Source organism: Vipera ursinii (assembly GCF_947247035.1).
Source record: "Vipera ursinii genome assembly, chromosome: 5".
NCBI classification, from domain to species: Eukaryota; Metazoa; Chordata; class Lepidosauria; order Squamata; family Viperidae; genus Vipera; species Vipera ursinii.
The window spans coordinates 71526420-71656250 of NC_139518.1; the positions used below are offsets into that span (position 1 = coordinate 71526420).

General features: G+C 41.2%; 1 protein-coding gene across 6 annotated transcripts; it reads right to left on the minus strand.

Moving 5' to 3' along the window:
• Positions 1–7532: 7532 nt before the first annotated feature.
• On the minus strand, positions 7533–120709 carry MYOF (myoferlin). Of its 6 annotated transcripts, none has more exons than XM_083364120.1 (54): positions 120553–120709; positions 108952–109007; positions 103897–103988; positions 88229–88337; positions 87325–87415; positions 80995–81155; positions 79249–79377; positions 77008–77073; positions 76867–76917; positions 76227–76257; positions 74901–75016; positions 70691–70817; positions 69312–69415; positions 67894–67962; positions 67761–67804; positions 65352–65434; positions 62614–62652; positions 61189–61313; positions 58701–58817; positions 56848–57025; positions 55835–55959; positions 55240–55346; positions 52776–52968; positions 52161–52316; positions 50269–50400; positions 47481–47644; positions 43845–43959; positions 42286–42391; positions 39569–39708; positions 39260–39433; positions 37921–38029; positions 36356–36433; positions 34882–35063; positions 34646–34804; positions 34437–34535; positions 32633–32794; positions 30963–31128; positions 29803–29879; positions 25297–25308; positions 24593–24691; positions 23838–23963; positions 21712–21867; positions 20758–20849; positions 19730–19900; positions 18124–18272; positions 15971–16110; positions 15017–15105; positions 14725–14820; positions 14202–14343; positions 12787–12886; positions 12480–12673; positions 11281–11390; positions 9640–9714; positions 7533–8183 (listed from the first exon to the last, which is right to left on the minus strand). In XM_083364120.1, exons 1-54 carry the CDS (start codon positions 120638–120640, stop codon positions 8168–8170), a joined length of 6087 nt encoding a protein of 2028 aa, XP_083220246.1. In that variant the 5' UTR covers positions 120641–120709; the 3' UTR covers positions 7533–8167. The 6 variants fall into 6 exon arrangements, 5 of the variants coding, with proteins under 5 accessions (XP_083220246.1, XP_083220244.1, XP_083220245.1 ...); XM_083364118.1 differs by having other exon boundaries at positions 9567–9714; XM_083364119.1 differs by lacking the exon at positions 62614–62652 and having other exon boundaries at positions 9567–9714.
• Positions 120710–129831: the final 9122 nt, after the last annotated feature.

Sequence of the window (129831 nt, forward strand, 5' to 3'; positions counted from 1 at the left end):
TAGCACCGTAAACATCTGAGTTGAAGAGAAAGTTGCAAGACAGGCTGGATCAGGTTTCCATGAAGCTACCGATTTTGTTTTTTAGACTGTGAGGTGGCTGCCAAACGCAATTCTTATTGCCTTAAATGTTTCCAAGGTCATCCATAAGTGTTTCAAACCGATTATTAAATACGCCAGTGTTTTTCAACCTTGGGAAATGGAATTCCGGGAGCTAAAGTCCACACATCTTAACTTTGCCAAGGTTGAAAAGCACTGGCTTAACTAGTTCTGAGATCAAATTCTACCCCATTGTTATATCTCCCCCTGAGGTCAAAAACCGAGAATTGACCTAGGACCTGGGGCTGTTATGTATATTACAGAGGCAATATGAGGTACAAATCACCATACTGAAGTAATGGTCAGGCACATATTAGCTTAAAAATAACCAGGAGAGTGTGAGTTCCAGTCCTGCTTTAGGCAAGAAAGCAGTTTGGTGGTCTTGGGCCAGTTACTCTCTTTCAGTCCTCGGAAAAAAGAAAAGGCAAAACACTTAAAAAAACAAAACAAAACTGCAGGGTCTAGTCCAGGCAGTCTTCAGGAGTCCGTACTGATAATGAAGGCACATACACACCAAAAAGTAATTGACTGGAGTCATGTTGAACAGACATCCAGATCTCCCAATGCAATTTTCCAATATTACCGTTCCTGAGTGATTTGTCTTCCAGCTGAGGTTGACTACCCAGGTTTAGTTCAGCTCTGGTAGTAGCATGTAGCTAAACAGGACGTGATTATGAGATCATAAGAAAATCTCAAGGATGAAGTCTGCACTAGGAATTAAAAAGAACCTGACTGAAGTCAGGAACAAAAAAACTACATCACCAGGTTTCCAACTCAGCTTGAGATCTTTGTGGTTTTTATCCTTTTTTTTTTCAAAAAAAAAATGAATTTAATGAATTTAAATTTTAATGAATTTAAAACAATCTGCCTCTTTGATACACTGATGTAATTAGCTGTTATCCTTGACTATTGATCTTTCCCTATTATTCAATATGGAAAAGTAAAGCTTATAAAATTATAATGCAAAGACGGTTTGACACACAGGGGTGTCCACAAAGCGGGTGGCAGTGTCAAAAGAGTCGAGAAGAATGGGTTTTGCTGCATGACCAAAGTCCCACTCCTTTTTAAAAAATGTGTATTGTGCAGTTGCACCCACCATTTTAGCTTTTTTTTTTATTAAAAAAAATTTAACACACTCCTGACATATCTGTCTGAAAGACCACTAAGAGAATTGAGTGAGATGATGGGAAGGGTTCATTTGTGACAGCTTAAAACCGGGAAGGCTGAGAAAAAGCTTATTTCACTCTTTTATACTCTCTGAAGGGAGAAGGGATTATAGAGAATGTGGTGAAGAGCTCCTGTACTTCTAAATATACCTCCTCTACACCTCTGAAGGTATCTTTTAATTCCAGGAGTGGCTGTCAATTAAAAAGGTGGCTTCCAGTGAGTTCCTTTGTTCAGTTCCTCATCCTAATTGGGCTCAAAAAATGTGTGAAAGATTATTGTCTGTCCTTCTGAAGCTTCATGAAAAGAATTGTTGCAGGGACCCTGTTGGACTCGCCCCTTATTCTTTCCTCACCTTTATATTTTTCCTCATTTTTTAATTTTTTTTTCCTGAGCTTAAAACCATGTGTGATGGGGGTTGGATGTTTAAACCAGCTTCCAAGTCATCCTTAAACAAGACCAGAAGGTGGAGGCCTAATTTACATGCAAAAGTTGTTTTCTGATGAAGCTTTTACACTTGGAAATTAGTTGTTTTCAGGGTTATTTTCTTTCCATTGTAATGGACGTTAATTTGAAGGGCAAAATGTGGAGAGGGCAGATTGTGGGCTATTCAAATGCACCGAAAAAGGATTTAGCTGGTTCGGTGTCCTGCTGGGGGTGGTGAGCTGAGGGGGCTGGTGGACTAGATATTTACCAAGCAAAAGATTCTTATTTTAATGAAACTCATATTGTTCAGGTTTGGTTGGCTGGCAAAGCTAAATTTGTTTCATGAGCCCTTCAACATAAATCTATTGGCTCTTTAAATGTTTTATTTATTTATTTATTTGTCTATCAAATTTATACAGCTCCCATTTCACCGAAAAGCAATTCTGGGCAGCACCCAAGGATAGATACAGCAGCCAATATAAAAAGAACAGGTAAGAATCTGAAAAAAAACACAGTAATAAATATTATAAAGACAAAAATACAAACCATAGTAGAGGAGAGGATAAAAACAGCCCCGTCAACAAGTCCCTGGCACCCTGGCAACATAACCACGTCTTGAGGGAACGCTCAGAATATCAGGTATCAAATGTCACATCTATTTGCCCTGAATGTACTAAAATTAATAACCAGTTGAAAAGATGATGAATTGTAAGTTGGAATATTTCATAGATAATGTTTTCTAAAGAAGAGGCAGGAAATTTTATTTATTTTTTATTTGGGGAAGGGCGGATAGGTGGGGGTGAACTGTAGTTCTCTAAGCTTTAGTGCACTTTTTAAAGAAATTAAGGGAGAATCCAAAGCAATTACCATTTTGCTTCAAGATGTCAACCAGTCAAAAGAAAAACAAAACAAGTTAAATATTTCCTTGGGTTATTCTAGGTCCCACACTTGAACTAACGTATCATTTCAATCTTGTCCTTTTTTTTGTTTTAAGCCTTTGTGTGGTAAATATAGTGCTGAAGGTCAAAGTTAAGATTCATGGTGGAAGGAAGCAGTTTCTGGATATTGGGCACAACTCTATGGGGCTCCTTTATCCAAGATCCCTTCCAATTTATGATAAAGAACGGCTAGTCAGCTTCTTTAGTGTGGGTGGTATTAAAATTGTTGTAAATAAAAAAACAAAGAAAAGATCTCAGTGAGAAAAAAAATATTATGCATGTTTTTCCTACCATACTTTAAAGAAATAAAAATAACTCTAACATGTTCGTCAAGTTCATTGGCCTCTACATTTGTTGTAGTAGGTGCTGATTTTTTCTTCTATTTAGTCATGTCCAGTTTTCAAGAGCCTGCCTGCATAAGTCCCTGTGGTTTTCTTGGCAAAATTATTCAGAAATGTTTTGTCATTGCTTCCTTCTTAGGAAGAAGGATAGAGCTTGTAAGCCGCCCTGAGTCTTCGGAGAAGGGCGGGATATAAATGGAATTAAATAAAAATAAAAATAAATAAATAAATTGACTGACCCAAGGTCACCCAGTTGGCTTTGTGCACAAGGCAGGACTAGAACTCCTAGTCTTCCAATTTCTATCCTTAGACCTTAATCATTACATCAGACTGGCTTTCTGGAATAATAGTAGCTCAGATTTAAAAATAAAGAAGTGAATAAATGAAGCGAGTTAAATATTTTTGATCACATCAAAAAAGCATTGCTAGTCATACAACTTGAAGTCTCCCAGTTTCTAGCTCAATGCCTTAACCACTATCTCAAACTGGCTCTAGTTGCTGATTGAAAAAGATACAATTAGTGATCCAGATAGATGAGTTCAATACGGATTGATAAAATGTTCAGACCTCTAAGGGACAGAGGACAGAGGCCCATATTAAATCTGATGGCTTTTAACACCTTCCCTACTCCTTCCCTACTCTAAGCAGACTGACCAGAGAACCCATAGAAAGCAATTGGCAAGTAAAGACAGGTTGTAATGTTTATTCATAAATCTTCCTTCCTTCCTTCCTTCCTTCCTTCCTTCCTTCCTTCCTTCCTTCCTTCCTTCCTTCCTTCCTTCCTTCCTTCCTTCCTCCCTCCCTCCCTCCCTCCCGTATAGATCTTCTAACTGAAACAGTGGCCTGGGTATGTCAAAAATAGTTCTGCTGTCTTATCAATGAATTGCAAAAGCATTTTCAAATTACAGAAAAATGATGTTATTATTTTTTGATGAAAGAATAAAGTTGCCAGATGTTGCTGAGTCTACACTGATTGCATTTTTCATAATTATTTAAATCTCTTTCCATTAGAATTAAATCATGTTTCACCTTTGTTCTGATGTACTTTTGGAAAGTTTACATCATAATTCTCTTAATTTTCCTACTGGTCTATAAAAAGATAAGACTAACGTTACAAATCATTTTTCTACTCAAACATTTGGAACCCACAAAGATTTGCTTAAGGAGACCTTAGAAAGAGAATACTTACACTGACCTCTTGTGACTGACAGAAGAAATGCTGTGTTATATTTGGACCAAGCAGCAGGGGCATTTTAAAAATAATTATAATAATAAAATCAAGCTTTTGGCTGGGTTAAATGATTGCTAATCTTTTTGGCTTTTGAATTCTATGTTCAATGGCTATTCCATTGTTTTAAAAGCAATATTAAGTTCCTCCTTATGAGTAATTTGACAGAAAAGTTGGAAAATGTTTTAATGAATAAATACTTGTCTATGTGGAAGGGAAAAAATACAAATATACTAAGAAATCATATCTCCATATCTCCATCAGCAGCTTTGGTTCCTGCCATGAAGCAGTTCTGATTACATAACAAGTGTTAAGGCAATTCTCATGCAGATATGATTACTATTTCCTTACTTATTTTACCTGGAACTCATAATAACCTTGAATTTTACATAGCCTTATCTTCTTGTCATAAAAGAGGTAGCAAGTACAGCAGAGTAACCAAGAAAGAGCAGTAAACAGTAAAATTCAGTGAAACATTCATGTAGTAACTTAAAAAATAAAATAATTGATAATCAGAGTTTGGAATTAATATGTCTGAGTGTTTGTTACATTCAATAAACAGTTGCCAAACTCTTTTCAAGTGCTCAAAGTTTTTATTTGTCTGTTGTATTATTATAAAGGTGAACATTTTAGAAGAAAAGCAAAGAATGTCAGAGATTATAATCGAAAAGTAGTAATGGACATTCTCTTTTATTGTTTGGGAAAGACCAGAGGTAAGTGTGTGTATGTGTGTGGGGGGGTGTACTTTGGAAATTTGCACATAAACACGGACACACAGACTCACAAGTATCCATGCTGGATCTCACTAAAGAATTCCTAATTAATTCCTTAATTCCTCATATTATTCTGATTTAATCCTCCCAGAGCCCCTTTTTACCTCACTGGATTTAAGAATTTCAGAATTAATTCTTATCACGATCATAGGTGGAAAGAGCGCTGTTAAACATAGAAGCCAATCTCTATATAATTGCAATCTAAGTGAACATGAGTGTCCAGGTCTCTCCACAACCTATTTTTAATTTTCTTAAAATTATACTCTTCAAATTATACTCTAAGGGAAATGTTTTTTCTAGTAAGAACTTTAAAGTATATTACGTTTCAGCTCTTGGATGAAAAGCCCCCCATTTGTGATTTTCATTCTTTGCTTAATGGTGGCACTGACTGAAGCCTTCCTAAACTAGAAGTGATCAAATGTTCACTTATATTCCAGCAGGTTTATGTCACTAAATAGCAGTCCATCTGGATTCTGATTAGTTCCAGCCCTGAGCCATTGCTCTTAGGTCACACTTTTCAAGTTGGTTCTTACCACTCCCAAATAAAGGGCAATTATGTTTTGACAGAAAAACTGTTCCATTCTAACATGTAACGCTCCACATTATGGAAATGATTTTGTGGAATTATAGCCATTAGTTTTATTCAGCAAATTTAGACCATTATCATTTACCCAGTCAAGGTGAAAAATAAGCAACTTCTATAAGCTTCACAGAGACTCAAAGGTTGCCCTGTCATGACTCACCGAGAAGCAAGAATTTTCTAATTTCTGTAGCTGCCATGGACTTATTGGGAATGATTGAGCAAGTTGCATTCCAATGAGCAAGAAGGCCCATCTGCTGAATCCTAGATTTCTTCATTCTAACCATGCTTCATATCTAATTATAAACATATGTTAGGAATTGAGCCCTCTGCAGAAGAGATTCCTGTCTTAAATTGCCTGTTTGACAATTAAGCATGGATGGCTCATTTTTTTAAAAAGGAACTTGTGCTTTCTAAATGGTGACTTCACGCAAACACCTGACCTTCATAAAACACTTGACTAAGCTCAAGTGGGCTTTGATAGACTGCAGTCCCAGCATGTGATAGGAACCAAGCCATGATGGTAAGTGACAATACGGTTTATTGGAGTTGCTGCATGTTTTGTGAATTTAGCAATGGTATTTTTTTTAGCCTGAGATTAGGTTTATTTGCTATGTGAACACAGCCAAAGGGGAAGGTTCTCAGATCTATGAGTTAACTAGTTTTGACATTTGTGATTATGGCCATTGTCTCCATGGAGACTATGGTAGATCATGGGGATGACATGAGCAAAATTTCCAGTATCTATAAAAATGCATTCATGCTTAGAATTTTTGTTTTTGCTTTGAGAACTTTTTATCTATAATTATACCAATAGTTATTATGATATGGGTGGTATAACTCTTTGTTGTGAGACAATTTATCTTCTGATGATAGTACAAGTTAGGAATGGGCAGATAGTCTTGTGTAGTTAACCTGCTTCCCCATCCTGAATCCCTTGATTTATGTGGAATACTGAATTCCATTTAGGACAGGACAGTGTACTATTATCTGTCTGAATTATTGCAACACATTCAGTGGGCCTGTTTTCATTTCAATTTAATCGGGGAAGAGACATTCTAAACAACCAAAGCCCTCAAGATTAATCTGATGAAACATGGTGACCATGTCAGTACACCATCATTTTTGATGGGGTGAAGACAAATATTCCTCACTCTGTTCCCACTTGGTGGCATTCGATGCCACAGTCATGTATGTCTATCTTAGGGGCAGGTTTGCAGTTGCTTGCAGGCGCCAAGGCTGAGTGGTTAAACATGCTGCTGAGCTTGTCAGCTGTGAGACCCAAGCACTGTGCAACAGAGTGAGCTCCCGTTACTTGCCCCAACTCCTGCCCATGTAGCAGTTTAAAAGCATGCGCGTGCAAGTAGATAAATAGGTACCACTTTGGTGGGAAGGTAACAGCATTTCAGGTGCCTCGGTGTACAGTCACGCTGACCACATGACCACGGAAAGCATCTTTGGATGATGCTGGCTCCCTTGGCTAAGAAAGGGAGATGAGCACCTCCCCCTAGAGACGGATATGACTGGACAGGGGAAACCTTTACCTTTACCTTTAGCACTTGCCCAGGTCTGGAAATCCACTCTTGCCCATTTTCATGGCTGCTCCTTGCCTTCTATAGGCCATAATGAGAGAAATAGACTCCTTGACCACTCTCTGCCCGTACAGCATGTGAAATTTATCAACCCCCCCTTACCTGGGCCAAGGTTAAGGCAAATGGAACCTGAGTGTCATGGCAGTTCTGACTCTGAGGCTCTGAGGAGTTTACTTTAGAGCAGGCATGTCCGACCTGCGGTGACTTTGGGCCAGTAACTCTCTCTCAGCCCATGATGTCAGGCTTGAGCAACAAGCTGGTCAGTCAGTTCCTGTTGCAACCAAATAATCCATACCCTGACAAAAGCGGACTCTGCACTTGAGGGAAAATGATAGGAAATAAAAAACAAATCTGTATTTTGATAAGCGCAATAACCACAAAACTAAACTGAAAATTGTTTGGCTTTATTTCACTGCATTGTTTACAAGACAGAACCATAACAAAATGAAGCTTAGTGCTATTATTATGACCTTTTAAAATATCCTTTTCATGCCACTGGTGAACCATTTTATAGCCCTTTTTTGGTAAGAATAAGTAGCATTTGTTTTTGTTTTCCCCTCATAAAGTTAAGAGGCACCATTTCAAACTGCTCAGAATTAAAATAAAACTTTGAAGTTTCCACTTACCTGGAAGTCAGTCCCTGTGAATCTCAAAGGGGCTTACTTGCCAGTAGACATGTATAGAATTACAGTGTAAATAGAGCACATCTTTAAAAGCAAAGTAAAACTAAAAAAAAATAATGAACAGTAGATTGAGAAAAACGTTTAAAAACAAAAGATTGTTTTGTAATCTATTAAAGTCGTAATTCAGAAATCACAGTAACTTTCTGCTGTTATTTCTCAAAACATCTTGGATAGCCGTTGAATTCACATAAATGGTCCTTTTCCTGATGCAAAGTTCAAGAGATCAGAGACAGACACATAATTTGAGGTGTTGTTCAATTTGGCCCAAAAGTTGTATAACCTCATTTCAAAGTCAAGCTTTAAGAATAATGTCTGCCTTAACGACCTGAAAGAGGATTCACAATCTTCATTGAAATGTAGTTCTACAAAAATAAAAAGAAGCCATAATGAATTCTTCATATTTAAACATGCATGATGGTTTTTAATTCACAAGTGTTCAACTAAAATCCTTGCAAAATAGTTTAAAGAAAAACACGCATATTGTATCAATCATCTCCTTCATATATAGTCTCCTTTTTGACTCACAGCCTAGATTGAAAAAAACTCTTGCTTTGGCGATACACTTAACTTGCTTTCAGAGAAGTATATACAGATACTGTGGCATGGAAGTGATCTTTAATATGATCTTTACACAGTGCTACAATAATTAGTAATTAGTCTAATTACTGTTATAGATAGTCCTTGACTTACGACTGGTAGCTTAGCGACCATTCAAAGTTACAACAAATCCCCTCCAAAAGATACCTATGACCTGGTTCCGAAGCCCAATGGCCACCCCCTCAAGGTCATGTGAGTGCATTTCAGGGACTTGGCAACCGGCCTGTATTTATGGTCATCTGCAACTTCCTGTGCCCACAGGATCACGTTTACTTCTAGTTTTAAGCAAAAACTCCCCTGAGTCCTTTGGGAGAAGGGCGGTATACAAATATAATAAATAAAATAAATAAATAAATAGTGAACAATGGATTTGCTTAACCACCATAGGAAAAACGTTTGTAAAATCGGATTGTAAGATAAGTACTATAAGTATAGTTTTACAGAATCAAAGACGTTCTAATCAGTCTACTTACTGTAAATCTAAATAGTCTAATTACTGTTAGCTCTAGGAAAAAGGCTAGGGCAAACCAAGAAAACTGTAGCGGGTATGTCCAGGAAGTCTCTGGCAATAGGACAATTGAACAAAAGAAAAAAAAAATCGCTAAAATATCTTATACTTTGAACATGTATAAAATAATTGCCTAATTAAAGCAACAATGAATTGATTTCGATTTCAATCCATTTAAAAATACTCATTTTGCTTAATAAAATTGAAAACATATAACTTTCCATCAGTGCCTATTGAAACTGATGTTTATCTGCAGTCAAGTGCACATGTATTGCTAAGCTTGTAAGCCGCCCTGAGTCTTCGGAGAAGGGCGGGATATAAATGGAATTAAAATAAAAAATAAATAAAAATAAATGTATATAATCTGATTATCAATAGCAATAGTACTTAGATTTATACACCACTTCACAGTGCTTTACAGCCTTAAGTGATTTGCAGAGTCGGCATATTGCCCCCAACAATCTGGGTCCTCATTTTACTGACCTCAGAAGGATGGAAGGCTGAGTCAACCTTGCGTCAGTGAGGATCGAACCCCTGGCAGTCAGCAAAATTAGCCTGCAGTACTGCATTCTAACCACTGCACCACCACAGCTCAACCTAACAACTTGAAACTAAAAAGATACAAACAGAAAATACATACTGGCAAGGAATATAGGAGGATTGCTAAAAACAAAAGCACAATCAGCAGGATGATGATGCCAATGAAGACCCACTTAAATCTCCGCCACACAATAAATTTCATTGTCTTGCATGGATTTGTGAACCAAAGGAAGGACGTTTCTGGTCGGCTGTGAAAGGAAAGAAGGAAAGAAGGTATATAGTTGGTGCATGGCTTTTATATACTGTAGTTGACTGTGTGTGTGCACAAATCATAACTTTAAAAATCTAGTCTAAATACACCGAATACTATTACTGATCTGTTGAAAATAAGAATCCTATAGATATTAATGACATAAGGAGTCCTTGCTTAATGACCCTAATTGAGATGGGCAATTCTGTCACTAAGAGAAGTAGTAGCTAAGTGGGAAATTGGGTGTTTGCAAATGTGCTTTCTGGCTGGAAAGAGAAGGCCACTCCGTTTTATACCTTTGGCTTTTGTTTGCCTCCTCGCCACTCCCCTGTCCTTTGGGATGTTCAAGTGCAGTTTATTGTTTTGTACACACTGAAAGCAATGCAATAATACCCCCCATCATCATTGGGCTTGAAGATGTGGGTGCATTATGCAAACAACTTATAGCACTCTTGAAATCCCATTTTCTCCACTCTATGCACAGTTACATGGGAGGGGGGAGAAAAGCAAATGTGACCTATAGGCAATCTCTTATTTGCCTGGCCCTTTCCTGCTACTAGTGTGATCACATTATTCTCCGAGCAAACAGCTTATCCTCTTGAAATCCCTCTCCAATCCCTCTCTCAGCAGGAAAATTAAACAATCAGGCAAATGAGAGACTATCTACAGAAATTGCTTCTTCCCTTCCCATCGCAGAGCAAAGAGATTGGAGAGGAAGAGATTTCAAGAGAGTAAGTTGCTTGCATAGGATGCATTGGGCTGCTGGTGCAATTGCACTGCATCTGATGTGTAGAAGAGCAAACGGATTACTCTCTTGCAATCCCTCTCCTCTTCAGTCTCTCTGCTTTGTAAGTTGGGAGGAGAAAATAAAACCAGAGGTCAGGCACAGGACAACACATACTGATTATAATAGTGCTTATGTGACTGATGGACCCTGCCAAGTCATAACTGGTCATAAATGGGCTGTAAAGTTATTTTTTTCAGTACCATTATAACTTTAAAGGATCACTGAATGAATGATCAGTAAGTGAGCCTTACCTGCATATCTGTGTAAATGTTCAACGTTTCCAGTTTTTCTGCCTAAAAAGAATGTTTATTTCTCTCCCTCTCATCTCCAAATGTCCACTACTGTTTCTATTACTGTTCTTAAAAGTAAGATTTGCACAACTATGTGCTTGGCACAAATTCAATTGCTCCTAAGTTTCAGACATATTTGTCTCAAAGAAAAAACTGATGATTGGAGGAGAAAGAGCTGCAGGAAATCAAATGATCATCTCAGTGTAATTTTTCAAGCTACAGTTGTGCAATATAGAAATGAATTCCAATGTCTCCATGAAAGGCAAACCTTTCGGCTAGATTATGCATGAAAGCAAAGGCCACTGGACCACAAAGAGCCAACTAAGCATCTGTTCTCACTGAAATGATTCTCTTTTTAAACCTTTAAGTTTCCATGGACTTGACATTCTCAAGACATCCCCAATACTTTAAACCAAGATATCAACATGTTGGGAAGCCAATCTACAGAATATTAACCCTAAAATAAAAAAAGAGGAAAATATCTTACTTTGGCTGGTCTAGTTTGGGGTTCATATTAGGTTCATCTCTTCCTTTACCAGCTGGTCGTTCTTCAATGTCTTTTTCACCAAGGACTTCCAGAGTCATTTCAACTTTACCCTTTAAATGAATAAAAATATTATCAAGAATTTTACAGTGCTGCAGCTTAACTTTTTTATTCATGATTTTCAATGATACATGAACAGATTTTAGTCCCATCCTAAAATGTGATCCAGAGCAGAATGTCTCAACCTCAGAAGCTTTAAAATGTGTGGATTGTTTCCCAGAATGCCCCAACCAGCTTCTCCCCAGGAGAATTCCCCACCAGGGGAAAATTACGTTCAAATTTTGTGAATGTGGGATATGGGTGTGTGTTGTGTGCATTATTTGCACTGATTTTCACTGCATATTGGTGCTTCTGGGAATTAATCTTCATAATGTCAAGCAATAACAATTCAATTTCTACTACTTTAATATTTGGGGCAAGAAACAGTTATTAAATAGCTCGTGGATTCTGTCCCTTCATCAGGGTCTACGTTGGAGGCAAAGAAATGGGAAGACCAGAAGTGGAATGGATTCTATAAAGCACAATTATAGTTTGGAACTATAAATCTCAAGACAAATGAAATGAAAATCCCATGGAAAGAGCTTCCAAGTGTAGAACTGTTATTTACTTAATTACTTACTTACTAAATATTGTGTGCAGTACTCCCCTTCAAAAACAAATCTATTGTGAGGAAGAAGGGCAGTCAAAGTTTGAGAAGCAGAATGAAAGGGTCTCGCCCCAGTTGACTCACCACAGCCAACTCACCCCAGCCAAATCGCCATGGAACAACTCACTGTGGGACAATTCAACGTGGGATAACGAGAGAGAGAGAGAGAGAGAGAGAGAGAGGGAGGGAGGGAGGGGGGGAGGGAGGGAGGGAGGGAGGGAGAGAGAGAGAGAGAGAGAGAGAAGTGAATTATAGCGGCCCTTGTCTTGCTTTAGATTTGGACCCGAGGACTTCTAACTTGAGAAGGCTCAAACCTAAAGCAAGACAAGGCCTGCTACAAATCACTTGTCCCTGTGCTGAGTTATCCCACACAGTTGTTCTGAGTTGGCTACAGAAAGTTGTCCTGTGGTGTATTAGCCATGGTGAGTTGGCCACAGCGACGTGTCCCATTCTGAAATGAAAACCCAAGGATTAAAGAGTATTAACAGAAACTTACAGCCAAAACACGGGAACCATCTTTTTCAACATAGCATGGCCACCACCCCCTCATGGATTTTTGCTCAAAGAGTGAAGCAGTCTTAACATTCTTCATCAGGTTCATTGGCTTATATTCTGGAATCATGTCTAAACTGCACTTTTGCGAAACCTTTGCTGGCATCACGGTGTTATGCAAATCAAGTTCAACAAAACCTAAAGGAAAAGCGAAGGGTCAGGGAAAGAGAACATTGTTATTATCTCAGGATATTTCAGCACACAGAACTTCAGGGCATAACTTTCCCTATCCCAAAATACTTTATACATACCCAGATAATCATCCAAAGAAAATTTATCATTGTCCCATATCTGAATAAGCAGCTTGGGTGGAATTCTGAATTCAGTGTTGTCAAGACTCCAGAAGTGTTCCTAAGAGCCAGAATCAGAACAGAAGGAAGGAATTTATAATGCATTTCCCTCATCATTTTTGCAAACGTGCTCTTAGCCTGACCCATCTACCACTTTCTATCAGCAGCACTTCAGTTCTGACTGAAGAAAATCTGCAGAGATTAAAAAAGATCAACTAGCTTCAGTTCTCTGTCTTTCAAGCCAGTGATACTCTGACCACTGAAAGCTGGTTAAACACTTTGCATTCAAGGAACATACACATAAACTAGATTCAGTCAATCTTGCGCAAATTCTTGACAACTTATTTTTTCTGCTGTGAACCTGTGACAATGCTGCATGCCTCCTTAAGTAACACCAGCTGCCTGCAATTAGTGCAGGTTCGCGTCCCACCAGGCTCAAGGTTGACTCAGCCTTCCATCATTCCGAGGTAGGTAAAATGAGGACCCAGATTGTTGGGGGCAATTAAGCTGACTTTGTAATAATGCCGCTTGGGGGTGTGTGTGAAAGCCCTAATAAGCAGGCATATACATAGAATGAAGGCTACTGCTAAGCTTGTAAGCCGCCCTGAGTCTTCGGAGAAGGGCGGGATATAAATGGAATTAAAATAAAATAAATAAAAATAAAAATCCTGGGAAAACATAGATCTGTTTTAGGGTGTTGCAGATAGGTGGCACATGTGTGGCCCTTTTTTGCCTTCTAATTTAAGTGTGGACCTGTTAGGGATTAGGAGCAATTCCATGATTTCGGCTTGGTTAATCACTAACAATCTGTGTTGAACTGTGTTAAAATTTCAGCACACTATGTGGTCCCTATCCCTTGCATCAGGTGCATCCCTTGCATTTTGCAAAATTATGCAAAACAGAATGAAAATTAGGAGGATCAGTCTTAAAGTGATTTTGTCTTATATTTCTAGGCTATTATCTTGCACCATGTAATAACTCTCAAATGAGACATTACATGACAAGCATACTTGATCGTTTTTATTTTAAATGAAAAATGGGCATAGAAGAGGAAAGCCTTTGGTGAAAAAACACAGCAAAGGGAAGAGCAGTGTTCCTTTCTTTTCTATTTCCTATTCAAAATTGCCCTTCCCATACATACACCATCTCCTTGCTTTTCCATCCTTAGGGAAAAATATTAATTCATAATCCCTTTTTCCCCATGGATGAAGAAGTGGTTGAGTACACCGGAGAAGCAGCAGAAGCTGAAAATGCCCCATGGTTCTTCCTACAGATCTGTGTACAGTGGTTTTCACAGTTTCATTAAAACAAATATGAGCTTATAGGCTCATTCTCGTCTGCATTAGTTACTGCCAAATTGTCCTCAGTGTCCGTACCTTTTTTGAAACTGTACAGAGTTGTTCCGCTGGAAAATAATCAAAAGGAAAAATAAATCTCCAGTTGAAATTCCCTTCCCCATCGAGGGACCTATAATGGACATCTGTTTTCTGTTTGTGCTCTTCGTGGCCAGGCATCCACCTGAAAGGCAGAAACAAGCAGATTGGGCTGTGTAGTCTATGGGACTGACCAATCTAGTGTTTTTCAATCTTGGCAACTTTAAGATGTGTGGACTTCAATTCCCAGTTCTCCATGCTGGTGGGGAAACTTTGGGAGATAAGGTCCACACATCTGAAACTTGTCAAGATTTAAGAACACTGGACTGTTCTTTCTAATCTAAGAACACTGTACAGCCTTGCATCCAAGTTTATGCTTTTTGACAATGGGCCAAACGATGGAACGTGAATGTTGCATGATATTCATTCCGATACTTCCAACTGATTGCAGGGCAAGGTGACCAGGTTCAGTAACATTAAAAGAAACTTTCCTATTTTCAACAAGTCTTGCCAAAGTCATTGTTACCCTTTAACGTAGATGTCACTCATTTCTTCCCCTGTGATGCTTTTCTCATCCAGAACAACATCCTTGGTGTTCCAAATTATCACTCGTAGTTCATACCTGTAATGCAAGTGATGGAAAGAATAAAGTGGTAAGGCTTAACGCTCTTGTGTTTGCTTCCCTCTGAATTAATCGATGGCGACAAGGGGCAACAGCAGAGAACAGAATGCAAGGCAAACTTCTTATTTGTCTTGAAAGGATCAGTATATCTGGCCCACGAAGTAGCATGTTACAAACTTCAGCCAAGCTTACTCACTTTTTAGCCTTGCGAGGAGTGATGTTAAAAGGAGGACCTGGAGGGCCCAAGCTTTTGGGGAAAACATCCACCCACATTTGAAGCTTTCCCTGTATCAGTAAGATAATGATCATGTCAGACTTTATTTTAAATAAAGAAGAAAAGAAAACCCATCACTTAGCCTATCAGTATTCTAATTTGATGATATGACCTGGATGCAACTCTCCTAAGAATTCACTCTGCATACCCAGATCATATTTGGCTGGATTGTGCTAAACAGGGGTTCCACCTAGGTCTTTTATTTTCAAAGGACAAACTGTGATTAAAATTAATAGGTTTTTCAAAAGCATTTTGCAGCAGAATGCAGGAGAATGGGGAACAGGACTTCTAAGAAACGAAAACCATTCGTTGGACACACGCTAAACAGCCCTTTAGACTCTACAAGTCATAATAAAATGCACGGTGTGATGGCTTTGAAATTACACTCACTTTAGCTGTCAGAAGCATCCTTCACACGGTACTTCCCATAGTGATAATCTGATTATTATTATATATTTCTACCATTTTTAATTGTGTGTGCTATATTTCACTATAAGAATTATTTTAAAAAAATAGCATTACAAGGTGTGTTCGTATTACCTTGTAATGCAGGTCCCCCTAGCTGAATGAAACGAAGTAATCATAATACAATATGCGGTATCAAGTGTTATGTAGTCAGCTACATCAGAAAAATCATATGGCAGGAGACCATGTTATGGAACACAACTTATTTATTTAATTTACATGCTGCGTTTCCTAATGGGCTTTTCCTAGACATACACCTGAATATCCCTAAAAAAATATCTTACCCTTATATTACTGACAAAAAAAGGATGCAAGAGTAGAAACGTACTTAACCATTATAGGAATCATTTTGTATCTGGCTATTTCATGGATTTCATTCGCACAAACAGAAAGAAAAAAAAATGGTAATACCTGTGGAAGGTTGGGCTGGAAAGTACTGTACAGGGTTCTGGTTTCCACATGCTCAGGCACCAAGCCCTGAGTTCTGAGAATGTGAAGAGCCAGCCTTTCTTCTACGGGTCCCAGATGCTCGTGCAATGTTTTGTTTAACTCTGAAATCAAGTGAAACAGTGAAAATCACAAGAAACTCACTACAGATCATTGAAAGGAGACATTCCCAGCTGCTGTCAACCTCTCTAAATAGACCTGACAGGAAACATGATCAGATGAGCTAATTTATTGTAAGGGTACATTTACAGAATCTTGCAAATCTGAAAGTGCAAATCTCCTGCTGTCTCCTTAAAGGCCTGGAAAACTAGGGAGGAGCTCTTTCTCCACCCATTATACAGCTGTGGGCTATGCTCTCCCTTACTTGACTTTTCCCTACTGATCCTTTCTTTGCCCCGTCTCTCAACGTCTTTCTCACATAACACTGCGTGTACATATTGGTTTCAGAATACAGTATATCTACATGGGATGCCTTAAATCTAAAATATATGGGATTCAAATTTTTGGCACATTTTATGTAATACCAACAAAAGAGAACATTTGTAACTCAGGGTTGAAATGAGGGGTCCTTGGTGCTCTCTAAGCTTGCTTGTTTTCTTCTAGATGTTTTGTTACCCAAATTAGGCAACATCATCAGTGCTAATAAGGAGTGCTGTTTGCTGTCAGTTTATATTCTAGTGAGTTGCCCTGCGGTATTGGTGGGGTGGTCTTAGAAATTCTTTGGTTAGGCTGTTTACTGTTGACTTCTTCGGCAATTTCTTGATTACTTGACTGTTGGTCTGATGTTAATCTTGGAGTTAATTTATGCTGATCTAGGTGGTGATTGCTGGTGGAGAAGTGCCTGGGTCTTTTTGTTCTCTTTTTGGCTTGTTGATTGTCTCTTTTGCATAGTCTGTAGATGTTGTCATTGCCTATGTGTCTATTGGTGGCTAATTTGTCAGAGTGCCAGGCTTCTAGAAATTCCCTAGTGCTTTTGGACTTGGCTTGGTCTAGGATGGTCACATTTTCCGAATTGAAACTATGGTTAAGTCTGTCTATATCAGACATGTCAAAAACAAGGCCCAGGCGCCGGATCCGGCCCGCAAAGTGGTTTCATGTGGCCCGTGAAGCCATCCTGGAAACAGTGAGGGAACGGCCCCTGCTGCCTTGGCCCAGAGACCCTCCTTCTGCCAGAGACCCTCAGATCTGTCCCACTTCTGCCCAGGCCCCCATAGGCACCCTTGATGCAAACAATGTAGAGCTGGCCACGCCCACCCAGTAGGCCATACGCATAGCCACGCCCACCCAGTAGGCCACACCCACCCTGGCCATACCCACCCGGCCCCTTGAGGGCAACCGCAATGCTGATGCGGCCCTCAATGAAATTGAGTTTGACACCCCTGGTCTATATGTTGTATATGAAGGAGTTTTCATCATGTCTTCTAACTGCTAGTTGGTGTTCATGGATGCGTTCTGCCGGTCTTCTGCCTGTTTGTTCTACATAATAGCAAAGAAGTCAACAGTAAACAGCCCAAACAAAGGATCTCTAAGATCGCCCCCACCAAATCTGACAGGGCAAGCCACTAGAATATAAACTGACAGCAAACCACATTTCTTACTAGCACTGATAATGTTTCCTACAGTAGTTTGGTTAATGAAACGTCTGCAAGAAAACAAGCAAGCTTAGAGAGCACCAAGGACCCCTTACATTTTATGTAAACATTTTTTTCACTTTTCCCTAGTGTACAAGAGAAAAGTCCATTGAGCCTTGTCAAGTTGGCATCCCAAATCAGAGCCTCTGATGCAATATATGAGCAGTCATTGTTAAGCAATGTCCTTGTTTAGCAACTGTTCATAATTATGACAATGATGACAAGGGAACTTTGTGATCAATGCTTGCATTTACAATCTTCACAGGTCTGTAAAGCAAAGGAAAACTGAAATAAAATAATAGGTATTGTGACAATTTCACTTAGCGACCACTTCACTTAACAACCAAGTTGCTAGTCTCATTTGTGACTGCTAAACTAGGACTACCCATAAATGCAACCCTACAATCCACATTGATACAGTTAAAAGCACAATGGAGATTTGACAAATATGAATCAGTAACACTCAGTAAATAGATCAGGATTTACCAAATTCTTCCAAAATATAGTCCCTTCCTCCATAACTAATTCTTTTTCCATTTTCAGAGAGGACTGGAGTATGATGGCCTTTAACTCTGGCATGATTTTGCAAAAGTTGTGTTGGTTTTAATTGATCTCTCCAAGTATTGATACCTGAACTTTATAGAAAACAAAACACATTTTGGAATAAATGCATTATAGTTTCGGACATGCATACTTTGATTACTTTTAGATGTGACTGATGTGGAAGGAAGAAAAAGAAAAGCAAAGCGGTACCATCAAAATGACAAATAATGTAAGATTTAAAATTTAAAAAATCCTAAAAACTATTTTTTAGTTTGTTTTAAATTCATTTTTTCCAGAAACTTAGAGAAACAATGATTCATATATGGAATTACTCAAAAAAAAGTTTTCTATTGATTTCAACAAGGGAGCTTTTCTAAATTATATTCCAAAGGAGTTTATAAATGAAATTTCTTGGAAAACACTATTTGAGTTTACAGAATTGTAGTGTAAATGTTTAGTTGGTGATAGCTTAGATTTTAAAAAAAACTAATAACTGTGTTTTTCAAGTTGTTTCCGTATCTCTGGTTTTTTTAAAAAAATAACTTATTAAAAATTACAATCGCAAAAACTAATGGAGACTAATAAAAAAATGATTTGTTTTCATTTTGTCTTTGTCCCTTCTCACAAAATTCTTCAAAGCTTAAACAAGCCTTTTTTTGTAAATCCAAATTGGAAGATTATGCAGGTCATTCTTTCCATTTGTTATTTGGATACCCCTTTTAATTATTAAGTTTCTTTTGTATAGCCAATGTAACACGTTGCTTCTATACTATGCTTCCCAGTGAATATATACATACGGTAGAAGCACAGAAATCCAACACAAGAACAGAAATACACATAGAAATAAAAGATGCTACACTGTTATACTGAAGAAAATACAGATGCAACTGGAGTCCGAAAGAAGTTGGAAAGAATTCCAGAAATTATATTATACATTTTTTTCCATACGTACAGAGAAATAAATGCAATTCCAATGATACTACACATCTTAAAAAAATTAAATAAGAGAAAGATAAAGATAAATGCTAACCCACCTAGATTTTTTATGAGTAAATCACTGATTTATTGGATAATTGACTGACTAGTCGCAGACATGTCAAACACAAGGCCCGGGGGCCAGATCCGGCCCACGAAGTGGTTTCATGTGGTCCGCGAAGCCATCCTGGAAACAGTGAGGGAACGGCCCCCACTGCCTCGGCCCTGGCCCAGAGACCCTCCTTCTGCCAGAGACCCTCAGATCTGTCCCACTCCTGCCCAGGCCCCCATAGGCACCCTTGATGCAAAGGAGGTAGAGCTGGCCACGCCCACCCAGTAGGCCATACGCACTCTAACCACGCTCACCCAGTAGGCCACGCCCACCCTGGCCATACCCACCCGGCCCCTTGAGGGCAACCGCAATGCTGATGCGACCCTCAATGAAATTGAGTTTGACACCCCTGGACTAGTGTGTCAGTCAGTCACATTCTAGGTGGCTTATGCCGTAGGATTAAGCCAGGATTTGGTTTTTAGCAGGACCCACGGAAGACTAATTGGGATAGGAAAGACTTACGTGCAGTATTGTTGTGGTATCCCACACTGTGATCCAAAGCGGGAGAGGAATCTGTTTTCCAGATCAATTGTAGTTTCACCAACTTTTTCATCTCGAGTCAGCAGATCATAGTCATACACAGAAATTTTCAAATCCTTCTCTTGAGGCAAGAAGCAGCTCAGTTCATACATTCTAAATGAAGAAATGGCTAGTCAATTTCAATTCCAGAAAAGTGCTATTCAAAAGATAAACAAAGCTCACTAACATATACAGTAATTAGCACTGCTCACATAACTGAGTAGTTTGAAGAACTGTTATTTGAAACAAAAGAGTAATATTGATGATCTTCTAGTACTTGAAGGGCAAGAATATAGATTTATTCTACATAATGTCCAAAGGCAGGAGAAGAACTGAAGCTTTACAGAGGAAATCCAAACTCAGAATCAGGAAGAATTTCCTGACCAGGAGAAATATTAGTGAGAAAGCAGTGAGAAAAACTGCTCTTGGAGATATAGGTCCTGCACTACTGGACATTTACAAGCAAAGTTGGACTGCCATCTGTCTGGAAAATTGTAAGAATCCCTGCCTTAGGAAAGGGGTTGGATTAGAAGATTTCCAAAGTTCCTTGAAAACCTTATGATTCTATGAAAAATACTTCTTACGTTATCAGTGTGTGCAGATATACCTCATGTGTTAAATTAATTAAATTTTCCATTGTTTTTCAAAATCTTTAATTGCACTTCCAGAATATTTTTTTCAGAGTACCTCTACAGGTATCAGAAGAACATTTAAAACAAGGGAAATTTTGCTCATTTGGGAACTATTCTATTCTATCACAATTATTCTCTGAGTTTTAATCCAACTAAGGATCTTCTCTAGCTAAAATAAACAGAAATGACAGGAAAAAAACAGAAAATATGTCACACTCCCCCTCTACCTATTTTTGCATATAAATTCACAATTTCTTTTACTATTTTAATAGAATGATCCCAAGCTGGTATTCTGTATGCATGTTATAATTACAAGGGAAGGAGGAACATTTTAATTACCTGCCAAAAATTGGATTCAGCGTATTGGGAATGTAATGATCTCTATCCTCAACAATTTTTTTTCCTAAGCTGATCTTAATGTAAGGATCACACTATTTGGAAACAAATAAACAAAAAAGTTGTTAGTGTTAATAATAATGTTAATAATGTTAAAAAAGATGTTAACATTCATTGCTTGACTGGTCAAAAATAGATTATAAATGAATTATAAATTCATAGCTGTTGAGGACAGAGAAAAATTCTAAATCCCTACAGATTTCAATCGAGATGGCGGCTATGTTCTCAAAGCCTTTCAATTAATTGCCAGGGATTTACTTGTGTGGCATTTAATTGCTCCATTAAGGCATTAATTACAAAATCTTTATCTTATTCATTTCCTCCATATCATTATGAGACAGATCATGATGAATGGCATTTTACAGAAACCTCTACTGAAACTCATTTAGTGAGGAACATTTCACATCGTTGTATATTTATTCACTCCTGTCAATTACATTCCAACTCATCATTTCCCAGTTAATGCACCACAATGCTTTAATCCAGGGGTCCCCAACTCCTGGGCCGCAGACCGGTACCGTTCTGCAGACCGGTACCAGTCCACGGCCTGTTGGGAACCGGTCTGTGCAAATGGCATGTGAGTCCGTGAACCGTCATTTGCATATGTGTGGGATCTAGTTTGCATGCGCAAGACTATTCCCAATGCACACACACACACACACACACACACACACACGCTGTCAGCGGTCTTTGGAGCCAGAAAGGTTGGGGCTACTGCTTTAATCTAGTGTTTCTCAACCTCAACAGCTTTAAGATATCTGGACTCTTAACTCCCATAATAATCCAGCCAGCATGCTGACTGAAGAACTCTGGGAATTGAAGTCCAGACATCTTAACCTTCCTGAAATTGAGAAACACTGCTCTAATCAGTGCTATTGGCTGGAGACAATAACTTACCAGTCCATTAGTATCCTTAGGTTGGAGTTCTAAGGCTCGTACTACATAAATCCGTACAATACACTCCTGAGGCCCACTGTCTGGTAACTCACGAAACTGCCGAGGAGGAGTTGGTACAGTTGGATCATCTGGTAATGTGTAGATCCGGAAAGAGCCCTAATAAATCAGATGGATACTAGTAAATAATCCAAAACACATCTTATTACAAGCAAGGGTGGTATGAAAATATATATTTCATTTATTTAGTCACTTATTAAAATGGTAAACATCCATAGTATATAATTACACTTCATTATTTTCATTAAAAAGTATTTGTTTGCAAGATGTGACGTGATCTCTTTGTATTGTTTTGAATACAAAATGTGAATTCATTTTGATTAACATTTTGCACTGAGAAAGTACGACTTTGGAAATATTAGTTATTATAAGCTGAACATAAGAACATATTTGGATTTTATTTTATTTATTTTACCGTATTTTAATCCCATTTATATCCCGCCCTTCTCCAAAGACTCAGGGCAGCTTACAAGCTTAGCAGTAGATAACTTTCTTTTTCTTGACTGATGCTGCAATGAATGTGTAGAATAAAAACACTGCATTCATTTGCTAATCAATATTTCAATCAATATTCAGAGGGACAGATACTCTCTCTATCACATATGTGAAACACACTTTTTCCTGAAATCTTTCCTTTTTGCAAGATTTAGATTTCCACCAAATTCCTGGAAAATGGAGGATGAAGCTGTATTTGAGTTGTGATAACATCTCTTCAATAACTCTATTAGCCATCTAAAGTCTAACTGGGAGAGTTCAAATGGGAAAAAAAGCTGAGGATTTTGCTTGAGAGGATTTTATTTAAAAAGAAGTAGCTAATCCAGCTGAGTTAGAATACTACATTAGGAATTGATATTCTTTTGTGTCTGTGTGTTTTAGTTAAATCTTTTTGTCCTACACAAAAAGAACATTTAATGGAATATGCATTTGCTGCCAAGAAGCTTATTTCATTTTTTTAACTTCATGTGAGCTGAAATTTAATCTGAAAACAGAACCCATCTCAGTTTATTAATTTTAACACAGCATCACCAGGGCATATATTTTGTAAATAAGGACAACATAAGTTGTGGCAGTCCTGTTTCTTTCATGAACCAAGTTAGGTATGAGCATGCCAAAGGAAGATATGGGGTGACAGCAGTAACTACCAAACAACTATTCAATATTGGGCCAGAATGTATAGTCTCAGGCATTTCTGAGACAGAATCCAGACATTCATCCTGTGGGGCTGTACTACAGCTGTGTTTCCTTGAGACAATCTGACAAGAATATGAATACATTGTGGAAGAAGTCAGTGATAAGCTAAGAATGGGGAGGGTTTCATTTTCTTTGCTTTTTCCCATTCTCTTTCTGAAGCTTTGTTTGTATCTTCCAGTTTTCCTTCCCCCTTCCTTCCTTCCTTCCTTCCTTCCTTCCTTCCTTCCTTCCTATCTATCTATCTATCTATCTATCTATCTATCTATCTATCTATCTATCTATCATCTATCTATCTATCTATCTATCTATCTATCTATCTATCTATCTATCCATCCATCCATCCATCCATCCATCCATCCATCCATCCATCCATCTATCTATCTATCTATCTATCTATCTATCTATCTATCTATCTATCTATCTATCTATCTATCTATCTATCCAGTATCCATCTATATAATTTATATAGCTATCCATTTCATATAATGTGACTCTGGTGTATACAATAAAACAAACAGTTAAAAATGTCTAAAATAATCATTAGATACAATTAAACAAAAATATAAATAAGGCAACGGGAGAATGGATCAACACTGTTCACATCATGCAATCATTTCACAGACCCCTATTTTCTCTTGATCTTTCTAGAAAGAGCCATCCCTCAGTTAAAGAAGTTTTGCTATTGGCCCAAATAATGTTGATCATTTACACCCATCATCTTTCCTCTGCTTCAGTTTTTTTTTCTTTTCACAAATCTGTTCATGAGGAAATATGGAATAATTGCATTGTTTAGTTCTCAGTGGGCTGATGAGGAGAGACAAAACCAATGAATCCCACTTGCTATTGAAAATATAATATATTTGTTGCTTTCATTATACCTTAAATTCTCCTACAACTGTAGGGTCATCATTTTCTTCGCTTTTACCTCGATACAGCTTGAAAGTATCACAGAAGTCTGTTAAACCCCGAAAGCCAGGTACATTTTCCAGTTCACAGTCATAAACCTACAAACAATAGTGAAATGCCACAATTAAAAAACATGGGGCATATACATCGATGACAGATGCTGAGAAATTTAAAATAGTGAAAAATATTCCCAGCTCCAAACAAATATAACGATGTAGGAAAAATATTTAATTGTATTTGTGAAATAATTCTCAATAATGGTAAAAAAAACCCCACCAGATTATTCAAATAGTAAATTAATGAGTAATAGCATAGAGAGCCATTTTTGGTCTAGCAGTTAAGGCAGCAGTCTGGAAACCTGGAGACTTTAAATTCTAGTCTCACCTTAGGCACAAAGCTAGCTAGGTAAGTAGGCCACTCACACCCTCTCAGCCTTAGAAGCAGGCAATGGCATTTCTGAAAAAATTTATGAAGAAAACTGAAGGGACTTGTCCAGGAGTCAACAATGCCTTAAAGTCACAAAAGTACTACCCCCAAATAAAAACAAATAACAGCATTGTAACACTACAGATTATCATTAATAGATATAAAGCCTCTACTACATATTTTTTTTCTAGAGAGGATGGATTGGGCTAAGAAACGGTCACCGATCTAAAACCTAGTCATTTTTAAACAGCTATTTTTTAAAACTAGATACCGATGCTGGTCTCATCCATAAAATAAATACCTTTAGTGTATCATATCCTTTCTGAACATATTGTCCACATTTTTCAGTGTCGCCTATTGAAGCATAAAATTTGCTCCACCAGTCCACAACCTCTTTTTCCTAAAATATAAAAAACAGACAATTAAAAGGAAGCAACAACAGTCTCTAGGATAATTATTTTAGCTATACTGTACATATAATTTCCTCCATTTGGTTTCTTCCTGCCATTTTTGGTTACAATTCCTTAAGCCACCCCCCCAACCCCTCCCTTTCCCACTGATGTAATCCTCGGCTTGTTTGAAGAGGTACAGAGTTAAGGTTAGAGTTAGAGCAGGGGTGGGCAACCTTGGCTCTTTTATGACTCGTGGACTTCAACTCCCAGAATTCCTGAGCCAGCCATGCTGGCTCAGGAATTCTGGGAGTTGAAGTCCACGAGTCATAAAAGAGTCAAGGTTGCCCACCCCTAAGTTAGGGTTAGAAGCTTTTTTGTGAAAAATAAAACATAGCATACATTATACTATAGCATACATTGTAGGGTTATATTCAATTAGTTCAATTCCATTATTTTTCACAAAGAAGCTTCTAAACCTTTTGGGCCTGTAAAGCTATTTCCCAAATGGAGGAACTCTGGCAGCTTTTTTCAATTAAGTAGCGCATATTAAATTCATGCATGCTAAAATTATTATAGCATTAATAGTTCAAGCTACATAGATGTGATTAATTACCTTTTCAGTGAGCTGTTCATGGAAACCCGTGCAGAGTGGGTGGGGAAAACCAAAACAGAATTATTAAAAAAAACCAAATCAAAAATTTGTTTTTGATGCAACATTATAGAAGAGAAAATATGATTTTATGGATACTTTTTCAGATAATATATTTTATTTTTCTCTGTACATTGCCCATGTATTTAATTAATGAAGTGAAGAAGTTCATTCGGATCCACCAGATGAATTATTATTCCATAAGTCTTAGCAAATGAACATAAAGAGAAATCATGTCTTGAAATTATCTCCAGGGCACCTCTGGATTAGCCCAAGAATCAGAGGATTAATTTATTTGTTTAGGAACATCAAGAAATTAAGGCTGGACCTATAGTCTGTTTCTCTGAAAGAGGACTTGATTTAGGAGCACAATAATCTTTTTCTAATCTTTAATTTCATAGACATTACTTTTTATGTGTCAAAGGAATTACAAACAGCTTGTATTGTATTGTTCCTCTGACTACGTTTCATCCTACAATAACCTTTTTGAATAATTTACATAAAATTCTATTAATTTATTAATCATTTTCCCTGTGAATTTGACAGAATGTACTTCCAGATAAGGGTCCACAGCTATTTTCTTTTATAATTTTAACACTGTATGAAAGTTGCAATCTAACACATATTCCCCGTGTATTTTTATTTTTTCCTGTTGTTATAGCTAAGACAGTTTATCTTTTAAGAAAAGCATTATACAACTTTATTTGGAAACAAAATTAACATGTAATTTAAATTATTCTTAAATATGTAAAACCAGTTATGTAAGAAATATTGAATGACAGTAAAGAACAAGTTTTTTCCCCCCTAAATGTTTATTAAAAAATTATCCTGTTGGGGCAGAACTGTTACACTACAGATGACTGTTTAAGCTTCCTGTCTCTGTGCATTGTAATAGATGGCACTAAGGGGAACATAGATTAGAGAACAGCAGCTAAGTAGCTTGCTCTGTGCCCTTAAGCTTGCCTGTTGTTTCAGACAAGGCAGGAATTCTGGCTCATGGAGAGTGATAAAAAACAACTCAATTTTTCCACATGAACAGGAAGTAGAATAGAGTATGTATGTATGTACTTTATATCCTGCCTTTCCGCCCTCCATTTTTTTTTCACTACAACAAAATCCCTATGAGGAAGGCTACTTAGAATTTTATTACCAAAAGAAGGATCTTCTGTAAATTATTTCTGGTAATTATTTCTGAAAAGTATAATTTTCTTAGATTATGCCGCAGTCTTTAAATGAGCTTTCACAGCAAAATACCCTTGCAATTTCTAAGGAGGAATTGATGATAGCACCCATAAGCAATCACTGACCACCAAAAGTTGTTTCATCAATTTATTACCTACTTAGTGCTCTGAGATTTTGGAGAAAGTGTGTAAAGATAATCACTATCAAATTTTGTTCTCCAAATGCAATTTTATTTTTATTGATCACAATCCTATGTCCATTTATATGGGGATCTATCCCTCTGAATTCATTGGATACATTTTTGAGGACGCACACATAATGTTCTACTGTTAGTAAGCCAATCAGATGCCACATGTTAGTGGCAACACATCTGTGCAAAAGCAACTTTTCCCATTCTCAGTGAAAGGTATAGTTTTCAGCTGCTTCAAAGTGGTGACAATGGAAATGTTTCTCAATTTTGCTTTGAACTGGAACTTTTATTTTTCTCCAAAACCTCCCTGTATAGAATATTGAAATGTGGCACGAAAGCTCAATGATAAAAGCATCAAAGGTGAATAATCCCCATGCATTTTTTCCATCTATACATACATGTACTGTGCTCGGAGAAGCCATTTTGCTGAGTGCAGTTGACATACTGCTTATGCACTAGAAATTGGAATGCAGTTCGTGAAAGTTCTGCATCTGTCACTCTAGTCTGAGATTTGCACATCATTTGTTCTAAGAAGTCTTTATTTTCCATTCTGTCTCAGTAAAAATTAGAATGCTGCATCTTTAAAGGAAAATTCAGCTCCAAGCAAACTAATATATAAAATTAGATTTAAGCATCCCTTTGCTTTTGAATACGTTTACTATGAACACAGAATTCCACATCTTAATTCCATGTGCTGATGGCTAGATATCTGTCAAGATATTCTACATAACAAAATATAACCATTAATGATAATTATTTGACCAATTTGCTTTGTGCCTGAAGCTGCAGATCTAGAAAAGTTCCTATAGTTACAATTGCCATTAATTGTTAGAAATATAGCGCAAAGATTAGGCAGCACCTTCTGGTGCAGATTTATATCAATGGTTCTCACTAAAAGGAACTCAGTAATGTACATTGGCCTTCCAAGTTTAATAAATTATTTATTTGTTATGCTTTCTTGAAGTACCTTAAAGTGATCCTTATTTCATTTAAATAAAGCACTATGGTTTACTATCTTGTCTTTAATTATTTCAGGTATCCTATATGTAATACATTAATCTAAGTATGTATGTAGATGCCATTTGTACTTAATCTCTATGTCACTTTGGCATATTAAATTGCTTTACAAGTATTACTATTCTGACTAGTAGTGAACAGAAGCTTAAGTAGGAATCTTTTCAGTTGTTCTCCTGGAATCGTTATAAAATAGTTTGAGATGCCATGAGTTGAACTCAGCATCTTTTTACACAGTGTGTAATATATGCAAACATCTGATTTAGTATATAGGAAACTATGTCTAGCTTTTTTTCTAAAATATTGCACAAGAAAATATTGGAGCTTTTCTGTATAAATTGGCTATTTAGCCTTTAAATTATCTTAGATTTTTGGAATCTTCTATAGAGAAAAATGTCCTTACATTGTTTGCTGCTTAAAGTCCCCAGAAGAATAACTAGGGTATATACAATCTTTGCTTTCCATCATAATTCTAATGTGCTCTCTGGTGAAATGCAAGGTTAACAATAAAAAGTAGCAGCCATAAGAATGCACAGTGAAGTAGCACTCAGTATTTCTTAATATTAATGATCAATCTCTGCTAGTTGCTCTACAGATAGTCTTTGACCTATGACTATAACTGAGCCCGCAATTATGGTCATACGTTGTGACAGTCACAAAGGGTGTCACCATGTGACCTCACCTCATTTACAATCTTTTTTTAGAGATTAAGTGAATGTGGCAGTTGTAAACATGGCATTTGTTAAGCCACTGCCATGGTTGTTAAGTGATCCCATTGTTTGCTGCGATGTACTTTTCGCCAGAAACTGGAAATAAATGCCAGGTTCCAGCACAAATGACATAAGTCATGGTCACATGACTGAGGAAACTGCAAATGGATGTAAATGGAGGCTGATTGCCAAGCACAAAACGTGTGGTCATGTGACTCTGAGGAGGTGGTGGTTGGAATTTTGAATCTGGACAGTAAATAGCTCTTTTGAACAATTGCAAAGTAACTGTCAACACATTCAACTGTGGTGAATGAAGAGACTAAATACCACAACAGAGAAATGGATTAGCTGCAAGAACACACACATTACTGAAATTAATTCTATTACATCTTGTACAACTTAATTACAGTACAGCTTCTACTCTTATTTGTAAATGTAGCAAAAATGGGTGGCAAACAAATCTAACAAATACATGAATGAATAATATTAGGAATAACAATATAGTGTAACTGGCTCTCTTTTCACAGATTGAAAAGGAGGGGGAGAGGAATTATTAAAGCAAGAGGAACATAGTTTAAAAAACCTGGAACTACAGAGAGAAAATGAATAGATTGCTGAATTGAAATGTTGACATTTTTGAATTAAATATCTAATGTTAAATATTTTCATTGTTTAGCTGCACAAACTAAAACAATCCCTTTAGTATCAGAGTTTAGTTTCATATCTGTCTGTGATAACCTAGCAATTATCTGTTTAACTGTAGTTAAACAGTGATTATTTTACAGAAATATGGAGAGTATTGTTAGGAAATATGTTTGAAGGTTGAATATATCTATGTCAATTCAAATTTATGCTGTGCCATTTCACCCAAATCATTTTGTCATGCAGCTGTCATTTTTTTCCAATGGTATCTGACAGGGAGAGTGCTACCACATTTAGCCAAATTTAATACGTATTTTAGATGATGATTTCAGAAGAGAAGCCTTCAAACTGCCAGTTCAATTTATCAGTCTATTCACTGGACAGCAGATATAATCTAAAATTATTGGCAGACAACTTAGGAACTGCAGCCATACAGAAGACAGACAATAAGCTCATGATCTCCAAATATGTTGGTGTTCAGTTCCCATAAGACCCCATCAGATTATCATCGTACTGACAGAAGAAATCAAACACATCTGAAGAGCACCAAGTAAGGAAACCTGACTTACACATACAAAACCAATGGAAAAACACAGATTGACACACATGCTAGCTACATAAGAGAACATATTAGCTTCCAACAATTATTACGAATAAATTGCTAAGATTTGCATGCCAAAAAAAACCCAAATGAACTGGCCACAGAAAAATGAATGTAAACAAGAAGTTTACCTGTGCTGTTAGTGAGGGTTGCACACTTTCCACTTCAATTACAACATCTCGGCAAGGTGCAGCTGCTAGAATAGTAACTGCAGGTAAAACAATTTATTAAACCAAGAAGCACTAAGAGCCAGTTTTGCAATTCATTCAGGATTCATAACTTCAGCTTTTATTTCTCTTACCGTAATTCTTTGCTCTTTTATTTGCTTCTATCGATGGGACAGTCTAGAGAACTGGGCTGCTGATTGTTAAAACTGGAAGAAAATATTTTTCCTACTTCTAAATCAGTGTTTTTCAAACTTGGCAACTTTAAAATGAATGAACTTCAACTCCCAGGAGTCCCCAGTCAGAATTCTCAGAGTTGAAGTCTACCTTTCTTACAGTTGCCATATTTGAAAAACATTGCTCTAAGTCAGGGGTAGGCAACCTCGGCTCTTTTATGACTCATGGACTTCAACTCCCAGAATTCCTGAGTCAGCTGACTCAGGAATTCTGGGAGTTGAAGTCCATGAGTCATAAAAGAGCCGAGGTTGCTTACCCCTGCTCTAAGTGAACTGTATTTGGGGGAGTTAATTGCCAAGTCAAATTGCTCAGGACACTGGCTGCCAAAAGGCAGAATCTAAGCATATAAATTAGTATTTATTTTAGAGCAAAGAACAGTTTCTGTATTTAAGCTCTAAATGCAGTTGCTTGTGTTGCCAGAATACCCCATTCCTGCAAGATGGAATTATCATCAAGCTTGGAGGCACCCCAAAGTCTTATAGGTAGAAGGAGGCACATTCAGCACTCAGGAACAATCAGAAAACTTCATGGGGCAAGGGAGTGAAATGGATGGTCTGTATTTGAATCCCCACTGCAACATTCTGGTTGAGATTCCTCCTTAATGAAGTTAAATGCAGAACTATATGCTAGAATTTAAAAAGTGGGGCAAAGTTATAGTAGGAGTAACGAAAGTAATCTTATTTATCCTTGGTATGTATACAAAACCATGAATGTTAATGGCTGTCAATTATCTGGTTTCATTCTTTCTCAATGCATACTGATTTTCTTCTCACTGACTCCCCAAAATATGAAAAATAATGATGTACTTTTATAACTATCACCAAAGTTTAAGTTATTTATTTCAGTGAGGTTTATGTAAAGGTGCTGTTAATTTTATAACTACAGTATACCTTTCATCTGTGGTGCAATATCTTCTTCAGTAGCATAAGGATCACAGCGAAACCTCTCCAGTAAATCAATGGTACATTGTCCCACGATAGGCTTACGGCCAAACTGCCTGTGATCTATCACTTTAAGAACTAGTGATGGAGTGTACAATTCCTCTTTGGGCAACAGCTAGTAAAAACAAGCAAAATACATACTACATATATTACATTTAAAACCAATTGTAAAAAATACATATAACATAGCAACATCTGGTGTGTAAAAGAGAAAAAGTTAAAATAATTGAAGCTAAGTCTATTTTTAAAAATACAGAGGTACCCTGGTACTCAACTGCTTTGAAACTCATCAAATTTGGTACATTTTGATGCAAAATTTTTGTCCCAGTACTCATCATTTGCTACTCAAAGCACAAGCTAGAACTTCTCGGTGTCAGCTGCCTTGTGATTATTATTATTACATTATTTCTTATGGGAAAAATCTGTTTGGTACTCAAAGTTTTTGGTACTTATCCCGGAACCAATTAAAAATGACTACCAAAGTACCATTGTAAATCAACACATATAAAATCTGATGGAGCTTTGTGACAAAGTTGCAGCTGTTTTCTTGTTTTGTTTTGTTTTGAAATCCCCTGAGTATCCCCGCAAAAGACAGGGAGAGTAAACATTTTACATGCCTTCCCAAACTTTCTTCTCCGGTGAAAATTAAGATCCACATTCTACAGTCAAAATGAACAACTTTGGGGACTCCAATCATAGACCTCTTACATCTCTCCCAGCTTGGTTCTCAAAAGAAATGGCTAAATCAAAAGCAAATTGGGTCAATCCATTTTGCTACATGATAGAAAAATATTTTTTTTATTTATTTTTTTAATTCCATTTATATCCCGCCCTTCTCCGAAGACTCAGGGTGGCTTACAAGCTTAGCAGTAGCCTTCATTCTATGTATATGCCTGCTTATTAGGGCTTTCACACACACCCCAAGCGGCATTATTACAAAGTCAGCTTAATTGCCCCCAACAATCTGGGTCCTCATTTTACCTACCTCGGAATGATGGAAGGCTGAGTCAACCTTGAGCCTGGTGGGATGCGAACCTGCACTAATTGCAGGCAGCTGGTGTTACTTAAGCACCAAAGAAGCTAACAAATTAATACAGTTTTATATATTCGGATGGGAGAATATGTTGTGATTTTTTGCTTTAGCTCACAAAAAACTGTCTTATGTTCAGGGATGAGATGTAGAAGATAATGAATTTAGCAAGGGATGAAGTCAAGCATTTAGCAGGGAAGGGAGTGCTTGATATTCTACAATATACCTACTTCATGCTGTGCATCTGCATATGTTTATAATAATGATATCTGTGTTATAGGAATTCAACATTCCTACTCATGTATCTTCCCATCTGCTTCTGAATGAGGATACAGACATATAACCATACTGCAACTGAAGCTGCATGCAAACTTAAAAATAGGATTCATTTACAATGCTTAAATTTTTGCTCTGAACAGTTTCCAGATCAATACATATTGATCATAAAAAATAGAACCAGCATGTATTGTGTGTGTGTGTGTGTGTATAGGCATAGGTATAGGTGTGTGTGTGTGTGTGTGTGTGTGTGTGTGTGTGTGTGTAATATGTACTATACATCTTTGCTATGAGATTTTTTGTACTATCATACCACTTTCATGAAAAGAACAGATCCGGGAAAATTAGGTGTCCTCTTCAAGTTTTTGATCATTACAGATTCTACCATTACGCCTCCACATTCTATAATGAGACTGGGAGAAGTCACAGAAGCCATTTGATAGTTTTTCATGTTCCGTAATCCCCAGGCAAGGATCTATTAAAACAAATGAAGCAACCAAAACATCACGTTAGGAAGGGAAACATAATCTGCTACAAAATTAATGTAAAAAAAAAGAAGGGGTGGGGTGAGAATGGCACAACTTGCTGCGGGCAACTTGCTGCAGCCAACTTGCTATGGCCAACTCACCCTGCCCAACTCTCTGTGGGCTAACTTGCCACAGGACAACTTGCCATGAGACAATTTAACAATTCAATTTAATTATTTAAAATAAATAAAAATATTTTAATTTTTGTCCTTCACATTTCATTTTGTCCATTGTTTTGCATCCTTTCTTTAATGATTCTATTCCATAATTTCTTTGATGTTAGTGTAACTCTTGGACTGCAGTGAGTTGGCTGTGGCGAGATGGCCGTAGTGAGTTGGCTGCAGTGAACTGTCATCGACCCACCGGGGGGCGGGGAGCCACATTTTAATCAGGCTTTGTAGCATATATTTTTTCTTATTGATCAATTTATACCATACGAATTGGTACAGAAATCTATCCCATTCTATTTTTACATTAATCTGCATTTAGTTCAGGAGAATGTAAGTCTCTAGTTTTCTGCATTACAGTACAAAAATTTGAATAAGAATAACAATACATATGAGATGTATTTACCAAAGTACAATATAAATAAATAAATAGAAAAACCAAAAGTCAATAATTCAATTGGCTCAAATCCCAGTAAATAAAGATTAATAGGAAAATGATCAACAACCAGTGCATTCACCAACAAAACTGTAAACTCCTATGAAAGACTTCTATTCCCTATGAATATTCATAAAGTGAAAATCAGACACCCTAACTACTAAATGAATAAGTGGGTGCAAACTCAGTTAGTCCTCAATCAAGTTCTTGAGGTTAATGGTCAAGGAAATTCCAGGAACTGACAATAATGGTGATGAACATGATAACAATGCTACATTCTTATCTGCACACTTATTTAGTTAGATGTGAATCAGGTTGACGATTTCAAAATGTGGCTCAATATAATTTCTGATGATTCCTATGTGATGAGCATAGACATCTCTAGCAGATCCAAAAAACATAAAGGTCAAGTATGCTTCAACTCAAACTTGAGCCCTGCTGACTTAATGGATTTAGCCATGAAGGTTTTTTGGCATCAGTATGCAAGTGTTTTGCCATTGTCTTTTTCCAGGATGTTGTATTAATTCCCAGGGTAATGTATTCTCATGAATGTAATGCTACGTTATTCATAAAACCAGGTGCATTTCATAATATTCAGCATTCCCATAATATATTTTGAAAGTGCTCAAATTAGTTCACCTATGTAGTTCTTGGATGCCCACTATAATCCTTAGATGCAAGATTGAGATATAATTGTTAATTTGAGACCAAGTTCGTGACGGATAGGAATTAAGGATTTTTGAATTCATCATTAAAGCTTTTAATAATGACATCAAATCTGACATTGGATGAACATTGCACAACAAAAATAAAACATAATCCATTTTTAGGGGATAGTTGCCTAAACAATTGATTTATTAAACTATTTATTAAACATGAAGAGTACACTAAGATTTTATGCTAGCACTTGGCCTTGTGTAAGCAAGTATGCCCAAATGCCTTATTAACAGGTCACTTTGGATAACAAATAAGCAACAATCATAATACCTCAATTGCAGTCAGTTGCACAATAGGTCTAATTCCTTGTGGCACCATATATAGATTTGGTGCCCGTTGAGAAGGAAGAATTGGAAGATTGGTGCCACCCTGTTTAAAGACATAGATACATGTTTCTATAATTTATAATGAGACCAAGCATGGATATTATATCATTACAGTACCTTAAATCCAAAATAAGTCAACTCGTTTTTATTTACCTTTTCTCTCAGTATAAGCTCAGCAGCTAAAAGAACATCTCCACAAACCTTGCCCCCATTCTTAACTGGGTACCAAAGAAGTTTTGGATTGATATCAATATCTGGGTTCAATTTGACCATTGGAGAGCAAGAAGTTCTTCCAAGAAATTCATCTTTTCCCTGAAATCCCAAATAACAAAATTATCATATATCTGACATCATTAAACTAAAATAAGACATAAAAGGTTGGTACCTACCACTTGGTCATTGTCAAAAAGTTCAACAACCACCTGAGGAGGATTTTGTGCTACCATTTGGGGATCACCATAAATTTCAATTTCATCAAATATAATAGTTTGATCCCAGGTTGGGTTCAGTGTTGAATGGATAATCTCAGTTGTTTTGCTTCGATGAAGGAATGAAACATGAGCATATGGATCTGAAAGAGCACAGCAAGGGAATACTGATATACATTTATTTAGAGTTATATTTTCCCATATTTTTCTACTCTTTTTGCTTCACTTAACAGTTCTCCATATCATAAAAGTAGCCCTAACCCTGGTACTGAGTCATTGTAATCCACATTGCAAGATTCCAAAAGATTTCAAAACTGCAATTTACATCATTCCCCTTTTTCAGGACTAGATGCAAATGATTATAGAGTTTTCGGCCTACTATTAAAAAAGCTCTTCTAAAATCATAAGGGGCCTCTGAATAAGAGGGTAGGATATCATTTTCTGTACAAATTGCTATGACTTGGTATCATTCAAAGATCATCCCTCCGATTTCTCTTGCAAGACACACAGTGGCTGTGCTACACATTTTTAACTTTAGTCTGTAGAAAGACTGACTTAATAAAGTTACTAAAGAAAAGGTTTCACAGGCCCATGTTTATCCAAGCAATTCTTTATTTCCGATAATATAAATTTCCTCCTGGAAAATGTTTATGGTGTCCTGATTTATCTCTGTATAATAAGAGTGTAACTTTTAAATAAAACTACCTGGAGAACTGAGGGTTTGTAGCTTTTAAAAGCTAATGAAAAAATCTTAAAGCTGTGATTATCAAACCCCACATAGGATTTCAGCCTAAGCAGATTGTAATGCGTTTTACATTATATATGTTACGACATTCTATTTACTGAAGCAAGATTAAAAAGTTTCAAAAAGACCACAAAATGCATCTTACAATTTCAAATGCTCAAAAAAAAAAGGATGCTGCATAAGATGCAGCGTAATATTCCTAATTACAGCATTGGACCATGATATTTGAAGAAATACACTGAATAGCAATCTGATTGAGGATTAATATTCATTAATTGGAGGTTTCTCCTTTACATCGCTCCTTTTATTGGAGCGATATTCATTTATAGAGACATAACAGCTCTTCTTGAGTGAAGTACACAAGAGGTACACAATTGGTGCTTCCATTTCCATGACGTTCCTTCCATGCGTTGCTTTTGCTTTTTTCCTTTTAAATTGCTTTTTATTCTGTGCTTTATTTTATTGTTTGAACTAATTGACCAGAGTGCTTCAGATATACATTGGGTTACAAATAATTTAATGAATAGATATCACTATTAAATAATTAGGCAAATCTTTGATTAGTCATAACATGCTGAATAGAAAATGCTCAGATTATTTCCATGGCTCTTCAAGTTGTTTGTTATAAAAAAAAATTCAGAAAAAGATACAGGTTCCTTGAATTAATTCCATGACTTCCGTTCTCTGTACCTGAAAAACTGTCTTTGTCCAAAGCTGTAAGATTTCTTGCCTGATAGATGTAACATCGAAGGTGGTAACTAAAAACTCCTAAAACAACAAAAACACAAGTCAGTATAAATGAAACAATCTTTTTCTTTGTGCATGCCTTTGAACAGGACAAGTCCCTCCAGTTTACTTCCTAGGGCTGAGAGAGAGCGATTGGCCTAAGATTACATAGCTGATTTTGTCCCTAGGTAAAGGTAAAGGTTCCCCCGCACGTGCGTGCTAGTCGTTTCCAACTCTAGGGGCTGAGGCTCATCTCCATTTCAAAGCTGAAGAGCCAGCGCTTGTCCGAGGACGTCTCTGTGGTCATGTGGCCGGCATGACTAGATGCCAAAGGCGCACGGAACGCTGTTACCTTCCCACCGTAGTGGTCCCTATTTTTCTACTTGCATTTTTACGTGCTTTCGAACTGCTAGGTTGGCAGAAGCTGGGATGAGTAACAGGCGCTCACTCTGTTACGCTGCACTCGGGATTCGACCTGCCAAACTGCCGACCATCTGATTGACAAGCTCAGCGTCCTAACCCACTGAGCCACTGCGTCCCTAAGGCAGGACTAAAACTGACAGTTTATATACACTCATCCTCCTCCTTATCCTGTCTGTGTTGGTATGAGGCTCTGTAGTCATTCCCCCATCTGTATTTTGTATGCTATAGCTGTCAATAATTCCCAGTTTCTAGTCATTGTTTAGCATGTATTGGTCTTCATTAATTGTACAGTAATTATTATTGTTTGGTTAGGCTGAAGATTGTTGAACACTTCAGTCATTCTCTTCATCTGTTATTGCCACAAATAAATGGATCAGTTTGGTTCAACAGTATCCTATGTCAGGAAAACATTGAAGAACAGCTAATGCATTTGTTATTTCTAATATAAGCATTGTCTGCCTCCAAAGTTTTTGGATTGTAGGTTTCCAGAGTGTTGAAAGAAATCGTCCACTAGGACCATTTCTATGAGCAGGATCAAAAATGGAATGGAAACGTAGTACAATTTTTAATAAGCACGAGACTGGTCATATGGGATATACCTATATTTTGGACTAGTTTCCTTGACTGATCAAATAAATGGAAATTAACTTTTCTTTATAATTCTTTATTTCTATCAGCATTTATTTTGTAATAATAATATGAAATACAACTGTATTGTATGGTCAAAATGATTATTAACTAAATCTTGCCAGAAGTTAAAGTGGAGCAATACACTGAATGACATTAATGGATCATGGTTAATGATGTGGATCTATTCCTCTTCTCACTTCACTCTATTCCTTTTTGTGCATTGCCCATTATTGCCCATTGAGAGTAATTTGCCCTGGAGTGTGGGGCCAATATTTGCATTTTGGGAGGCCTTACATCAGGCCTGGGGGTCAGAGAGTCTTCTTGGCAGGAAAGGGCTCAGATGATTCTAAAAAAGAGTATTGGGTTTGTTTGCCAGCTTGAGTTTATGCTGTATATCAACTGCAATAAAAGAGCAGCTGTGAGGAAAAACCAAGGAATCCCATCACCATTTGAATAAACAATTTAAACTGACTTACTGTCAAAGTTGCAAGAAACAATAGGAGTGTTTGCACCAAACAAATTTGCTGCTGAATCTGTAGACTTCTCAGAAGTGCGTTCTCCATCTTCAATACTAAGATCTGCTCCCTAAGAGTAATTATTCGAAGTTTAGAAAAACACTTAGTTTAAATCCATAGGTTCAAAATGGTCTTTGTTATCAGGCTTATCAAATAAAAAACCAACATGAAAAGAAAAAGGGAAAGGAAAGGAGAGAAGGCAAACATGGCCATCCATTCTTAGCTATAAGGATTCCTAAAATTAACGATGTCAGTGAAGAATTGATTTAATGGATCACATTTCCTGGAAACAGAATTTTTTAAAACTAAGTCAGCATTTAATTCTCATCTATCTATCTATCTATCTATCTATCTATCTATCTATCTATCTATCTATCTATCTATCTATCTATCTATCTATCTATCCATCCATCCATCCATCCATCCATCCATCCATCCATCCATCCATCTATCTATCTATCTATCTATCTATCTATCTATCTATCTATCTATCTATCTATCATCTATCTATCTATCTATCTATTTATTGAATTTGTATACCGCCCTATTCCCGTAGGACTCAGGCAACTTCTTATAACTTCTTATTCCAATGAAATGGAGAAGAAAAATTTACTTCTCAGAACAGAAAAGCGTATTTAGACTACTGTTTCAAAACAATGATACTCACAGTCTTTTTGCAGCATTTCCTACCCCCCTTTGGGGAAAAAAGGAATTCTAAGAATTTCTGTATTTCTCTCTGACTGCACCTATCTGCTGCAGACTACTAAATCCCCAAACCATAATATAGTACAGGTAATTCTTGACTTACTATTTGTACAACAACTGTTTGAGGTTATAATGGCACTAAATAGATGACATATGACCCGTCCTCAAACTTACAACCATCACAGCAACCAGTCACATGATCAACCAGCATGTATTTATGACAGTTGTAGCAACCTGGGCTTACAGGATCACCATTTGCAACCATCCCAGCCAACTTCTTATATGCAAAGTCAATGGGGGAAGCCGGATTTCCTTAAAAACTATAAAATTCACAGCGACTCACTTAATGACTGTGGCAAAAACAGTCATAAAATCGGGTGTGAGTCACTGAACGATTGCCCTGCTTAGAATACTTTCTTGCTATGTTTAAAGAGCATTTGCAGAAGGGAAGATCATTAGGATTGTGACAAGGGGAAAAAAGAATTGAGAGGGCCAGTTTTTATCCACTTGCCTAGGTGCACTTTTAAAATAACAGGTTACCCCCCTTGAGGTGATCATTAAGGGATAACAGAGAAGGCAAATTATTCCTACATACCAGAGCTCCTTCAAGTTTAAAGATGGCAGCTGCCCCATATGTATCCGAGGGAGCCATTTTTCTCCTCCAGCGTCTGCGGCGGAAAGTATCAGAGCTATGTTGCTTCCAGTGAAACTTCCACCCAATCAAAGAGGCAAATTCCCACCCTTCTTGATCTTCGTACGACGCAGTTTCCTAAAAGACGATCAAAACAAGCAGTTCAACGTAAGTGTTTGACAAAACATAGAATTACTTTCTGTTTTCTACATTGCTGCCCCCTCTGTTCTTTTCAACAGACACTCATTGTTGGTTGCAACTGCTTTGTCTTACCTTTGATGTAATTGTTTGGTTTGGATCTTTTCTGCGTTTTCGAACCAATCTTCGCCTTCGATGGGTGTGATACATTTTTTCGGTTGCACCCCAGGATCTTGGTTTATTGTCCGGAGGAATGGTAATTCCATATTCCCAACCTTAAATAAATAAAGAAGAAGAAGAAGAATTGATGAACTGGACTCTTCTTTCCCTAGTCAATATAGTAGCTACTGAAAACTATGATTCACAGCCTGCAGTTTAAATATTTTATTATGATATGGCCTTCATCAATCTAATTCTTTGGTATTTGGTATTCTTTGGTCTGCTGCCAGGAACGTTTTCCCATCACCCTGTGCGCTCACACAGAGAGGGCCTTCTCAGGGTGCCGTCGGCCAGACAATGTCGGCTGGCGACCCCCAGGGGGAGGGCCTTCTCTGTTGGGGCACCTGCTTGGTGGAATCAACTCCCCCGGGAGCTCCGGATGGCCCCAGACCTTCGGTCCTTTCACCATGACCTTAAGACATATCTTTTCCAACAGGCCGACCTGGACTGATGATAATGGGGTTTTTAATTATGATTTTAAATGTTTTTATTGGTTTTAGTGGGACTTTGACACAATTTAATTCTTTTTTAATATTTGTATTCATTTGTATTTTATTGTTGTTAGCCGCTCTGAGTCCTTCGGGAGATAGGGCGGCATACAAGTCTCATTATAAATAAATAAATAAATTATAATTGCTTATCCCTGTATCTTGTACAGTACATCTCCTAGGTAACTCAGACAAATGTATTCATGCATTTATTTACACAATTTATATAGGTGACTCTACATAGTACACTAAGATGAAAACCAAAGGAATAATTAATAAAACAATATACAAAATACCCAACATCTATCACATCTTTGGGGTTAAAAAAGCAATGCCTTATCACTAAAACAATAATTAAGCAACCTACCAATCAGATTAACTTGGTCTCCCATCCCAAAAGCTTGTGGTACATCTTTAATGCTTAAAACATGCCAACAGGATTGGGACCTTCCAGATATCTGGGAGAAGATGTTTCACAGGCCAGTCATAGTGACAGAGAAGGCATGATTCCTAGGTCCTGCAAGTTGGCACTAAAAGATGGGACCTGGAGTAGCCCATCTCTGCCAGTTCTGGTGAGGTGACTAGAGGTGACAGGAGACAGGAGGTCCTGGAAACAACCTGGCCATATGCACATAGGGCTTTATATAGTAGCCCAATCCACCTCACAGAGTGGTGGTTGTGGGTAAAATGGGAGGGACAAAGGCGTACTAGGAATGTTTGCCACCTTAAATTATTTATAAAAATAATGAAGGCAGCATAAATAAAATAAATAAATATCCACTACACATTGTCACTACATTAGAAACTCCCCTCCATTTCAAATATTCCTTGCTTCTGTTTGAAATGGAGAAGTTGGGGCTACAAAATAACTGCAATCTGTTAGTCATGTCCGAAAACATTTTTGTCATTAATATTTTAAATACTTTGATTATATACCAACAGTTTCTATTGTTTTTCTTTCTATCTATCACTTGCTTATTCTGTTCCCCATTAGTTTTATTTACACACACACACACACACACACAAACACACACACACACACATCAGCACAATCATAAGTTTATGTTGCAAGATGGGCAGCCAACTTTAACAAAGTTCAATAAAAAGCAAATCAATTGCCACATAGAGTGGCAGCTAAGGACAACAGCAGTTAATATAAATAACATCCAGTTCAAAAGTAAAAAAAAAAACCACACACACACAACATGCTACATATGGAAAGCAGACAAAGCATGGCTTCTGGAAATCTTTCCAACAACTTTACCATAGTGATCACAGGATGAATCTGTTTTCTGTGGAATCAAGTAATGTATTGCATTTTTGTATACATGCCCCTCATGTTGTGTTTGTGTGCATGTGTGCACTGGGAAGTATAGAATGGGTGGCATAGGTTCCACTCTGAGTCATGTGACCCAAAGTAGGAGGAGGGACGGCTTAGAACTGAACAGTTGTTAAAACATTCTAAGCCATGGACCAATTGAATCTCCCGTAGGGATATATCAGGGGGTTTTCCCCTCCATAACTGCAGGCCTGATCTGCCCATTTTTGAACCATCTTTCTTTGTGTCTGTGGAGAAGGTGTCTTTGGTCATCCAGCTCATGGTTGTCCGAAAGATGCTTTTTCAAGAGGCAACTGGACTTTCTTGTTTTTCTTTGAAGACATTTCGCTTCTCATCCAAGAAGCTTCTTGGATGAAAAACGAAACGTATTAAAAAAAACCAAACTCCAAGTAAGTCCAGTTGCTTTTTGAAAAAGCACCTTTGGGACAACTTTGTTTGTCATTTTCCTTGCCCATATCAAATGTGTCTTATCCTATTTTGTTTTCAGAGAATTATCCTGATAACTTTCAGATGGACAGAGTCCTGAATCCCTCTGTATAATTTCCTTCCAACATCCTGCTTGCTTGAAAGAATAAGACATCAAAACCAGCATATATTATTTGCAAAGTACGCTTTACAAAATATTTCTAAATTCATAGTTAAAATTCATACGATATCCTCCTTTGAGGCAAATCAGTTCATATTTGGTTCCAAACAAGCTTGCCAATGTTCTCATTTTTTTCATCTTTTTCTCATAAGCCAACGTTCATAAGACTCGTTACATTCACATTTGAAATAAAAAGCAGCCTGCAAGTTCTAATACTTACCTTTTTCATCCACTGCTCTGTTGATGTCATATATCCAAGCATCATCATCCCACATCCAGCCAGGAGGACATGTTATTTCACCTGGTGGGGGGGCTTTTTCTCCATTCTTTGAAACATAGAAGCATACTGAGAATTATGTTCACATTTAGTAGAATGATATATATGCGTATAATCAGGGATGTTCGGTTTTTTTTTAAAAAAAAATCAAGATAGTAGTTGCAACTGCATATCAAAACTCTGTCCCATTTTCTTTTCATGATGCACATAAAAAATCAGTCTGGTAGGTGGGTCAACATCTTGATTTTTTTGACCCCATCTTTGGGAATCCACTACATATAATAATAACCCATTACAAAGTAGAGCACCTAAAAGACCACTAATTTTAATATCAGAGACAAATGGGGCTCCACTCTGCAAATTTATGTCCCAAATTGTTTCAACCTTTCAAGTACTATAATACTATTGAGTGGGTTTGATGCACCAGACTAGCAAAACTAACACCTGTTCTTTTCTATTTGACTCCTCCTGTTGTACAATTGGAAGCAGCAAAGTAGGATCCAATAGTTGTAGGCTAGCAATAGAGTTATATGCAACTTTTTAAAGGATGCACACATCAATTCTGGATGCACAGTTCATTTTACAACTCAGTGACACACATTTTAGTTTGCTTGCAGATTGCAATTCACATTTTGTTTGTTTTAAACAGAAATAATAATAAAAAATGTATCTCCCTCAAGAGCTCAAGGCAACATTTTCTCCACCAATTCTTCTCCGTATAATCTAGCAAACAACTATGGGCCAAGAGTCAAAGACTGACCCAATTTCACCTGGAGCGCTTCCATGGCTGAAGGGGCACAGACAGGATGTTAAAAGTGGTTTGATGAGCAAATCAGTGTTCAATATGCTAAGCCATAATGAAGAGATAATACTCTGCCAAAATAAATAAACCACATTATGGTTTAGTATTAGGGGGAACTTTATTTATAGCTTAGACCTAATGAGGTTTTATAACAATAGTACTTAGACCAGGGGTGTCAAACTGGCAGCCTGTGGGCCAGATGCGTCATGTGCAGACCACGCCCAGCCCAGCTCTGCAAAGGCAAAAAATGTTGCGATATGTCACAATATGTCATGTGATGCAATTGAGTTTGATACATGTGACTTAGACTTATATATTGCTTCACAGCACTTTACAGCCCTCTCTAAGCAGTTTACAGAGTCAGCATATTGACCCCAACAATCTGGGTCCTCATTTTACCAACTTCGGAAGAATGGAAGGCTGAGTCAACCTTGAGCTGGACAGGATCCAACTGCCGAAATTCTGGCAGTCAGCAGTCAGTAGAATTAGCCTGCAATACTGCATTCCAACCACTCCTCCACCACGGCTCTTATCATGGGATTGGAAAGAAATTGCTTAGTTCCAGGCAGATCCTCATTATCTAGCTGCAGTCTTTCTTTCACACAGACAAATACACACACCAAACGCATTAAGTCATCTATACCTGGAATAAAAAGTCTACAGCACTTAAAACTGCTAAGTCATCAGAAGCAGCTCTTACCACATCTGTATATTGATCTTCACCTGCTTTCCATTCTCCTCCAGGATAACGGGTCTCATTTTGATATACTTCATCAGTGAATTCAGTGTGGCCGGCATCTGCTTCTGTCAGCAAGCTGTGGAGCCAGAAGGAAAACTTAAAACCGTTAGATAACAGGAGATGTCCAACAAAAGACACTGCCCTATAGTATAAACCAGAGGGCATGGTTCTTTTTAAAAGGCTTTTACCAGGTGTTTTTTTTAAAAAAACACTATTTATATTATCTATTTCTATTTTTAATTAATATTAAGTGGTGGTAGCTATTTTTAGTTTATCTGAACTTTTTTTTTGATAATAACAGCAATAAATGAATCTGCAACTTAGTAAAGCATGATATGATGCAGACATTGGTGACATACAGCTCCATCTACCAGAAGGAAAACAATGTGTTTCTTTGCTTTAGAATGGAACATTAGGGGGGAAAAAAACCAGGTAGGAGGAGGCAGAAAACTAAGTGAAAGAGGGGGGAGGGGAAGGAAAGTGCCCCATGAGAGGGAGAGGAAAAGTTGAGATAAACTTAGAAGAGTAGAAGCAGTGAGCTGATAGAAGAGCTTGGGGTAAAATTAAAATGTTCTGGTTATCTGGGATGAGTTTGATCCGGTTACTCCCAAGAAAGCGGGCAGGGTCTTTTGTGTGATTGAATACTGTCACAGCTATGTTAGGTCCATAACCTCCTGAAAAAGTGATATGTGGCTGGGCCAAGTTTGTGTCAAATGTTACTTGGTTGGAGGGAGCCATTCCATGTGCCATGATGACTGCATTATTCTGCCTTCTTCTCAAGACTCCATCACTGGATCCATTAGTGCTGGAGAATTTCATCCAGTCGCTAATCTTCCCTTTCTGGTTGTTCAGAAGGAAGTAGGCCTACAGCTGATTATCTAGACCTGTCGCAGTCAGGTTTCAGACCAAGTTATGTCACCAAAAACAACATCAGTCATGCTTGTGGATGAAGGTGGATTTTGGATGGGTGAAGCACATCCACCCCACACCTTTACACGAAAATGCTGGATGAGGCTACCTATGGAGTCAAGAATCATCAGATGATAGTCAGTTATATATCTCTGTCTCAGGCCATCCAAGTGATGCAGTCAAGGCATTTTCCCAGGGCCTGGAGGCTATGTAGGTCTGGATGGGGAAGAACTGGTTTTGGCTCAATCCTGAGAAAACCGACTGGCTTTGGGATTTAGGTCACATGTTCTTAATTATTTGCAACAGGCTGTATATGGGGCTACCCACGAAGACCATTCAAAATTTCAGCCCAGAACGCAGTAAAATATAATGTGCACATATGGAACTCCAGGTCACTGCTGCTAAGTGAGCTGCACTAGCTCCCCGCCAGCTGAGAGGTGCAGTTTAGATGTCAGTTGTCACCTTTAAATCCTTTCATGGCTCTGATTTTTCTTTTTCTTCTTTAAATCAATTGGATAATTATGTTTTTATCCTTGTTCACTCTCCAGGGTTCCTCTGGTTAATCACATACATTTGTTTAATGAATGTATAAGCAGCATTGGTTAAAAGCAGAAGAGAAAATTGGAGGAAGTAGTGGTGGTGGGTGTAAAAAGCACTACAAAGGAAGACAGTTGAAAGGGAGTGGATACAGTAGATGAACTGAGATGGTTGGGGACCGAACTCGAGAAAGCAGACAAGTAGGAAAAGTTGGTGAGTTCAGCAAAAGAATAGAAGGAGATGATGTCAAAAGAGGATTGGTGGATGGCAGAACATGGTGGAAAAAGAGGTGGCTGAGATGAACCGGTTGTTAACATTCAAGCAACAGCCAAGCTGTTCTGGATATTCTACCCGCAGGCACAGTGTTTAGGCTTCTTAGTATACATTTTCTCAATTTGTTTAGGCACTACAGCAGGAGAAAAAAGTGGATTTGTTCAACAATGAAACAGAAGCATTAATTTTCCTGAATGAAGGTGAATATACGTGTCCCAGGATAATGTTACAGGATCCAATCTGGGCCAGTTAGTATCATCAGAGGTTTTGTCTTCTGAGCTTTCAGATTCATGCTAGAGCCCATCTTCAGGGAACTTCTCTCGAGCAGTGTGTGCGCTTTGAGCTGTTCTGCATGTGGCATTTATATGGTGACTGTTGTATGTGGCTTTTTAGATGTTGATTGGGGTGTTGATGGCTGGCTATTAAGTCGTTGGCTACTGTTTGCTTGTGCTACCAAGCCCTGGCCTCCTAAGTACTTGATAAGCTGGTGATAAGTCAGCACTCCTGTTGGCTGATGAGGGGCCCCGTTTCCCAGGCTTCAATCACTTCCCTGGCTGTTTTTGTGCCTACTCGTCCATCAATGTTAGTAGCTGCAAAATTGAATGAATGACCATGTTCATTGCAATGTGAGGCTACCAATGAGTTTCCTGAATGTGTTTTTCCTACCAATAAGTCCTGGATGAAATATCTTCTATATCTTCTATCACAAATAAGTAATTTGACTACAGTTGGAATATTGTTATACAGAATCTGCCCAAGACTCACAAGTATGCCTCAGAACTGGAGGTATGCACCTAGATTCCACTTATCTTCTACCTTATCATAGGTTTCATAATCAGTGAAAGTAAATATATCAAAAAGTAAACAAAATGTTATTAAAACTGATTATTGAGAAAATGTAATCCTTCCTTCCATCTGCTGATAGCTGAGATTTCAGAAAGAGTGGTCTGTTGGCCAAGTTACATTCCGTAGATTACTTGGTTTCAGACAAGATCCTTTTCTGCCCTACGAAACTTAAATTTGCCTTTGAAAATCTTTGGGAGGCCTGTTGTGATTCAGGGTCAGCCTGTGGGTTCGGCAGTTGGGTCGGACGACTCAGAGGAGGAGGGGGGTGTTGAAGAGCTTGCTGAGGGGGTTGAAGATCTTGCTGATGAGAGCCCTCAGCCAGGCCCCTCCCACCTGGTCACGACGGAGACCCAGCTGTGTGAGCCTGATAGCGTGGATGAAGATGACGCACAGCTGGCCCTGTTCAAGGACGCCGGACGCAGGAGGCAATCAATCAGGAATAAACAAAGGAAGGCAATGGGGCACCTCGGAAGGAGGCAGAGAGAAGCCACGCCCTGAACTGTATAAAAGGGGAATGCGTGGGAGGGCTGGTTTGCTGAAGGCAACCGCTTGATTAGTTCCTGTTTCATAGCTCCTGTTTCATGGTTGGTGTCTTGTTTGCTCTGTTTTATGTTAATAAATGTGGCAGGCTTAATTCCAGCCTCTTGCCATTTGTAAAGGGGTTGTCCCTGCTTTTTCTGCAGGGCCGGTAGCAGGCTGGTACAGAACAAGGCCCTTGAAATAGCATAGTTAGTAAAACTCCCTGGGATACAATATAACCTGGCTGGCTTCTCCAGAAGTCTCAAAACAAGCTGGCACTCATCAGCCCTTTTCTCAACATTCATAACTCTTAAGGCAGCCTTTATGTTGCAACCTTCCCTTGGCATAAACAGGTTTATGCAGGAGACCTTAATAGAACTGCTTTTCAACAGAAGTTAGCATTTTCCTGCCTTCCTTTCTTCCTGCTAAATTTATGAGATTTCCTCCAATGGAAATGACATAAGCTTTCCTCCCCGCTCCATTTTATGAGGAGAATCCAAGCCAAAATCTGACCTTCTTTCAGGATCAACGAACCACTCGCCTTCCCACTCCCATCCTTTGGGAGGCAAAAAATATTCTCGTTTCAGTTTGATTTTTCCTGTGACATCAGAAAACTTGTGGCGTCCAACAAGACCTCTGGTCCCCCACTTTCCAAACATAAGAACCTGGTTTTCATACTGTTGCCAAAAAAAGGTAAATACAACTTTAGAAAAAAATGAAGCTGTTCACATTTCAAAGCCATCGAAAGAAAAAGTCAGGCACACATTTACAACTTTATACGGAGTCTGTTTCATCACTGTTCCTTTCCCAGGAACAGAATAACAGAGTCGGAAGGGACCGTGGAGGTCTTCAACCCACTGCTCAAGCAGGAAAACCCTATTTGGCCACTTCCTGATTTACTCCATAACCTCCATCTAGATGAGATGGGTAGCACATAAATTTAATAAAGAAATAATTCCCAGTCAAGGGGGTTTCCAAGTTGTTTTTGCTCTTCTCATCTCCCTTCTAAAATTCTAGGTGTCAAAAACAGATCTTGGTATTTTTCTACCCAACACATCTCCATTACGCCTCTTTCCCAGCCCAAGAAACGTTCAGGTTCATACATCAATGTTCAAGGAACTTCCCCAGCAGACTTTTTTTTTAACATAAAAGCACACATTTCTTCTACCTTTCACTCGTCACCTTACAAACTGTTTGAAGATCTCCTAGTAATATTCGTGGGCTTTACAAAGATCCCACTGTGTTCATCACAGGTCTGTGAGCAATGTCAGGAGAAGCCCTAAAACTACTTCGAAAATAAAACTTCTAGAATGAGTTAAAAATTCATGCAGATCATGGAAGAGGCCCAGGATGCTGGCCTCAAAAAAATAAAGCCTGAGCAATGTTCAAATTAATCTAAAGGCATGGGAAAATCTGTAGAGCTTTAGCTAGGGAGAGGCTTTAGGACTATAGATGAAATGAAGATTTGAACACATTCACCAATCTTTCTCTGTAATGATAACAGTAGATCCAAATATAGCCCACCTATATGGCCTGCAGATCTCGATAGTGGACCCCAGCCAAGCTTTTGTGGCCTATAAAACTGCCCCTTAGATTTTCCCCTTGAATTCATGGGAACTTGCTGATTAATTTTGTGAAGAAATAGTTGAATTTATGTACAGGGCCAATTCTGCTTATTCTTTCCAAGAAATGATGAGGTTTCAGCCCCATCCTCTCTGATAATATTAGTGCATCACAAAAAAGTGTAGCCTCCCATCACAAAATATTTTCCTGCCATGCATAACAGCTGTACCTGAGCTGAAGCCCCTGCTACTTTCAAAATCAATCTCTGGAGTGTAGCAGGCTGAAATAAGTCCTTTAATTCAAAACTACGGGAAGGGTGACATCATGCAAAGCTACGAAGCTGTACAAAAGTTATCTATTACATGGCTTCTGCTGAATTGTTTATTACTTAATTTCCTACCTTTATATTCATGGGCACTCAAAGACAACTACCGTGTTTTCCCAGAAATAAGACTCACCCAGAAAATAAGCCCTGGCCTGATTTTTTTAGGGTGCAGCTAATATAAGCCCTACCCCAAAAATAAGCCAGGGGTGGGTGGGCATGGTCAGCACAGGAGGCGGCAAGCACGCAGGGACCAACGGTGTCTAGCAGCAGCAGTTGCCCACACAGTACAGGTAAGTCCCAGCATGGAGACGTAAGGGGAGGCAGGCAATCTGGATGTGCTGTGCAGCCACCTGGAGGCAGAGGCTCAGGGGGGGAGGCAGGCGATCTGACACACTACCTGCTCCATTCCCCTGTCTCTCGGCTTGCCCGTACCTGCCCCAAGCATTGCCTGCCCTAGCGTGGCTGCGGGCAAAGCCGAGAGACAGTGGGACAGAGTGGATGGCGCATTGGGTTCACCTGCCCTGGCATGGCCACAAGCAAGCCAAGAGAAGGTGAGATGGAGTGAGTGGTGTGTTGGGATCACCTGCTCTGGCGCAGCTGCAGGCAAGCCAAGAGACAGTGGGACGGAGTGGGCGGTGCATCAGGATAGCCTGCCCTGGCATGGCTGTGGGCAAGCTGGGAGTGGGTGGTACGACGGGATTGCCTGCCTTCCCCCCATGCCTCTGCCTCTGCCTGCTGCTGCCTCCGCACGAGCCTCCTGCAAGCCCCCGCAAGCCAGGTGGCAGCACAGCACATCTGGATCGCCTGCCTCCCCCTTGCCTCTGCCTCAGGGCTCGGACTTCACTGTGCTGCATGGGCTGTGGATGCTGCCGGACACTGTCAGCCCCTGTGCACTCACTGTCCCTTGTGCATGTGCCAGGGGTGGGGCGCCCAGCCGGGCAGATCACCTTGATACCATGTTTCCCTGAAAATAAGCCCTAATGCATCTTTTGTATATATATATAAGATTGGGTCTTATTTTCAGAGAAACACGGTAACACAAAAGAATAGGTAGAGGAATACAGAACAACACATTTTGCATGTTTTCAGATGGCCATGTGCAATACCAGCGATAGACTTATTAATTAATAAGGGTAAAGGTTTGCCCTGGAACAATAGTTGTACTATCAATTTGTTCAATCATCTATGGCAGAATCCATTGTAAATATCTCCCAGGTATGTCCCACTAAAATGAACAGAGCTGTACAACACATTGCAGAAGTAAATTTTTCTTTCATTCTAGCTTTTCAAGTCCTCGGGAGATGTGAGAAAGGAGAATAAGAAAAACAATCCTTGGAGCCTGATTTCAGGATATTAGTGTAAGGGGCCAAACCTCAAGTTCCCAGAGTGACACAGTAATGATTAGACACATACCACTTCAGCAAAAACACTGAATGCTCCTTCTGCAAAGCTATTGAATTTTTTTTCGACTGCACTCAAGCCAAGCCAAAAATTGACTCGCAGCTGTGCTGGTATTTTGACATTGTTGTTTTTGTCTTGTGGGTACTAGAGCAAAGAAATAGAAAAAGAAACAGTCACTTCCAGTGTGTCTCCATCACAATAAAGGCATACAGTACAGATTTCCATGACTTGTGCTCCATAGGGTAGCTTGTGCTTTTTCTATCACAGGCTATTTCAAAAGAGTAGAAAATGAAAAAAAAGAGAGGTTCAAAGTATAAACTTGTCCTTGATTTGACTTAAGAGGAAGCAAAGACAGCCAGATGGTTAATCTATTTCCTGTTTTTCCAATCCCAATTGTCACCCTACAATGCTTTGCCACAACCCAGTTCCGAGAATGAAGATTGTAATCACTGCTGATATTTCCTTATTATAAGCAGCTTGAAGATCAGCATTGTTATGTTGAGACACCATACCCATTGAGACACTGTTTACTTCTGAAGTGAAATTGGAAGCATGTTTAAGTCTCACTTCCTGAATTTTATAGCAGAGGTGGTCTTCCAAATATCGCTGAACTCCAACCCTTATCAGTCTCAGCCAGTATGGTTGGCCAGGGAGATGGAAATGAGAGGTCACAGGCTTTCTACCTCTGCTTTAGAGTTTAAAAAACACAAATGGCATGTCCTTACAGGGGCCAGTTCTCATATTTTTGTTTCAGTCATTTTTCTGAATTTTCCTCTAGAATGCAAGGGATCAGCCCTGGACGATGGTAATGATGGCAAATAATCTTGAGAGAAGTGATTGAATACAAGACTGGCTCGTGGCCTAACACAGGGGTTCCCAACCAGGGGTGCTTGTACCGAGTGGTGGGATTTAAATATGCGAACAACCGGTTCTCTGTGTGGATGCCGCTTCCGGAAATCTGTTCTGGGCCTGAGCAACAAAAAATTAGCTACCGGTTCTGCCAAACTGGTGCGAACCGGCTGAATCCCACTAGTGCTTGTACCCCCTGGGGGTGGCAAGACGATATTCCAGAGGGTGCAAAAAGCTTGGGTTTAGAAGTTTCAAAATTATAGTGTATATGCATAATTCATTGCAATTATTTCGAACTTTTGTAAGGGGTGCGAGAATATATCAGAAGCGTTCTAGGGGTGTGGTGTATAGAAAAGGTTGGGAACAGCTGGCCTAACAGAATCATCAGCCATGTGGGGGAGAGTCTTCCTGATCTTAGTTTTTAGTAATGGGAGTTGGCAATAGAGGGAGTTAGCGTTGGAGCCCACACTGTGCTAAAATACCATAGCTACCTGGAGGACATTGCCAACCTATGTCTATGATGGTGGTATCATTAAGTACAGAAATAACTATTCTGCAATAGGCTGATATCAGTTAGAACCACTTTGGTCTAGTGGATAAGGCACCACGCTGGAAAGCAGGAGACCATGAGTTCAAGTCCCCCTTTAGCCATGAAAGTCGGCTGGGTGAATTTAGGCCAGTCACAACCCACCTCACAGGGTTGTGGTTGCAGAGAAAATAGGAGGAGGAAGGTGTGTTGCCTCCTTGAACAATATGTAAAATGGGAAGCAAACAAACCAATTTAAAAATGCAGTCATCTAAAGCAGACTTCTCTATAGAGGGGTGTGTTGTACAGGATTTCTACCAGACTGAGAAAAAATGCTGTTTTTACTTTAATTTACTAGGATACCAGGAAATGTCACCAAAAAGTATAGTTTAGACAGATTAGAGAGATACTTTCACAAACAAAAGAATCCTGGGCCTATCTATTGATTTAAAACTTGCATTCACCAAACATTGCACCAAACCTGGTTTAGAAAGGACTGACTCACAGAAACGCATGGAGTTAACATTACCTTTAAAAAGATGGTCTGAGTTTTCCCACAATATTTGCCAGATGCTTCGGGACATGTTGGTGAATGTAAAATCTCATGAGCAGGAACACGTGCATAGGCCAGTCTCTTCTCTCCTCGGATCATCCATATAAACACGTCAGGCACACTGTTTTGTGGCTTTTGTTTTCAATTAAGGAGAGAACAGTGAAATAGCTTTATTAGTCTTGCTAATATCCAACATTATTTGTAGGCTTCCTTGGAAATACCTCACCAGTGAACAGGCCCATTCTAAAGGGCCAACTTGTTTTCAAGGACAGATGAAATGGAGCAGAGGCTGCAAAACTGTCATAGACACTTATAAATGCCACTCACTTTTACAATATATGCCTGCGTTGGCAGCACATTCTGTACAAGCCACAGTTATGCCAAAGTGATGTCATACGGCTCATGACATCAACATCCAACGATACAATAATGTTACCAGCATCATGGCAGATTGATATAAGTAGGTAAGCCGTGTCATTTATGTCATGGGATCATGATGCACATGTTGTTCTTTGTCCATGGGTGCCCAAGTAAATATGTTTGTGTATATGTGCAAACCCCGTCCCCCCTGAAAGCATTCAGTCCATTCACCTCTTCAGTTAGTTGTATTAATCTGTCCAGCCAATCCTCGATCTCTGACAGAGTGGCCTTCACATCCATGGCTTCATTCCTGAGTCTAATGGCTGCTTCCTGAATCTGATGGAGGCACTTGAGCCGCAACTTGAGGATCTGTGTGTCAAGGATGGTGACATTCTGCTTGCCTTCTAAGCGAGGCAACTCCTTACTGAAAGGAAATGCCAGTAATTTTTTTGCAGTTAAATGTCATTCAGCAAATACTTAGAAGGTCATGAATATCGCCACAAATGAATGCAACGTAGCAATGCCCCAGGGGGTCTTAAGAAACCATGATGGAAAACTCTGAATGCAACAAACGTACAAGGGAAAAACCATTCTCAAAAACAGCAGGATTTATGACTGGTGCATTCCAGAAAGTAATATTCCTTTTGTTGGGAAAGTTTCTTCAAATGAAAATGTGTGAATATAGATGTGAAAATATATATTAAAAAAAGTAAAAACCTCAACTATTTAAACATTTTATTAAATATGTTAACATTATATTAAACACTGACTTCTTTTTTCTATAGCAAAAAGGTATACAGTTATATTTACAGCCACTTGGAACCAACAGGGTTTGTCTTTATTAGTTTGAATCTTTGCTACAGTCACTGACCAGGATTCTACAGTAACCAAATAAATAGTTGCTACAGTAAAATAAATAGTTGCTAGTTACTCGTCCCAGCTTCTGCCAACCTAGCAGTTCGAAAGCACGTAAAAATGCAAGTAGAAAAATAGGGACCACTACGGTGGGAAGGTAACAGCATTCCGTGCGCCTTTGGCATCTAGTCATGCTGGCCACATGACCACGGAGACGTCCTCAGACAAGCTCTGGCTCTTCGGCTTTGAAATGGAGATGAGCACCAGCCCCTAGAGTCAGAAACGACTAGCACGCATATGCGGGGGAACCTTTACCTTTACCTTTATTCTAAATAAAATAAGGCAAGTTTTAATTATAAGTAGAGGTAAGATGAGGAGATCTGGGCTTGCCTAGTTTTAGAAATAGTACAACATCATTAAGCACATAGAAGGAAATGAAATCACATTGATATTATAAGAGTAACTGTACATAAGGTGTCAGAATTATCTGAGTATTTTGCCAGATAGGAAGTTATAAAGTAGGTGTATAGTGTAACAGGCATGTGAGTTGTAAATCTGATAAAATCTTCCCCACAAGAGCACAATCTTAGCTGTGTTTTTATGGGAGGGGGTGGAGAGAGTTGTATTTGCCCTTGTGCATTCAATCTGAATAAGGAGCACAAAACTGAAGACAACCATGTTTATTAAATTCTTTCATGCCTGCTTTACAAGAAAGAGAGACCCTAAATCAGGGGTCGGCAACCTTAAACACTCAAAGAGCCACTTGGACTCGTTTCCCACAGAAAAGAAAACACTGGGAGCCGCAAAACCCTTTTGACGTCTAAAATGAAGACAACACTGCATATATTGTTTTTTACCTTTATGCTATGTATATAAAAAAAACTATAGTGTGTTGCATTTATAAAATCAATGAACTGCTACAAAGGAAACAAATTTTTATGCAGGAGAAAAGGGGGGGGGGAAACCTCTTTCTCCTTCATCCCAACAGGTGAAAACAATTTTAGTAGCTTATCTACCATCTTTAAATACAGCATAATTATCCCTATACCTCATCTCTTAATTAAAAAAAAATCAAAATATTGCATTAAACATTCTTTACTAAAAGTCCAGTAAGGACAACCACATATATTCATGGTTTGTGCTTAAATTGTAAGCCGCCCTGAGTCTTCGGAGAAGGGCGGGATATAAATGGGATTAAAATAAATAAAATAAATAAATATGCTCTCTCTCTCTCTCTCTCTCTCCCTCCCTCTCTCTCTCTCAGTCCCTCTCCCTCTTTTCTGCCCTTGGTCTGTCAGTCCTCTTCCCCCACTCAGTGTGTGTGTGTGTGTGTGTGTGTGTGTGTGTGTGTGTGTGTGAGAGAGAGAGAGAGAGAGAGAGAGAGAGAGAGAGAGAAAGAGAGAAGGGAAGCGCAAGTGCCTCTCTCTTTCTCTCTCTCTCTCTCTTTCTCTCTCTCTCGTTGTGCTTCCAAATATCCAGCACATTGTTTAAGAGTAGTAAGTACTCAGTTGTATCTCAACATAGGAATGTCCCTCTCTTGACAACCCAAAATGTAATTTTTGAAGGGATGTCCCTTTTCATGTAGGCTGAGATAGAAAGTTTGGCCCAGAGACACCCAGCAAGCTTTCATGCATAAGGAGGGATTAGAACTCAGTCTCCTGGTGATTGGCCCAGAGTCACCCAGTTGGCTTTCATGCCTAAAGAAGGACTAGAATTCACAATCTTCCGGTTTCTAGGCCAGCACTTTAATCACTAGACCAAACTGGCTCTCCACTATAGAAACACTTAGCATTCTGAATTTTGAGGCAGTCACAGAAAAGATAGATATAGGATAACTTACCTTAGGTCCACTATAAGTTCATCAATCAGCTTCAGCCATATCTCTGCCAATTGATTTTCTGCCCATTTTGCTTGTATTCCTGATTTTAGAGCCGTTAGGTTCGCTTGCTAGGAATGGAAAGAATTGAATAGCTAATGCCAGCTTCATTTTTATAATTGACCAATATGATTTTGGAAAGCCCTATCACAGTTATTCAAGTTTATTTCAAAGATTGTGCACATCTCTATGTAGGACTGAAGTCAGCAACCTTTAAAGCCCTCAGTGGTTTTCCCCTTGCCTGAAATCTTACAAGATTTCTATGATTTTTACTTGATGAAAACTCTGAAATATCACAAAATCTCAGGTAGAATTTTGGCATTCTCATGTATAGTTTAGAAATGTTGTGAAATTGTAATAATTTTCATTTAACTTGAATGTAACTGGGGATAGCATAGTTACTTTAGAGGTAATAGACAGTCCAAAACATAAAGATGCTGCATTACCAGCCTATTCTTAGAAACTGGATACACTGTAAATCTAATGTTGGAAATTCATAATACATGCATTAACATTAAACAGTTAATAATACCTTATTAAAATAGTTCAAACTACTTACCAACTTTTCTACCATGGTAAGAATCAAGTTTAAAGGATCCAGCCTGTGACTTATATCCTCCCAGTAAGAAGTCAATGTTACTACTGGCTTTGTGTTCGCCCATGGTAAATAATAATAGTAGTTTCCTAAGATGAAACATTGATAGATTAATAATCATTTATCTTTCATGAGGTTTATATTCCACCTTTCCTCAAGAGCTCAAAGTAATATACATACACAGCATTTCCTTCTCCAGTTTTTCCCCACAACAACCCCACAATGTAGGTTGGGCTGAGAGAGAAGGACTGGCCCCTGAGCTAAAAGTTGAAATCCACACATCTTAAAAGTTGTAGGATTTAAGAAACACTAGCCTAGCTAGAGCATTTAGACTTCCTGGTGTTTTCTCATTGTAAATTTGACCTTCAAGCTTTTTTCCAAGGTCAGCTAAGGCCATCTCAATGCTGTAACTAATACTGTAGCTTAAAAAAAAAGAGCCTTGGTGGAGCAGTGGGCTAATGCCTCCTTAAGTAACACCAGCTGCCTGCAATTAGTGCAGGTTCGCATCCCACCAGGCTCAAGGTTGACTCAGCCTTCCATCCTTCCGAGGTAGGTCAAATGAGGACCCAGATTGTTGGGGGCAATTAAGCTGACTTTGTAATAATGCCACTTGGGGGTGTGTGAAAGCCTTAACAAGCAGGCATATACATAGAATGAAGGCTACTGCTAAGCTTGTAAGCCGCCCTGAGTCTTCGGAGAAGGGCGGGATATAAATGGAATTAAAAATAAAAATAGGAAGCAAACCACGGAGTATCAAATGGAAATGAGAGGGAGGGAGATATTTCATACAATTTAGGGGTGTAGTCAAAAAGTCAAGTTGGTAGCCACAAAGTGTGCCATCAAAATGTTGCCTGCTTTTTAAGTGCATCTTACCGCCATGGCTTTTTTGACCACAGCCCTGATTTACATAACAAAATGTAAAAATATTTCCTCTTTAGATAGGTTACCATGACAGGATCTGCCACTGCAGTACGCACCATCAAATATGACACGGCTGTATTGTGTGGTTGATGCCAATGGTTTACAGGTGTTGTCAAATTTATTGCCATAATTGCCAATGCTAACTTCAAACTGGATGGGCTCTCCAATATCTTGCAACATGCTGGCAGAATGAAACACCGCACAGAGGCTGTATTTTCTTCTGCGCTGGTATTTCTGGAGGATCAACAAACATGTTGGTTTACTTGTATTACTGACTGAATCTTACCCTAAGGTTTTAATGGATTAATTACTAAAAGAGAGAGAAAAAATGTCATAAGATACATTCCATCAACATGGAGAATAGTGAGATTTAAAAACATCCCTTTTTATGACCCTCTTGTCCAGGGGTATCAAACTGCCGGCCCGCGGGGCGGATGTGTCATGCTGAAACCGCGCCCACCCCATTGCCAGCAATGGAAAAAAAATCATGATACATTGTGACGTTGCGAGTTTGACGCCCCTGCTCTAGTCCCTATTCGGAGTAAATTCAGGGCGGCTGAATGGAGCTAAGGGTTTACTAGCCAGATACCTTTCATGATGCCTGTGTGGAGTTTGCAGCACATACTTTGTCTTTGCACCCTAAGAGAGAAACATTTGCTGTGCTACTTAGGATTGAGGGTTCACCCCTTTTTTCATGCAATGCTGCTGCCATTTTGGTTTCCTGCAGATGAAAACTGCAGTTCTATAAGGGTGTGTATGTGTACACACACACACACACACACAGAGAGAGAGAGAGAGAGAGAGAGAGAGAGAGAGAGAGAGAGAGAGAGAGAGAGAAACCTGGGACAGAATACTTCATTAGGCATCTGACTGCAATAAATTGTAAGTATATTCTTAGCACTTCACTGTGTTCTATATTATCTGTCTGTCTGTCTGTCTGTCTGTCTGTCTCTCTCTCTCTCTCTCTCTCTCTCTCGCTATCTATTCTGACTGCTATACCCCAATGGTCAAAATAATAACAAGTTAAATTATAATTCACTGGCAATTTTAGCAGCTATTAGGAGGTATATCTGATGCTTTTCCAGGAATATATATAGTACTAATTCTTCAATTCATTCACCTTTGTAACACAATAAGTTTAGTTGTTAATCTGATGGGATGGTTTGTAGCCCTGCTAACATCATGGCATGCCTTGTTTTCTTTGCAAAAACAAGAAACAACAACCAGGTTGTTTTCTTGGCAAAGCTTGGTTTTGTTGTTTGAGCCATGAGGAGGGCACTTATTGTTGGAGAAGATTGATAGGGTAAGATCTCTGTGCCATCTGTCTTGGTGGTTCTGGTTTAAAAATATGTGTAGTTTTAAATTTTGAATTGCTGTTCTATTTATCACTTTATGTTCTGAAGCCACATATATGGGCAGCATATACAGATTTTTTTAAAGACTGTCCAAACTAGCTTATAAAAGGATTTTCTGATGGTGTCTAAGCACCAGTCTGTTCCAAAGAAAGATCAGCTAGATCAGGGGTGTCAAACTCAATTTCATTGAGGGCCACATCAGCATTGTGGTTGCCCTCGGGGGGCTGGGTGGGTGTGGCCAGGGAAGGCGTGGCTGGAGTTCGTATGGCCTACTGGGTGGGCATGGCCAGCTCTACATCATTGGCATCAAGGGTGCCTATGGGGGCCTGGGCAGGACTGGGACAGATCTGGGGGTCTCTGGCAGAAGGAGGGTCTCTGGGCCAGGGCCAAGGCAGCGGGGGCCGTTCCCACACTGTTTCCAGGATGGCTTCGGGGGCCACATGAAACCACTTTGCGGGCCGGATCCGGCCCCCGGGCCTTGTGTTTGACATGTCTGAGCTAGATAATGCTTCTTGCTATGATAGTTGTTTACTGAGAAACAAAATACCACTTACCTCTACAATTAATACATCATCACTGGGTATAGTTTCAATTTTATTAGTGTGTGGTTTGCTATCAAGGACTGTAGAAAGTTCAACCAGGATTCTGCCTCTGTAAGAGACACCTTCTCCCTGCAACCCAAGCAGTTTACTTCAATGTATCGTTGGACTAATATTCTACATTACAAATACAGCACCATATTCTTCAACTGACATTGAATCCCATGGATTGGAATAACAGGAGCTCTTTGGTTTATAAATACATTGATAATGTGGAGTTCCAGCTTTGCTACTGAAACCCAGAAAAGAGATTTCAGCATGTATCATAAGATGGGAGGTGTTTTCGAGCCTGAAAAGGTTTAAAAGAGTCTTGAATTTTGGTTTATTTATTTAAAAATGACTCTCTTATCCTGGTTTTGTTAACAGCCATGGATTGTAACTATCCAGACAGGACGTCACATGGGCAGGGGTCACGGTGAACAAGTCAATATAAATAAAATAAAATAAAATAATAAAAGGGCAAATGCTTCAAGTGTGCATAGGGATGCAGAATATAACCTCCTATGCTAGAGAGACAGAGTCACATATATGCACACACAACCTTGTTGCTTTGACAAGTTTCCGTGGCCCTATTTATACGAGCCAGAGGGAGGCACACAAGAGGCCTCCCACTACTTTCCACACACAGAAGCTCAGGAGATAGTTATTCTGTCATTCTGCACCCAGAAGCACACTGCTCTTCAAGGGCAGCCCCACATAGAGCTCTATGTGGGGCTGCCCTTGAAGAGTATTTGCAAGTTTCCACTGGCACAGAATGCAGCTGCATGGCAAGTAAATGGTATCAGTTACTTGGCACATGCAACCCCACTACTTTATGATTAATTGTCCTCACAGTCAGGAAATTTCTCCTTCGTTCTAGGTTGCTTCTCTCCTTGATTAATTTCCATCTATTGCTTCTTGTCTTGCCTTCTCTTCCCAGAGTCCCAAACCTCTTTTTTATATTGTGGTAACAAAAACCGGATGTAGTATCCCAAGTGTGGTTCAAGTGCAATTCAAGGTCCTGGTTGTTACTCTTAAAGCCTTTCATGACTTGAGGCTGAGGAATCATCTTTTCACAGTTGTTTCTAGCTGTCCAATCTGGTCAGGCAAGATGGTCATGCTCCAGGTCCCACTGGCCAGGAGATACAGGATGTCCCCAACCCTGCTGGCCTTTCATAAGCCTCTAAAGACTGATTATGTGCTGCTGCCATAACATGTAAAGGGTTCCATCTGTCGTTTGTGTTAACAACCATAAATTGTAACATTCTCCTTGGCTGCCAGCTGCATATATTTTAATTTTTGCATTATGATGGAAATCTTGTTAATAATTTATCTTAGGATTGTTCATCGTTCAGTCACTTGGCTGAGATGGGAGTAAGTAAATAAATAAGCACTGTAAATAAATAAGCACTGTACAGCAAGACACTGGAAAATAATAATGCAAATATTCCATTAGACTAGAAGCTTTCTGGTATATCCAGTGCATGAATTTCCAGTTCAAACACTGAACTCTTAAAACTGAAATCTTTGAAAAAACATGCAGCGAACACAGGAGACATAATTAATCAAATTGTATCCTACAATGAAGCAAGAAACTATAAATTAGTTATTTTCTGCAAACAAATCCAATTGTCTTTTATCAAGAGATGCATTTTTTTATGCTGCCTAGAATTGCAACGTATTCTTCGTTCACACACAGCACTCATTTTTAAATGTGAAAAAATTGGCAAGTTCATAATACATAGGGTGTCAGAATCCATTTATATCACATTCATAAATGTATGTTTAAAACATTATCCCCCCCCCCTTCCTGGATTCTGCCATCTCCCGAGGAAGGAGGAGCGAATGTGGATTCAGCCTGCCTTAGGTTATTTCAAAGACCAAGGGAAACCTTTTGAACTGGGGGAACAAAGGGGAGGGTTAGGGAAGGAGGCATCTCGCCTGTGTCTCCATTTGAATCTGTAAAGGAAGAAGGCAATAACCGTAAAAGATCCGAAGTTCCCTTTTTCCCATGAAAGGGATGACACGAAGTAAATGATGGGGGGCTGACCAAATGGGGTTGAGGAAAGGGGGGTTGAACCGGGAACTCTTTATAAAGTTTCAATCTGTAAAACAATACCAGGTCCTGTCTTGTATTTCCACAACCAAACATGTCCAAGTAAAAATTCCTTTTGGACTAGAGCTGACTCCAAGAGTTTTTGTTTTCCTAAGACGTGGATTGGGATGGGTCCTGACATAGGGTTTCCTTTTCATATTAAATGTTCTGGAAAAATGTCAACACATTTAACTTTCATAACAGCTGAAATAAAATAATTTCAGTACTTAAAAATAAAATTTCTGCATCATTTTGGAAAACAAACTCAGACTTTTTTTTTTACAAAAAGGAACATAGTTTCAAAAACATTTGGGTGGAAATAAAAGTGCAGAGAGTTTATATTTTCTCTAGAAATATGCAAGAACCAACCTTTCCGTAATTTAGCTCATCATATGGGTCTGGAAATCCAGTATATTCTCTTGGACTCCCATAAAGGTTCAGGTAACAAGGCCCAAATGTTGGTAAGAAGCCCACTTCGGTTTCTCCAGTATTCGCTGATAAGCAAACATCATGATTAAGACACATTAAGGCTCACAGCATGATAAGTGAATCTAGTTAATAGCAAGGTAAAATGTTAAATATTAATGATTAGTAACATGAGAACATTTTTCTCTACTTACAGGGAGAAAGTTTAAACCTTAATGACTAAAGGTAAAGGTAAAGGTTCCCCCGCACGTGCGTGCTAGTCGTTTCCGACTCTAGGGGCCGGTGCTCATCTCCGTTTCAAAGCCGAAGAGCCAGCGCTTGTCCGAGGACGTCTCCGTGGTCATGTGGCCGGCATGACTAGACGCCAAAGGCGCACGGAATGCTGTTACCTTCCCACCGGAGTGGTCCCTATTTTTCTACTTGCATTTTTACCTGCTTTCAAACTGCTAGGTTGGCAGAAGCTGGGACGAGTAACAGGCGCTCACTCTGTTACGCGGCACTCGGGATTCAACCCGCCAAACTGCTGACCTTCAGATCGACAAGCTCAGCATCCTAACCCACTGAGCTACCGCATCCCTTTTAATAACTACTTCCATCTATATATAGTCACTCCCATCTACCAATTCCAGCTGTTCAAGCCAATTCCAGGGTATGCCTGAGGTTGGGAAGTGGCAATCCTTAGACCAAATCTGGCCACACAAGGAAGCCTATTGCAAAATATTAATGACTGACCAAACTTATGTCATAAACATGACTGATTAGCTACTTATGAACAAGGACTTCTTTATTCATAGACTCGCCACAGACAAAACCCAAACCTCTTAAGATCATAGAGCTGGAAAACCTATTTAGCCCAGCACTCACTGATACATGTCTGAGCAATCTCAGTAGCTGGGTGGGTGAACTGCTTTTCCTAGCAATTACTTTATTTTTGCATTCATTTTCCTCCGAGATACATTGCAATGTATTTTTCTGCAAAACCACACCATACAATGGCCAGACTGTCCAATGTTATACTGGGTGACCTTTGATGGTTAATTCTTCACGCGTTTGTACTTTCACTAAGCCAAGAGAAGCACTGAGATTTAAAGTACCAACCAGCCACAGCTCCTTTAGCAGTGTAGATATGCCAGATCGCTGAAATAATAATTGCACTAAAATTCTGATATACAGTCATGCAAAAGCCAAAAGCATTTTTTTTTCAATTAGGCCAAGCTGATTAATGTTATTTACGCAAAGGTCAATGCATCGCTGCAGCTATTAATGCAACTTTAAGCAATAATCTGGTTAATTCTTTTGATTTAAAAGAAATATTACTTTGGATCAAACAAAGCAAATCATATTACATTCCAAGGTATGATTATGAACCTTCATATGATGAAGCCCCAGCTCCCGAAGGTGAAAGCTCTGTATTTTATAAAAAGACAAGAGACTGCTTAGCAAATAAAACAATATATTCAGTAAAGATATTCAATCTCGCAGTAAACATATCAAACATTTTAAATCTTAATAAGTTGGGAGTGTCAACGCTCATAAGAACTTAACAAGAGCTACACCAATTACTTACACTATCATTAGGGAGATAATCATACAACTGTACATTATATTATCATTGTACAACTACAATAAATAAGACAGTGAGGAGCACATCAAAATAATCCTATCTACTCTTTTTAAATGTAAAGTGTCTCTAGCAAGGATCTCCACAGAGGACCAAAAAAAGTCATGATGGCAGCTGGGATTGCCCATTACAAAACACTGTGGCTTCAATTGTCTAGTTGCTGCTGCCATCTTGACTCAGTTGGCCCCTCCTGCCCATAGATGCTCTTGGTCCCTAGATAATAATAATCTGTTTTTGGTAGGATATACATAAACCATATGCATAGTGACAAGCTCATCATATGTTCCTGAAATGATCCCTATCAATCAGGAGAGAAAATTATTTGCAGGTCTTTATAAAATATGGAGCTAGTGTGCTATCTAAAGGGAGATGTTTAATTAGTGAGAATTTTAGGAGAATTTGAGTTTTTCACATTTTTTCTACTAATTACAGACAACTAAAATGATCTTGGATGCAATGATGTGAGCAAGCACTATTACTTAGGAAGACCTGAATGAGATTTGTAGAAAATCAGTCCACAGAATGCTATTTTAAGGAACTTCCATCTGTTCCACCAATACATACAACAAAACTACTATTTCCTACTATGTGAGGTTTGTTGTTGTTGTTGCTACTATTGTTTTATTTTAAAAGACTTAACCATTAACTTAAACAAGAGACAAAATATGAACAAGACTGAACCACCATCACCACCTCTGATCTCAGTGGCTAATACAAATCACAGATATTATTGATAAGAAACATTCAATCAAACTATATAGAATTTAAAACAGATTTCAGATTATTTCCATAAGTTGGAACAGATTTCATATGACTATATGGAAGAACTGGTGTAATTAATCGTGACAAATAAAATACTTAAACAGTATGCCTTTTCCTCAAGAATAAAAATTTCATATTAAAAGTAAAAGAATCCTGCTAAACAGAAATTAAAATAAGCTAAGAAACAATGTTGTCTGTCTGTCTGTCTATCATCCATCTATCTATCTATCTATCTATCTATCTATCTATCTATCTATCTATCTATCTATCTATCTATCTATCTATCTACAATCTCAGGTCCTCTATCAGAGACCTGGGAGTTTGACAGTTTGGTGCAATATGTTAGCTGTTTCTAGCACTGCAATCTTCTGGACACAGAGCTCTGTGTCCTGGGATCTGTTGGTTCCTGGGATCTGTTGGTGATATTCTCCCAGCTTAGGAGTCATAGCCCCAAGTGTTCCTATTACCACTGGGACCACTTTGGTTTTTTACATTCCACATCCTCTCTAGTGCCTCCCTCACATCCTTGTAATTCTCCAGCTTCTCATACTCCCCTCTTCCTGATGTTGCTGTCACCTGGCACCATTACATCGACCACCACCACTGTCTTCTGCTCCTTGTCTGCTACCATAATGTCTGACTGGTCAGTATCTACCTGTCTATCTGGATCAGTATCTACCTGTCTATCTGGATCTGGAAGTCCCACAGACTATTAGCCATTACTCTCCACAATCTTCTGTGGAATCGCCCATCTGGATTTGGGCGGCTCTAGTCCATACATTGTACAGATGTTCCTGTTCACAATGCCAGCTACTTGGTTGTGCCATTCAGCGTAAGCTGCTCCAGCCTACATCTTGCAGCCTGCCACTAAGTATTGGACTGTCTCTGAAGACTCTCTGCATTGTCTGCACCTTGGGCCCTGTCTAGTGTGATAGACCTCTGCTTCTATGGGTCTAGTGCTTAGTGCTTGTACTTGTGCTGCTATGATCAATGCCTCTGGCTCAGCCTTTTCTACCCATTGGTAGGGTTTCACATTGTCAGCTACCTCAACTTTGTATATATGAATGTATACAAATATCTCTCTACCTGAACAGCTCTCTCAATAGTTCTATGTCTATATTGATAATACAATATTTATATTGTATGTATGTATGTGTGTGTGTGTGTGCACACGCAAATGTTTTTGCATGTTTGAATTTGAATAAGGCCAACCATCCCTTGAGTTTTCAAATCAGGTTCCTATATAATGGAGAAAGCTTGCATGATAGCTCCAAAAAAACAACATTCAAAATAATTTATTGTTCGATGTGTTTTAGAAGTATATCTTGCTTCTTTCTGTGTGACAAGGTATATTGCTAATAACTATTTAGAATATACAAAATAACAATTCAGAAACTAAAATCAACACGCATCAGTCACAGTGCTAAATTTAGCAAAGCAAGAACATTAAATATCATTCTGAAAAGATAAGGGCATCAGTAGTATTTTATTTAAAGAAAGAATTCCATCATGTGCATCATAATAATTAGCATGATTACTCCAGTTTAGACTTGTTAATATTAAATCTGGATAAACCAGAGCAAACATCACCAAGTCTTTGATTGTCCTGCACCATACCTAAGGAAATACCACTGATTCTCCTTTGTGTTCTCTGTCTTTCTGTTCTGAGTTTGTAATAGTTATTTTGAGGAAACATCTACTGTAAGAAAAGAGACTGGCTTACCTTCAACTTCTCCACCAGAGGAAGCTATTTTGGAAAGGCATAAATATGTAGTGCCTACAACATCGTTTTTTGTAAGACGATCCCTGAATAAAGGATTTAAATGCATCAATATTCATTTTAAATGCACATTATTTTTAAATACTGTATCTCTAATGTTCCCATTTAGAATACTATGTATCAATCCTATTTCCTTATATGAATAGTGTGAAATTCTGAGTGTTGATTAAATAAACAATAATGATATTGGTTAGTAAGACAACAGTATAGAAAATGCAGATGGTCATAGCTAATATCTTATGGATGTACAGTAGGAAGGGTTCACTTCCACCAGTAGCCAGCAGATGGCACAATGTGCAATCTTCAAAAAGAAGACATCAGCCACAGTTATTTCTTTTAGAGCAGGAATTTATCTCAGTTCCTTCGTTCCTCACAATCTGAACTACCAACTAGGAATAAGCACAATTAACCACAAAACTATTCAAATATTGTGCTGATAAGACTCAAGGCTTTACTCTCAGTCACTCATGCCCTGGTCACTTTCTGAATGGATTACTGCAATGCGCTCAAGATGTGGCTGCCCTTGAAGAAAATATCTGGAAGCTTCAGCTGAGGCAAAATGTAGCAGCAGAGGCAGTTAGTTATCTGAGCTTCTAGAGCTGTACACGGTTGAGCTCCGGGTGGCTCCCGAACTTCGCTCCTTCCGACGCGACCTAAAAACCTATCTGTTTGAGCAATCCGGTCTGGTCTGACGGGTTCTGTTGTAATTATTGTTTTAAGGTAACTTATCTTCTGCATTTGGGCAAAATTAGGGTTTAATTTGTTTTCAATATCTGTATTTGTGCATTCTGATATTTATGTCACTGTTCACCACCCTGAGTCCTTAGGGAGAAGGGCGGTATACAAATCAAATCAAATCAAATCAAAAAATAAATAAATAAATAAATAAATAAATAAATAAATAAATAAATATCTCTATTCCACAGAATGCACTGGCTGTCACTTTGTTTCTGGGTCCATTTCAAGGTGCTGATTATGATCTTTAGAGCCCTACATGGCGTGGGGCCAGCTTATCCAAGGGGCCACCTCTCTCTGGTTACATCTACCTGTGCCATCAGGTCATGTAGGTCCCGTCAACCAAGGAGGGAAGAGAGCCATTTCTGCTCTGGCACCCTCCCTTTGGAGCATCATCCTACAACCCCATGAGATGAGATTGGCCCCAGCCACGTTGGCCTTCCGGAAGGGTCTTAAAACTGGGTTTTGTCACAGGGCCTGGGGAATCCCATGGAAGTGTAGAGCTCCGTTAAATGGTTGCATTGCGTTTAAGTTGAAAGCATTCTCCTGTGGTTGTTTTTTTTAAGTTTTAAATTATTTTAACTGTAGGTTAATGATCCTTGTTTTTTAGTCGTTTTGAATTTTTTTGTTTTTGACTACGTACGCTGCTCCCAGTCACATTGTGAGATGAGCGGCTATCTAAATTTAATAAATAAACAGAGTTTACCAGTGACTGCATGAAAAAGAAATTATGTCAATTTTGAACCAATTATTTTAAGGCAATCTTGCAAATAAAATGGAACTACACATTGCATTAATGTTAGTTGCACAAATGTAATAAACGTTAAGAAAACCAAGATCATGGCATCTGGCCCTCTCAATTCCTGGCAAATAGATGGGGAAGAAATGGAGGTAGTGACAGATCTTATTTTCCTGGGCTCCAAGATCGCTACAGATGGGGACTGCAGCCAAGAAATTAAAAGACGCTTGCTCCTTGGGAGGAAAGTCATGACAAATCTAGACAGCACACTAAAAAGCAGAGACATCACCCTGTCAACAAAAGTGCATATAGTCAAGGCTATGGTTTTCCCAGTTGCAATGTATGGCTGTGAAAGCTGGACCATAAAAAAGGCTGCACGCCAAAGAATTGAGGCCTTTGAACTCTGGTGCTGGAGAAGACTCCTGCGAGTCCCTTGGACTGCAAGGCGATCAAACTGGTCAGTCCTAGAGGAGATCAACCCTGACTGCTTCTTTAGAAGGCCAGATCCTGAAGCTAACACTCAAATACTTTGGCCACCTAATGAGAAGGAAGGACTCATTGGAGAAGAGCCTAATGCTGGGAAAGGTTGAGGGCAAGAGAAGAAGTGGACGACAGAGAATGAGGTGGGTGGATGGAGTCACTGAAGCAGTAGGCGTGAGCTTAAATGGACTCCAGAAGATGGTAGAGGACAGGAAGGCCTGGAGGAACGTTGTCCATAGGGTCGCGATGGGTCGGACACGACTTCGCAGTTAACAACAACAAAAACAAACAATAAACGTATGTACAGCTTATGCAAAAATATCTGCTCTCAAAATTCTAACAGTTGCTTCTAACTGTTGCTTTGTAGAAGACTGCCTACATAACAAGGAAGAGCTTACCAATCATATACCATCAGCCTTATTTTTTCACACATTGAAGGAAACTAGAAAAAAAGGAAACTATGTTATTTACTGAAGTCTGATTTCTTAAATACAAAAGCCTAATTGTATAATAATGTACCAGAGAACAAACCTTGATCTGAAGATTAATAAGCTGATTCCACTCGGGGTTAGCATTTTTTTCAATTATATTGGTGCAAACCTGTCAAAGAAAAAGTCCACTTCTATTTAAACCAAATCAATTCTATTTTTCATGCTTAATCTTTTTTTATCTGGAAAGATCAGGACCTAACTCGTATTACTAGACTTGCTCATCCTGTTAATGTTAGCTAACTCAGAGCCTGGAAGAAGATCTAAGGCACTTAATTCTTGAATGGCAATAGGGCAATTGCAAACACCTGGATTCAAAGGGAAACATGTCATCTAGACTGGAGCAGGGGTCCCTAACCCCCAGTCCGTGGACCGGCACCAGGCCGTGGCATGCCAGAAACCGGTCCACGCAAAGAAGCAAAGCCCCATCTGCTGGATGCTGACAGTATATGAAACCACGCCCCCTGTGGTCCACAGAAAAACCTCTCTTCATGGATCCAGTCCCTGGTGCTCAAAAGGTTGGGGACCTCTGATCTAGAGTGTATGTAGTCCTGCAGATAGCACCTGCCAAGAATTACATAGAGCAGCCTACATAGAGCTAGCATAAGTAATTCATCCTGGAAGAGATATCTTTGGTTTACAAGGTGCTCAACAGGTGTGAGTTGCATACGGTATGCCTTGAATGCTCTGAATCAGACACTCCCCTCTGATAACGAATTATTGTACAGATCTAAATATCAGCTTAGCTATCCTCAACCTAATACCCTCCATCTTGGTTAAATTGCAATTCTTTTCATTCTGAGCAATGAGGACTAGGAATGCTAGAAACTCCCAACCATCCCATCTAAAGGATAGATAGGCCAAGAGGAGAAAAATTCTGCTAAATACTGCAATACAACAAAGTTAAATCTTTTCAATTCTTTTCCAGTGTGATCCTAAAGAGATTGGCCATGCATAAATTGAGCCTTACTTCTGATGCGTACATGGACACTGTCATGTACTTTTCTCAGCCACAATTTGCAAAAAGCCTGACAATGCCTTTTGCTGGGATAATTTTTGACTTCCCATTTTACCCCACAGCCCTGGTGTTCACTGGCAGTCTTCCATCCAAGTAGTTACTCCACTTAGGTTTTAATAGACAAGGTCTTTTCAAGCAACAAAAAATACATATATTTCCACATGATTTTTTTTGTAGTTTCAGATATTAGTTGAAAGAATTACTTCTACTCAGTTCTATGTGTTTAACATATAACTAATGGCAACACACAATGATTTCACTACAAACATAAAAATAATATATTACCAAACCATACTTTGTTCATTTCTAAATAAATGTAATTTTATCAAAACCACAACAGATTTTTGTCATTTGATCTTTGTGAAAACATATTTATGGAAGAGTAGTTATCAGACACTTTATCCATGACTATATAATACAATGCTGTTATTAGCACCAAGTACCTTTTTCCCAGCAAAGCAAACTTCCACAAAGGGATCCACAAGATTTTTCTTGTCGGCTTCTCCTCCAAATATTTCTTTTACTGTCTGACTAAAGGCGTCATCCACTGGACAGATATTTTTAAGACAGAGAATGAAAAAAGTTATCTTCTATTGCTCAAAACTTGCATCCATGGTTATATATTTCTGAACGTGCAAAGAGCCTTGGTGGAGCAGTGGGCTAATGCCTCCTTAAGTAACACCAGCTGCCTGCAATTAGTGCAGGTTCGAGTCCCACCAGGCCCAAGGTTGACTCAGCCTTCCATCCTTCCGAGGTAGGTAAAATGAGGACCCAGATTGTTGGGGGCAATAAGCTGACTTTGTAATAATGCCGCTGGGGGGGGGGGGCGAAAGCCCTAATAAGCAGGCATATACATAGAATGAAGGCTATTGCTAAGCACATTGATTTGTGCTTCTTAGATTGTAAGCCGCCCTGAGTCTTCGGAGAAGGGCGGGATATAAATGGGATTTTTTTAAAAAATGGTGTTGTTGAGCACTAAATGCCACAGATGCTTAAACTATTCAGTGAATCGTGATTCTCAAACTTGGTAACACTTAAGATGTATGAACTTCAACCCCCAGCATTCCTGAGCCAGCATAATGGCTGGGGAATTCTGCAAGTAAAAGGCCACACATTTTTAAGTTGCTACGTTTGAGAAATACTGCAATAAACTATTAGAGTGGACAATGCTTGTTGCATTATTTTAGCAGCTGCAGCAGCAACCATTCTAGTCTTTTTACATGAAATGTTGATGTCAGGTTAATAAACCACTGCTACCCTAATCTTCTTCTGCACATGCACAGGAAAACCTATTTGCTAAACAGACATATTTACAGGCGTTATCAATCGCCTATCGCCTTCACTAAAGTTTTCACTATTTGTAGAAGGAAAATCATTTTTTAAAAAAACCCTGCAGTGTTATGCAATGTAAGTCCTAAAATGCTGTTTTTAAATACTGCAACGCCATCCAAGTCAGAAAAAAAATCAGAAAATCTTCCTTTCTCTAAATTTGCCTGCTTTGCATCATAATTCTTTCCATGGTATGCTCCCTTTAGCAAAAACCATTAAATGCCCCTGGAGACAGCCAATTTTGAAGTTATATAAATATTTAGTTAGCAATATTACAGATGTTTTCATCTAAAGACAAATGTGCTGCATTCTAGGTGCAGGTTTAGTTACAGTAAGTCTTTCTGATTTGGGGGCCTTTGAAGTCAAATATTACTATTGGCAGCAACAGTAGTAACAGCAGTTTAAGAAATCTACAAACATTTCTCTCCAATTATCCAACATAATAAATGCACTCATTTTTCCCATGTTAATAATAGATAACTATGATACATACTCTGAGGAATATCTTCAGCTCTGTAGATTTTGAGAATAAAAGTAACCCATCGGAGGACTATCCCAGCTGGGAGCAATAGGTTGGTTTCCACATCATCATTTTCATTCTCCCGTTCTCTGTTTTCCACCTGTTGGAGATATATTTTAAGTTTTATTCTTTTCTTTTTTTAAAAAAAATCAACCTTTCTTTCCAACCAGCTTGAAGGGATTTTATTACACTTAAGGTTGATATTGGTAGTGATACTTTGCAATCATGTATATGTATCTTTGTTTATGTGCAAGCAGCTTTGTAGGTGCTTTATATTGGGAAATTAGTTATATAAAAGGAAAGGTTTCATGCTTTAGGTACAGGGGATCAGTGGCGTAGCGTGGGGGGTGCAGGGGGGGCCGGCCGCACCGGGCGCAACATCTGGGGGGGCGCCCATTAAGCTCGCCGAAGGGGGACGATTCTGCTTCACCGAGGGTCGGAGGAGCGAGCGAGTGGGCGGAGCATAGAAAGCAACCGCATTCGCTGCGCCCAGCCAGAGCGGGATCCCGTCCTCTCGTGGCTGCGGATCGCCTCCTTTCTCGGGTGGGGGTGGGGAGGCTTGGCGGCGTCTCGCCTCCCTCTCTTTCTCCCGCTGCAGCTCTCCTCCGCTTGGCTCTCAACCTGCAAGCCCGCCCCCCCGACCCAGCTCCCGCCCCATCTCCTTTCCCGGAGGTAAAGGTAACAACTGCAGCCGCCGCACCTGCGGCGGCTTGCTGTTCCTCCTCCTCCTCCTTCTCCTCCTCCTCCTGCCGTATTGACTCTCTGTGGCCACTCGGTTCCCCCTGCAGGAGGCGATCAGGATGCCCCCCCGACACACGTCGCCAGCAGCGAGAGTTTCCAGCCAGTACGGCGAATCTTTGGGGCGAGGTGCCAAAGAGAAGGAGGCGGCTTGGCTTGGATAAGCAGCGTCTGGGCAGAAAATAGGTCAGGCGCCACAGCAAGTATGAACTCCTGGGGTTCAGCCTAAGCAGGCAAAGCTGCAGGGTGGGTTGGTTGGCTTTTCCGGCTTTGGAATAACCTTGGGAAGCTGAGGCATTGTAAGTTGGAAGTCATTGTTTGTTGCCTAACATGTTGGGTCACCCCACACCACATGCTAAGCCATAAACCGTGGTTGGTATCCAGGGTTTAGGACAAGATGGAGAAAACTAGCCAATTGTGGGATCATAAATCTTGATGAAGCCCATCATCGCTCCATGTGATGTATGCACTCAATCTACAAACGTAGTCCAAGCCTATTCACATCTGTTGTAAGGTCATTCTCTCATGGGGTTTATCCTGACGTCCACTAAGAGTGGAACAAACATGCCCCATTAACCATTTTCAACGCCATGTCCTCTCTTTGTCTCATCCTAAATCACAGCTGAGGCACCTTAAAGTTGCCTTGTTTCAGTTTTAAACTAGCATTTTCCCTCTTCTCCAGAGACCCTTTTTTGCCTTGAACCTAACTCAAGGGTAGGCAACCTTGGCTCTTTTATGACTCATGGACTTCAACTCCCAGAATTCCTGAGCTAGTGGAAGAGACTCGAGTGCTAAAATCCACGGGTTAGGGGGCGCAAATTACTTGCCTTGCCCCGGGTGCTGACAACCCACGCTACGCCACTGCAGGGGATTGCTTACATGAAAAGAGCATGGTAAGGGGAGGGGGGAAAGGAGTTATGGTGGAGCTGTGTATGAGTCATCATCTTGGAATTATTTTTCTGTACCTTTTGGTTCCTAGTACCAAGACCAGATCTCTTTGTTCTGGAAAGCTATAAAAGGTGGAAGACATCTTTCCTGGTTGCTGCCTTCATCTCTCTGCCAGCCACAAAGAGAGATGTGGCCACCCAACTCTATTTTGATCAAAATAAAAGTTATTTGCTTGCTGAAACCTCGGCTCAGGTGTTTCTTTTGGCTCTTTTAAATTCCTGAGTAATGTTGGGGCAATGGTGAGGCTAAGTGGGAAACCTTACAAGCTTGCAAAGATTGCAAAGTGGGGTGGTTGTTTTTTTTCCTGATTAGAGGAAATTAGTAATCCCTGGATTAGTAATTAGTAATTAGTGGATTATTAGTAATTAGTTAGTAATTAATTAATTAGTTAGTAATTAATTATTAGTAATTAGTAATTAGTGGATTAGTAATCCCTGACATATGACCACAATTGAGCCCAAAATTTGTTAAGTGAGTTGTGCCCATTTTATGGTCTTCTTGCCACAGATGTTAAGTGAATCACTTCAGTTGTTAAGTTAGGAACAGGGTTATTAAATGAATCTGGCTTCCCCATTGACACGGCTTTTCAGAAGGTCACAAAAGGGGATCACGTGATTCCAGGACTCTGCAACCATCATAAAAATAATTCAGTTGCTAAGCATCTGAATTTTGATCACCTGACCACGGGGATGCCGCAATGGTTGTAACTGTGCAAAACGATCATAAGTCACTTTTTTCACTGCCATTGTAACTTCAAATGTCACTAAACGAACTGTCGTAAATCAAGGACTACCTATATATCTCTTCCATTTTCCTTTCTCCCTACAAAGTGTGTTGTCCTCCATCCCTAAATAATATAGACATGTCACTGTCAATAAGGCATGATCATCTGAAATAATTTAGAAGAATGCAGAGCAAAGGCATGAGATATTTCCTAACCTTATTAGTTTAATTTCATATATGCAGCTGATTTAGATTTTGGCTATCACAGCAGTATCTGTGGTTGAGATTGTTGCAAATAACAGCATTAGTAAGCATTAGTAGCATTTAATGAAGATTGGCAAATATATTAGTATCACAGGAGAAGCTAGAAGTGCACTGAGCAATTAATCATCCTTTCAGTATTCATGTATCTTCCCGATGTTTATACTTTGTAAATAATGACCTGGCATTTGATAATGTGTTCTGGATAAGAATAGCTAATTCCTGTTTTAAACGGAACTGTTTAAAAGTCAGGATAACAAGTGACAGCTAGTTATTTGTTAAACAAAATTATATAGCTTATTTCCACATTAACAGTACCTTTGAAATTACAGATATCTTGCATCTCCTTTTAGTTTCTCCATCCTATTTAAACATTACACCTTTAAAGGAATCTTTCACTTTAAAGACTATTTCAGGATCTTACATTGACTGACACTGATCATATGAATACTATCTGTGAATACTATTTATGAAAAAATATGAATTTCCAGTTCCTAATTTGCACACACGGTAGTTTATGCTGCTGAGCTTTAATTAAAACATGATTAGTTTTTAGTTTATAAATATGCAAAATACATTATCATCACCAAAAAATACAAACAGCCAGCCTACGGTGGATTCTTTATTCATTTTAATCTTGGTCAATGTAAAGATCAGGCTGAATAAAGCACAGGAGTAAGTAATGTGCATTTATTTATTATATTTATTTTATATTTCAATTTTGGAGACCACATGTCTCATTAACAGACCGACATGGTGAAACGTCTTAGATACCGATATGCACAGAAATATTCCCATAGATGCCCATCACACTCCTTACTCCCTTTTTAATCACAACATGTATTACTAAGAGTATGCCGAAATGCCACAAAAAATGTGTCTAAACTGCATAGCTAGTCTAAGAAAATAAAAGCATGTGGCTGCCGTCCAGTATTTTATTTGGAAATATATCTGACATGCCAAGAAAAAAAGATATATAAGTTGTCTACAATAACGGAGCTTCCTGGGGACTGGAGATAATAGCAGGAATCCTCCCAGATATTTTGTCTTCTTTAAACACTGATTTCTAAGTAGGCACAAAACGCTGACCTTTTTGAGAGAATGATAACGAAAATTGTTTACAGAACATGAGAATGTTCTAGAGTGGGGAAATCCTGGACATTCCCCCAAAATATTCATGTGTTCTTTTGCAACTGAACGAAGCAGCAGGAATAAAGCAGCGTTACGAGGAAGGAGAAGCTGCACCCAGGAGATGAGAAAGAGAAAAGGGTTAAGGGGAGATGTACCTTCAAAAAGCAGTGGTGTTGAAGGCCATGGAAGAGAAGTTGGGCGGCGACAGAGTGGAAAGTAGCGAAATAAGCAAAACTGGGGAAAAGAAACAAAGGGTCAGCCGGTTAATTCTTTGAGTGTCTTCTATCATTCAATGTAAAGCCTCACACAGATATTAAAATGAAGTACCCAATCTAAGATGTATCGAAAGGAAAAAATATATATACACATCTAATAAACTTACAGGTGGCTCATCACCGGTTCCTAGAACAAACATGCTGACTTTCAAGTAGCCTTTCGGACTTGAATTGGTGTCTTCGGGGTCGTTCAGAAGCAGCCATTTTCTCATGACTGCATGGCCTGAAAAAGCAAAAGAACACTGAACGTGAACACTGAAGCCAAATCACCAATCACGTTTACATGATTTTTTTTTTAAAAGAGTGGAGTCTTTTGTAAGTTGTGATGGTGGGAAAAAGAGTTTCTTCTGCTGCTCCTGGTGCTGATATGGGGAAAGGAAGATGTGAAGCTGGAGCTGACATCAGTTATGGACATTATCTATTTATTTATTTATTATTTATTAATTTTATTTGTATACCGCCCTTCTCCCGGAGGACTCAGGGCGGTGAACAGGGCAGTACATGTTAAAAGACAGAATACAAAAATTAAAAGAGATTAAACATAGTGCCCACAACTCTTACAATAGGTTAAAACACATTAAAAGTAGTAAAACCCAACCCCATCCCATCAGGCCAGGCCAGCTTGTTCGAAGAGATAAGTCTTTAGATCGCGCCGGAAGGAGCGGAGGTTGGGCGCCATCCGGAGCTCAACCGGAAGATGGTTCCATAAATCCAGCGCGCCCACAGAGAATGCCCTCCCCCTGGGGGCCACCAGTCGACATTCTTTGACCGGTGGCACCCTGAGGAGGCCCTCTCTGTGGGAGCGTACTGGGCGGAGGGAAGTTGATGACGGCCGCAGGTGCTCCCTAAGGTATTCCGGACCCATGCCATGTAGGGCTTTGTAGGTCATTACCAGCGCCTTGAATCTCACCCGGAAGACAACTGGAAGCCAATGCAGCTCGCGGAGCAGAAGTGTAACATGAGAGTATCGGGAAACTCCCAACACAACTCTTGCGGCTGCATTATGTTGAATGTTGTATTCTTGGATGTATAAGAGGATTAGGCATGCATTTAAAAATAAGAGCAGCATTCTCTCTTGGGTGAGTGGCAGACTCAAGCATGCGCACACAACTCCACTCAGGCAAATGGAGCTTTGCACGTGAGCAGAGGACACTTGCGCTCCCGTGCAAAGCTCCACTTGCATGAGCAGTGGGCACTCAAGTGGAGGGTGCTTGTGCTCGTGCACAAAGCTCCATTCATGCGAAGGGAGTTTTGTGTGTGAGCACTCTCCACTTGCTCTAGTGGAGCTTCGTGCGTGAGCACAAGGGCCCGCTGCTCACACAAGTGGAGCGTTTGCCCATCATATGCGCAGCTGGGTTTCAAGTCTTAAAAATTAGACCCATCCTAGTCAAAGCATCAATCAACCTAGGATATTTTGCCTGAAGATTACTTACCAGGCTCATCATAGACATAACCAACATCAATCTGTAATAGAAATATGTTAATATTATCTCCATAGTGTTAATGATAGGGTAATCAAATAAATATAATACACTATGTAAGTGGCTTTAAAGCTCATTTGCTTTCAGTCACAGATCTGAATGCCTCTTCTGTCACATGCAGTACAGGATCTAAATTTAAATATGTGTAACTGAAGTATATTTACATTAAAAGTGAGCCATATTCAAACTAATGCTTTATGGTGGCTACATAATCAGTTGCCAAAACCAGTTAAAGATATTAATCTTCTTACATCAATATGCCTAATGCTGAACCCAGATTTTGCTTCTTGTTCTTAAATCCAATGGAGTATTTTCACATTAATTCAGGCAGAGATAATACTTTACAGTTATCAGAACTGGGTAAATAATTTCTAGGCGTAAGAAAAGAAAACGGAATAAAAATTTGAAGTCATTTTTCCACTTCTTTCATTCTAGACTGGCAAGAGGATACCCATTCACACATTTACATTTCCAAAATTAAAAAAAGAAAGAGATATTGCTTTTATAGCACATGTATTTTGGTTCTTTGTCTTTTAATTTCATATTGAGTAAGCTCCAAATGAATTTATGGTGGAACATCAAGAATGCTTACCTTAAATTCCCCCATCAGACTATCAGAACGCAAAGAGTAAGAATCGTAAACCTTTAAGGAAATGAAAGAAGTAGAATAAGTTATAACTTTCACTTAACAAAAAGTAAAGCAATAATAAAGACAAACGTTCATTTGCCTTACCCGAATGCTTATGGTCTCATCAAAGAGGTCGGAGGGTGTCATATTGTGTATGTTGTAGAAAAACATCTGTTAAGAAAGGAAAACACTTTTAGATTAAGTCTGCAGGAAAAACATGTGGTGTAACATAGAGATGTGTGATGGTGACCCCCATTAAAACAAATGAAATTTCAGTTTGTGGCTAAACTCTTGAATCCCATTGTGTAGTAGGGGAAGAAGTGGCAGAACCTGGGGGCAGAATTAAAAGGGGGATCAGTCAAGAATCTCTATATACTGTAAGGACAAGCAGGCTAAGTCCAATCCCCCTTGAATTCTGTTGGCTCTTAGCTAACTCAAGCGGGTACTAAGAATACTCCTGTGCATAGGCACGAGTAGCAATAAATCAGTTTAATTGGACCTTCGTGTATGAACCTGAACTTTCAGCCCTAACCCACTGATTGCATTTATCTCATATTTATCTCGCCCATCCTTGCAGAACTTCGTGGAAATATAAAGAAGATATCTGGATGGAACCGGACTGAAGATAGTTGATTCAAGACATCCCACAGGGAGGTTTGAGGAATATTCTTCTGTAGAAGTCCTAATTATTTGACTAAACATTTTTGCCAAATACCCTGCTGCATATGAATATTCATAGGCAGACGCACTATGTGAGTGGGGGGGAAATACAGAGTGGGTGGCCACATGTGTGTGGAAACTTTCCGTTTTCCCTATTTCGGGATGCATGCTTAGGGAGGATGCCTCAGTTATGTTAACTCATATTGAATTTACAATTTTTAATGTTTGTTATCTCAACTTGACCCGAAACTTTGCAATTAGTGTCTGGCAATCCCAGCACCAGAAAATCTGTAAAGATGTTGAATATCTACTGTACGGTGGCCCTGGAGTCTCAGATAATCTACCCAAGGCACACACTGTAATAAGCAGCAAGCAAGAATAACCTTGAGGAAGAGGCAGAAAAAAAAGAGGCAGAAAAATCACAGCCAAGGAAATGGCTGTGATAAGAGAAATCTGAGTCAAGAATGGTATTTGACAAAGCATTTTAGACCTGACCCTCTCTACGTCTCTAAGGAATAAAGGCAGGGAGGAAGGAGACACGATGAGTTGCAAGAATCTGACAATTATGAAAAAAGCAGTTTCAGCATACGTGACTTTGAGGTTCAAGTTTTTCGTCTATCTTTAAGGGCTGATAGAAACGTATTATAGGGATGCGGTGGCTCAGTGGGTTAGGACACTGAGCTTGTCGATCAGAAGGTCAGCAGTTTGGCGGGTCGAATCCCGAGTGCTGCGTAACAGAGTGAGTGCCTGTTACTTGTCCCAGCTTCTGCCAACCTAGCAGTTCGAAAGCACGTAAAAACGCAAGTAGAAAAATAGAGACCACTCCGGTGGGAAGGTAACAGCGTTCCGTGCGCCTTTGGCATCTAGTCATGCCGGCCACATGACCACGGAGACGTCCTCGGACAAGCGCTGGCTCTTCGGCTTTGAAACGGAGATGAGCACCAGTCCCTAGAGTCAGAAACGACTAGCACAAACGTGCAGGGGACCTTTACCTTTACCTTTACCTTAGAAACATATTGGTTCATGAGGATGTTGTGCATAAATGACAACTTTGAACCAGCATAAATTCTTTCACTTTTCTTCATATGGCTTCAAGTCAATTGTCACAGTGGATTGCAATTCGCACTTTAGAAGGGGCATTTTGATAAACTCGTGTATCTGAATTAATTGGTGGACATGCAGTATATTCCACCCTTAGCTGCCTTTCTTTTAGTCATGTCTTTATTACTTAGACTTAATCATACTTATTTACAGTAGATACTTACACCTCATTAACCTTAGCCGATCAAAACAGCTTAATAGGATAAGAACTTTGTATTTTGACAGAAGTCCATCAGGAACTATAGAACAGACTAGAAAAATATTTCTAAAGGGGTGAACAGCAACCATTTCTGTACTATTGCTAAGAAGAAGAAACCTATGTGGAGTTGAAGGAGACTTTACTAATCATACTTAACTAAAAAAACACCAATTTCACAAGATTTACTTCCAAATTGGCATTCCAAAGGTTATCTGCATGTAAATACCATTTTCATAAATTATAGTAGCTAAAATTATAAAGTACACAGTAGTTTTGTTGTAATATTTCAGCTGAAAAGAAGCATTTGCAATAAGGATATATCTTTCAGTTAGAAAGGAAAAAATGCATTTGAAGAATGAGACTGGTAAAATATATATTATACTTACCTCATCAAAATAGGGATTGTTTCCTCTTTTAATTCTTGTTCTGTGAGTCTGGCCACAAACGTGTACTTTTACAACTGGCTTTATGTTATTCCCAGACAACTGACGGCCTTCAATGACCCTAACACGAATCTGGTAACAAGTAATAGAATGACATTTATTAGATGGGTGATATTTTCTATTAATTGGCTGTTATCAATTGAATGTGCTTCGAGCGCTTTCCTGTTAAAATAAACTTAATGGGGTCGTCAGTTATTGAATTATAATGGAACAAAATTCTGTTTTATTAGTTCCAAATAATACACAGAGCCCAATTCATCCAAGGAATTTATGTTCATGAAGAACCTGATCATGGTACATCTGGAATATCTCTGGGCATAGAAGGAGAAGGGTGGCTATCCCTGCAGTTATGAAGGACTAGGCGCACATCAGAATCTATCATGCACTAGCGCCATCAAATCTTAATTAAGCCGCAGGATGTTCTCAAAGGCAGAATAGTATGATACAGAATATGAAGAGAGCATTAGGAAACTTAATCTACCATGGCTGCAATTTGGAAATAGGCAAGCCTCTTCTGGAGCACACCTATCATGAGAACGTTCATTATGTGTTTAAAAAAAAATCCAAGTTTCCCCACAGAATTAAAGAAATGCCCCTCTGCTCTAATTCATGATGAATATTTAGAGTGGCCTTCAACAACATACTGCCTTCTAATGTATACATTCTCCAAGTTGTACTCTTAACTTGTTAAGGGAAGGAAGTTCATACAGACACGGCATTTTTCTAAATACAACCGTAGTTTCAGTACCCTTGAATTTTTAATTTAATAATAGCAAGGTAATTTACAGCCACTAGATAATTTGTGAATTTCAATACATCTCATTATCTAAAATAATTATTTTCTGCATTGAAATACATTTTTCTTAGAAGGGGTCTGTAGGATTCTCCAGACTGTCAAAGGGGTCCATATCTCAAAAAGGTTAAAAATCTCCGATTTAGAAAGTAATACTTCGGTGTTTTCGAAGTTACTTGGAATGCAACAAGTATTCCCAGTCTTTATTCTTAAGCTCACAGATTTATTTATACACTCCTTTGTTGTTATGAACTGGAGCCAAAAACATTACACCAGAGTAAAGAACCTTCCAAGATTTAAATAAGAGCTTCTGGAAGAGATTTCTAAATAGAAAATAAATATGTTGCCCGAACTGTACTAACCACAATGCAAGCCTACGCCTTATATGTAGAAGTAAGTTTCATGTAAGAATACACGCTTCATTGTGTTCAGTGGTGTTTACTCTTGGGTAAATTATTAAGATTAGGATTAGTGTATTACTAATACATAAGGGACATGGTGGCTCAGTGGGTTAGGACGCTGAGCTTGTCGATCAGAAGGTCGGCAGTTTGGCAGGTCGAATCCCGAGTGCAGCGTAACAGAGTGAGCGCCTGTTACTCATCCCAGCTTCTGCCAACCTAGCAGTTCGAAAGCACGTAAAAATGCAAGTAGAAAAATAGGGACCACTACGGTGGGAAGGTAACAGCGTTCCGTGCGCCTTTGCCGTCTAGTCATGCCAGCCACATGACCACGGAGACGTCGTTGGACAAGTGCTGGATCTTCGGCTTTGAAACGGAGATGAGCACCGGCCCCTAGAGTCGGAAACAACTAGCACGCATGTGCGGGGGAACCTTTACCTTTACCTTTTTACCTTTATTACTAATACAGAGAAGTGACAAAATTCATTATTTTACAACCTGGAAATCTTGAGCTTTATTGGAAAGGATCCTGCGATTTTTCTTTCCTTTGGTAATATGCCGAGCCAGCTGAACTTCACGAGAACCGCTTGGACCACCTGGGGGGACGACTCCAGTTCCACCATCAGGCATACCCTCATCACCACCCTCTTCTTCATCACCTGTTCAACAATTTCAAATGTTACTATCCTTGAAATCACAGTAAGAAAAACTCAAGAGTAAATGAAGCTGACAGATCCCAGCACTAATATGGATCTCTGAAAGTACTATCTCCAGGGCAGAATAAGTGAGATGGAAAACTGTTGAAATGGAGCCGCCTTAAAAAAATGGAGGTTTGCAAAGGATCACACCTGCTTACAGAATAGTATAAGGTTGCCACGAGATTGCCAGTGTAGGAAAGCTAAGCCTTGCATTGGCTGGGAGGCTCTCTCAGAAGCTATTAAAAAAAATCCCAGAAAGGTAAGGTGGGCTGGCAATAGGAAGAGTCCTGCAAATCCCTGAGTGAGCTGCAGGGGAAGTAGACCCAAGCAGACCCAAGGCCTGCAGGGTCTCAGTGATTGGGTGGGGGAGATAGGTTGGGGCACTGCAATGTCCCTGCATTAATCATTAGGGCGAATGAATGACCGTGAGGGTGCTGCGGTGGCCATAACTTTGAAACCGGTCCATAAGTAGCTTTGGGGGCAGTCCATCATAACTTCAAATAATCGCTACAGCTTATCCAGAAGCTTATATCCAAGATAAATAATCTGGCAGGGGAATTTGGGGAGCTGAAGTCCACACCTCTTAAAAGTTCCATAGGTCAAGAAACATTGGTTTAGATGGTTTTTGTTGTGTACTGGGTTCTTGCTAGAAAACAGGAGACGAGGCGAGAGAGTTCATGTTTTTATTGAAAGGCTGGAACTGAACTGAGAACCAGGGCTGCAACGCAGCTATTTATACTCTGGCCACTAGGTGGTGGCCAATAGGTTTAAAGCAACCTATTGCTGCCCTAGAGCCAACCTATGGCAGTCCTGGAGACTGACTGTCTGAGGAGCTGGCGACCGTTACCCAGCTCCCTGCTTAAGCAATCTCACAGCAACCAAACCCACATAGTACAACTTAGTCAAACTAGGCCCAATACATTACAGTTTTCATGAGAAGTTTTGGATTGAGAAAATAATGAAAATACCACTTCTCAGCTGAACTTACTAAAGGCAGGGTTTTTTTAAAAAAAATCTATTTATATCCCGCCCTTCTCCGAAGACTCAGGGCAGCTTACAATCTAAGCACAAATCAAATGTGCTTAGCAATAGCCTTCATTCTAGGTATATGCCTGCTTATTAGGGCTTTCGGGGGCCCCAAGCGGCATAATTACAAAGTCAGCTTATTGCCCCCAACAATCTGGGTCCTCATTTTATCTACCTCGGAAGGATGGAAGGCTGAGTCAACCTTGAGCCTGGTGGGATGCGAACCTGCACTAATTGCAGGCAGCTGGTGTTACTTAAGGAGGCATTAGCCCACTGCTCCACCAAGGCTCACCAAGTTTTAGGCTTCCTCAGCAGATAGCTGAAGACAAGACCAAGGGAACATCATGAGGACATGTCCCTCAAAAAGTAGAGTTGCATAATTTGAAAATTAATATTTTAAAATGTTTCATGGGAATGTCTTTAAACATTTAGATTTTGTTTTTAAATTGTGGCTTATTACCCCAGATAGGTTGGCTGTGGAGAATGAGAGCCTTGGTGGAGCAGTGGACTAATGCCTCCTTAAGTAACACCAGCTGCCTGCAATTAGTGCAGGTTCGCATCCCACCAGGCTCAAGGTTGACTCAGCCTTCCATCCTTCCGAGGTAGGTAAAATGAGGACCCAGATTGTTGGGGGCAATTAAGCTGACTTTGTAATAATGGCGCTTGGGGGGGGTGTGTGAAAGCCCTAACAAGCAGGCATATACATAGAATGAAGGCTACTGCTAAGCTTGTAAGCCGCCCTGAGTCTTCGGAGAAGGGCGGGATATAAACGGAATTAAAAAAAAACCAGATTTGGACTCCAGAGAGTATCAAGTTTGGGAAAGATACATAACAATGATCCAAGCAGCACAATCTGATCCCTGAAGCATTTAAAGTGCTGTTAAGTGGGATTCAGCAATTTAGCCATTACAGAAACCCAAAGCAGTTGGACATTAAATAATGTCAAAGGTAATGGTAAGAAAACACCAAACCCAAAGCATAAACTATCTATCTACTACTAAAACTCATGCGTCTGTTTGTTTCTAATCTTCAGTTGGGCAAAACGGTGCATCATAGGGCAACAACGCACCTCAAATGCTTCAACATGAAGGCTACTGCTAAGCTTGTAAGCCGCCCTGAGTCTTCGGAGAAGGGCGGGATATAAATGGAATTAAAATAAATAAATAAATAAATAAATAAATAAATAAATAAATAAATAAATAAACAAACATTTGAAACCCTGACTCCCATGGGATTGAAATTTGGCAAATCTGTGGTTGCTTCATTACTGCCACCTAGTCACCTCATCATTTCCAATGCTCCCTGACAACTCCCCAAAACTCAAGAAGGTTGCTGGCAGAAACTGTAAACTCAGTTGGGATTGCCCACGCTCCCTTCCAGCTTTCAACAACTAAAGCCACACCCTTCCTGACACTCACCATATCCCTCTACACCAGGGGTAGGCAACCTCGGCTCTTTTATGACTCATGGACTTCAACTCATAGCTGACTGAGGAATTCTGGGAGTTGAAGTCCATGAGTCATAAAAGAGCCGAGGTTGCCTACCCCTGCTCTACACCTTCCACTCAGGGCACCTTTTTTAAAAAATTAAGTCAGTGGGGAAGAAGGCAGGAAGCCTAAACTTGGTGAGGCAGAAAGAAGGGAAGGAGGGAAGGGAGAAAGGAAAAATCTAATGCTGCCTGTTAGCTTCTCACAAGGATACTTAATGAGGAAGGCGACAGGAAATTGGAAATCACTTGCCTGTGGTTCTTCTGTTTCTCTGTTTGGAAAAGGAAATATCTCTAATAATGACCCATCAGATCACAGGTTATCTAGTACATTATAGAACAATACAGAATGCTCAACAAAAGTTACATCACACACAAAAATTAAATAGGGTTACTGTCTAGGTTGCAAAAATCTGGCCAACCATCAGTCCTCAAGAAAGAATGAGAGTTTTCTCTCTCTGTGCTGCCATCTAGCAGTAATTTGGATTATTACAAACTCTATATGAGAGCTGTTACCCCTCCAGTTATGCAGGATTGATGGTTGAAAGAAATAATTCTGCTATGTGCTGCAGTTTGGTTATCAAATTTGCTGCTTTAAGAACTGGGTGGGGAAAGAAACAATGACAGCCACTTTCACTTCATGTCTCTATAAATCAGGTTAAGGCCTGAGGCTCCTTGTTCCAGTTGTAACTGACCAAAATAGTTGCTACTATGATTTAAAGCCTCTCCCAAAACTATGTTTTTTAATGTTAAGAAAACCATTTTATTAGTTTATAGAGAGCCTGCTGAATAGCCAATACATACTACCTTAATTCCTAGGTGAGAAAACAAAACTTTGTTAATAGAAATATATACTTTAAGGGCACAGCGCTACCTTACCCCAAGGTACAAAGAACTAGTTTTTCCAGTTGGTGTCACCTTTAAACTTAAAATTGTATTGTAAAAAAATAAAACTGGCTCTTTAGTTTTTAACTAAACACAGGACAAGTTAAGTAAAGGGAGCAATTTATTCTTTTCACCAAAATCACAATAATAGCAATGCAAAATCTCAGAGGTGGGCTAGAAAGAAGAGGTTTATTACTGAATGACATATATTTCCTATGGTACAATAATACAATAATACTATGATATTTGGAGCCTGAAGTGGCATTTTTTAAAGAACAATTTTCTTTTTGACTATTTATGTGAGACTATATAAAGCTCTTAGAATAACAACTTGTCTCCTGTTATCTTTATAAGCAAATTTTCTTTTTTTCTAATAATTTGATTTTTGTCCAATGGGGAATCTGAAAATTTTAAAAAAATAATTTGAGAGAAGCTGATTTTGAAATATAGAATGCTACTCCTACTTATCCACTTCAACCTTATAACACGAGGTGACATCAGAGGAATAATTTTATTTGAAATCTTTTGTTTGGGCAATACAGGTCCTATTAAGGCATTACAGTAGATCCCCGTTACAATTTTACTCCTTGTGGTAGGGTGTGGCAGTTGTATATTGCAAATGCTAATGTGAAACATATGATTTCAGTTTCAATTCCATTTTGACGGCTGAAAGCACTGTGTTATATGTCCTGAGGAATGAATACATATATACACACACACTGCTATATATAGTAACAAGACTGGCGAGTGATATTCTTCCTATAGCTTTAAGTGAAGGATAACTATTACTAGATTGCTTTATAGCATTTCCCTCCCATTCAGTACCACTTAACAGACACACAGTTTATCATTTACTTTCCTTAGCATCTGTGGTGCAGGGATGGCAACTATATATGTTATCCAGGGCAATCTAGCAATAGTCGTCTTACACTTAAAGCGATAGAAAGAGTATCATTCACCAGCCTTGTTACTTTAGCAGAACTGGAATCGGCATTCAGGGTTGTGCAATTTATGCCAATCCATAGACCGAATATAGCATGTTAGCCAAGCTGTTTGGCTGTACATCTAGGACTACCCAACTTTGAGAGACCCAGTTTGGTATAGTGGTTAAAGCACCAAACTTGAAACTGGGAGACCATGAATTCCAGTTCTACCTTAGGCACAAAGCCAGCTGGGTGACTTTCAGCCAGTCACTTTCTCTCAGCCCTAGGAAGGAGGCAGTGGCAAAGCCACTTCTGGAAAACCTTACCAAGAAAACTGCAGGGACTCGTCCAGGCAGTTGCCAGCAGTCAAAAACTGACTTGAAAGCACATACATACATATGTGATCTTGAACTCACTTACTCATTTGAGAAATCATGCCCAGAGGTGGAACTGCAGAAAATTAAACTGTGTGGTTCGTTAAACTCTGTTCATCTATATTCTCTTTATGCTGTACAATAATTTGGATTTCTGACAGCTTCCCAGCCAACCATGTTGTCAGCAGTCAGAGAGGTGATACAGTAATGCTGAAGGTGGTTAGGCATTCAAAATATGAATCTACCTAAGGAAATGGGAGTTTGGAAATCACAGACTCTAGTCTGCCCTAAATGTACACTAAAAGGCATGTGATTCAGCAGATTTTGCTGATTAACAGAAAGAGTCATACTTTTTGCAACTTATCAAAATCGAGGCTATTTTAATTCCCCATAAACTGGGTGACATTGCTCTTTACTTTTCCATGGACCCTTGCTTTTGCAAAAAGTAAACCTCATGTTTTTATTAATTACTAGTAGGTCTGGCTTCAGCTGAAGTTGGGCTAGATTTCAGAAGGATGCTATAACGAGAATAACATTCCCTACATGTAGGAAGATAGACTTTAGCTGGATGTCAGGAAAAGCTTCCTAACAGTGTTTCAGCAATGAAGCAAATTACAAAGAAAGATTATGAGCATTTTTTTTTTGCTGGATGTTTTCAAGCAGAGGCAAAAGAGCTGCTTTTTACAAATCAGACCAGTGTTTCTCAACCATGGCAACATTAAAACTTATCCTGTTAGTTGGAGAATTCTGGCCTCACTGCCAGAATTAGTGAGAAACACTAAACCAGATGATTAGACTTGAGGCCCTAAAGATCCCTTTCCCATTCTATCTCTGTGTCACACATTTATTCCGTCTATCTTGTCCTTGCGTAGCTGACAATTTACAATACACAATAGTAAAAACAGCATTCAGGATTGCGCGCACTGTAGAATCTACAGTATAGTTAATTGTCGCATAGCCATCATTCCCCCTTCCATCTCCTACCCCATAGTGTCATTGAGGGTATTTGTTTCCCATTATGTTTAAACTTGGAAAGATTCTGGTTAAATTTATACGGCATTAAGGTTTGAACAAGCCAACTTCAAACCATTATTTCTTTAATTACAATTAAAGCCAAACCGAATTTCCCTTTCCTCGAGTTCAGCTGTAGTAGAGATCTCAAGTTACGGTATTTTAAATCTAGGGGTCCTTGATGCTTTCTGATTTTAGTTGTTTTCTTGCAATTTCATTACCCAAATTAGATAGCATTACCAGTGCTGTTTTAAAAACAAAAGCTGTTTTTTGATCTTCTCATAGCGCTGCCAAAGGAGAGGGGGGAGAAAAAGTAGAAAGCTCCTCTATATAATACTAAAATGCAGGCAGCTAATATCTTGGGACAACTTATGGCTTACCTTTGTTTTTGGAAGGGTGAATGGGAATAGTGATTATAAGCATACCTTCAGTGCTCTCTGGGTTAGTTCCCCCTGGGTCATTTGGATTTGGAGGCCCAGCTGGTGGCTCATAGCCTACCACCAAATCAATTGTTGCCTAAATTAAAAGAAAAAAGAACTTACAAACGCTTCACTGAATGTACACAACAGGGTTCTATGGACCTGCAGGCCACTTCTTCTATAACAGATTCTCTAAATTTTTACAAGCTATTTTGTACTTACAGTATAAGTCCTTGATTTACAACCATTCATTTGGTGACCATTCAAGGTTAGAACGGCACTGAAGAAAGTGATTTACCACTGGATCTTGTTACGGCGGTCACAGCATCCCCGTGGTCACATGATCAGAATTTGTGTGCTTAGCAAGTGGCATGTATTTACAATGGTTGCAATGCAAGCGGGGTCCTGTGATCACCATTTGTGCCAATGTCAAACGAGAACAGTCAATGAGGAAAGCCAGATTCACTTAACAACTGTGACAAAAAAAAGGTCCTACAATCAAACATGCCTTACTCAACTTCTTTGCTTAGCCACAGAAATTCTGTTTCCAATTGTGGTCATAAGTTGAGGACTACCTGTATGAGCAAATTTGGGCTCACCAATTCTTTGTCTCTTTAACATTAATATTAGGGATTTAGTACTTAAATGCATTGCAATGTGGGCTGTGTTTCAGAAGAATGCTGTAGTGGCTGAAGCAGTATATTAGAATAACTAAAAAACCAATGTATAGATCTTTTGCTTTTTAACGTGTATATTTTGGCTTTAACATAAATACATTCATTAATAATCATCTTGCCAATTCTGATCTTTCCCTCTCAGCCATTGCAGCTGTGCATGTACTTCTGAAAAGTTCCCCCTGGTTTTGAAACATTTCGTCTAGCTAAATAATAAAAATAAAGAGGGCACTTACTCCGGTTTCTAGTCCCTTTTCATTTAACAGGGAAATGAGCTTGTACGGAAGAGATCTACTTTGCGTGCCTACTAGTTCCTTGAGCGCTACTGATGCCGTGCCAATTAGCCTGGAAGAAAAGAGGGAAATCTGTTATCAAGAGGACACTTATGGTGTTATAAGAAAAACAAGCTTTCCTTTGAGCAGCTGCCAGTTTAGGCCTGAGATTTAGAAAATCACTACTGATCGCAAATATTAGTCAGATCTGCCACATTATACAAAGCTGTCATTGTTATGTATCCAAGTCATCTGCATAGCAACAGCCACCAGGGGGCATTGGCCTGGACGGTTTTGGTGGGAAACCTAGTTTTGGCGGGAAACCTAGGGCCCACCCCCTTGGACTGCAAGGCGATCAAACCGGTCAGTCCTAGAGGAGATCAACCCTGACTGCTCTTTAGAAGGCCAGATCCTGAAGCTAAAACTCAAATACTTTGGCCACCTAATGAGAAGGAAGGACTCACTGGAGAAGAGCCTAATGCTGGGAAAGATCGAGGGCAAGAGAAGAAGGGGACGACAGAGAATGAGGTGGCTGGATGGAGTCACTGAAGCAGTAGACGTGAGCTTAAATGGACTCCAGAAGATGGTAGAGGACAGGAAGGCCTGGAGGAACGTTGTCCATAGGGTCGCGATGGGTCAGACACGACTTCACAGCTAACAACAACAAAAGTAAGGTCATATCCTGCCATCATATCAAAAAGAGATTTGTTCTTCATTTTCTTTGGAGAACAGGGAGAGCAATTTCTTTGGCAACATGTACTATTATTCAAAATAATTATGGTGATTGGCTCTGTAATTTTCTGCAGATCAGCAACTGATATAATAGTTAACAAAAAATGTTATATGAAATAATAACAAGGACCTTACAGTGTGTGCTTTGTTTTTTTGTTTGGGTATTATTTGCCTAATCCATGATTTATATTTATAATAGGGATGTGAACCCAGCCAACTGTGGCTTTGTCAATCCTTGGTTAATCAAACTATGGTTTCCATTCACCATATATAGAAAATGACTTGGGTAGCGTCAACTTACAATAACTATCACCTGTTTATACCTCTGCCCACATTTTCCCTTCTGTTTCTCTGAGTCAAATTATAGATTTAGTTCCCAAACTGCGTAAAATTATAATATGGTTTATATAGTTTATGTGTGGATATGAATTGCCATTATGATTTGTTATCCAATAATGTTAACTGCAATGTCTACGTTTCTCATTCGGGGCAGGGACGTATCTACTGCTAACAGAAGTGCATGCTAATATATATATATTATATATTAAACTGTCAAATGATACTTCTGAAGGAAGTATCACAGAATGTAATGGTATTTCCTTTTTTCATTTCTTTCACTTTTAAAGCAAAATGATTGCAGAAAGGATGACTTCAAACCATTTCAAGTAAACCAGTATTAATTATAAAAGAAAAAAAGTTTTCATTCTCCAAAATATTTATTTGAGGCATAGAATGCAAGAAATATCCAACTAAAGATGTTTTAGACTGTCCATTTGTTTTGGCACTGTAGCCAGGGTAGCGCATCATGCTAAGCTTTGGTTTCTTTATTGTCTTAGCCTTGATAATTTTAAGATTGGTGTACTTTAATTCCCAGAGTTCCCCAGCCAGCAAGCTGGACAATAGTTGAACCTCATCCATCTTAGTTACTGAGGTTAAGAAACATTGATTTACTAAAATACACTGCAGTAGATTGGATTTGCAGTAGTGCATACATTAAGCCAAAATTAAGCAAACCATATTATGAGCTTTCTGTAATGCGTAATCCCAGCTAGTATGCATAATTGCTATGGTAATGGGAACAAAGCCAATACAAGTTTTTTCAGACCACAGATTTACAGATTTACACTGCCTTGTCTCTCTTGCAGCATACCAGGAAAGAAAGTCTTTAATAAGAAGTATTTATGTGTAAAAAATCAATTTCTCTTCTCCTTCTAAGTGACATCCTTTAATTTCTGCAGAATTCCCATTTCGGAAGCTAACTGAGTCTCCTACCAGTCTGTTTGTGGTATAACTTTCCATGCTTTCCATTATGTCACATCCTGGTTTTCTTCTACTGCGATGGTGAGGTGTGTCCAAAATCTTGTTATTTCAGCAGGGAGAAGGTGACACTTGGCATGAAGTATTCAGTGGCATGAAGTATAGTGTTTAAAAACAAATCTTGTAGCGTTCCAAAATAGTTTGCAATCCATGTAAATAAGGCCACAAGAGACTTAACTGGTGCTCTAGAAATGGCCAGTTGGCGTTGGGCAGAATTCTGCAGAAAACCACTATTCCAATAGAAGAGACTGTGTATAGCTCAGGGTTGAAAAGTGGAATTTCTAGTAATCTCTGAGCTTGCAGAAGTTTCATTATCCAACTAGATAACTTCATCACTGCAAGGGTCTGGAATCCATCCTCATCTCCATAATCAGAGTAAAAGACTGTTGTGCAAACTTTCTTGCAGCAGTGACAATTACTTTAATTTTAATTATCCATACTCTGTACCCTGCCTAGCATTTCAGAATACAGAATAACAGAGCTGGAAGGGACCTTGGGGGGCTTCTAGTCCATGTTTTAGACTATCCAAGCAGGAAACCCTATAACAAATGGACAATTGGCTGTCCAATTTCTTCTTAAAAACCTCCAGTGTTGGAGCACCCAAAACTTCTGAAGGTAAATCTTGTAATTACTATGGAGTCAATATAAGAATAAAAATGCATGTGATGAGAGCTGCATAACAGTTGGTTAGGACGCTGAGCTTGTCGATCGGAAGGTCGGCGGTTTGGTGGGTCGAATCCCGAGTGCCGCGTAACAGAGTGAGCGCCTGTTACTCGTCCCAGCTTCTGCCAACCTAGCAGTTTTAAAGCACGTAAAAATGCAAGTAGAAAAATAGGGACCACTATGGTGGGAAGGTAACAGTGTTCCGTGCGCCTTTGGCGTCTAGTCATGCCGGCCACATGACCACGGAGATGTCCTCGGACAAGCGCTGGCTCTTCGGCTTTGAAACGGAGATGAGCACCAGCCCCTAGGGTCGGAAACGACTAGCACGCATGTGCGGGGGAAACTTTACCTTTACTTTACTTTATGTTCTAAGGTCTTTTTAAAAAATGAAAAATTGGGCATGTCTGGTTTGATTTATTTCCTGTAGCATGACAATGTACAGTATTCTAAAATATACAGTAGCAGCACATAATTTTCCAGAGTTATATTTTTAAAATATTTTAAATATTTTTTAAAAAAAGCTTGAATAAGTTTAGAGCCATCAAAAAAAAAGTTAGCATATAACAGAAAACAGATGTCTTTACTTTTCTATTTTCCTTACAAGGGAAAATCCAGCTATGCAATTTGTCACGTGGACTAGAGGTTCTGCTCATACTGTGGTTACTTTATACCATCAACCTAGAATTGTTAACACTATTTTTTTTCCAAATTACCTAAACCTTAGTAATAACAACTGTCCATTCCGTCGGGTTTGATCTTAATGTAGGATAAGACTTCTACAAGTTAAAGCAAGTTAGCTTGCAAAAATCTTATCCCCCGGAAAACAAAAAAAAAGAGGCTGCATTTTTCTCAGCTTTATATGACAACACAGACATGCCAGAACAATGAATCGTTTGCTGGCAATGCAAGGCTGCAAAAAAGCAGTTACCAAACTTGAGAGCAAACTCAAACATTAAGAAAAACTGGAGAAACAGAAATGAAAATCCATTTTTTCTTTCCGTGAAAGGAGTATCTTCTAGTTTAATCAACATTTGGCTCCCAACAAATAAAAATTCAGTGCCCTAGTATGTCCTATGTTGCACTGTTTGCATTCAGGAGACAAAATTCAACGAAAAGTTGTCCTGTGCAATGTTTTCTATGCAAAGCCTATCAAAAGTCTTTTACGTACAGTGGCCAGAAGTAAAACAAGCCCCAAATTTTTTTATTTTATTTTTTTTTTATTAATATTTCTATACCGCCCTTCTCCCTGAGGACTCAGGGCGGTGTACAGGGCAAGAATAAAACACAGAAATATACAAAAATTAAAAGATAATTAAATGCATGCCCGATTAAAATACAATTAATACATAGTAAAAACCCCAATAAAAATGATAAAAAAACCCCACCAATCCCCCTCATGCCAGGCCGGCTTGCTCGAACAAGTATGTTTTCAGATCGCGGCGAAAGGAGCGCAGATCGGGCGCCGTCCGGAGCTCAACCGGTAACTGGTTCCATAGCTCCGGGGCGCCCACAGAGAAGGATCTCCCCCTGGGGGCCACGAGACGGCATTCTCTGACCGGTGGCACCCTGAGGAGGCCCTCTCTGTGGGAACGCACAGGGCGCAGGGAGCTTGATGCCGGCAGCAGATGTTCCCTGAGGTACTCCGGCCCCATGCCATGGAGGGCTTTGAACACCATTACTAGCACCTTGAATCTCACCCGGAAGACAACTGGCAACCAATGCAGCTCACGGAGCAGAGGTGTCACATGGGAGTATCGGGAGACTCCCAACACAACTCTCGCGGCTGCATTCTGTACCAGCTGGAGCCTCCGGGTGGTCCTCAAGGGAAGCCCCATGTAGAGAGCGTTGCAGTAGTCTAGACGAGAGGTCACGAGCGCGTGAGTGACCATGCATAAATCATCCCGGCTTAGATAGGGCCGCAACTGGCGCACCAGGCGAACCTGGGCGAAAGCCCCCCTAGTCACGGCCACCATGTGATCTTCCAAGGTAAGCCGCGAATCTAGGAGGACTCCCAAGTTGCGAGCCCTATCTACGGGGGGTAATAATTCACCCCCCCCATAGAAAGAGATGGAATATCCGAATGGACCCGGGATGAAGATATGCAAAGCCACTCGGTCTTGTCGGGGTTGAGTTGAAGTCTGTTCCTCCCCATCCAGACCCGAACCGCCTCCAGGCAACGGGACATCACGGTGAGGGCATCACTGGGGTGGTTTGGGGTAGAAAGAAAAAGCTGGGTATCATCAGCATACTGATGATACCCAACTCCAAAGCCACGAATGATCTCACCCAGCGGTTTCATATAGATGTTGAACAGGAGAGGCGAGAGGACCGACCCCTGAGGAACTCCACAAACGAGAGACCTCGCGGTCGACCTCTGCCCTCCTGTCAACACCGACTGCGAGCGTCCCTGGAGATAGGAGGAGAACCACTGTAATACCGTGCCTCCCACTCCCAATCCCCTGAGACGCCGCAGCAGGATACCATGGTCGATGGTATCGAAAGCCGCTGAGAGGTCTAATAGGACTAGAACAGAGGAATGACCCCTGTCCCGAGCCCTCCAGAGATCATTCACCAGCGCGACCAATGCCGTCTCCGTGCTGTGCCCGGGCCTGAAACCCGATTGGTACGGGTCTAGATAATCCGCTTCATCCAGGACCAAAGGGAGCTGATGCGCCACCACACTCTCAACAACCTTCGCAAGAAAGCGAAGGTTGGAGACCGGACGAAAGTTGTTCAATACATCTGGGTCCAAGGCAGGCTTCTTGAGGAGGGGCCTCACCACCGCCTCTTTCAAGACGGCAGGGAAGCTACCCTCACTCAAAGAAGCTGATATAACTGCCTGGAACCAGCTGCGTGTCCTCTCCCGGGCTGCATAAACCAGCCAGGAAGGGCACGGGTCCAATAAACATGTGGTGGAGCTCAGTCTCCCCATAATCCTGTCCACTTCCTCCGGAGTCACAGAATCAAACTCCTCCCAAATGATATCGACAAGACCACCCACGTCCTGATCGCCAGACTCTGCCCAGTCGGAGTCCAAACCAGTCCAAATCCGAGTGATTTTGTCCGACAGATAATTGTTAAACTCCTCGGCACGACCCTGCAAGGGTTCCTCCCTCACCTCCTGATTAAGGAGGGAGCGAGTCACCCTAAACAGAGCGGCCGGGCGATTATCTGCGGACACGATAAGGGTAGCGAAGTGATTGGACCTCGCCACCCTTATCGCAGCAAGATAAGACCTAATATGGGTTCTTAGTCGCAATCGGTCGGATTCGGATTGGCTGGACCTCCAACCGCTCTCTAGGCCCCGTCTCCGGCGCTTCATCTCCCGGAGCTCCGCGGAGAACCATGGAGCTCAACGGGATCTGCATCGGGTCAGGGGCCGCAAGGGTACAACTCGGTCAAGAGCCTCAGTGGCTGCCCTTTCCCAAGCTTCCACTAAGGCATCTGCCGAGCTGTGAGTGGGGGAGGCAGGTGGGGACCCCAGCGCTGCCTGGAATCTCGCGGAATCCATTAAGCGTCTGGGGCGGTACCATCTAACTGGTTCCACACACCCACGGCGGGGGGTGGCAAAACGGAAGACCAGCCGCAGGAGATGATGATCGGTCCATGACAGGGGCATAATAATTGGAGAGCCCCCACCAAGATCATCTAACCACCGACCAGATAAGAAAACTAGGTCAAGGGTGTGGCCTCCCTCATGAGTCGGTCCTGAAATTACTTGCGTCAGGTCCATGGCCGTCATGGAAGCCATGAACTCCCGAGCCAACTCAGATGATCCTCCCAGAGATGGTAGATTGAAGTCCCCCAAAACTATAAGTTTCGGGAACTCAACCACCAACCCAGAGAGGACATCGAGAAGCTCAGGCAGGGCTGCTGCTGCGTGACTAGGCGAAAGGTACACCAGCAGCAAGCCCAACTGCGCACCAGGGCCGCATCTCAAGAAGAGAGACTCACACCCGACTATCTGCGGAACGGTGGCCTCCCGCGGAGCTAAGGTCTCCCTCATAACAACAGCCACTCCCCCACCCCTACCCTGAGCCCGAGGCCGGTGTAGCACCCGGAAACCTGGTGGGCAGAGATCAGCCAGAGGAATACCGCCCTCTGGGCCCAACCAAGTCTCCGTGATGCAAGCCAGGTCTGCCTGCTCACCCTCGACCAAGTCACGGACGAGAGGAGCTTTATTAACGACAGACCTGGCATTCAGGTACACCAGCCGGAGCTCAGGAGGCTGCACATTCTCACTCCCGGGACCTCGGGGTAGAACAAGAGGGTCGGAACGCCTCAACGCTTGCAAGTAGCGGAGAGGCCTTCCCTGAGATCGATACGGCCCTCTGTTCCGACACCTGCTGCCATTCCCTAATGTCGTGGGAATAGGCATTCCCACGACTTGCCCTGGAGCCCCGGGGGCGACCGACCCCCGCTCCTCCCCTCCGCGATCAATCCCGGCCCTGGCCTGAACAGTGGTTGCTGGACTGCCCCCCATATCCGAACAACCAAAAGAAATTCCCACCCCCCTCCCTAACCTCCTAAAAAATTTAACCAAAAAACTAACCAGGGGCCTCCTATTTGGCTTATATCGGAGGTCCCTACCCATGCCCAGCCATCTCTCAGGGTTCCAACACTCGGGCCCTTCATCAAGAGGAGATGTAAACAATAAGGTGGGTCGCTCCCAGGATGGGGGGGCCCCCCTGAGAGCGTATAAGGTCGTGCTAGAATAAGTCAGACGCATGATCTTAACAAGTCCGACAAAAAAACAGCAAGGCAGACCAGATCAACATGGGAGGATCTCAAAATAAATAAATCGAAGGCAAATGACCAGAGAGCCAGCCCAGCTCCACTGCCACTAGAGCTGGGAAATCCCGGGACAGATCGAATCCCGCCCTCTCACGGCGGTCAAAGCCAGGGGGCAACCTGGTACATACAAACCGGGGGAGCAATACCCCCCAGAGCTCTCACCTCTGGGAGGCAGCAGATGTAAAAAACTTAACCACTCTCCCACAGTGGTTACAACCCGGGCCTTCTATTATAGGGGAGGGGAGAGAAGGGGAGGGAGTTAGAGCAAAGAATCTATGAAATACATCAGGATTAATAAGCCGGCATGGTCACAAAATGGTAGGAGAGATTCTGGTTATATAAGTCACTTCCATGTTGCAAAAAAGACTGGATGATAGTCAGTCAAGAAGGGAAACCACAACATGGTCCAATGATTTTCTGGCGGTGCAGAGATTAAATTTTGCCTCACAAATGTCCGAGGCAACAGCGTCCGCGTTTCACCACCAGGCCAGGTCACCATATCAGAGAGGCCCACTCCCTTCACCGTCAGCCATCTCAGAAACCAGCTAAACGACGTCTCCACCACTCCAGCATTTTCACCCCCCCGCCGCTCCAAGCCGCGATTCATAGTCATTCCAGCAACACGTGGCTCCCCAAGCAGCAGGAAGGCATTTCGGAGCATCACCGAGCTATAAACAATTAATCCGGGCGTCACAGATCTCAGGAACACCACCAGGCTCCGTAGAAGGGATCTCAGGACCTCCATTACACAAACGGTCAGCCAGTCGGAGCCACGCTGAGCGGAGCTTCAGCAAAAAATCAAGATCTTTCCAGGCGCCTCAGCAGCCTCCACAGTCTCCATCGGGGCTCCGCCCAGCTCCTCCGCCTCGAACAGCCTCCATCGGAGTTCGCCGGGTCCCTGCGGCACCGACAAACAGCTGATCGGCGCCATACAACACGGGGCTCTGCTCAGCTCCTCCGCGGCCACCAAGCCGTCCAGGAACTCCTGAAACTCCTCCGGGCTCCTCCAGGCTCCCCCGGGCTCCTCCGGGCCCAGCCGACAGCCCCCAGAAGGTCCCCAGAGAGTCCTCGGAGTCCTCGGAGCCCTCGGTGAGTCCAGGCTCCCAGAGCCAGGCAAACCATGTCGGCGTTCTCAAGGCAGGCACCAAAGGCGTTCTCAAGGCAGTTCTCAAGGCAGGCACCAAAGCTCAGCTCCCTCGTCCTCATCCTCAAAATGATAATCAAAAGGAATTTCAGCAGGTATATCCTGCTTATCATCTGGGCACCACACATAAAAGTCATTTAAACAAGAAAGGGACTTGTTTAGGGTAACTTTTTCAGTAAATTATGTCTAGAGATAACAAGTATGACAGGGACTTTGACAGAGTGGGAAAGGAGAACTTTTCTTTTGTACTTTTTTTCACTAAAAAGAACTTTATTCTGACTGTAACTACCGTAAACGTGCTGCTACTTAAGATATTTAGTTGCGTAGTTCCTACAATTATCAGACACTGGAGTGGCTGCTAAAAGAAAATACTGGAAGTAGTAGATCAGCAAAGATTTGAGAGAAGACTTATAAACATCCATGCTATGTAATTTATAAACTCAAGGTACAAATTCAGCCCCAGTACTAGTCTTGTATATTCTTAATCGACAGGTGATTTAATAAGAGTTTCCAGCTGGAGCTGTTATTGTGCAAATCGTCTTCCTTCATTCTCTAAACCAGACATGTCAAACACAAGGTCCGGGGGCCGGATCCAGCCCGCGAAGTGGTTTCATGTCGCCCGTGAAGCCATCCTGGAAACAGTGAGGGAACGGCCCCCACTGCCTCGGCCCTGGCCCAGAGACCCTCCTTCTGCCAGAGACCCTCAGATCTGTCCCACTCCTGCTCAGGCCCCCATAGGCACCCTTTATGCCAACGATGTAGAGCTGGCCACGCCCACCCAGTAGGCCATACGCACTCTAGCCACGCCCACCCAGTAGGCCACGCCCACCCTGGCCATACCCACCCGGCCCCCTGAGGGCAACCGCAATGCTGATGCGGCCCTCAATGAAATTGAGTTTGACACCCCTGCTCTAAACCTTTGGCAGAGATGAGAAGGAGGGGAAAATGCATTAGAATTCTCCACTTATATCTCTCTTCTCCGTTTATTAAAGACAGAAGCAATGCACAAAGAGCCAAACCACAGTCACTGTGAATAAGCTTTTTTTTAATCCCAATTGTTGAACTTCAGTAGAGCCTGGCCTGATAAGATTGTGTGTGGTGAGGAGAGAAAAAACAGGAAATACTTCTGAGAGAAGTATTTTGCTGCTTCTTCCCACTGCACTAAAGCAGATACAGGAATAATAAGAATCAATAAATAAGATTGAGAAGTACTTTTCCATACCTAATTATTGGGAAGGAGCAGCACAAAATGTATACTGTATTCTTGCCCTGCTTATGGGTTTTCTGGAAGTACCTGATTCACCACTATTGGAAGATGACAGATTTGATGAATAGTTCTATGGGCCTAGTACAGGGGTAGGCAACCTCGGCTCTTTTATGACTCATGGACTTCAAATCCCAGAATTCCTGAGTCAGCTGACTCAGGAATTCTGGGAGTTGAAGTCCATGAGTCATAAAAGAGCCGAGGTTGCCTACCCCTGGCCTAGTAGGATATTTAGTTCTGCTTTCAACCTACATATCAGGTACATAACCACAAGAAATGTATTTCCAGTCATCCAGTGTTGCTGGCTATAAATTTGCTCCCTACTATCAAATACAATACCAATTCAGTTATTGTACATACCAGTTATTTACTCATTACCTGAATGAATCTGGGTCTGTTCTTCTACACAGCAGGGCAGTTATGTTAACTGCTCTTAACTCTCAAGCAATCTGGCACACAAACACTTCGAGAGCAGTGGGAAACGCTGGTGGTAACTGATAGATTTTATGCCAGCTTTTACTCTGCTCGTTACAACAGTTTAACATACTGGTGAAAAAGTTTATTCCCATATTTTGAAAATATTCACTTGTTCCTAGAATTACAGGAACAGCCAGCATGTGTCTTTCCCACCTGTGATCAGTTGGCAACCCTGTTATAACTATTGTTCTGTTCTCAAGAGGATTTGTTTATTCATTTATTATTTGAACTGGGCATGAAAGCCAACTCCCCGGCCATAAAGAACAGAGCCAATATTTATAGTGATCAGCGCTGGACTATTATGCAGAATGCAAATAAAAACACAGCTGATACCAGAAAATACATCACAAGCCTGTTCAGACACACCGTTTGAGACGAAAACCGGAACCACCTGAAATCGTAGTTTGGAATGCTAGACTAAGCCTGTTTGGGAGTTCAAATAAGAAGATATCTTTCTTGTGATCTAAGGAACATTCCTCCATACTTTACTCAGTGAAAGTCAGCATATGCCTCCAGGCTTCCATTACATTACATGGTACATTCTGAGTACAACTTCCAAAATGTATTTTTGTAGCTTCTGATTTTAAATTGTCATAAGAAATTGGAGCTACCAGATCTAGCCTGCAACACTCAGGACAACCAGCAGATCACAGCAAACAGTTACAGAAAAACTACAACTTGTTTTGCGGCCCAGATAAGGTAGCATTAGATAAATTGTACCAGAACTAAAGGTAATAATGTGTGCAATGTGTTTTATACAGTATCAGTGGCCCCCAACCTTTTGGGCACCAGGGACTGGTTCTGTGGAGAGTTTTTCTGCGAACCGGAGGGGGCGTGGTTTCGTGTGTTGCCTGCGCCCTCGGATGGGGCTTTGCTTGTTTGCGCATCCTGGTTTCTGGCATGCCACGGCCTGGTGCAGGTCCATGGACCAGGGGTTGGGGACCCTTGTTTTATATCACTTAGGCTTAACTCTGAAACTGATGCTATTAGGTCTTGTTTGGTTTGTCTGAAACTACAGCTGGTCTGCACACCTTTTGGATGTTCTATTTACTTCCTGATGGTAATTCTTGCTTCATCTTTGCTCCTAGCTCCTGGGGTGAAGTCAGCTATTACATCTTGCTGCTGGAGCTTGTTTCTTTAAGTATGCATTGTTCAGAATTTATCTCCTCATAATTAATCCTCCCTCTCCAATTCAGCTCCTCCAGCATCATACAACCATGATAACACCTACTTGGGAAACGTCTTACTGGAAAGTTATCAACACCAACATGAATTCATTTCAGCTTCAGGTCTGAGATTATTTTTTAAATGGAAGATTATCAGGAAACCTTTGGAAGATTGAAATTGGACTCCTGTGAGATCCACAGGTTGGTTTGGTTTATGAAGTTGCAGATTGTGTTCACATCTCTGTGCGCTCCAATACACCTTTCCCTAGAATCAGATCTGAAGCACTCCGCAGCACTATAGTTAAATGCTTTAATTTACTTTTATCTTGTGATTGACTTCCCCTTGTTTCTGCCCAAGAAGGGTTTATCTTTATTAGCAAACCACCAGATTAACACATACAAATATACCTAATGAAAAATAGGGGGGAGGGAGGAAACACCCAGCTTTTTTAAAAAAAAATATGGAAATGGGTAGTGGAATTTTTGTTACTGTAAAACAGGTGGAAGTCAAAGGACAGGATAACATTTGTGTACTCTGCCACTGCTTTGTTGGATAGGCTGAGGAAACGGGTGACTTATGGACTGGAAGTGCATTTGGAAGTTGGCAGAAGTGAATCTGATCATTGGTCAATATCAAATTCTGTTGTGAAAGACTGGAGGGTGGTGATGGAAATGCTGTTAGATTGGAACTTTATTTAAGGAAGTAAGAGGAACGTCCGCTTTTTTCTTCTCCCCTTCCATTAGACTAGCACAAATGCATCTTCAAAAAGACCTTCTTGAACAATGTGGAATGAAGCTTTAGGGATGAGAGGAGCAGACAAAAATAATCTTAACCGGAAGTGTCCAAACCATTAATTCATTTCATTCTACCCCTTAGGCTAAAATTATCACCTTTGAAATCTTTATATAACCTCCTCCACCCTGCTGTCCTTACTATAGATGTTCTGAGCAGACATACGTAGGATACTACTGTCTCTAGTAGCAAAATATTTAAATATTGTAAACATATTCAATTATTGATCTTCACCTCTGATCTTAGATGTTACATTTTACTAACTATATGGGAACTCTCTTTCCCATTCAGGAAAAAAAAGTATTTTATAATTTAGTTCTACAACAAAAAAGTTAAATAAAACATGCTTATAACATGCCATACAGGAAGTCACCATAAGAAAAATGGAAAAGTGCTTGCAGGAAATGGTTCCTTAAATAAACATTGAACTGTTAACTTTGAATCAATCCTTGGGATTGTAAATTTTTTACATATGAATCACAATATAAACTTTGCAAGATGTTGAGTTAGACTTCTACATTCTTGGAGTTCTAAGACAGAATTCAACCAGCTGGAGGAACCTCAGTTCTGTCTGTTTGTGATCCTTAGGTTGCTTGGATCCCACTGACGTTTCCACACAAGGCATGCCTTTCTCTATTTTAAGTAAAAATCTGACAACTCTTAATGTACTGTAAATCAGTTATAAACAATCTCATTAAACTATTCTCTTTACTTATTTACCGGTAACCAAAACCGGTAGAATTTAAAAGCAGCATTCCAAAAATCAGATCAATCATTTGGTCCCTGCAACATGAAAAATACTTCATAATATTTCTGCAGTGCTGACACAAATATTACTAAAGACATTTTTAGAGCATAGCAGTTCCTCATCTTTTGGTTCTTTTTGGCAATACTCTTCTAAGTCAAATATATAGGAGCCTTGGTGGTGCGGTGGTCACAATGCAATATTGCAGGCTAACTCTACCCACAATCTGGAGTTCGATCCTGACAGGCTCAAGATTGACTCAGCCTTCCAAATAGATAGCTAATGTTATCTGTCTCATCTCTTATATAAGAAATATTGATGACAGTAACTAGGATCAAAATTTCCACTGTTAAGTGAGGAGGTCATAAAGTGTAATATCACCTGACCACATTGCTTATCAACAGCAAATGTCCTCATTGCACAGTAATTATGTGAGGATCATAGATTATTAGGCGAGAACCTCAATTAACTGCAACTTGCAACTTCCTGCCAGCTTGCAACAAGCAAGCCAGCAGGGAAAGCCAGCAGCATGCCACAAGTCCCGGGAGGCTCGCAAGCAGGCCAGCAAGTGAGTGAGTTCTATGGAGTGCGGTTGGATGGTGTGGGATGCTGTGTTGCTGTGCAAGTACTGGTGGGCAGACAGTCCGGAAGGCAGGAAGGCACACAGGTGGCTGCTGCAGACCAATGTGCATGTGCCTGGGGTGGGTACTCCGGAGGATGGGATGGCACACAGGAAGTTGGTGGGAGTGGCAGTAACTTAGAGGAGTGACCTAATCCTAACCCTAACCCTTCCCTGCTGACTTTTGCATTGATTTTGCTGATGGGAAAGTGGCAGAGAAGGTTGCAAATGGTGATCACAAGACCATAGGTCTTCTATAGAGAGCGTCCTCTCGCACTGTATTGTAGTTTGGTATGCTGGCCTGACAGCTGCTGATAGGAAGATTTTATTTATTTATTTTAATTCCATTTATATCCCGCCCTTCTCCGAAGACTCAGGGCGGCTTACAAGCTTAGCAGTAGCCTTCATTCTATGTATATGCCTGCTTATTAGGGCTTTCGCCCCCCCCCAAGCGGCATTATTACAAAGTCAGCTTAATTGCCCCCAACAATCTGGGTCCTCGTTTTACCTACCTCGGAAGGATGGAAGGCTGAGTCAACCTTGAGCCTGGTGGGATGCGAACCTGCACTAATTGCAGGCAGCTGGTGTTACTTAAGGAGGCATTAGCCCACTGCTCCACCAAGATATTGCAGAGGGTGGTGAGCACAGCACAAAACATTGTGGGCTGTCCCCTGACACCACTGGATGACATCGCCAGGGCTCGTTGCCTTGGAAGAGTGAGGAAAATTCTCAGGGACGACTCACACCCTGGTCAGTACCTCTTTATTCTCCTACTATGGAGTAGGAGATATAGAAGTATAGCCAGCCATACCAACAGGCTGAAGAACAGCTTCTATCTTTGGGCTGTCAGGCTCCTGAAAGGGAAATAACTCTATGTATGATTGACTTGCAAGGCCGGTGTGTTGTGCAATAAGCTTACATGGTGTAACAAGATGGTGGGTTTGTTGTCACTGTGAGTTGTGGTGGGGAGGGCATGAAGAGAGGCTAGGCCAATCTCACTGTATACATGTTATACTTTGATAATAAAGGTTCATTCATGCAACCATTATAACTACAAAGCCAATTGCCAAGCGCCCAGACAGTGGCGTAGCGTGGGTTGTCAGCACCCGGGGCAAGGCAACCGGAAGCGGAAATAGAGGGGCGGGCGGGCGGTGACGTCACGGCACTGCTGAAAAGACGCGCCCCGCAGCGGCGTAGACTTTCCAAGAAGAGTCGCGCGCATGCGGGATGCTTCCGGGTCCCTCTCGAGGGTGGCTGGGCGGGGCTCCGACCTGCAAGAGCCGCTGCATTCAAGCTCGCACGTGAGCCCCGCTAAATAAAGCCACGCATGCGCACGAAGCTAGGCCGGCCGGCCAGCGGGTCCGTCTTCGCTCGGCCAAACCTGCCGGGGCGCTTGCGGTTGGCCTGAGCCTGGGCGGAGAGTTGGCCGCTTCTATTTATTTTATTCAGTTTATGTGGCCACCCATCTCACCTGCCGGACTCATTTCGCTTTGCAAGAAAGAGCAGCTCGAGAGCGGAGCCAAGCCAACTCTGTGCAGCCCTTGGGGCTCCCTGAGCAGCTCAGTGCGAGCGCGCCCCCCCCAGATGTTGTGCCCGGTGCGGCCGGCCCCCCCTGCGCCCCCCACGCTACGCCACTGCGCCCAGATTACAATCACAGGATTGTGGGAGGGAGTGATGGATGGAACTTTGAGCATTGGCCATAAGTACAGCTCATTCAGAGCCATTGTAACTGAATGGTCTCTGAACACTGTTAACTAAGGAATACCTTTGCTTTACTCATAAAGGAAAAAAAGCATATAATAGCATAACTGATTTTTCAAACCTTTACGACATAAATAAACAGCATTACAAAAGTAATACGTTTAGTTTAAAATAATGAAATGTTTGTTGAGAAATAAATGCACTAATAATAACCTACTTGTTCTGCCCTATAGTCTCAAAATCTTTCACAATTATCTGCAGGGATGATGAAATATCCAGTGGTAATCCTTTCAAATCAAATTCAAGAATCTGTGTGAAAACAATTAAAGCAGTTATTAAAACCGACCAAACCCAGAACTAAACATATACAAGTAAGAAATCAAAATGTTTCAAGAATAAATATTTTAGATATTTTCTTAAAATTCAGTATCACATGAGGATGAATTTTTAACATTTGTTGGGCTAAGATACAAACATCATCTATCAATTTACAGCTACATGTCTTTTAATAACATTAACAAATGTTAATGTTATTAGCCAGAAGAGCAGACCAGCAGCATTTTCAGCTTCTCAGACACCAAAAGTACTTTAACAAGAACTGGTTAAATCTTTTAAAACTAAAAAAAAAACACCTACTATTAGTTTCTATAAATATTTATTATCAAGAAATGAGTTTGATATTGAGAGAGCAAGAGATGAGTGGAATAAAGAATTAGAGTTTCCTATTTTCTAGACAATGGGAAAGTGTCTTCATTTCTACACCTAGTCCAGGTCTTTTCAACCTTTTCACTCATTGCACCACTTTTAGGATAGGGCAACATCCGAGTACCACCAGTCACCTAGCAAGGTGTCAAAAACTTGATGACCAAAAAAAGAAAAAGGAAAAAAGTGATGAAGTACAGGTAGTCCTTGACTTACAACAGTTAGCTTAGTGACTGTTTGAAGTTACAATGGCACTGGAAAAAGTGGCCCCCCAAGCCACAGCTGAGCAAGACACCTGCCTGCCTGCCCAGCGGCATGCTGTTCCTCCTGTCCGAGGTTTTCATTGTTGTGAGCATTTCTGTTGAGGATTGGCAGCGGGGGTGGGGTGGGGTGGGTGTTTGGTTTTTATTCCCCCCGTCTGCTGGGTGGTTGCAGCAGGTTTTGGTCACTTCACATGACCCTGGGACACTGTGACCATCATAAATATGAATCACTTGTCAAGCATCTGAATGTAAATCACAAGACCCTGAAGATGCTGCAACATTCCAGCTGATCGGTGCTTCTTCTGGGCTCAGCAGAAGCACTGGGATCAGCACCGAGCTCCAGCTGGAGACTGGCACTGATCCTGGTGCTTCCGCTGAGTCTTGATAGCCCCAAAGAAGCGCTGATCCTGGCGCTTTCGCTAAGCCCTGACAGCCCTGCAGCTTCAGCTCAGGCTTGTGCGGTGCTACCACATTCCCCTCTCCCACTACCACTTTTCTAGGATGGTCGTGTACCACCTGCCAGGTGCCAATGTACCACAGGTGGTACCCGTACCACTGGTTGAAAAGCCCTGACCTAGTCAATTGGCCTAACCTATAATTTATACAACTAAAATTAATATTTAGAATTTATTGGACTCCATTATGTTTGTATAGAAAAGATTATCTTGAGGACAATATTTTGTTGATGTGATGCTTCTTTAAAACACCTGTTTTTACAACATCCTCAATATAATTTAAACCCCTCCCCCCAAATTTTGTTGCTAAGCAAGGCAATTGTTAAGTGTGTTGTGCCCAATTTTACAACCTTTTTTGCCATGGCCATTAATCAAATCATTGCAGTTGTTAAGTGAATAAAACGGTCTTTAAGCGAATCTGGCTTCCCCCACTGACTGCTTGCCGGAAGCCAGGTGGGAAGATTACAAACAGAGCATAAATGCATGCCAGTTGCCAAGCACCTGAATTTCGATCGTGTCACCACGGGGATGCTGCAATGGTCGTTAAGTGTGAAAACTGGTCACAAATCACTTTTTTTCTGTGCTATTTTAACTTAGAACTGTCACTAAACAAATGGCGTTAAATTGAGGATTACCTGTAATTTAAAAATAAAAAACTGAACATGCGCGGAGTATTGTTTTTTAAATCAACTGAGAAACAAGTTGGGGAGTGATGGGTTTTTTGGTTGCTCGTCTTCCTAATATTTTAGGATTACGGTAGACAGACAGTTGTGATATTTGGAATGGATAAGCAGAAAGGAAAGAAACATTAGATATATTTCACAAGTGAAGTTGTGCAGCAAAGAACCTGCCCCCCCTCCTTCTTGCAACGCTATTTCACCCATCACCTAGCTATGTTGCCTCCCTTTCATCCAGCCATTCGAGTTTAAGATTAGGGTTAGAGTTCGTTTAAGATGTGAGATAGTATGAAACAATATCTTGACACATGCTGTGTGGTTTTTTTTTACAGCCCCAATCCCACACCCAGCAAACTTTAGCAAGGTATGATTTTGCACTGTATTCTAGAGGGGAAGAGAATTCCAACTTTGGGAAAACGTTGTTGTTGTTGTTAGTTGCAAAGTCGTGTCCGACCCATCACAACCCCATGGACAACGTTCCTCCAGGCTTCCCTGTCCTCTACCATCTTCTGGAGCCCATTTAGGCTCATGTCTGCTGCTTCAGTGACTCCATCCAGCCACCTCATTCTCTGTCGTCCCCTTCTTCTATTGCCCTCAATCTTTCCCAGAATTAGGCTCTTCTCCAGTGAGTCCGTCCTTCTCATTAGGTGGCCAAAGTATTTGAGTTTTAGCTTCAGGATCTGGCCTTCTAAAGAGCGGTCAGGGTTGATCTCCTCTAGGACTGACCGGTTTGATCGCCTTGCAGTCCAAGGGACTCGCAGGAGTCTTTTCCAGCACCATAGTTCAAAGGCTTCAATTCTTTGGTGCTCAACCTTTCTTATGGTCCAACTTTCACAGCCATACATTGCAACTGGGAAGACCATAGCACTTTTGTTGGCAGGGTCATGTCTCTGCTTTTTAGTGTGCTGTCTAGGTTTGCCATGGCTTTGGGAAAACATTAGGGACAGAAAAAACAATCCATTCAGATTACCCCGTCCCCCAAATCCAAACTAAATGAAACAGCCACCCAAACCATGGCAACTGCAGGCCTGCAGACCTTGGCTATCTCAAGTCATAAAAACCCCAGGTGAAAGATTGCCTGCTTCTGCTCAACACACATGCAATATTTACCCATTTCAACAGGTGCGAATGATTCCCAATAATTATTGGTTGGTTTGCTTGATTCCCAGAAGGTGTAACTGTGGAACTGGTGCAGAGGTCAAAATAGTAATTTGTATGGGAATGGGAATGTTGCCTATCTAAGCATTCTTAAGTATTCAAGTGCTCTGGTCTGACTAGCCTAGATTAACATTTATCAAAAGCAGAGCCCTGGAAAGGAAATGCATAAATAAACCACAAGGAAGACGAGGGAAGATATTAACCGAGACTGTTCCTTTATTTTTAACTGGCATTTGCTCTTAGAATGATGACAATAAGCTTGAAGTTAGACAGCTCAATTTTAATACTAACTCCTGCCTTATTAATAAAAAATATATGTTATGATGCCTTCAAGTTGAACTTAATTCCTGGTCGATGCAGCTGTCTGGAGAAGAATACAGGAATTCTTTGATTTGTTTGGGATTTTTTTTCTTCTTAGCCAACATTCTAGGAGTCACCTGGTGATTTCTCACCCCAATTGTAACTTCCAAATCTGACGCGTCTTTGAATTGACTGTGCAAATTTGTTTTGCTTTTCACAATTCAGGTTAATAATCACTGGAATTAGGTGAGGGGGAATTTATCTCCTACGTATAGAAAAACCTCAGAAACAGGTATCTCAGTTAGGAAGAAGTCCCTCCACTGGTATCACTGGGGGCTTCCAGCTCATCAGGGTTGGCTACCTGGAACTTCTCAGGCTTAGAACAAGGCCTCCATGTGATCCCGACCAAGACGTGAAGAATGACCAAATTCTTAACAATTAATCTTATTGGAAAGGATATACAAGCTACTGAATGATATGATAATAAATCAATTATATTAGAAGGTTATGGATAACCTTAATTAATAATTAATTAATAATTAAGGGCTCTGCTTAGCATTCGGGGGAGAACAGAGCTGAAGGTCACAAAAAAGGGTGGAAACAAACTATGCACTTTGGCATGGAAGCTTTTGGGGTTTTCTTTATAGCTGGCATAGGCAGGTAGTCCTTGACATATGACCATAATAGACCCTACGCATCACAGGACATATGTTGCAGCAGCTGTAAAATGGGTCACCCACGTAACCAACCCAATTTTGCGATCTTTTTTTGTGGTGGTCGTTAAGCAAATCAGTGGTTCACTGTGGGCTGATTTTACTGAAAATTGGAAGCAAATGCTGTTTTTTAGCAAAAACATGTAAAACGGTCTCATGACCATGGGACTCTGCAAATACCCGTATATGTGGGCTGCTTGTAGAGCACCCAACATGTGGCCACATGTCCATGGGTGGGAATCAGAGCTTTGGAACTAGGTCAAAAGTACCCGTGGTGGGTCCATCAAACTGTTGATAAGCAACTGGTCATAAATTGAGGACTACCTGTAATTATTTCAAAGCTTACTCCACAATTTAATATGCTTCTTCCTAAAAGTGGCTGTTCCTTTTCACTAATCATAGCCAGAAGGACTTTCAAGAACCATCCAAAAAGGCTCTTAGGAACTGCATTTTGCAACCAGTTTTATACTTATCAGAGTATCCCCAAAACTATCACTAACGTTCACCATCCCCAAGGACCAGAAGATCCCAAAATATTGTTATGTGATTTGACACCCCCACTTCAGTCCTGAAGTCTGAAAAATAATTAACTCTTCAAATATGCTCCTTGACGGTAAAAAGACTGGCTCCAGGGCATCCACAGGGAGACCAATGGAGAGCGGAAAGGATGACATGTGCTTAATGAGGTATTATGCAAATGCAGTAAATTACATCAAATATTGGGATGTAAGTACATAATAGTGGCATTTGCATAATCATATCATTGCACACAGACCATCATTTTGTAGTCTCTGGTCTGCTGCAGAGGCTGCTAGCCACTAATTACTACCTAGGCAAGACAGGAAGAAATTCTACTTCTGAACAGAGAAGACACGTACAACACTTGTGTTTCCCACTGTCTTCTTGTTTGCAACACCCAAAGTCATGAAATAGGGCCCATGACTGAATCCTATTACACACATTGTGCTTTTTCCTACATTATAGAGAAAGAAAGATCAATTTACCTCATTCCAAACCGGGTTGAGTTCACTATCAATTTTCTTTGTTTTCTTCTTCTCATCTGGAAATAAACAAAGATATGCACTTACTTGTGTGGAAAAAATAGTTTTAAAAATTCCATTACACTTAAAAAAACATTTTTCATAGCTATAATAATAACTCATTGGTACTGTACATCTTTACATGTGGGCCTGGGTAGACCTGCAACATCTCCAAATGCTTCCTTTTACTGCAACACTACACAAGAATAGGGACGCGGTGGCTCAGTGGGTTAAGACGCTGAGCTTGTCGATCAGAAGGTCGGCAGTTTGGCGGGTCGAATCCCGAGTGCCGCGTAGCAGAGTGAGCGCCTGTTACTAGTCCCAGCTTCTGCCCACCTAGCAGTTCGAAAGCACGTAAAAATGCAAGTAGAAAAATAGGGACCACTACGGTGGGAAGGTAACAGCGTTCCATGCGCCTTTGGCGTCTAGTCATGCCGGCCACATGACCACGGAGACGTCCTCGGACAAGCGCTGGCTCTTCGGCTTTGAAACGGAGATGAGCACCGGCCCCTAGAGTCGGAAACGACTAGCACGCATGTGCGGGGGAACCTTTACCTTTACCTTTGTTCTGAACCAGCCCTCTTCCGGCCTTGTAGTAAGGCAAACCCCTATTCAAACGGAAGAGACTGGAGAGCGTCCAAGGCTGAAAAGCGTTTGCCAAGATTTAATAGTCAATTAACAGAACAAGAAACAAAAACACAAGAACTTGAATACTCAAGCGGAAGGGTTGCTTTCAGCAACCAGCCCCTCCCCAAACACTCCTTTTATCTAGAGTTCAGGGCGTGGTCTCCCTGTGCCTCCTCCCGAGGAGTCCCACAGCCTTTCTTTGTTTGTTCCTGCTCGACTGCCTCCTGCGTCGGGCGTCCTTGAACAGGGCCAGCTGTGGGTCATCATCCTCCGCACTATCGGGCTCACGCAGCTGAGAAGAGGTCCCCGGCTGAGGGCTCTGCAAAGCCTCCAAGCCATCATCAGCCGGTTCGTCTTCCACACCCTCCTCCTCCCCCTCATCTGAGTCATCCGATACATCTGAACCGGCTGCCGGACCCACCAGCTGGCCCTGAGTCATAACACTATCCCGCACTGCAGGGCCCTTCCCCTGGGGCTGCCGATCCGGATGCGGTCGGGATGGGAATTGATCGTGAAACGCTGTCACCAACGCAGGGGCATGAACGGCGGTCGCGTCTTCCCATGTGAAGTCCTCCGGCCCGTACCCTTTCCACTCGATCAGGTACTGGAAGCGACCTTTCAGCCAGCTGGAATCCCGGATGCTGGCGACCTCGTACTCGGGGGTGCTGCCTCCATCACGAGGTCCTGATGGGGGAGGTTCCGCTTGGCGAAGTGGACAAGCCGGTTGTTCGGGGACCAACAAGGACCGATGGAAGACGGGGTGCACGCGCAGGGAACGTGGCAGAGTTAAACGATAGGCGACCGGGTTGATGACGGCCTCGACTGGGAACGGTCCAAGGTAACGGTGGTCCAGCTTCCTCGCCGGCCGAGTGGATGGTAGGTTCCTGGTGGACAGCCAGACCCGATCCCCCACCGATAGTGGAGGCGTATCCCTTCTCGACCGATCGGCGAACCTCTTGTAGTCGGCCTTGGCCTTCTCCAGCTGCCGTCGCACCAACCGATGGATCGCCTGTAACTCCGCCATGAATTCGTTCGCTGCCGGCTCCGGTGAGTCCACGGGAGAAAGGGGGAAAAACCGGGGGTGATAACCCACGTTGGCCAAGAATGGTGTCATCTGCGTGGAGGTGTGCTGCGAGTTGTTAAAGGCAAACTCGGCTATGGCCAAATAGTCCACCCAATTGTCCTGCTGCAGGTTAACGTAGCAGCGCAGATACTGCTCTAAGATGCCGATGACCTTCTCGGTACCCCCGTCGGTCTGAGGATGATGCGCGGACGAGAGGCAAACCTTAATGTCCAACGCCCGCATCAACTCCTGCCAGAAGCGGGCTGTAAACTGGGCCCCCCTATCGGAGACGACTCTATCAGGAAGGCCGTGCAGCCGGAACACCTGTTGGATGAACATGCGACTAGTGGCGCGAGCTGACGGTAAGCCGCGACAGGGGATGAAGTGCGCCATCTTGGTCAACATGTCCACCACCACAAACACTGTCGTGAAGCCGGAGGATGGGGGTAGATCCGTCAGAAAGTCCATGGACACAGCCCCCCAGGGTCTCTTGGGTGTTGGCAAAGGCTGCAGTAAACCAGGCGGGGCCCCTGTCGCTGACTTGGCCTGCCTGCATGGGATGCAGGAGGTGACATAAGACTGGACGTCGTGTCGGACTCGGGGCCACCAGAAGGTACGGGAGACCAGGTTCAGAGTCTTGAACAGGCCAAAATGCCCCGCAGCCGGGTTATCATGACACTGGCTGAGGACGAGTCCCCTGAGTGGCCCTCCCGGAACATAGAGCCGGTCACGATAATACAGGAGTCCATCCGTGACCGACCAAGGCGAATCTGGCCCCACCTCTTCCTTCCGCTGAGCCACCCACGCCTCCTGCTGCTGCGCCTCCCGGATCCGAGCCCATATATCCACTGGCTCCTGCACCGCAGCAAAAGACTCGACGGGGATCACTGTCCTGGGCGGAAGCTTGTCTTCCACTCGGGTGTACTCGGGCTTCCTGGACAGAGCATCCGCTCTCTGGTTGTGCCCGCTTGGTATGTACCGCACCCGGAAGTCAAACCTCGCAAAGAAGAGGGACCACCGGATCTGGCGTTGGTTCAAATTCCGAGCGGTCTGCAGGCTTTCCAGATTCTTGTGGTCCGTCCGGACCTCGATTTGATGCCGCGCCCCCTCCAGATGATGCCTCCAAGCCTCGAACGCCGCCTTGATGGCCAGCAGCTCCTTCTCCCAGATGGTATAGTTGCGCTCCGAGGGATTCAATTTCCGAGAGTGATACGCGTAAGGGAAAAGGGTACCGTTGGGTGTCGCTGCCTGGAGTAACACGGCCCCAATGGCAATGTCGGAGGCGTCCGCCTCCACGACAAACGGCCGTTGCGGGTCAGGATGCTTCAAGATGGGCTCCTTCATGAAGGCGTCCTTCAAAGCTTGGAACGCCTGTTGTTCGGGGGCGTTCCACTGGAACCGAGTCTTCTTCTGCAGGAGCCGGGTGAGGGGGGCTGTCAAGGCAGCAAAGCCAGGGATGAATGTCCGATAGTAGTTGGCAAATCCAAGAAGTCGCTGAACGTCCTTCACGCGACGCGGGGGTTGCCAACTCTGCAACGACTCAACTTTACTCGGTTCCATGGCGATGCCCTCAGGAGAAATGCGGTGACCCAGGAAATCGATGGTCACCTGGTAGAACTGGCACTTCTCCAACTTGGCAAACAGCCGATGTTTCCGGAGGCGCTGCAGGACCTGACGGAGATGCTGATGATGCGCTTCACGCGACGGGGAGTAAATCAGGATGTCGTCCAGGTAAATCACGACAAACTGGTCCAACAGATCCCGAAAGATGTCGTTCATAAAATGCTGAAACACAGTGGGGGCGTTGGTCAGGCCAAACGGCATCACCGTGTACTCGAAATGTCCATAGCGAGTACCAAACGCCGTCTTCCACTCATCACCCGGCCGAACCCTGACGAGGTTGTAAGCTCCACGCAGGTCCAGTTTCGTGAAGATCTTAGCCTCCCGGAGTCGGTCCAAGAGCTCGGGGATGAGGGGCAGCGGGTAGCGGTTACGCACCGTGATGGCGTTGAGTTTCCGGTAGTCACAGCAAAGCCGTAACTCGCCTGACTTCTTTTTGACGAAGAGCACGGGCGCAGACACTGGCGAGGACGAGGGCCGGATGAAACCACGAGCCAAATTCTTTGTCAGGAAGTCCCGCAATGCAGCCAACTCGTGCTCCGACATGGAGTACAAACGCCCCACTGGGAGAGGCGCATCAGGAACTAGATCAATGGAGCAGTCGTAGGGCCTGTGCGGGGGTAATTGGTCCGCCTCTGACTCGCTGAACACGTCAGCAAAGTCGGACAGTTCGGGAGGCAAGGAAACCCCTGAGGAACCCTCCACCTGGCCGGCACAGATATGGCGGGTGTGGTCCACGCACTGCAAACTTGGGAAGGTAACCAAGTTCTGAGACCAATAGATCTGTGGATCATGCGCCCGGAGCCACGCCAGTCCCAGGACCACGGGGAAGTGCAGATCCGAAGTGATGTAGAACTGGATGGCCTCCACATGGGAACTGATGGCCATACAGACTGGTTGCGTGGCGGCCGTAATAGGCCCGGACAGGAGCACTCGACCATCGATAGTCTCCACTAGCATGGGCGGATCCACCGGACACTGGGGAACAGCTCATTTGGCCACGAAGGCCGAGTCCATGAAGTTAGTGGTAGCCCCAGAGTCAATTAAGGCATGGACCGGAATCCCCTCTGGCTTGCCAGGAAGGATCAGACGTGCCTCCAAAATCAAATGCTGTGGAGGTTCACAGGCACCGTCGGAACGGCGTCGCTCGGCGTGGTCGTTGTGAGTCGCCCGATCTATCACACCGTCTAGATCGGGCTCGGCCCGTTTCCCGACAGCAAAGCAGGGGACTTTCTCGGGGCAGGCTTGGTCACTGATGCCCGCTGACGCTTCTTTGGGCAAGAAGCAGCCAAATGTCCAGGGTCCCCACAGTAAAAACACAACCCCCCCGATCGTCGTCTGTCCATTTCCGTCACCGATAGACGGGACCTGGCGGCACCCAGCTCCATTGGCTCCTCCCTCTGGACTGGGGGCTCACGCTCAATAGGAGCGGCAGGGGTCTGTGGGGTGGCACGGCGACTCTTTCGCTGCTGCAGCCGGGCATCGATCCGCAGACAAAGATGGATCAGCCCATTCAGGTCTGAGGGAATGTCCACGCGGGCCAGCTCATCCAACATCTCCTCTGACAAGCCATCCTGGAAGGCATCCACGAGCGCAGCCTCATTCCAGGCGGAATCCTGGCTAAGCAGCCGGAAATCGCTGATATAGGCCTGTAGGGGGCGCTGACCCTGCTTCAAAGCTTTCAAACGTCGGGTGGCAGTCTGCGCCTTAATCGGGTCCTCGTACATGAGGCGCATATGGTCACAAAACCCCCCAAAGTTATCCAACAAAGGGCTAGGCTGTGCCAACAGAGGCGTGCCCCAACGAGCTGCATCCCCCGACAGAAGGCTCAACACGAATCCCACCTTATCTCGGTCAGTGGGGAAATCAGCTGCTCTCACGCTGATAAAAAGCTGGCATTGTCCCAGGAAGGCAGGAAACAGTTCTGGATTGCCAGCAAATTTATCCGGCATAGCTATCTGACATTTCCTCCTGGGTGGGGGTGCAGCATGTACCTGAGCTTGCAGTTGAGCCACCTGAGCTGCCAGCAAAGTGAGTTGCTGGGTGAGCTGAGCATTCTCGGCAAGAAGCTGCTCCATCGTAGTAGTAAGGGGTGGGAGGCTGAAAGCAAACTGTTCTGAACCAGCCCTCTTCCGGCCTTGTAGTAAGGCAAACCCCTATTCAAACGGAAGAGACTGGAGAGCGTCCAAGGCTGAAAAGCGTTTGCCAAGATTTAATAGTCAATTAACAGAACAAGAAACAAAAACACAAGAACTTGAATACTCAAGCGGAAGGGTTGCTTTCAGCAACCAGCCCCTCCCCAAACACTCCTTTTATCTAGAGTTCAGGGCGTGGTCTCCCTGTGCCTCCTCCCGAGGAGTCCCACAGCCTTTCTTTGTTTGTTCCTGCTCGACTGCCTCCTGCGTCGGGCGTCCTTGAACAGGGCCAGCTGTGGGTCATCATCCTCCGCACTATCGGGCTCACGCAGCTGAGAAGAGGTCCCCGGCTGAGGGCTCTGCAAAGCCTCCAAGCCATCATCAGCCGGTTCGTCTTCCACACCCTCCTCCTCCCCCTCATCTGAGTCATCCGATACATCTGAACCGGCTGCCGGACCCACCGGCTGGCCCTGAGTCATAACAACCTTTTTACACAAGAATAGCTGTAAAATGTATAAAATCTTTTCAGCTTTGACATTTTTACAGCAATGGCTCTCAAACATTTTGGCCTCAAAACACTTCTACAGTTTTAAAAATGATCGAGGAGCCCAAAGAGCTTCGGTTTATGAGGATTATAGCTATTGATATTTACTATGTAAGAAATTAAAATTGAGAAATTTTAAAATATTTATTTCACTTAGCAGACCTTATGTTGACAGAAAAGCATATCAGCGGATATTTCTTTTCCTACTGATGTTTTTTTATCCTACCTCTAATTCTCTTTTCTATGTCACGACAATCAACTATTATCTGAGATTGATTTTTAAAGTGTGATCTGGGGCAGAATGGGACAACTCACTGCAGCCAACTCGCCACAGCCAACTTGCCACAGGCCAAGTTGCTGTAGGACAATTCAACAATTCAATTATTTAAAATAATTAATAAATAAGTAAAATAATTATTATTCATTACTAATTATTAATTTATTAATTAAAATAATTAATAATTAAACATTATTTTAACTTTTGTCATTCACATTCATTCATTTTTTCCCCTTCCTTTCTTCCCTTTGGCAACCTTTCTTTAATTATTCTATTTCACTATTTCTTTGACATTAGTGTAACTCTTGTCCCACAGTGAGTTGGCCATGGTGAGTTGGTCATGGCAAGGAGAAATCTCCATGTAAAATTCAGATTAGAGCTATTTTTTTCAGGTGTTCTAATTGTATTAACTTTGAGCTAGATCATTGCTTCTCAGGCCCAACAACTCTAATATGGGCTTCAACTGCCAGAATTTTCCAGTCACTCATGCTTAAAAGTTAATCTTTATCTTAAAGTTGCTGAGATTGAGAAACTTTGCTCTAAATCATTATTAATATATTTTAGTTGTGGTAATAGAAGGACGCTCTGATCAGTTCAAAATATAGACATTTAACCTCATCAATACATTTACATTGACTAAATATAGGTAAAAACTGCACAGAAAATCAGCACTTTTTAAATCAAGTCCATATTTTCAATCTGTAGAATCTCTAACAGAAATTAAAAAAAACCCTCAAATGCAGGAATTTTATTCCAAATATGCCAGCTATTATAGCATGCATTGCACTAAATCTCTTTTAAAAATGGATCATGATGGATTTAATAGTGATTTTTTTTTAAAAAAAGGATGCTTTAGATATATATTTTCATAGTTTCCATGAAATTCAATTACAGAACCTACTGCTTCTGTTAGATATGTGTGGGAGGAACAGACAATTGGTTCTTATTTAGTCAGTGTGGAAACTAGTGACTCACATTCCTGTAATAAAACTGTGACAGGAATTAACATTTTTAAAAAAGGAGTGTGCAAGATACTAGCTCAGGCTAGTCCACAAAAGATTTGCAAGTCCTGCTGAACAAATAAACTAAACAGTATTATAATCCCATTAGATTTTACCATTATTTAATATTAGCACACTATTACAGTTGAATTGGGCCCAACATTTTCCACAACTGACACTTGGCAATCTCAAAGTATGAGCTTATCACATCTTTTTTGAAGAGAAGTGCTAAATTTAAGTTGAATTTGTACATACTGTATATTTACCTAAGAATAAGTCTTACTGAGGTAAATGCTGAACATGTGAGGTCTCATCCAACACTGTGAGCTCCATTGTCATATAACAGTGACTGAGTACCCAAACCGAAACCCAAAACACACTTATTTATCGCAAAGTGCCAGGGCCACATCAGCATTGTGGTGCTCTCAGGGGGAGCAGGGAGGCACCTCTGAGTGCCGCCTCTGGCATGCAAAAACTGGGGGTGCAAAAATGGCTAGTGAGTATCACGCAGGCACTCGCTCCGCCCTATTTGCAGCATGTGTGTGCTCACGGCCCCGTGCACACATGCACGCATGTAAAATGCTTCCCCCTCCCTTTTCTTCTAGTCCACCAATTGACAATGGTTGGTGACCTTTGCTCCACCACCTCTACTCAAGCTTGCTAGTCGGCCGCTTCGTCTCCTTTGTGCTGGGAGGGGCTCCTGCTCCGGGCGGCGGTGGTGGCCTGATGGACCTGCTGCTGGCAGCAGTAGCGCGCATGCCAACAGAGAGGGTTCTGAGTGCCGCTTCTGGCACGCGTGCCATAGGTTCACCACCACTGTCATATAATCTTCACTTATTTTGTTTTAGTGAAATTCTTTAAGCACATTAGTCAGCAATTGTTGTTGTTGTTGTTGTTAGCTGCGAAGTCGTGTCCGACCCATCGCGACCCTATGGACAACGTTCCTCCAGGCCTTCCTGTCCTCTACCATCTTCTGGAGTCCATTTAAACTCACGCCTACTGCTTCAGTGACTCCATCCAGCCACCTCATTCTCTGTCGTCCCCTTCTTCTCTTGCCCTCAACCTTTCCCAGCATTAATCAGCAATAAAAAACCCCAATTTATTCCTTGTGGCTGTATTGAAGATAGAATCGTAATGTTAGATAATTTTCACGTAAGAGGGAAAATAGAGAACAGCAAAGAACTGAACCCTTTTCTCTGTGATGAAGGAGCAGGTAGGTGATAGAAAGCTCTCACAGTTCCATAAACTATTAAAGTACCTGAGTCTCTAGCTTTACTGTCACTACAAGTAAATAAGTAAGTTATTCCTCCTCAGCCTGAGCAATGTCCCCATAATGGTTTGTAGGATTAACCTTGGGAGATAGGAGGGAGACACCCCCCCATTGAAAAATCCCATATAAACTCTGCTCTATAATTCCTTCATTTAAGTTTAATGCTGCTTTCCAAGGAAGCTTTAGAAGCTAAGTTTAGAAAATAGAGAAAAAAAGTAGGAAATACAACAAAATATTAAATTCTCTCATGGAGGGCTACATTTTATATGTTCGTTCAAGGATACCTGCTAGTGCATTGTGAGTAGGGTGGAAGGGGCCCAAAAGTAGGTTGATATTCTAAGATGAGTCACAGCAAAATGGAATACAAGAACAAGTAGAAACAGACTACGGGCAAGCCATCAGGGTACAAAAGTGAAGAAACTCCAGCTGCTTCTCTCTGAACGAGTGCTTCGAGTTCACTTGGAACGATTTCAAAAAGGATGCCTTACCCAATGGCTAGTGCAGGTGCATGTTAGCCAATCAGCAGATTGGACCAATGGGGTTTCCATCCATGGCTAGCATCACTTCATGTTAGCCAATGGGTAGGTCAGGCCGAAGCAAGCACTAGATAGGGCCAGATATAAAACTAAAATGGAGGCGTTCACTTTACCTTTGGCTTGTGTTGTCTCCTTCCTCCCTGATATCCTCTTCTCCCTGGAGGGAGGGGACAGATCACTTTGAACTGATCCCTTGCAATGAACATTTGAAATTGATTCAACCTGAACTTGATCATATGAATTTAGGCCAACTCTAAAGTACAGATATTAGTAATTATTATTTTATTCAGGATATCCATTCCATTCCATTCTCTCCCCTCCTTCCTAACTTTTCCATTATTCAAGCCATTTCCTCATTAGCATCTTCATAGCATTACTCAGCCGTCACCGAAGTAATATGAAGCCTGTCTTTATTATACTCATTTTGGTACAACAGTGGAAGGATAACTATATAAAGCTATAAGTCTCTAGTGGGGAAATGACCTCAATTGCTATTCCATGGCTCTAACAATATTCAGTTCCTTAAAGATATGCCAATAAAGATGATTTATATTTCAGCAAAACCTGTACTTTCCAAGTTGTTCATAGCATATACAACCAGGATTGGAACATGTTGTAAACAGCTATTTTTGGAGATTCTGACCATTCATTTTCATTTAGCTTTAAGTGCCACGAAGGACACTTTGCCTTTGTCTCTTTCTACGCTTCCTCCAAGATGTCTTTTTTCCTCCTACAATCTTTGTACTTCTGCAAACTCAAGAGATTTCTTCAGGCCTGCTAATATTTCTCCCTTGTGAGTGGGTGTATTTTGGGTACATAGCAACATCACAACCTGAACATCCCTAAATAAATAGAACCAAGACACTGTTTCTAAATATTTTATCACAGGCCAGTCTCCCATGCTTGTTTTCTGCAGGGTGTTCTAGTTTTATTCTGTGGAAATGTCTCTGCTCACAGAGACTTTTCATTCTAAGCCTTTAAACACCACCTACAACCCATCCTCCTAGAAGTCCAGCATGACTGCATCTTTAGTATGTTTCTTCTTTGTTTAAAGTTTGTTCTACTGAAGGCTTCAATTCACATTTTCCATGGGGAAAAACCATGAATCACACAGTAACTCTTGACTTTCTTCCAAGCTTTTGTTTCAAGATACTTACTCAAATTTTAAACAACAAAATCAACTACATGAAGGATGTACCAAATGCACCTCCTCTAATTTTCTGGGGAGACGGGTTGCATATGACTAGAAGCTTTAGAGAGGGGATGAAAAATATTGAAAACAGCATCTAAACATAGAATTTAATTTCTGTTGGTGCCCTTTAAGCGTCTTAATTATGGCTGCAGAAAAGTTTGTGAGCAAAAATATAAATACACATTTCAAATTGGGGAAAAAAATTTGCAGCCCCATTGAAATATAAGTGGAAACTGGAAAACTAGCCTTGGGTAATGAATGAATGATTCATAAACAAGTTACAAAAGTAATCACAAGGCTTCATTTTCTTACAAATTAAAGTCCCAGATTTTATCTATCTATTGATTTATATATTTATAAAGCTCTGGGTGACTAATTTTGAAATAAAAAAGTGCAGTTAACTTTTTAATTAACATATGAGATCAGGGATAATAAAGCCAAGCATTCCTTGTTCAAGCATTCATTTGATAAAGACTTTATATTAGGGAAGAATCATTTTTTAAAAAGAACAAAATAAATACTTTTTCCCTCCGTGCTATTTCCTTTTTTTTAAGGCCTGAACCACAGGCCACCTTTTGGAACTCCATTAAATTTGGGCTGCAGAAATCCAGAAGATCACTAGATGGCAACAGAGAAATATAGAAATCACATTCTAGTCCAATCTCGGTAGTCCTATTTTTTCCAATAAAATGAGTGTTCTCATTCAGTACAACCAATATAACTGGAATTTGTATTCCAAACTGATATATACATACCGAGCAAAAAGTGATTTCATTTTTCTAACATCCAACACATCCAACTAAACAGTGAACCAAAGACCAACATAAAGTCCACTGCAAAACTTGCAAGTACAATTCAAATCCTATTGCTTTTAATGTATTCCTTTAATTCCTTTTAATATAGTAATAATTCAAACAGGAAAGGTCATAGAAAAATTCTATTTAATAATGTAAATAAATCGAATTTAAATATTTTAAATCGTACTCTTCCTACCGGCAATCAATCATTGCTGGCATTCCCGTATAGCAGGTTAATAACCAGACATCTTCTGTGACAGGAAAATAATTTATGTGCCACAATATAATTCACTTGCCCTTTCACCAAAGCTGAAGGTGAGTTTCCCATAGGCAGGTGCAATGAAATATGCTTGTAGAGGCACCTCAAGACATCTCCAGATTGTTTTTCATCGTTAAAAAAAAAAAAAGAAGTGACACCCTTTAGAAGCTCTTTGCAAATCTTGTTCTAATCATGCCGTCTTGTCAGAAAGAAAGAAAAATCTTCTAAAATTAGTTTTCCTTACCTTTAAAAATAATGGACACAATAGGATCTGGTTTCCCAAAGGTACTTTTAGGGATGTTTGCAGCTGATTCTACAATTACCCGAAGCATTGTTTCAAGCCAACTTTAAGAAGAAGCTGTTTTCGAAGTAGAAAGCTCAGGAGAAAAAAAGAAAATACTTGAGACACTCGGCAGCCTCCAGGCTGAAATGCCAGGAGGAGGAGGAAGGATAGGGGGAGGAGGAGACCAGAAGGAATGGCTCTGTTACAGCAATGGGCAAATCACGGTGGAATCACCAAGTTCCTTACCGAAGCTAAAGAAAAGTGATACATGCCATCATTCACAGCTCCTGTCCATTAAATAACAAAAGTGATATGGACTGAAATTCAAACCTAAGAATTTACAAAGCCCGATGGTTAAAAAGGGGGGAATGCTCTCAATGCAAATGATGAGGAAGAAATATGAGCCTGCATTAAATAATGACCGAATCAATGAATCGTTCATTCAAAATCCATTGCAAACTTTCCAATTTTTTTAATGCCTATTGAAATAATGGCAAAAATCGAGACTTCTTTTTTTTTTAAAAAAAAAAGCAGGAACGTTTCCTTTAAAAGTACATTCTTTCCTCATGTTTGTGGTTTAAATATGGTTCTCCCTTCTTTTTAATTCAGGAATGTCCCAGTCGGTCTTAGATCGCCCCCTTCTGCAAAAGTCAACCTTGTACATACATTTTAAGTGCCATCTCTAAACGTTGTGCAGTCAGGGTTTGTAGTAAGGAAAAGAGAGAAGAATCAAACTCCAAAGAGATAAATTGTGAGTAAGTTGCTTTTCAGCATCCTGCTTGAGGCTAGAATAGCAGATTGGCTCTTCCACACGGTGTGCTGCAGGGAACTTCCGGGTGTTATGCCACTTACTTGCAGGTTTTCCTTCTAAACAGTTTCAGAAAAAGAATGGGAAAAGTGACACGTACTGGGAAGGTTTCGAATGGAATCCATGTTCATCATATCCTTCCTAAAATTTGAAGGCACCAGGAGACACTCAGTTCTAGTCCTGCCTTAGAAAGCCAGTTGGGTGATTTTGGGCCAGTCATTCTCTCTCAGCCCAAGGAAGAAGAAAGTACAAACCAGTTCATAAAATGCAAATTGCAAGGATTTGTCCAGGCAGTTGCTAGGATTCCAGATTAAGCACTATGACAAAGAAGCTCTACCTCGTCAGATAACATTGCTTCATCCTGGGCTGTGAAGTTTACCTGCATTACTGGATCTCATGGGTAGTCCTGAAATTAATTTGGCCCCATGCTGTGAAGGGTTTTATAGGCAATAACCAACACCTTAAATTTTACTTGGAAGTTTATAAGGAGCCAGCAAAGCTTGCAAAATAGTGGTGTTTCATGTGCTCACTTTGTACATATTTGCACCAGTGCATTCTGAACCAGTTGCAAAGTGTATTGCAATATTCCAAAGGCATGAATAACTATAAACAGGGCCTCTTTATCTAGGAACACATAATAATGGCACACACAGTAGATCTGTGCAAAGGCCCTTCTGGTCCTAGAACCTTCCAGCCGGACCTGAGAGTCCAGAGAACCCCTACCTTATACACTAGTTCTTTCTGAGGAAGTAAAATACCCTATAGAACTAAAGAAAACACGTTCCTAGAACCAGGAAACCCCAAACCCACAGCCACTTGGTTCTTGTTTGGATTGAGCCAAAGCCTGTTCTTCTGCATTCAGCTCTCCCTTGTCTCCAAACTCTGGAAAGGATGTTGATTGCATCACTTGGTTGGCTTAGGATGGAGATGTATAATAGGGTCTCATTGGCTTATTGATGATATTTGACTCCCTACCAATGAATGATCTCTCTCAGCAGTTTCATGTATGTGTTAAATGGAAACATGGAGAGAGTAGACACCCATGTATGTATGTAATAAACATATTTGGACCTGTTTTTTCTGCCCTCCCCCACAAACCCCAGGTCCAGGTACTTCTCATGCTGCCTGTGCTAGGCTGCTTTCCTAGATGTCTGATAAATACATATTTATGCCGCTAAATTCTATTTTGCCCTCCTAAAAAAAGAAAGAAAAACATTTGCTTTGTAAGAAAACAAAGAATCAGAAGGATCAGAGCACGAAGAAAGAAAAAGGAGAAAAAGGAGAAACCACTCTTAACATAAAATAGGGAGAGAATAAAAGCCTACTCTGGAAGCATTCTGCGTTTTCAGTTATGTGCAAATGCACAAATTGTGAAATCAGGCTCAGTCTTCCATTCGAGGCATACACTAGGTATTGTCTGGGATTAATATGAATGAAGGTGAAATACGCGTGTTCCAAGATAATGTTGCAGGATCCAATCTGGGTTGGTCACTGGGACCAGAGATTTAGTCTTCTGAGCTTTTGGACTCGGAAAGCTCAGAAGACAAAACCTCTGGTCCCAGTCACCAACCCAGATTGGATCCTGCAGAATTAATATGGATCACAGGGAAGCTGTTACAGGAAAGGTGGCCAAAAGAGCGGCAGTGCTAGCATCCAAGTTTGACATCTGCTGGTGCCCTTATTGTCAATCTTCCCTCTGGCCTTGCTGGCTGTTACCTGCTCTCCCTCAGCACATAAATAAAGAAACTGAGGCACCGCATAGTTCGGAGATGGTGGAGATTAGTTCTGAAGAAAGGGGGAAGCAGATCAGCAGTAACCATAAAGAGAAGCAAGGAGGCTTCTGCAAGGATTTGTTCCTACATTAGAACAAAACCACAATCATTTCCTGAACAAGTAAAGGGTGGGGAAAACCAAGTGGGGGAAGTGGGCCAATGGGATTTCCCACAATGAGGGTGGGTCTCTCCTCCTACTCATGTCTCTGGGAGATCTGAGACAACACCCAGTCCATTGCCAAACATCTTCTGCAAGGCTGTGCTCCTGACCTTTTGCACCAGCCTATATTATGCCAAAGGCCAAGTATAGAGGCAGCCCGAATAAACCAGCTGAGACACTCGGTTCTCAGAACCATGGCTGCTGCCCTTCCACCCCCACATTTTTGTGTGTGTGCGCAGTATGGGACAAATAGATTATCACAATTATGATGTATCGCTTTGGAAAAGGTACCTGTGCTGTATTATTTACAACATGAGTGCCAAGCTGCACAAATTCAAACAATCAGTACAAGGTAAGAAGTTATTCAAGGCTTTGTAATGTTTTGCTGCCCTCTAGTGCTGGCTCAGGATTGTAGCTCAGACCTTTTACATTACGGTAATTTCTAGAATCTAGAGCAGGGGTGTCAAACTCAATTTCATTGAGGGCCGCATCAGCATTGCGGTTGCCCTCAGGGGGCTGGGTGGGTTTGGCCAGGGTGGGTGTGGCCTACTGGGTGGGCGTGGCCAGCTCTACATCGTTCGCATCAAGGGTGCCTATGGGGGCCTGGGCAGGAATGGGACAGATCTGAGGGTCTCTGGCAGAAGGAGGGTCTCTGGGCGGGGCCAAGGCAGTGGGGGCCGTTCCCTCACTGTTTCCAGGATGGCTTCGCGGGCCACATGAAACCACTTCGCAGGCCAGATCCGGCCCCCGGGCCTTGTGTTTGACATGTCTGATCTAGAGCATTTCCTGCTACAAAGAACATTCTAGAGCATTTCCTGATTGGTTTGAACTGAATTCAACTTACATTCAGTGTATATATAGGGATCTTAATTCAGAGTGAGATATCTTGAAGCCCTCATACTAGGGCATTCACTATTTAGAATCACACATTATGCTAATCAGACATGTCAAACACAAGGCCCGGGGGCCAGATCTGGCCCGCAAAATGGTTTCATGTGGCCCGCGAAGCCATCGTGGAAACAGTGAGGGAACGGCCCCCACTGCCTTGGCCCTGGCCCAGAGACCCTCCTTCTGCCAGAGACCCTCAGATCTGTCCCATTCCTGCCCAGGCCCCCATAGGCACCCTTGATGCGAATGATGTAGAGCTGGCCATGCTCACCTAGTAAGCCATACGCACTCTAGCCACGCCCACCCAGTAGGCCACACCCACCCAGGCCACACCCACCCGGCCCCCTGAGGGCAACCGCAATGCTGATGCAGCCCTCAATGAAATTGAGTTTGACACCCCTGTGCTAAATCATACTTTTAAATTCATGCTTCATTCAATAAGCAACAAATGACAGGATTGACATTAAATCTTAATCTATGGGCTATAACCTAGTTGCTGGATTCATACCTTTTAAAAACCCCATTATGATTTTGTACAATATACGCATCCAATTAGTATGTTAGCAATGCTGATTCTTTCTCATGATATAGTTATTAGAAGGCTCCGGCCAAGATTACAAAATGAAAATATGAGGCCACCCATCATTTCCTAACTGCTAATTCTCAGGTTCATTTACCTTTGGGGAGTGGGAGAAACTCTGCTAATTACGCCAAAGAATCAAGATGGCAGCCCCAATAATGCACTCAAAAGTCCTGTCACTTTTTACATGAATCACAACACATGGACTGTAAAATAGGGGGGGAACTTTGATCACAAAGATGAAGCTGGCCTCTTCACATTTTGAAACCTTCCTGTGGACACACCTGGACTTATCTCCCCATTTCTCTTGGCAACATTGCCAGACCTGGTAGCAGATTCCCAAGATTGAGGAACGGCGACAGAATACGGTATGTTGGGGGAGGGATAACCAAATATCCCATCCCAGGGAGATATCTGTAGGATCAGAATGCTGTAAAGAGAAGGGAAGGGTACAGCTGTACACCTGGTCCTTACAAAGCAGTGCCTTACCACCCCCCAGTTAGTGCTACACAGTTGTCCTAAAAATGTAATGTTTATGTAGTTTATATTGGAGATGGTTACCATTTGAGCTGAAAGCAAATTTTAATGTGTGCTGATTAGTGTTCATTTAGTGACATTAAAGTTATTATACTATTCCTATTCCCATTCTATTTTATTTTACTCTAACCTGCTGGTCATCACTCATAAACGCACACCCACCTGCAGACTAACATTGCAGTGCCTAATACCTGGGTGGGTGAATAAGGAGGAAGCTTTACTGGATAAAAGGATGGAGGGGACTCTTACACTCAGTTCTACTGGCAAGAGAAGTGGGGGCAAAGAACATTTGTCTCTCACTCTATTCTTTCCATGGGTGCAGGAGTAGCAATATAGTAGGGGCACAAAAAAAGGAAAGCTGATCCTTTTTGGCGCCAGTTCTCCCAATATTAAAACCATTAGTTTCCTTCCCACCCCAACCACAGAAGTCTTTAGCCACTTGTCCCACTTCTTCTTTCCAAGGGAAAGAGAAATGGGGTAAAGGTAGTCCCAAGAAAACTGGTGCCTCCTCCCTCTCTCCCATTTCTCCTGCCACCTGTCAGAAAAGAAGACACAAGAAGTAGAGAAACTGATCTCTCCCCTCCCCCCCCCCGGTTTTTGTTTTTTTTTTTTGAGTAGCAAAAGATGCAGAGCAAAAGGAAACTTCATACCAGTTGTTGTGATTCAGGGTCAGCCTGTGGGTTCGGCATTTGGGTCAGACGATTCAGAAGAGGAGCAGGAGAGGGGTGTTGGAGAGGTTGCTGAGGGGATTGGAGAGCTTGCTGATGAGAGCCCTCAGCCAGGCCCCTCCCACCTGGTCACGACGGAGACCCAGCTGTGTGAGCCTGACAGCGTGGATGAAGATGACCCACAGCTGGCCCTGTTCAAGGACGCCCGACGCAGGAGGCAGTCAATCAAGAGTAAACAGAGGAAGGCAATGGGGCACCTCGGAAGGAGGCAGAGAGAAGCCACGCCCTGAACTGTATAAAAGGGGAATGCGTGGGAGGGCTGGTTTGCTGAAGGCAACCGCTTGAATAGCTCCTGTTTCATGGTTCGTGTCTTGTTCTGTTTGCTTTTGTGTCCATAAATTTGGCAGGCTTAGTTCCAGCCTCTTGCCTTCTTGTAAAAGGGGTTGTCCCTGCCTTTTCTGCAGGGTCGGTAGCAGGCTGGTACAGAACACCAGTTTCCATTCCATGGAGCAAAGATTCCAAGGGAAAGAAAACTTATAGCAATGTAGCCCTTTCTTCTTCTCTTCCCCCTGTAATCTTGCAACCCACTGCCTAAGATGCAGGAAGGGGAGAGAAGCAGACAAGGACCATCCCCCAGAATGATATCAGGGTGGAGTCAGTAAAACCATGGATCTTCAGCTTCCAATAACTGGCATGCAGTGGGGTCAGAGGAGGTGTCCCTGGGCTGCAGACACCACTTTTCCAGCAGGCACCTCAGTCTGTGGACATGCATAGGAACTGCCAATTTATGATTTAAAGACTGGATTTATTTACTTATTAGAGTAATACCTGGCACATCAAAACTTTCAGCAGACTTCACTATGGAAACAAAGAATTAAAAATATTATAACAATATTAATAAATATTCTCTTTATCTACTCAGTAGCTGGAAATATGGAATTTATCAGACCAAACACCATAATTTTACAAAAACCCACCTGCTTGGAACTGCCTATATTCTTAGACACTACAGTAATAATTCCTAAGATCCTTGGTTAGGATTTGCATTATTAAGTTTCCACCCATCTTAGACGGTGAATCTAACTGTAGATTACCCCCACATAATAATATTTCCAATATATTTCTACCCAATTCTACTCCGAGTTATTTGCCACGACCCAGGACTTTTGCCACGTGGGAGCGAACGGCGATCCCTAAAAGATCAGCGAATGATAATTGACTTATAACATTACTAGATTATTGTTGACAGCGAGCGGTAATCTCAGCCCGATGACCAGCCTTTGGCGGGGAAACGAGTATCTCCAGGCATTTGTGCAAAATTCACTCGTTAGGAAATAAAATCATCATTAAACCATGCCGGGGGTTGCAGATCCACCAACCCCCAGGCATGTAATAAAAATATTTGGAAATTCCACACAGTTCCAAACACTCCGGGTATATTACTCATGCTACCTGTGCTAGACTGGTTTCCTAGATATGTCTGACCAATGCATATTTACGCAGCTGAATTCTATCTTGCCCTCCTAAAAAAAAAAAATTGCTTAATTTTGACAGCGGAGGGAATCCCTGCCTGACCAGCCTTGGCGGGGAGAGACATAGATCTCCAGGCATTTGTGCAAAAAAAAAAAAAACCACTCGTTAGAACAGCGTTTCCCAACCTTAGGAACTTGAAGATGCGTGGACTTCAACTCCCAGAATTCCCCAGCCAGCTATGCTGGCTGGGGAATTCTGGGAGTTGAAGTCCACGCATCTTCAAGTTCCTAAGGTTGGGAAACGCTGCGTTAGAAAATAAGAAACTTATCCCGGGGGTTGTAAAATCCACCCGGTCGCCCCGTTCCTCTCATGAACGGTCCTCGCGACCGCTTCATTTCGAATGCCAGCGAGGGAACCCGTCCGTCCCGTCCCGTCACGCAGCCGTCAAGTTCGGCCGTCCCTCACTTTGGAATAATCAGAGGTCTTCAAACTCGGCCCTTTTATGACTCGTGGACTTCAACTCCCAGAATTCCTCAGCCAGGCATGCCTGGCTGAGGAATTCTGGGAGTTGAAGTCCACGAGTCATAAAAGGGCCGAGTTTGAAGACACCCCCCCCCCTGCTTGGGATCCACGCGGCGCTCGTAGCCTGGCAACCGGGCGGAAGTGGCGTCACATGCAGCCGCTGCATTCAAACTCTCGGAAGCCGCGTTCGACAGGCCGTCAGTTCGAAGCGGAGCGGTTCTGCCGTTGTTTCCTGCTCGCCGCTCCGGACCGTCCCGACCCTTCCTTCCGTGGAAGGGAGGGCGCGGTGCTGTCAGGGCCGCCTCCGCCGCCGTGTCTCGCCATCTTCAAGCGCTCTTCTCCGCCGGGCTGTGTCCATCTAGCGCTCCGGAGGCTTTGCTGAGGTGTGTATGGGGAAGGCGGGGTGGGGTGGGGGGTTAGGGCTCGGGAGCTCCGTTCTTCCGCCCTAGCATGTCGGTCCTCTGTGGAAAGAAAGAAAGATCTGCCTTGGAAGCGGGCCTCAACAGGGGGTGGCCCTTGACCGATGTCTATGGAGTTTCTCAGTCCTCAGTCCTCCAGGTCATGGTGGTCCCAAAGGTGCTTTTTCAAGAGGCAGCTGGATTTTCTTGTATAATATAATAATAATAATAATAATAATAATAATAATAATAATAATAATAATAATAATAATAATTAATAATTAATAATAAGGAGGAGGAGGAGGAGAAGAAGAAGAAGATGATGATGATGTTGGAAGGGAGAAGAAGAAGAAGAAGAAGAAGATGATGATGATGTTGGAAGGGAGAAGAAGAAGAAGGAAGAAGAAGAAGAAGAAGAAGAAGAAAAAAATGATGATGTTGGAAGGGAGAAGAAGAAGAAGAAGAAGAAGAAGAAGAAGAAGAAGAAGAAGAAGAAGAAGAAGAAGAAGAAGAAGATGTTGGAAGGGAGAAGAAGAAGAAGAAGAAGAAGAAGAAGAAGAAGAAGAAGAAGAAGAAGAAGAAGAAGAAGAAGAAGAAGAAGAAGAAGAAGAAGAAGAAGATGATGTTGGAAGGGACCTTGGAGGTCATCTTCTCCTGATCAGGCAGGAAACCCCCTGATCAGGCAGGAAAGAAACCCTATACCATTTCAGACAAATGGCTGTCCAGTCTCTTCTTAAAAACTTCCACTGTTGGAGCATTCACCGCTTCTGGAGGCAGGTTGTTCCACTGGTTAATTGTTCTAACTGTCAGGAAGTTTCTCCTTTTCTTTGAAAACTTCTTCAGCTCTTGACTGGATGGTGGGGGATGGAAGGATTTATATTCCTTGCAGACAGCTGGTCGTTTGCATTCTTGGATACAATCAGTGCTTTTTTTTTGGAAAAGAAAAAGGAGCCAGAACTCACACATGTCATACAACCCGCCTTGCCTACCCTACAAGGTTCCATCCAAAAAAGGGGCCGGAACTCCGTTCTGAACGTTCTATGAGAAAAAAAGCCCTGGATACGATACGCCATCATCTAGCTCCAGTCTACAACACAGTCCTTTCAACCGTTCCAAGAAGGCTCCACACCCATTTGCACTACTCAGGTGACCCTGAAGAAAACAGATAAGCCTCCAACTGGCGTCAGCGAGTCTTAGTTTAAAAGAATGCAAATGACCAGATTTTTTTCAAAAATTGGGGGAAAAAACCACCTTTGGGACAACCATGACTAGATGACCGAGCGTCTCTGTAGACATCTGTCTGGCATAGGCCTCCTCTTTGGGATATGGTTTAATATGGCTAGTTGAAGACAATTAGCACCTGCATATTGCATTGTGTCTGTTTCCTTTAATTTCCTCATAATGCCCATTTTTAAGGTTTAATGTTCTATTTGG

Excerpts from the sequence above, each read along its gene's own strand:
- MYOF (XM_083364118.1), bottom strand. The coding sequence starts at position 120,640 with ATGCTTCGGGTAATTGTAGAATCAGCTGCAAACATCCCTAAAAGTACC. Across the intron at positions 76,258-76,866 it reads GTCTGATGGGGGAATTTAAG|ATTGATGTTGGTTATGTCTA; the intron begins GTAAGCATTCTT and ends TTTCTATTACAG. Across the intron at positions 38,030-39,259 it reads TTAAACTTGAAGGAGCTCTG|GGAGCAGATCTTAGTATTGA; the intron begins GTATGTAGGAAT and ends AATTACTCTTAG.